This window comes from Mesoplodon mirus (genome assembly GCF_964341445.2).
Source record: "Mesoplodon mirus genome assembly, chromosome: 4".
Taxonomy (NCBI): Eukaryota; Metazoa; Chordata; class Mammalia; order Artiodactyla; family Ziphiidae; genus Mesoplodon; species Mesoplodon mirus.
In genome coordinates this window covers 128890732-129018534 of record NC_138979.1, presented here as the reverse complement: position 1 = coordinate 129018534, position 127803 = coordinate 128890732, and the positions used below count along the sequence as shown (strand labels likewise).

The following is a 127803-nucleotide window of genomic DNA, read 5'->3' as shown; positions in this document are numbered from 1 at the left end:
ATGGTTGCTGTTCACCTGCTCCCCACCTGTACCCTGGACAGTGCCTATTGCTTGCTCAGCAACTCCAGACCAGCTCAGGCCTTGTGGAACCAGCGATCTTCTCTGCTATCCTGGGAGCTGAAACACACCTTCACCAAAGAGGGCCAAACCCCTTCCAAGTTTGTCCTACCATGAGTGACCTCCCTCAGCTCTAGGGGGCTATATACAGTTTCCTCACATTTTGTAATTATTCTTATCACAGTTAATAATTCTTTATATTAAACTTTCCAAGTTTGAACTACTGTGTGCTTTGTCTCCTGATTTGACCCAGACTGCTACATATATCCTTTCCAACTATCCCAAAACTTTTTATGCAAATGTAATGCTTTTTGTTAGTCTTTCATTGATTACTTATATATTTTCTGCAAAAAAACCTCACAGAATTTAAAATGTGTGATTATTTTCTTAAAAGCCATGTTAAATTTTTTCTCCTAGATTTTATACATATTAAATATAATTGATCAAAAATATAAATATTATAAATTTAAATTAGTATAAAGAATAAACTTATTAGAACTGCATTTCTTAATGAAGTGGATAAGGCTGGGTCTTTTTTTTTTTACCCAAATAGTTCATATTCCATGGATGAATATTACTTGTTCCTGACATGAGTCAGGTCCATCATTCATTCTATTCCTATTTTCATTTTTATAAAAACAAGTGCTAAAAATCTTTTTCACATAAAGTAGATGAGAAGAGAAAGTTTTGTTATAGCAATGTCACCCATTCTTCGAACTTCTGAGCTTTCAGGACCAAAAACAGCACTGGTTTATTAACAAAAATTATTTTAGATAAGTCAGCTGGTTGAAAGCAATCACTAGAGTTATTCACTTTCTCAGCACTGACACCAATATTTCATATTGTCTCTTGAGCTCCAGAGGTTTACACACCTTAGTATGATTCATCATCATAAGACTAGGACCAGCTTAAAGGTGTGTGCTCATTTTATACATGGGAGAAGGGTAACTGCAAAATGAAGAGTAGGAAAGGAGAATCTGCACCTTGTTCACAAGTTCTTCCTTAGGCAGAACAACTCTGAAGAAGAATAAGAATATACATGGAAGGTGAAATTCTGTGAATTTTCCTAGAAGCATACCTGTATACTGCTTGGAAATTCTTTGCATACTCTGAGGGGGTGTACCCCAGTTTGAAAACTACAGCTCCAGAAAACTACTGCTTCTGTGACAAAGAAATATTAAAAGGCTTATTTCCACATTATTTATAACGAAAAGTCAGCAGCAACCTAATGACCATTAATAACAGAATAAAGTTATTGTGGTAAAGCCACACAGTGGAATACCACACAGTGGTCAGAATGAACTAACTTGACCTACATTTCTCAACTTTGATGGATCTCAAAAAAATGTTGAGTAAAAAAAGCTGACTTCTAAAGGATATATATATATATATATGTGTGTGTGTGTGTGTATGTTATATATAATGAGGCTATTGATGTACATTTTTAAAAGGCAAGAAAAATAAACCTACATACTATACATAAACTCATTTAACTGGAAAAACAAAAAATATTCACATCGTTTTCACAAGAGTACTTACCTCTGCAGCATGAGGACAACTTATCTGTAATATTTTTTCTTGAAAAAAATTAAGGCAAATGTTAAATTTACTCTCTAGGTAATAAGTAAAAGAGTATTCTTTGTATTATTTTGTTATAGAAAACATTACAGAAAAAAACCTCAGCTATTTGGGGTGTGGCCAAGAATACACAAGTAAGTAAAAAAGGCTTGTGGAACCAGATTATTCCCTGCATTAATGGGGGAATTAATTAATAATTAATAATAATTAATAAATGAGCTAAAAGGAAACAAGTGGCTCTTCTGAATTTGATTAAAAGGCATCAAATTCAGAAGAGCCACTTGTTTCCTTTTAGCTCATTTATTCTTACGTTCAGCATAATTCTAATAAGCCTGTTCGTCTTGTTTCTCAGTCTCCAGCAGATTAGAAATGGAGAGAAGTGACTATGAAAGGCATAGAAGTTTACAATCCTAAAAAGGGAACATAACTAATCTTAAGCCATTTGTAAAGGAACTTGAAACAGAATTAAACACCCCTATAACAAGCTTGAAATACACAGCAATGATAAATGTTTGTAATGACCCTGAATCAATAGGAAAGTATATTCAAAATATCTCTGTAGTGAGTTAATAGAGCATTTAATACATCTTAGAAATCTTTTCACACAAGATGGTTAAAATAAATATTTGTGTTTAAAAGAATGGATTTTAGTTAATCAAGAAACATTCACTTAAGTGAAATTTTCTGAGAAAACATAGATAAATTAGCTAAGAAATATCATGACTGACAGAGAATATTTACTGTGTACCAAGCATGAGTTTAACCAGGTAATTAACACATTATCAGTTCACTGATTTGATCATGTTTTCCACTAAATTAATAAAATCAACGAGAGTATTTGGACATTTTGTAATCCAAGGGGTCAACAAATTCACAGATCCAAATTTTTCAGACCTAGGTAATTACCTGACTCCTTCCACCAAAAAAAGAAAATTAAGTTCTCTTTTTATCATAGTGCATTCTTTGATAATACTTCCTATTATACTAATAAGTATAACTTTATGAAAGTATCAGTTAAGTGAGACTTTAAGATTTCTTTATATAAGTTTAAAGACTAAAATAAAACACTCTGAGGGCAAACTATTTCAAAATATAAAGTTAACATAAATATCTAGCAATTTGAAAAACTATCAAAAAGGACTTGAACTTAAGTTGAGAGAAAATCAGTTAACTTTGGTTGAAATAACCATAATTCAAAATGACAAGTTCCAACAAAGAAGTGGTAATAAAATTTTTAGAACATCATTTGTATCATTTCTAAATAAAGGAGAATCAATATAATTATGGTTAATAAAAGAACATATGCCAAAAACTGGAACAACCAAGCAAAAATAGAGGGAATGTACCTCAACTTTAAAATGGCCATACATGACAAGCCCACAGCTAACATCACACTCGACAGTGAAAAGTGGAAATCCTTTCCTCTAAGATCAGGAACGTGACAATGGTGCCCACTCTTACCACTTCCATTCAACATAGTACTGGAAGTCCTAGCCAGAGCAATTAGGCAAGAAAAAGAAATAAAGTGTATCCAAACCAGAAAGGAAGAATACTCTGCATTGACATGACATTATATATAGGCACACCTTGTTTTATTCACTTCACTTTGTTGAGCTTTATAGATACTGCAGTTTTTACAAATTGAAGGTTTGTGGCAACCCTGTGCCATTTTTCCAACAATGTTTGCTCACTTTGTATCTCTGTGTCACATTTTGGTAATTCTCACAATATTTCAAACATTTTCATTATTATATTTGTATGGTGATTTGCAATCAGTGATCTTTGGTGTTACTATTCAAATTGTTTTCGGGTGCCATGAACTGTGCCCATAAAAGATGGCAAACTTATTTGATAAATGTGTGTTCTGACTGTTCCACAGACCAGCTATTCCCCTATCTCTCTCCCTCTCCTCAGACCTTCCTATAACCTGAGACACAACAATACTGAAATTAGGACAATTAATAGGCCTCAAAGTCCTCTAAGTGTTCCAGTGAAAGGGAGAGTCATTTATCTCTCACTTTAAATCAAACATGTCGAAAGATGAGATAGGCCAAAAGCTAGGCCTCCTGGGACCAAACAGCCAAGTTGTGAAGGCAAAGGAAAAGTTCTTGAAGGAAATTGAAATTGCTGCTCCTGTGAATACATGAATGATAAGAAAGCTAACAGCCTGATTGCTGTAATAGAGAGTGTTTTAGTGCTCTGGAAAGAAGATCAAACTAGCCACATCATTCCTTTAAGCCAAAGCCTAATCCACAGCAAGACCCTAAATAATTTCACTTCTAGGAAGTCTGAGAGAGGCAAGGAAGCTGCAGAAGAAAGTTTGAAACTAGCAGAGGTTGGTTCATAATGTTTAAGGAAAGAAGCCATCTCCATAACATAAAAGTACAAGGTGAAGCAGCAAGTGCTGATATATAGAAGCTGCAGCAAGTTATCCAGAAGATCTAGCTAAGACAAATTAATGAAGGTGACTGCACTAAACAAAGGATTTTTAATGTAGATGAAACAGCCTTCTATTGGAAGATGCTGGTATCGAAGACTTCCATACCTAGAGAGAAATCAATGCCCAGCTTCAAAGCTTCAAAGGACAGACTGACTCTCTTGCTAGGGGCTGATGCAGCGGGGACTTTAAGTTGAAGCCAACGCTCATTTACCATTCTGAAAACCCTAGGGCCCTGAGGTAGATTATGCTAAATCTACTCTGCTCACGCTCTATAAATGGAACAAAAAAGCCTGCATGACAGCACTTCTGTTTACAGCATGGTTTACTGACTATTTTAAGCCCACTGTTGAGACCTACTACTCAGAAAAAAAAAGATTCCTTTCAAAATATTCCTGCTCATTGACAATGCACCTAGTCACCTAAGAACTCTGATGGAGATGAACAATGAGATTAATGTGTTTTCATGCCTGCTAACACAACATCCATTCTGCAGCCCATGGATCAAGGAGTAATTTCAACGTTTAAGTCCTACTATTTAAGAAGAACATTTTGTAAGGTAGAGCTGCCATAGAAAGCAATTCCTTTGATGAATCTGGGCAAAGTAAAGTGAAAACCTTCTGGAAAGGATTCTTCATTCTAGATGTCCTTAAGAACATTCTCATGATTCATGGGAAGAGGTCAAAATACCAACATTAGGACCTCCCTGGTTGCCCAGTGGTTAAGAATCTGCCTGCCAATGCAGGGGACACGGGTTTGAGCCCTGGTCCGGGAAGATCCCACATGCCGCGGAGCAACTAAGCCCGTGCGCCACAACTACTGAGCCTGCGCACCTAGAGCCCGTGCTCTGCAACAAGAGAAGTCACCGCAATAAGAGGACCACGCACCACAAGGAAGAGTAGCACCCGCTCACCCCAACTAGAGAAATCCCATGCGCAGCAACGAAGACCCAAAGCAGTCAAAAATAAACACATAAATAAATAAAAATTATTTTTTTAAAAAAAAATATATATATAAGAATTACATGAGAAGGACTCAAATTCCCTAAGGGCAATTACTTTAAAAACTGAGATATTTAGGAAGGAAAGAAATTTTTTAAAAAAATCAACATTAACAGGAGTTTGGAAGAAGTTGATTCCAACCTTCATGGATGACTGTGAGGGGTTGAAGACTTCAGTGGAAGAAGTCACTGCAGATGTAGTGGAAACAGCTCGAGAACTAGAATTAGAAGTGGAGCCTGAAGATGTGACTGAATTGCTACAATCTCATGATAAAACTTGAATAGATGAGGAGTTGCTTATTATGGATGAGGAAAGAAAGTGGAGATGGAATCTACTCCTATGAAGATTGCTGAAATGACAACAAAGGATTTAGAATATTACAGCAGAGTTTGAGAGGATTGACTCCAATTTTGAAAGGAGTTCTACTGTGGATAGCAGTAGGAGTTCTACTGCTATCAGACGGTGTTGCATGGCTAGAGAGAAAACATTCATGAAAGGAAGAGTCAATTGATGTGGTAAACTTCATTGTTGCCTTATTGTAAGAAATTTCCACAGTCACACCAACCTTCAGCAACCACCACCCTGATCAGCCAATAGCCATCAACATAGAAGCAAGGCCCTCCACCAGCAAAAAATTATGATTTATTGAAGGCTCAGATGATGGTTAGCATTTTTTAGTAACTAAGTATTTTTTCATTATGGTATGTACTTTTTTTTTAGACATAATGCTATTCCACACTTAATAGAGTACAGTATAATAGAAACAACTTTTATATGCACTGGGAAACAAAAAAAATCATATGACTCTATTGTGATATTCACCTCACTGTGGAGGTCTGGAACCAAACCCGCAATATCTGCAAGGTATGCCTGTATAGTATACCTTAAAGACTGAACCAAAAAACTGTTAGAACTAAAAAAAAAATTCAGTAAAGTTAGAGGACACAAAATTAATATACAAAAATCAGTTGTACTTCTAAACATTAACAATGACCTATCTGAAAAGGAAATTAAGAAAGCATTAAGAAAGCAATCCCATTTACAACAACATCAAAAACAATAAAATACTTAGGAATAAATTTATCCAAAGAAATGAAAGATCTGTGCACCAAAAACTATCAGACACTGATGAAAAAACTGAGGAAGACACAAATAAATGGAAAGATATTCCATGTTCATGGGTTGAAAGAATTAGTACTGTTAAAATGTACATACTACCCAAAGAGATCTACAGATTTAATGCAATTCCTATTCAAAATTCCAATGACATTTTCCATAGAAGCAGAAAAAATAAATCCTAAAATTTGTATGGAACCACAAAAGACTCCAAATAGTCAAAGCAATCTTGAGAAAGAGGAACAAAGCTGGAGGCATCACATTTCCAGATTTCAAACTGCATTACAAAGCTATAGTAATCAAATCAGTATGGTATTGGCAAAAAACCTAAAACATAGTCTGATAGAATAGAATAGAGGACCCAGAAAAATAAGCCCATGCATATATGGCCAATTAATTTTTGACAAGGCACCAAGTATACACAACAGAGAAAGGATAATCTCTTCAATAAATGGTGTTGGGGAAACTGGATATTCATATGCAAGCAAATAAAACTGGACCCCTGTTTTACATCACATATAAAAATCAACTCAAAATGGATTAAAGATGAACATAAACCTAGAGCCATAAAACTAGAAGAAAACACAGGTGGTAAGCTTCTTGACATTGGTCCTCGGAATGGTTTTTTGGATTTGACACCAAAAGCAAAGCCAAGCAAAATAAAAAATAAACAAGTGGGATTACATCAAACTGAAAAGCTTCTGCACAGCAAAGGAAACTATCAACAAAATAAAAAGGCAACCTATGACATGGGAGAAAATATTTGCAAACCATATATCTAATATGGAGTTAATATAAAAAATACACAAGGAACTCATACAACTTAATAGCAAAAAACCAAATAACCCAATTTGAAAAGTGGGCAGAGGACCTGAACAAGCATTTTTCCAAAGAAGACATACAAATGGCCAACTGATACATAAAAAGATGCTCAGTATCACTAATCATCAAGGAAATGCACATCAAAACCACAATGAGATACCACCTCACACCTGTTAGGCTATCTATTATCAAGAAGTCAAAAGATAACATATGCTGGTGAGGATGTGGAGAAAAGGAAACCGTGTACACTGCTGGTGGAACTATAAACTGGTGCAGCTACTACGGAAGAATTATGAGGAAGTCCCTCAAAAAATTAAAAGTAGAATTGCTATATGATCCAGCAATCCCCACGTCATGGTATATACCCAAAGAAAATGAAATCAGTATCTTGAAGAGATTTTAGTACCACCATGTTCATGCAGTATTATTTACAATAGCCTATATATAGAACAACCTAAGTGTCTATAGACAGATGAATGAATATATAATATATATAATATATATATAGACAGTTATCAGAGAGCTCTCATGTTCCATGAAAAAACTCACCATCTCTTTTGTAGCACTTGTATCAAATTCTGTCAAAGTAGCTGCTACTTTGAAAGAAACAGGAGATTTAATTTGAAAAGGTTATCAAGCTAGATGCTTATTTAAGTAAACTCATGATGAACCCTGAACCACACCTGCAGAAACAGACTAAAAATCACCAACTATACTCATAAAATAATTTTATAGCATCTAACCACATCTACAAATTGTCTGGCTTTAAAAAAAAAAGTCAATTTTTTTTTCAACCAACCTGGTTCCAAAGAATGTGATCTTTCCTCTTAATTATCCTCTCTCCCCTGCCCCAAATACTGGTCCCAGAATATATTTTAAAAATATATCCCTAGGGGCTTCCCTGGTGGCGCAGTGGCTGTGAGTCCGCCTGCCGATGCAGGGGACACGGGTTCGTGCCCCGGTCCGGGAAGATCCCACATGGCAGAGCGGCTGGGCCCGTGAGCCATGGCCGCTGAGCCTGCGCGTCCGGAGCCTGTGCTCCGCAACGGGAGAGGCCACAACAGTGAGAGGCCCGCGTACTGCAAAAAAAAAAAAAAAAAATCCCTAAAGAATTATCCTAAATCCAGGGTGGGGGGCGTGGGTAGAGTGTATATACTTCTTAGATGTTATACTATCATATATAATTCTTTGAAAATTCTAAAGAGAACAAGAAAGAAAACAGCTTTAGTGCTCAGCAAGAATAGTCAGGTAAACTATATTCACAAAAGGGAAACTTATACAACCATTAAAAATGAGCTTTACCATGACTACATAAAAATTATTTATATTAGGAGATTACATTTAAGGATATAAAATTATAGACATAATTACAACAATACAAAAGATACTTGAAGGATAAAAGGCCTGACAAACTACAACATAAATGCAAAAAATGATTTTGTTTTGGTGATGACCCTGGATGATTGCTTTTTCTTAGGCTTTTGAACATTTTCTAACTTTTCTTATAGGACCACATTTTACTTTTCTATTTAAAATATTATACAGAGGGGAAAGTTATCCAGACAGGACCAAGAAGCATTCTTTCTTGAAATGTCCAAGCCTATTGCATATCAATCCAAAATAATGCTCCGTTCAATATCTTGAATGTTGCCCTTATCCCTTTAACTATCCCTTCAGATGCTGTCCTGATGTTATCAGGTGCTGGGAGTCAGTCTGCCTGATAGAACCTGAAGCTGGGCTCACAGTCAGTCCATATACTATGTATAGAACCGAGGTATGAGTGTGAAAACGGAGATTAGCTGAAAATCTGTATACAGATAACTAATAGTTGCTACCACCATTCCCCTGACACAACCCCAAGCACAAGGTAGTGAGCCAAGATTTGGCTCCAGCTAAAATAATGTATAGATATTCCCTAAAGATACTAAACTGTCTGGAACAAGCAAAAGCGTCTAGTGTGAATGGCGGTGTCCTAGATGAAGCCCTTCTAATTCTGGTATCTGGAGGGCCTACACACAGTCAGCCAGATCCCTATCTGCTCATCCTAAGACAAAGCTCGTCAGTCACAGATGCCCTGTCTCCACTCCTGCCTGCCTCCACACAAAGGTCTCCTAGTCTGAATCCTCACTCAAGAAAGAGATCTAACAAGAAAACTGTCTTTCTTACATACAAAAAGGTTTAAACTATAATCAGCTGATCAGTTCATCTTTATTAAACATGGACAACTTTATGAGGCATATAAGGAAAGGCCAAGATAAGCAAACAAAATTATTAACGCCAGAGAAAACAGATAATTCAGAAGGGTGCTTTTAGAAACCTCTAATTTACTATGGAGAAATTCAAGATATTAGATCCTTACAAAAAGGACAGAATCTAAGAAAAAGGAAAGAGGTATAATAAAAAATGCTCTTAAAGATTAAACATAATTGGTGGAAACAAAAATTTTAAATGAGTGGAATACACAGTTAAGAAAATTTTCCAGAACAAAAAAGAGAGAGAGAGGAAAATTATGAGAGAAAAGGAATTTACCAAAGATAAAGAATTTCCCAGAGTTTTAGGATGTGAGACATGAGTCTTCAGAGTTTACGTGCCTAACAATGTGGGAGCCAGGAATGCACAAGTCATATATGCCCCCAGGAGAGAGATTGCTGCGAGGAGCCTAGTTAGCTGACAGCCTCTGGCCAATGCAGCTTCAGCATTCATGCCAAGCCCAGGTCCTCCCTGGTGTCTGCTTCTGGCAAGGAAGAACACGAAGGGGTACTAGAGCAGACCATTCCTACCCAATGAGGAACCCTTCTAATAGGCCGTCTCTGTTCTGGGGACTGCCACTGCCCCAGCTCGGGCTTTCTCGGAACTGCACTGTAATCTGAGGCTCTTCCTACCCAACCTTCCTTCCTGCCCTTCTCTCTTTTCACAGATGTCAATCTGAACCATGGTCTGAAGGTTTTCTCCACCTCATTCTGCATTCTCGCGCCTTAATCCTTCACAGGTGTTCTCCCTCAATAAATCTCTTTATGTCTAATTACATCTTAGAATCTGCTTCTCAGAGGACCTGAACACAAAAATGAGTGGAAAAAGTCTCACTTGTAGATGCATCAAACTGTGATTTTTTAGAATACCAAGGATAAAGAAAAAAATCCTAAAAGTTTCCACAGGAAAAAGGTCACCAACAAAGAGAAAAGAATCAAATTCCCTTCAAACTTCTCGTCAGCAACAACAGATATTACAATATACTGATGTTAATTAACTGATATTAAAAGAACAATACATTCAAAATTCTGACACAGAACTCTATACCCATATAAACTAACCCCAAAAAAGGGGTTGGAGGGCTGAATTTTCAGACATGCAAGGATTCACAAATTTTACATTCCCTACATCCTTTCCTAGGAAATTACTTGTGAACTCCAGCAAAACAAAAGACTTAAATTTAAAAAACGGCAAGATAGAGGGTTTATAAAACAGGAGCAACCCCAAAAAATCAGTTAAAACGCAGGCTCTGTTCCCAGGCCTAGAGAGCAGCCAGTGTGGTTTGCAGCAGGAGGACAAAGGCCTGCAAAATAAAAGTCTTTAACAAATGCATAAAGAATAATATATCCAACAGAAAAGATATGAAAGGGAATTTTTTAAATTAGGGTATGATAATGGCAAATAATATGAGGGAAAAAACTACATTAGGAAAGTGGGCGGGGGGATTGTATTCTTGGCCCACGTATAAAGCTAACCAAAATATGTCATTATTTTAGGATATTATTGGTAAACGGGGGAAGAGAGAAGAAAAAATTATTCATTTGACCCTGATGTTTAAAAAACAGTCTCTTCAGAGTGGCCCAGAAATTATGATACTGGCATTCATAGAGAAGGAAATGCAAACTTCGTACAGTTGACCCTTAAACAATGTGGGTGGCAGGGGTGGGGGGCAGTTAAGGGTGCTGACATTCCATGCAGTTGAAAATCTATGTATAACCTATAGTCAGCACTCCTTATCTGCAGTTCCTCCGTATTCAAGGTTCCTCCATATCCGAGGTTCTGCATCTGCAAATTGCAACCAGCCGTGGATTGTGTAATACCGTAGTATTTACTATTGAAAAACATCTGGGTATAAGTGGACCTGCACAGTTCAAACCTATGCTGTTCAAGGGTCAACTGTATATGATTTGGCCTGCTGGTGAACAACATTTAATGATGATAATGTTATAAATGCTACTTATGATTTTCAAATTTTATTTTTTGAAAGATTTATTTATTGTTTATTTATTTAATTAATTTATTTTTGGCTGCGTCAGATCTTAGTTGCAGCACACGCGGGACCTTCACTGAGGTACGCAGGATCTTTCGTTGCAGCGCACAGTCTTCTCTCTAGTTGTGGCGTGCGGGTTTTCTCTTCTCTAGTTGTGGCGCGCAGGCTCCAGGGCACGTGGGCTCTGTAGTTTGAGGCACTCGGGCTCTCTAGTTGAGGCGCACGAGCTCAGTAGTTGTGGCGCATGGGCTTATTTGCCCCACAGCATGTGGGATCCTAGTTTCCTGACCAGGGATCGAACTGGAGTCCCCTGCATTGCAAGGCAGATTCTTTACCACTGGACCACCAGGGAAGTCCCTGATTTTCAAATTTTAGATCAACTGTGGGCCAAGTACAGAACGTAGGTTATGCTTGTAAATCAACTATACTTCAGTTTTAAAAAAAAATTTTTAAAAAGAAGACAGGTTATGCTTGTAGGCATAATGTAATTATTAGCAACCTTGAAAATATAAATGTATAGCTAAGAGAAAATAGGATTTGGGCCAGGGTAGGGGAAGAAGGGAAGTGGAATAAAGAGAAGGGATACTAATAGAGGTTTAAATATATTAAAAACTACAAAGGCAACAATAGAAAACTTTAATTTGGATAAACATCAAACATGAAGAGGAAAGGAAAATGGGGATGGGAATAATACAAGTGCATTAAGTCCCAATTTTTCATCTCAAGGAATCAGTATACAAACTGATAAATTTAATAAATTAAGTTGATAAATCAGAGATTAGAGGTATAAGATTATCTTCTAGAATTCTAAAATCATCAGAATTAAAAAGGGAAATAAGAATTAAAAGAGAAACTGACTAGGATGTATAAATGGGGATAAAGAGTAAACAGAGAAAACTTGCTATTCATCCTAAAATACTATTGATTTATTCTCATTTGTTTATATTACTTTAATAAAATATATTTTAAAACTAATTATGTTCCTTTATTCTGGAATCCCAAAGTATTTTAGACCAGTCAGCCCATATCAAGTCTTCTTGCCTTCCACCATGCTCTCATCCAATGCTCTCCTTGCCTCCTCTACGATTCTGCCTCTTGGTTTATTACCACTCTCTCTACTACTGTTTGTTTGCCTTCTCCTCTCTCCTTCTCTTCTGTCTTAAGCCAAGACAAGTCTCCCCTATCCCAGGGCAAGCAAAAAAATTTTACTTGATTGGAGCATTCTACATCACTCCTCTTCTGTTGCTCTTCTTTCTTTCACTTTCCAACTTGAAAAAATAGTCTATTTCCTTCTGATATCTGGCTTTTAACACCAAATGTAATGATGCTTTTATAATCCTCATTCTACTTATTATTTTATCCAGGCATTTCACACAGATCCTTTCTTTTTAGCCTTTTTTCTAAGCCTGTTTTCTGTACGTAAATAGTATAATATTTATTACCTATACTTAATTGCCTTTCCTTTCATAATCATACTAATGTGCAAGATGACTAATAATAGAACACAAGCCTGAGTTAGAGAGACATTCTAAAGATACTGAGTCCCAAGCTCAAAATGACACACTGCCTCAATACAGTTACCTTATAGTAAATCTCAACATTCCCCACTAAAAACAGTAAATATCTTACAAATGAAGAGAAAAACAAGAAAAAAAAAAGTGCATAGGAAATCAGTGAATGAACTAAGAAGATCCAAATTCTGAAATTTGCCATTAGACAATATCCTGGTTTTCTTTAAAATACAGTGAACTTTGACTTTTAAGTGTATTAATTTGTTGCTTTGGGTCGTTCATGTCTATTTGCAAGAAAGAGAACACATTTTTGGTTAAGATAACTGAATGGGAAAGACCCATATAAAGCATTAGTTTTGAGCCTCAAAGCTATGGGCAGAAGTAAAGAAACTAACTAATGGAGCCATATTTATTAAAAAAAAAACTAGCTGATTTTATTATTATCAATGCCAAACAAGTCTTTAAATCAATTAATATTTATTTAATTAAGCATAAAGTTACTTTCACATTTGTCTACAACCATAGTAAATACAGTTCTTGGAATAAAGACACAGCCTTTGGAATTCAAATTATCCCCAACTGCAAGATTACATATATAAAACTCTCATTATTGTTTATGTGATAGTGGATGTGTTAAATTAAAATAATTATACTATCTAGAATAAAATAAGATGGAAATAATTTACTCATAAGATTCATATTTAAATCATCTTTATTTACAAAATACTATCCTGAGAATTATAATTCCATTAAGCTTCAATTTGAGCAAAAATATAATCACTTAAGTAACAGCAGTTACTTAAACTGAAAATGAGAAGAAGTCAAAATTACTTTTGAGGAAAGACCCAACAATATTGTCAAGTTTCTTGCTGTGGTTCTGGATGTTCAGTAGTAGGCTCATTTGAGGGCGGAATCAGCCCTGATGGGAACTCACTTCTACTTTCAGGATGCGGGGGTGGAGGGAAAAATCCAGCTCTTGGGGGAAGATAATGAGGAAAACCTCTTGGTGGATAGACATTTCTCACTGTTCAAAGAGATTGGTAAAAGACATTTTTTAACTTTCAGCACCTGTACTGCAGCCCCAGTAAATCATTAGCTTATAACTGCCAGTACCTATCTTTACTTTCAAAAGTTGACACCAGAATAATTACCTGGTCTAACAAATGAATTTTTACAACATTGAGCAACACATATTCTCTTCAACTATGATTAAAGGGAATATCATTAATTTAGGTGCAACTTTTTTGTCCTATGAAAATCTAACATCAACAGTTTTTGAAAAGGAGAACAATTATTTCAAAATCTAGTAAAACTTACTCTAAAAAAAGCTTTCATGTAATATAATTTTCACCAGACTTAAAACTCAGATCAGTAATTCCCAAGTCTAATTTGATACTATCCTAAAATATTTCTAGTTATATCAAAAACTGTCTTTAAATTTCCCAATTAAAATTCATTTTAATTCACCTTAAACTTTAAAAATAGAGGCGGATGAGGGAAGGAATGACTATATTAGGCAAATGATAGGCTTTTTCCTAGTGTTTGGTAACCCTGTATTTATTCTGCTGAAACCTATAGTTCTAAATGGCAATGCATAGACATAAAAGCAATAATTATTCCATTTTTCGTATGTGAGGCTATGAGGAATTTCAATAAATTCAACAATTAGTCCAAACATGATAAACACATTTTAGGTTTTAAACAAATAAGACTGCATGGGAGCTACTTATGAAAAAAAGATTTTAAAAAATACTTTAGCCAGTCATTTTAATGCAAAAATATAAATTGAAATTACTTTTATTAATTGACAGAGTACCCAATTTCTATCAAATAAGATACAAACAATTTTAGTCTTAACATAAGGCTGCTGCAAAGAGCCAATGATTTTCTTGATTACTGAATCATAGAAATAATTCCACATTATTAAGATGAATCAAGTTGAAGCCTCATTACTGATGAGGCCTCATTACTGATGGCTGGCTATCTTCCCAATCTGGAAAAGTAATGTCACACTCACAGAAGCTGAGAAAAATTTTCCTCCACTGTATTACTACATGAATAGAAAGTAAAATAAATATTTCTGATCTACTCTATAAGACATATATTAAGCTTAAAAAAAAAGCATACTTGCAAATGGAGGAGGTGCTGGGCCAGGGAAATCCCTTGGTGGAAAATAATCGCGGGAAGCTCCGTACATGCTTCCTGGAGGAGGTGGAGGAAAAGGAGGACCCCTTCTAATGAAAGGGCCCCTTGTACCCACTGGAAACAATGGGCCTCTGATTGGAGGGTGAGGTGGGGGAACCAAGCCAGGGCCAGGTGCTTCATTTTCAATGGGATGAGATGAATCAGGCACGTTTAAATTCTACAGCAAATTAACAAATGGTAGTCATTAAACAACAGCATAATTTGCAATAGTTGTCCTGAAAAGCTTAGGCTTAGAAGAAAGCATCTAGGCACCTAGGCAGAAAGCAGTCTATGATATCCTAAAAGGCTCCAGAGAAATATTCTGTTTTCTACAACAGATGAATTTTAGCTATCATGAATATTTTATTAACTCAACAGAAAACAGCTTTAACCAACAAAGTAATAATCTGGCTAAAGATAAAACATAAGAATAGTCCAAGAGTACCAAAATATACATTTCTTTTATCAAGCATATACTGAGAAAAAGAAAAGATGCTTATGTTAATATTTCCAAGGTGACCAAAAACCAAGACTGTAAGCGTGGTAAACAGAAAACATACTTTAAAACATAAAAATCCAAGGGGGAAAATTCAAGTTCTTGTTTAACTATATAAACTAAATCAAACCTCAAGTCTGTACCTTGTACTTATCACCATAGGGTACAATCCAGAAAGGAAACAGCTATAATGTTAAGTACGAAGTGTATTTGTGGAAAAGAAAAAAGCAGCTTTTAATCAAAAACTAGATGGCTAGCTAACTTTCTATTCTAGTAAACCAAGCGATTAGAAAGATCCTGAATACATGGATAAAATTCCACTTTCAGTACTTACTCCAAGATCGTCTTTGCTATCATTTCTACTGGATTCCATTTCTGAAGACACTGGCCCATCTAGACATAAAAGTTAAACTGTGAAAAACACATGATTTATCGCTCCATTCTTAGATCAAGAGATCACAAAGGACACTGACAACCAGCTTGACACCAGCGTCCTGTATTAGGGCCACAAGAACAGCTTGAGGTCCCCGGAAATTTTGGCAGACTCAAGAGTTCTGCAAAGGCATGTGACTGTGGTTTCCCTATCTTGTGCCTAGGCAATCCTGAAAGGAGCATCATTAAGGAAGCTTCCAGGAGGTAGCATCCCTCTCCCTCCCTCCTTCCTTCATATTTCTCCTGCCTTCCTTCTTTCCTTTCTTCCTTCATTTTTCTCCCACCTTACTTCTTCCCTTTCCTTTCTTCCTCCCTTCTTCCCTCTCATCTTTCCTTCCATATTCCTCCATCATGTAACACAGACTAACAATTGGATTAGCCACTGTTTCAAAATAAATGTTTCTGGACTTTATCATCAAGAACTGCTCAGGCTCTAAGAACATAAATTCAAACAACCCTCTCTCCGACCACGACTACCTATCCTCTCCTAGCCTTCTCATGTAGTTACTCCCGCTATACCTGTCCTTGGATTTCACTGAAGCTTCCAGTCCTCTCATCTAACTCTCAGTTTCCTCCTTTCTTCATTTCCTTCCCTAATTAACAGACTTCAAACTCCATCACTAACAGCCCGTCACTAGTGTCCTTATGCTATTGGTCATTTTTCACATGTGCTTGACAACATTCAGCCCTGGATTAATTCAACTCTCTGCTTCCACTCTGCCTATACCTGAGCCACTTAGCACTTGTGGGGGTAAACTACACCACAGAGCCGTGTAGACTGTCTCCACTCCAGGCTGACAGACCTCCAGCCACATTTCCAGCTGCCTATTGCCTAGCCTTCCTTCTGCATCTTCTAAGCCAGTTTTCCCTTCAATTTGAAACCTCCATTCTCCTCAAACCTACTACACCAGTCACTTAGAAACTCCCTTAACTTTTTGTAGTCAAACATATAAATGTATCAGCCACTATATTCCTATGATCTTACTTCCTATTATCATGGGAAAGGATTCTTCTAGACAATCTAAGACCCTGATTCTGTACTCAGAGTCCCCCTCCTCCAGCTTCCACAGGGATCTTCCTCTCTCTGTTGCCTCCCTCCACCCTTTCTGCTAGACCCATCCTATCAGCAGGTCTCTCCCAACTACTATTTTAAAATAAGAGAGAAAAAGAGAATCATCCCCTTACAGCTAGCTCTCCCCTTCACAGTGAAAAACTGTTCTATATATATTATTCAGAATGCCTCCCATTTTGTCCTCACTGTAGCGCAATCTATGTGCAACATCCACTGCTCCACTGAAGTTACTTCCCCCAAGATAGAAAAGTCTCTTTTTTTGCTAAATTAAAATAGAACTTTTAGTCCTCATTTAATTTTATTTCTCACCATCGTTGACTACTCCCTCCCTCTTTAAGTCCTCTCAGCCTTCAACTACTGGGATGGCACCCTCTCTACCTCTCTTTTCTAGCTGCTCCTTCTCAGTCCCCTCGGTGGGCTCCACTACTCCTCAGAGTTCCACCCTCAGCCCTACTCTCTTCTCATTCTTGCCTTGAGAAATCTCATCCACTCCTACAGCTTTAATTTGATGTATATCACTACAGACTTCCAGACGTATAATTGAGATCTAGATATTTCCCCCAGGACTTCAGAGCTTGAAATGCCTACTTGAATAGTCATGCAGGTGTATCACAGGTGCAGCTAAGTCTGTAAGTTCAAAATGTAACTTATAATCTTTCCTGTCAAATGTTCTGCTGCTCCTTGTTCCTTGTCTCCGAACAATGAATGGTCCAAGTGCCCCAGCCAAGAACCTGAGCATCAGCCAAGACTCCTCCTCCTCCCTCACTGCCACATGCCTTCAATCTTAAGTCCTCCCAATTCTATCTTTTCTGTGTCTGTTCACATCTATCTGCTCTGCTAAGTCACCACCATCAACCCTGTAGACTTGTCACAGTCCCCTAAAAAGTTACCCTCCTTCCAACCTTTAACCGCACCCTCCAATCTATTCCCCATAAAGTAACCAGAGCAATTTCTCTAAAATGCAGATCTGATCTGATTATTTCTCTGTTTAAAGTCCTTTAATGTGTTCCTATTATCCTACAAATAAGTCCAATATTTCTGAACAGGCTTGCAGGTCCTTGAAAACTTTATGCACTGCTTACCTCTTCACTGCTTGTTTCAATATTCCCTGAAGTGCACCTTCAACTCCAGTTTGCAGCCATAATTTAAGAGGCACTCTTAATTCTAAGTCTTTAAAGATGCTATTCTCTCCTCCCAAAACATTATCAACATCATTTTGGCCCAGCTAATTTCTCCTTTAATTCTCAGCTTATATGTCACTTCCTCCAAAAAGATTTTCTTGACAATCCCACATTCAAAATACCACCAACTAGGGCTTCTCTGGAGGCGCAGTGGTTGAGAATCCGCCTGCCAATGCAGGGGACACGGGTTCGATCCCTGGTCTGGGAAGATCCCACATGCCGCGGAGCAACTAAGCCCATGTGCCACAACTACTGAGCCTGTGCTCTAGAGCCCGTGAGCCACAACTACTGAGCCTGCATGCCACAACTACTGAAGCCCACACACCTAGAGCCCGTGCTCTGCAACGAGAAGCCACCACAATGAGAAGCCTACGCACTGCAACGAAAAGCAGCCCCCACTTGCTGCAACTAGAGAAAGGCCCGTGAGCAGCAGCGAAGACCCAACACAGCCAAAAAATAAATAAAATAAATAAATTTATAAAAAAAAAATACCACCACCTCTCATCTGGGTTAGTGGCTAGTGACCCATATGCTCCCATAACATTTTGCATGTTACTTTTGTCACTATGTAGTGCAACTGCCTACAGACCTTTACTAGACCTCAAGGTATAAGGAATGCTGACCTATTCACCACTGAAATACAGCAGCTACCATAGTGCCTATCATACAGTAAGCATTCTATAGGTATTTAGTGCATCAATGGCAGGGTTGATGCACTAGATTGATCCACTACCCTCTCATTTCAGTATAGGGATCAAGACAATGGCTCTGGAGTCAGACAGACATCGGATCAAATCCTGGCTCTAATACCTCCTACCTGAGACCGTGAGCACCTTTTTGAGCTTTGGTTTCTTCATCTGTAAAATCAGGATAATAGCATCTACTTTATAGGTTCATTGTGCAGATTAAATGAGATAATTCATTTCATTCAATAAACATTTACTGAGCACTAGTGCTAAGTTAATGTATCAACCTATCTCTCACCACTCTCCTTCATGTAAATACCATAAACTGATAAACCAATAATAATATATTACATATATAGAAATTTTTCTATTTACAAAATACTTCCACACACATTAACTCATTTAAACCTCTTAAGATCTTGTATCGGGATTAATAGCTCAGTTTTACAGCCATTCTCCATCAACAACTCATGCTCTTCTGTTTTTGCTTATACTGTTCATTATTACTAGCACAGACCCTTACCTCTTAACTAATTTTTCAAATTCCCTCAAAAGCAGCTCAAATGCCACCTCCTTCATGGAGTTTTCCTTTATCCTTCAACTATATGGGAGCTCTCCCTTTCTGTGAACATAACATATTCTCTCATGGGACTTACTATTATGACCAGTATTAGTTAAGCATATATATTTGTCCTTCTTTCCTATTTAATTATTAGCTTCTTACAGCTAAAAACTATACTTTACTGTAATTATATTATCTACCATGTCATGCAGGCTACCTTCCAAACAGAAAGCACTTTAAAATTTGCTAAATTGGATACTGTTCTATTACAAAAAAAAAAATGGACATGTGAAAATTTTTAAATAGCATTAGTTTAGAAACAGATGTTCAGTCATACATGTACTTTCATTCCATTAAGCTTGAATTAACAAGGGAAAACAATTTCAAAAGCCAAACAATTAGAAATAATTAACTTAATTATAATAACAGAAAAACAGGCCACAGGTCTGCTTTTTTGCCTTATTATTCAGAGAAGAATGAGTTTCTAAAATAATACATGTTTAAACTGGATAAACCCCTCCCCTAAAATATACACCCTTTCCTGAAGAAACCTTCAACTCATAAATTTTAATTTTCCAATTACTTTTAATCTTTTTATTTCCTTAATGTTATGTACTTCTAATAGATACACTGGATATATGTACTTCCCAACTTCAATGGGTTGCTGTGAAGTGGTTTAAGAAAAAGAGCCCCTGACAAATAGTTGACTGCTCAGTAAAATTTAAATCTACCTAAGCATGGAAGGTTTAAAAAAGGTAATTGATTAACCCATCAACAGAGTATGCACTCAAATTATTTTTCTGGTAGACTGTAACATATCGATTCACACCAGCCTAATTTCCCTAATTACTAAACAGGATACATGTCAGTGGACTGGAAAAACTAGAAAATCAATCACAGAACACAGTAAAATTTACCGTCTTGGGTTCATATAGTAAACTCATTACAATGGTGCCCAAACCAACCACCAACATATGTGCAGATGCCATGGATGTGTACAAAATAACAAGAAACATAAAACCAGGAAGTTCTCAGGAAAGAGACTGTGGCCTTAAGAGCTAAGCAGAGATCACAATTATACTAGTCCTTTATGCAGCTTCCAGTTCTTTAGTATGCCACCATTATTAAAAAACACATACACACAAGTATTTCTTACCCGCTTTATCCAAAGATGGCATATTAAAACTTCTGAGTTCTGCTGGTCCAGAAAGTCTACCAGAATTAGAATAAAATCTGTCTTGCCTTTGTGGAGGAAGAACTGGATCAGGATACGGTTGGCCTAGAAAACACATTTTTAAAATATCTTCATTAAGATAAAAATAAATCGAGTTTCCTTAAGTTTCATATAATGAATGTAGATATTTTTCTTGCTTTCTAAAAGACTGACACAGGGACTTCTCTGGTGGTGTAATGGTTAAGAATCTGCCTGCTAATGCCCAGGACAAGGGTTTGAGCCCTGGTCTGGGAAGATCCCACATGCCGCGGAGCAACTAAGCCCGTGAGCCACAACTACTGAGCCCACGTGCCACAACTACTGAAGCCTGCACACCTAGAGCCTGTGCTCCACAACAAGAGAAGCCACAGCAACGAGAAGCCCGCACACTGCAACCAAGAGTAGCCCCCACTCGCCGCAACTAGAGAAAGCCAGCGCGCAGAAACAAGGACCCAACACAGCCAAAAATAAATAAATAAATTTTAAAATAAATAAATAAATAAAAGACTGACATATATTCTGGGTAGATAACAGTAGACAATTTTAGGAAAATTACACACTTTACTAAAGGCAATAACTTTGCTTTTGTAGTAAATACAAGTATAGATGCTACCTTGGAGTTTGATAGTTTCATTACCATGTGTAAATTAAAATATATGAATAGAATTTAGTTACATATATTAACTTTCAATTTTAATAACAGTGGAAGGACGCAGATACATCAATATATCAAAAAAGGCTTTGAGGAGCCAGCTACTAGCAAAGAAAGAAAAAACAGAATATACTGTAAGCATAGCAAGAAATTTAGCAGAACTGACAATGATAAAAGAAATGGTCAGCAAAGCAGAAAGAGTATCATTGAGGTCATCAAGTAATCAAATTTTCAGTAACTTCAACATTTTGGAATTTAGCATCCCTCCAAAACTAAAGGGAAAGATCTCTGACTCAAAAGAGGAATGGAAGGTTCACAATACTCAGATTAAGGATATCTGGAGAGACACAAATTTAGACACAGACTCTGACTGAGGTGCTTCTATAGCCAGCCTCCTTTGTCATTTACAATGACAAAATGGTAAAAATTCATGGGTCTTTGTGAAACTCATCATTCTTGAAAAAATATAGGTAGTCTATCTCATCTCCGATAGGTGATGGTAGATTTTGATAGATTAAGTAGGCATTTGCCAATCTCCAAAAATATGGCAAAGGACAAAGTGGATAAACTGTGTGACTCTTCCCCACCCTAATAGATACAGACAAATGGCCTCAAACTACCTTCCATGACTGTCTCAGGCTGTGGTTCATAATGTGAACTCCATACAATGTTGGATATGTCACTTGTCATCTGACTCAGCCACATGGGACCTTATTGACACATCTTTCCCACACAAAGCCAAGGATACCACCTGGCAACAACTAGAGTCAATGAAGAGAATTATATTTAATGAGCTATCAAGGGTCAAGGGATGTGACTTAGAAGAGGAAGATCCGGATAGTCTTGAAGGCTCATTTCCTCCCCCTTTCAGAGCTGTCTCAAAGGTCTGAATGAATTAGCCCAGTGGAAGAAAAGGCCAATAACAACCACTGAGATCTAAACTGAGTTTTCCCTTTCTACTTTAAACATGAATTAAATGGCAGAGCTGGGCAAGGGGATAAGGATAAGATGGGGAAACCTGAAAACTTCCCAACTCTTTCTCAATCAGCTCTCAAGATACCATATCATTATTTTGCTTCTAAAATACATCCCCACAATATCAATAACCTCAGAAATACAAAATTTTGCTACAAGTATTCTATTTTATCAATCATATGTCCACATTGCCCTCTTCTGGGATAATTAAATCTACCAGCTCCTATTATGTGTCAGGCATTAGTGATACAAAGTTGGTTTTGATACAGTCTGTGCCCTTATGGTGACAGAAACAAATAAAAACAAATAAATTAATGCCTTAAATAAAAGGGCATACAAATAATGTGAGAGATGGCCTATCTAATTCTGATTGGAGGAGTCAGAAATGATATCACAGAGGAGGTAAAGCTTGCCCTGAAAGAAAAATAAGGAAGGATGAACAAGTAAACAATGGTATTCTGGTCAAATTCAAATACACATATACATGTATATGTACATGTACATACACACACACACACACACACACACACTTAATGTAATAAGATAAAACTATGTAGAAAGCATATGACCAAAGACTAAAATACAAATAAGGACATGAATGGTTCCCTTCTTTCTTGCCTTTTTACCTTTGTTTCCTACCACTCTTCTAAGAAAAGAGCTGATTAAAAAGAAATAACGGGAGAAGGAAAAGAATCAGGGAAAAAATGAATAAAAGAGTGGGAAAGGGCCTCCCTGGTGGCGCAGTGGTTGAGAGTCCGCCTGCCGATGCAGGGGATACAGGTTCGTGCCCCGGTCTGGGAGGATCCCATATGCCGCGGAGCGGCTGGGCCCGTGAGTCATGGCCGCTGGGCCTGCGCGTCCGGAGCCTGTGCTCCGCAACGGGGGAGGCCACAACAGTGAGAGGCCCGCATACCGCAAAAAAAAAAAAAAAAAAAAAAAAAAAAGAGTGGGAAGGAATGTACAGTGCATTGTGAAGCAATTTTGTAAACTAAAAATCAGAAAAAAATTCAAGATGTCTAGTTTAAACAAAAGTGTTATTCATCTCTTTTCATTCCAAAACAAATCTTGGATTGCAATAGTTCCTTGGGTAACTATTTAATAATTTGGGCGTCTATCACATAACAAGAACATCAGCATGGTTGAAAGAGAATTATAAAGATGGATAAAGGGTTTGAATTTTTTTTAATTCAATACTGTTTGCTAATCAAGTACAATAAGCATCTTCACACAGAATGTGAAGAAATAGTTTAATCTAATGATTAAGGAATTTAAAAGGAATGGAAAGCAAAATTTCCAGGAAGTAGTTGATAAAAGCATTGATATGGATAGGTTATGGCTCTGGAATAAAGAAACTGATGGTACAGAGAAAATGTCTAAGAAACAGACCTATGCAAATATGGACATTTAAGATAAAAGTGGTATTTCAAATTGATAAACCAATATACAGTATTAAAACAACTGTCTATCCAATGGGGAAAAAAATAACTCTCCAACTAAACATTAAAACAAAAATAAAATCCAGACTAAAGGCTTAAAAATCAAAACAAAATTTTAAATATTTAGAAGAAAACAGAATATTTTTTTATCTAAAGATAAGTCTTAAAGAAAACAAAAATTCCATAAAAATTAACTTACCTATAACAAAATTTTTAAAACTTTTGTTTTTTGATGTATAACAATAACATACATAATAATAAACTGAGAAAATATTTGCAAAATATAAAAGATTAGTATCCAAAGGATACTAAGAATTCCTATTAAGCAAGAGGGAAATGGATCAGGCAATTTACAGGAGGAAATACAAATGATCAATAACCATGAAAAGAGGCTCAAGCTTACTAATAATAAAAGAACTACAAAAAATAATCAAAGAAAGAAAACTTTTAACTCATGTGGCTGGAAATACTCAAAAAAGTTTTACATCAGGTATTGAAGAAATAGCTACTCTCAAATTCTTCACATATAACTACTCTTGAGGCCAAAGGGCAACATCTATTAAAACCAAAACTATGCATATCTTACTTCCCAGCAATTTCATTAACTGGACTCATCTCTAAAGAACAAATGTGTAAAAAAAAAAAAAGTGTTAATTGCAGCATTGTTAGTAATGGTGAAACACTGGAAACACCCGAAATGTTCATCAGAGGAGACTGGATAAGACTGGATAAATATATTGTGGTATATTCATATATTTATTTATACAGCAATTAAAATAATAAACTTTATATTAAAATGGAAAGAATTCAAGAATATATGCTGATAAAAACTTGATAAAATAGAAAAATACTTTAAAAAAATCATATATAGACTGTAACTTTACACACATTAAACTCATGAGTGGTTGCCTCTGGGAAAGAAGGAACGTAATGACCTTCGGAAAGGAAACAGAATAGACTTCAACTGATATAGTGTGCTATTTATTTTTATGTTTTATGTACCCATTCTCTCTCTACCCCTCTCCCTCCCTCTCTCTCTCACACACACACACACAGCTACACACATATATATATATGAAACAAGTATTAATAAGTAAATTCTGGAAGTTGATATACAGTATTTTGCTATATTATCTATGTTTTTGTTTCTTAATCTGTAAAATGGGAATAACACTCTTAAGATTCTTAGAATGATTAATATAAAGCACCTAACATAACATCTGGCACAAAGTAAGCACCCCAAAGTAACTATAATGATAAATTAAATTTTTTATGATTATAAACTATATTAAAACATAGTATTGACTAGTCTCTTTCAAATCTAGGACCATAAGTTTCAAGTAGATAAACAACATTGCCCTGTAATCATAGTACATTTCACTGACATTTAAGCAGCTTCACTCTCCTAAATGGCTACTGTGTACCTTTTTCTCCCTCCAAATCTCTGACAATCCCCTCCTCTCCTATCCCAAGTAAATGATCTTGCATATGAAGAAACTTGATGCAGGGACTTCCCTAGTGGCGCAGTGGTTAAGAATCCGCCTGCCAATGCAGGGGACACGGGTTCAATCTCTGGACCAGGAAGATACCACATGCCACAGAGCAACTAAACCCGTATGCCACAACTACTGAGCCCGTGTGCCACAACTGCTGAAGCCTATGTGGCTAGAGCCTGTGTTCCTCAACAAGAGAAGCCACCGTAATGAGAAGGCTGTGCACTGCAACGAACAGTAGCCCCCGCTGGCCACAACTAGAGAAAGCCCACACGCAACAATGAAGACCCAATGCAGCCAAAAATAAATAAATAAATAAATTTATTTATTTATTAAAAAAAAAGTACAAGGAGGGGAAGTGACATAATTCACCTTTAATGCATATCTCTCTACATTAAGTAGCACAAGATCTGCTGAGAATTAAGATTCTCATTCTCCTCTATTACTTCTCTATTCCTAGAAAAGGAGGCTGTGAGGCTAGATAGAGGAACAGAAGGACACTGAAGTCAGAGCACTGAAAGATCAAGAGGAGCACTGAGAGGTCAAGAATACCAAAGAGTGAAAAAATGATAAAAACTGAAACTTTTTTCATTAAAGTATCTGTGGTTTTCTTACTTTTTTTTAACTTAAAATTCTAACAAAGGGCCTCCCTGGTGGCGCAGTGGTTGAGAGTCCGCCTGCCGATGCAGGGGATACGGGTTCGTGCCCCGGTCTGGGAGGATCCCATATGCCGCGGAGCGGCTGGGCCCGTGAGCCATGGCCGCTGGGCCTGCGCATCCGGAGCCTGTGCTCCGCAACGGGAGAGGCCACAACAGTGAGAGGCCCGCATACCGCAAAAAGAAAAAAAAAAAAAAAAAAAATCTAACAAAATAAAGTATTTACATGAACTTAGACACAATTATATCTTTCTTGTTAGATTCATGAATATATTACTCTGATTAACACCTGCACTACAGATTATTTGTAGATATAATTCTCAAGAATCAGTTAAAAGACTAAAAGCCAAGAATCTTGCAGATTCATACCCTGACAGTCAAAAAGCTATCATTTAAATTCTAGCATTACTTTTCTTATTTGAATTATTTGTTACTAGCATTGTTGAAACATAGTTACTAATTACAGTTTATAAAAAGCATAAGAATATTTTAATATGCATGCCTCTTAAAATGTATTAGTAACTACTAAATATGGGAGTTAAGAGATCGTATTTTAAGACTTTCTAAAAACTTGCTTAGATTATTACTCTTCAAGATTGCTTACTATGCACAGCTTTGTAAATAAGAGCAAGTACAAAGAAAACAAGGCAATTACTTAAGTAGAACTAAACAGAAAAATCATATATTCCTTTCTTCCAAAAGGTAATTTTAAAATCTAAGAAATTATGTTACCCAATATATTTTTTAAACGATAGTTATATAATAAGTGAAAACACATTACAGAAGTATAATCCCTCTGGGTAGACTGCATTCATGACCTCAATTCTTTACCCTTCCTTGTATCCTTGTTCTTAAGAGGTAGAATATATATCCTGCCCAATGGTTCCAAATTCTGTCATGTGACTTGCTTTGCCAATCAAATGTTAGCTACTGTGATTCAAAGAGAGGCTTTAAAAAGCACTTTCATGTGTTTGCTTTTCTACTCCTGAACTTCAACAGGATGAGAACCTCACAGAATAAAGTTCCACTTCTTACGGAATGAAACACTGAGCAAGGTAAGTCACACTGATTAAATTTTTGTTGCAGTTCAATATTTATTAAGAATTATAATGGGCTTGTTATTTCCAGAACATTTTCCTGTTAAAATTCTAATTCTGATTACTTATGATATGTGAATATTAACTTATTTATATTATTTATCAAGAACTTTTTTTCTGCTTTAATTGTAAAGATTTCTATCTAAATTCATAAGATGAATAAAAATAATCAGAAAACTGTCCCTTAATCTGAATGCTGGTTTATAGGTGTGCTCAAATTGTGAAATAATCATCAGGTTATATGCTTTAAAACACCTGCACTTTACTATATGTGTATTGTATCCAGATAAGAAGGGTTTTTTTTAACTTTTGATTTTAAAATAAAGGTTCCCAGAGAGCTGCAAATATAATACAGAAAGTTCCTGCATACCCTTTACCCAGTTTCCCCAAATGTTTACATCTTTCACAACTATAGTGCAATATAATAACCAGGAAACTAACATTGGTCCTATGACTAACATGTATAGTTCTTGCCATTTTATCACATGTAGATTTGTGAAACCACCACCACACTCAAGATACAGAACTTTACCAAAAAGATCTCTCCATGCCACCCTTTAGTCACATCCACTCTCCTCCCCCTTCCATCCCTAACTCATGGCATCCGCTAATCTGTTTTCTAGTTCTATGATTTTGTCATTTCAAGGATGTTATATACATGAAATCATATAATATGTGACCTTCTGAGATTTTTTTTTTAGTCAACATAATGCCCTTGAGATCTATTCAAATTATTGCATGTATCAATAGTTCATTTCTAGCTTGATTCCACCACGGTCAGAGAACACACTATATGAGTTCAATTCTTTTAAATTTGTTAAGGTTTGTTTCATGGCACAGGATATGATCAATCTTGGGAAATGTTCCCTTGGGGCTTGAAAAGCATGTCTATTCTGATGATGATTTATCTGATCCATAGTATTTTTGAGGATTTTTTTGGTGGTTGCTCTAGGTATTAACATAACTTATCACTGCTTACTGGTGTCAACATTTACCAATTTGATTAAATTGTAGCTTGACCTAGAACAGGAAGTCTCCCAATAAGAAGTTTTTGTTTGTTTGTTTGTTTTGGGTTTTTTTGCTGTACGCGGGCCTCTCACTGTTGTGGCCTCTCCCGTGGCGGAGCACAGGCTCCGGACGCACAGGCTCAGCGGCCATGGCTCAAGGACCCAGCTGCTCCGCTACATGTGGGATCTTCCCAGACCGGGGCACGAACCCGTGACCCCTGCATCGGCAGGCAGACTCTCAACCACTGCGCCACCAGGGAAGCCCAAGAAGTTTTTAAGAACTGAAAAAGGTGTGTTCATCAATTAGGTTTAGAAAAGAATGCTGTAAATAGTCTTTGGTTTTACTAACATTGTATATTACAATACGTTATTTGGTCTACCAACTAGATTGAACATTAACAAATCTCAGCATTAACCATTAATACCTAACTAAATTTTCTATTACTCAGATAAACAGATTACACAGATCACTCAGTTCATCTCTCTCAGTGTATATAAGGACTGAGGTCCAAAGAGATAAAACAAGTTTCAAAACACATAAAAAGATTAAAAAGAGTGAAGATTAGAGACCAAATTCCTTAATTTCCAGTCCAAATACTTTTTCAACTGAACCATTCTTGCTCTACACCATGCACTCTAAGTTATAAACACGTAAAAGAATGTTAGATGAACATATACATTACACTGCAGAATTTTGGAAGAAAAGATGATTAAAACCTATATTGGTCTATTAAAAGATTGATTTGCAGCTAAAAATAGTGAAAATAAAATGTTGATTACTTGAAGAAACTAGATCTATACTGTTAACAAAACCTCTAAGTAATAAAAATATCTGAAATATAATATACAGGAAAAAGACAAGTTAGAGTATATCTTTTTTAACTATATAAGATAAGAACATTCCCCCCACCCCAAAGTATTTAACAGTGCAAAAACAAATGATTCCTTGGAATTATAGAGTCATTTAAAATTATTTCTGCTTACTCATCTTAAGTAAAGAAAAAATTTTTTAATTTCGGCCAGGTACTAACATGTTAAGGGAATATATGAATTTTACAAAGTATGCATTAATAGGACTAAATTACAGAAAATCTGAAACAACTACGGAATCCACATCATTCAGAAATTTAGTTATTCTCGTTGTCATTATCTTTTAACACAAGTGTTTTAAACTAAAATATTTTAAAATTTAAGAAAAATCTTAAAGACACAATTATTACTGGAAAGCAGGACTCTTCATGAGTCCTGATAATTCAACATAATATAAAATGTAGGTGGGGGGGGGGCTTCCCTGGTGGCGCAGTTGTTGAGAGTCCGCCTGCCGATGCAGGGGACATGGGTTCGTGCCCCGGTCTGGGAGGATCCCACATGCCGCAGAGTGGCTGGGCCCGTGAGCCATGGCCGCTGAGGCTGCGCGTCCAGAGCCTGTGCTCCGCAACGGGGGAGGCCACAACAGTGAGAGGCCCGCGTACCACAAAAAAAAAAAAAAAAAAAGTGTAGGTAGGGGGAGATTAGATTATTGCCATCTCTTGTTTTATGCAAGTCCACATTTTAGAGCTGAGAAAACAGTGACAGGTAAGATGAAAAACTCAAGATTATACAAAAAATTAACATCAGTGTTACGATAAAAACCTAGGTCTTTTCCTTCCTTATTCAGTGTTCTAATTTACCAATTAGCTAAGTGTAATACAAAATAAAAGAATCAACCCAGAAACCTGTTCAGTGACTATTTAGATGAAATAGGGATGTACTGAGGGCAAACACAGAATATTTTTATAATTTTACTCTAGGTGAAAACAGGGCTAATAGCTAAATACATTTATCAGCATTGCTCCAATTCAAGTAGAATCTTAGGAGTCATTTAACCCCACTCATTCGTAAAGTATAGGACAGTCTCTAAAATTCCTTTGCTCTTTCTGTAGAGTTATCCTATTTCATTAAGATTAGCACTGGCACAGGTGTCCCTGTGTTAAACTAAATGGATCAGTTACATTACTTGGAAACACTCTCTATCGAATGCATATATATCTCTTCTATGAAGACGTTAATTCAGAAGCTCACGATTTTGAATTTTCAGTTAGACTTTGAAAATAATGGATACCAGGTTCCACTTCTAGCTTGGCAGATTCAGAAGCTCACAATTTTGAATTTTCAGTTAGACTTTGAAAATAATGGATACCAGGTTCCATTTCTAGCATGGCAGAGTAAGCTCATAACAGACTGACCCTCCTACATATAATAACTCCAGACAATTTACAAAAAATAACTACCTGAAGTGTAGTTACTATAGAAAACAGTATCAAAGTTCCTCAAAAAATTAAAAATAGAACTACCATATGATCCAGGAATTCCACTTCTGGGTATTTATCCCCCAAAAACCCAAAAACACTAACTTGAAAAGATATCTGCATCCCCATATTCACTGCAGCATTATTTACAATAGCCAAGACATGGAAATAATCTAAGAATTCATCGATGGATGAATGGATAAAGAAAATATATATACACATACAAACAATGGAATATCATTCAGCCATAAAAAGGAAGGAAATCTTGCCATATGTGAAAACATGAATGGACCTCGAGGGCATTATGCTATGTGAAATACAAATCCTGCACGATCACATTTACATGTGCAATCTGAAAAAACAAAAACCAAACTCATAGAAAAAGAGATTAGATTTGTGGTTACTGGAGGTGGGGGGAGAGAGAAGGGAAACTGGATGAAGGGGATCAAAAGGTACAAACCACCAGTTATAAAATAAATAAGTACTAGGGATGTAATGTACAACATGATGACTGTAGTTAACACTGCTGTATGATACATAGGAAAATTGTTAAGACAATAAATACTAAGAGTTCCCATCACAAGGGGAAAAAATTTTTTTTTCCTTTTTTTTGGCTGAGTCACGGGCTTGTGGTATCTTAGCTCCCTGACCAGGGATCAAACTCAGGGCCCGGGAATGAAACCACCGGGTCCTAACCACTGGACCACCAGGGAATTCCCAAACTTTTTTTCTTTTATTTTGTATCTATATGAGATGATGGATGTTACTAAACTTATTATGGTAGGTAATCATTTCACGATGTGTGTAAGGCAACTCATTGTGTGGTACACCTTAAACTTACACAGTGCTGTGTGTCAATTATATATCTCAATAAAACTGGAAAAAATCAAAAAATTTTAAAATAATGAAATAAATACCTGAAGACTCAGGGCCATGAATAAAAGTAGACAGATTTGGGAAAGGAGTGGGAACTCGAAAGAAGGGACCCATATGGGGAGTGTTTTCCTTTATAGTTTAGCCTGAAAGCAGACCACAGTCAAACTATAGCACAGAGCAGTCAAAATTCACAGAACTTTCTGGCTTGAAAAACCAAAGGACAGAGCTCATGAGAGCCAGAGAAGTGGAACCTAAAATTCTGAGTTTTCTGCCCAAGTCTATTGCTGACCCCTGAACCACACACATGTGAGGCAAACTTAAGCAGTTTTCAGCAAAGGCTAAAAACTGAACTGATATTTGAGCTGCTACCCACCACAGGAGAGAATAAGTCTACAGTTTCACCAATTTAATTGTCTTGTAACACAAAACAAACAACAGTCTTCAGAAAAATACAGTAGAATCCAGAACCTCCACAATGTCTATAATACAATCCAAAATTAATATACAAAGAAACAGAAAAATGTGACCCATTCTTAAAGGGAAAATACAATCAATAGAGGTCATCCTCAAGATGACCTTGATGTTAGAATGACCATACAAGGACTTTAAAGCAGATATTGGGGTTTAAAAAATACTTATAATGATTTTTAAAAAGTAATAAATTTCAGCAAAGAAATCAAAACTTTAAAAAAAAAGGAAATTCTAGAACTGAAAAATACAATATCTAAAATAAAATTGTACTGGATGGACTTAATAGCAGAATGGAAGTGACAGAGGGAATAGTCACTAAACTTGAAGACAGATCAAAAGAAATTATTCAACCAAAAAAAGAAGGGAAAGAAAATTGGAAACAAAATGAAAAGAGACTCAGAGACCTGGGACAACATCGAAATGTCTGAAAAATTACAGGTTTCAGGCAGTTTTTAAAGGACATATAAAATTTGTTCCAATTTTATGAATAACAGTCACTACTATTTGAGTTCTAGTCTCAGCTCCTCACCTGGCTGTTTTAACCTAAGATTGTCAGCTAATCTCTTCAGGGACTCAATGCCCTTCTCCATTTACTAAGAGCACTGAATAGATTAGTGGTTCTTAAATTTAGCTAATCCTCAGAACCTCCTAGGGAGTTTTTTAGAAATACAGAGCTTACCTCCAGAGTTCATGTTCAGAAGGTGTAATATAAATCAACATTGTAAATCAACTATACTTCAATAAAATTTACCCCAAAAAAGGTGTAATGAGGTGAAACCCAGGTATTTGCATTTTTTTTTGAAGTTCCCTATATTACTTCTGATGATAAGCCAGGTTTGAGAATCACTACACTGGATAATACTTGGGGAGGTAGGCAGAGCATGTGACAGGGACTCTTGGTACTGACAGCTTGTAAATTCTCAAAAGGAATGTCCTCTCCAAAGATATACAGAAATATGATATCCACCAAAACCTTGAAATCAAGTTCCTTAAGAAAGGGGCTGGAGTTTATTAATCTTTATTTTTATCACAGCTAAACTTTAAAATGAAAGTTACTCAAGAAAAAGTCCTTGAAAAAAGGATGTTCTATGCCACCTGCTAACAGATTCTTAAGTGTTTAAGTCACAGCATATATATTTCTAAATATAAAAACAATAACAAAAAATATTCAGCTTTCTGAGAATTACTGGGGTATTCATTCATTCAACAAATATTTACTGGGCAAGTACTACAGGTCCAGCATTGTTCTAGGTGCTGGAGATATAGCAGTGAACTAAAGTGACACAAATCTCTGTCTTTATGAAGCTGATATTCGAGTGATATCAAGCCGAGGAAAGTGATATCAAACCAAAGGAGGCACCACTTCATAGAACATACACATTATCAAAGCAAAGGCTAATTCTTGGAATTAAAGGTTTTTTTATCACAGTATTCTTATCTCCAACTCCTCAGGAAGCAATCCGAACTAGTATATTTTTAATTGTAACTAATTTATACAAAGCAGGCATAGCTCATTTTACATAACAGTGCCTGTCCCTGAAACACTATGCATAAATAAAAGTTTAGCAAGCTGAATAATTTTAAATACATTCCTTGAGAAAGTAGGGGAGATTTTAGTTCTATCAGGAGAACAGCAGTTATTGCCTAACTTCAGGATGTTTTACTGTGAGTCTTCTGGTAAATATATTTATTTTGGCAATTAATCTAAGATATACTGTTCAAGGTAAAAAGACAATTACAGGCTTCCCTGGTGGCTCAGTGGTTGAGAATCTGCCTGCTAATGCAGGGGACACGGGTTCGAGCCCTGGTCTGGGAAGTCCCACATGCTGCGGAGCAACTAGGCCTGTGAGCCACAACTACTGAGCCTGTGCGTCTGGAGCTTGTGCTCCACAACAAGAGAGGCCGTGACAGTGAGAGGCCCGCGCACCGCAATGAAGAGTGGCCCCCGCTCTCCGCAACTAGAGAAAGCCCACGCACAGAAATGAAGACCCAACACAGCCATAAATAAATAAACAAACAAATAAATAAATAGTAAATAAATAAATTTTTTTAAAAAAGATAATTACAAGAAGGTGAATAGTATAACTGCACAGAAGTGATGAAGGAATGGGTATACCTAGGTTTATGAATGCATACCAAAAAGGAACTCCCTAAAAGATATAAAACTAAATTCTGGGAAGGGCATGCTTAAGATGATGAGGGGGATTTTTTTCACTTTCCTAATTATACATTTCTCCATTGTTTGGATTTTCTAACATAAATATAAACATGTATCACTTCTATGAGCAACAAAAACAATAAAGACATTCCATGGGGTGGCGGGGGGGCAGGGGGGGTGCAGAGAGGACAGCCTTCTGTAATGTGAACAATTATCTCTATTCTGTTTGGAAATGTGTGTATTGTTGTTTTCTAATCTATATCATGGCTTTTCTTAAGACAGGGCACACACGTTCTCCTCTTTTCTTCCAGTCCTGTATGTTGCACATACTGCTTGCCTTTCAAATAAACATACTAACTATACTCTTTCCATACCTGATGGAGGAATCATCATCCTACGATCTTGTTCCCAGGGAGGTGAAAGGGACCCAGTGTCAGAAGGTGCTCTATGAGGATCAATTAACCTATCAGAGCTTGATTCTCCTCTTTCATTGGTAATCTGATGGTCCAGAGGATTCCCTGGGCCTCTTGAGCCTAATTAAAGAAGAAAAATACAACTATGTTTTATCTAAAAAAGTATTACAAGATCCATCATCAAATAAAATCTAGACCTTTTTAAAAAGGAAAAACAATCAGATTCCAACAAAGTTTCCCTAAGACACATTAGACTGTAACTCTATTCTACCAAAGCCATTTCTAAGATGAAAAAATAATTTTGTCATGTACATAAGCAAACACTTGCCTATAAAATTCATTTTTAAATGTTATCACCATCATTATTTACACAAAAAATTAGTGGTTAAATTGAAAATTATAACCACTAAGTCTGAAAAATAAGAGTAGAAAGTAAATTGCAAAGTAAGAGATTTCTATTCCAGATGTAATAATTATAAAATCAGGTTTTTGTTGCTTAAACTAATATGCCAATAGTCAAAAAGAGCATGATGCCTTTAAAACAGTCATCTTAGAGGCTAATATACCTATTTCAATATTTCTGAAACGACTCAAAGTATTTTTTAGAACAACTCTTTTAGAAATGTACTCAGATTAACTTAAGAACCACTCAAAAAATTGGATCTTAATGTTGTAACATGACTCTCTACTTCTGCCCCCAAATGATTTTAACCAGTCTGATTACAAACTTTATATCTGCCAAATAAATTTGGCTTTAAATGGCTTCTAGCAGTTTCTAAATATCAAATTCACCTCAAAGACAGCTCACGACTCTGAAGGCGAGTCTAAAACAAGAGTTTCAAAAACAACAGCACTGTCGAAATAAACACTTTGAACAAGGTAACACTCATTTGGATAACAAAAACTGACATGCTAACATTTATAAAGAAGGGGAATCATTTTAAAGTTCCTTTCCTATGACCACAGAAAGAATGGTACCTCAATTAATAACCCATATTCAATTAAAATGAAAAAGACAAATATAAAAAAATTTTTAACATTAAATAACAAAATAAATTAATACTTCATCTGTCATTGAGGGGGGAATGAGTTCAAAAAACAGCTTTTTTTAAAAAATTGTTTTAATAGAAATCTTTCTACAATGCTTCCCACATTTCAGTACCTCCTTTAAAAGAAGAGACTAAAACTAATATGACCTTTTCATGGTAACTTGTACAAGTAACTATAACCATTTTTTTTAATATGTAGTAATCTTTAAAATTGTCCTATCTACTCTCTTTTGTAGAGTCAGGAGGCCAACTGACTTTTATATCAGAATGTCAACTTTTCCTTATTCCTTCTAGCATGTTCATCCTTCTAATCAGTTCATTAGAAGAAAAAGGCTGGGAAAGCAGAAAATTAAATCAATGAGAAATGTGCGAGAGTCCATTAGGCTGAGTTTGTCTAGAGTGAAGGACAGATCTTTAAAGGAGACATTCAAAGGCTTTCTCCTGATTGTTTACTTCCAGAGAACAAAATACAGGCCAAGTGACTACCAGCTGAAAAACTGCAAACATGAAAACGCTAAAGGTTAAGGTTTTTCATTCAGTCCAAAAGTTATATACAATTTACTCTGGAAAGAAATTATTTTCCTATACTCAACCTTATTCAAACATATATCTCATCCAAACTTTCAAAAAAAAATGATAACAAGAGGAAGGAAAAGAAAGGTCATTCTTCTTTGGTGGGTCACAGAAACTTTTAATTCAAAACAACTCTTTTTAAGACCTGCTGATAACTTACCTAAAACTTCTGTAGCTTTTCTAATGAATAGTAAAACACACTTGCAAATGCTAACCACACTGTATCTTGAAAGTAATTTAAAAAGAAAGGAAAGTAATTTAAATAGGAGAGGAGAAATCAAAGGTAATTTTTACTGTTATTCCAAATATTCAATTGACTACAAGCAATCCTTGACTTATGTCATTCAACTTCCAGTGATTCACATTTGCAGTTTTGCCAATTATATACCCTTATTACTAGGGCACTGTTTTTCAGACTGCTGGCTACAAGCCATTGTGGTACATGAAATTAACTTAATCTTAACTAGCATTCTTTTTTAATGAAATGGAATAGAACTGAATAGACGATATCAGAAAGCATCAAAAATAGTAAGGGTAGTGCTATTTCATGTGACTGGTTTCAATTACATTTATGTTGGTGTGTAATATGACATGATATAAACACAGATTTGGGGCTAAAAAACCTAAGACTCTTGATTTTGGAATACATAGGTTTGAATTTTGCTACAACTCGAGGGAAAATTTTAAAGTAACTTGACAAAGTAAACAAAATATAGTTGAGAGATCAAAACAGTAAAACTCCAGATATACAGGTAACATCAGGGTAAGTGCTGATGATGTAAATGCAGAAAGATCAACAGCTAATGCTTGGGCTTGAAGTGGCTCTGGAAATTCTCAAAAACACATAAGAAGGTAACAAAGCAGACAATTTGGGGTCAGTTTCTCAAAGTATTAACAAATGATTTAGGTCTCTTTTAGGTTCCCATCAAAACTCTGCCTTCAAGAGAGCACTTCTGAATTCCTTGTTTTAAAAAAAAAAAAAAAAAAAGTTCTTTCACTTGTTGATTTTCTACCATGAAAAAGATCATGATAATAAGGTAAAAAAGATTTTTAAAATTCTATATTCCAATAATGTTTCATTAAAATACAATTTTATGCTAGGTTATATTGTGATTGTATTTTATGTATTCTTTATAAAGTGATATATAGTACAATACAGTTTTTAAGAAGTTAAAATATGATTTTAAAAGATATATATCAAGTCCTTGAACAAAATGTAATCCATTATAACAGTGTTCCTAAGGGAAAAATATATTCAAATTAGATGTCATAGAGCTCCTTTTCCAAACAAAAGTAACTCAGAATAAGTGCAAGGAATGCCTGTATTTTGCAAAGGTTTATTTTAAAGATCATTTTAAAGATAAGTTGAGATGAAAATATAAAGTAAGGAAGAAATCTAGAGTAATAAAGATGTTTAAACAATATACCTCTTCCTCCTCCCCCTGGAAGCAAAGGTGAGAGTCTGAGTGGACCCTCCAACAAAGTTGGAGGGGAGAGAAAAGCTCTCACTTCAGGTGAAGATCGACCCAATGGTGAGGGACCATATGGGGAATGCTCTGGAATAATTAAAACAGCATATTTAAATTCATAGTTTCAATTACCTACACTACAGATTAGAATCCCATTTCAACAATTACCTTCGGGTCATTCTCTTGCCAATTTAAGTTTAATCCCTGTCTTAAATACTAACCATGCCTTGGGTTTTGCTGATATGGGATAGAATTAAATATTGAACCCTGTTTTTAAAGTCTATCTACCAAATGGACACTTCAGTCAATAAAAACATCATCTTCTTGGTAACTAATACACTTGAATAACCATACAATATTAAGCAAAGGACATCATATTTTAGAGTAGTAAGAGGACTTGAGGGGCATGAAGTTTGTTTGTTTTTGTTTTGTTTTTAATGGCAGTATGTTTCCAGATATTTAAGCTGGTGAAGGTTGTAACATGGAAGGGCTCTGTTTAAATCAGGGCCAGATAGGCTGTGTTGGACCATGAATTACTTGAGAAAAGCTCACATTTTGAAAAGTAGGGAAAAAACCCCACAAAATACTCTGAAACATCAGAAATTACTTTTGATTCATCACCAGTGAAAATTCAGTTTACATAAAATAATTCATTAAATAAATCACTTTATCTATAAACCATATAACCAAGAAGAGCCTTATCATTTTACAAACTTCACCATTCTCAAATAATGGTTATACTTCCAAAGATCAAAAATCAACAACATCAAAAAACAAACTTAAATGCCACCAAAATAACAGTTTTCAAAACATGTTAAATTTTATTATGTAGCTTATATAATATTCAAATATAGTTACAACAGTAAGATCAAAGCATTATTTACCCTGAGACTTTTTTGCATTAGGTTCAGATAAAAATTCCTTCTGTATAATTCCCCCCACTCCAGATTTTGTTCCTATTTGAAATCCATAACAATCTTCTATTTTTTAATGTAGAAATACTTTCATTTTAATGAAACTGGACTCTCAAAAGTGATTTTTATAACTTTTCAACAGTTATTAAAAGGGGAATCTACCTATATAAAAATAAGTTTGTTTTCACTGCCCTAGAAGCTTAATTCCAATTCAACCAAAATTATTTGGCAAAATTTAAACTATTTGGAATAGTATGAGATCATAAAGATGCTAACTCATTAATGAATGGACAGAAATATTAAATACATCTTCCAAAGAACTGTTTCTTTTAGGGATAATTAAAGCAATCAAAACTCATATTATTAAGGTTTTCCCAACTTTTTAATGAATACTTTTAAATACTTTAAAACCAGCTGTTTTAATTCTTATTTTTATAATTCAAGCAAATTCCAAAGAATAGTTAATATATAAACAGTCACAATGCTATTCCATTTAAGCAATCCTTATTCATTCTCCAAAAAAATAATTAATGAGTACCTTACTATGTACAAAGCACTTTGCTTCTCAAGAAGCTCAAGGTACTAAGCATACATTATCTTACCAAATGCCACTGAGAAAAGGAGGCAGCCATTATTTACATTATTGCTAGAGAACAAAACTCAGAAAATTGAGAGACCGTGAGAGAACTCAGATTAGAACCCTAGCTCCAAAATCTAAAATATTTATTAGCAGTGTTAATTCACACTAATATAAACTATATATGCAATATATATAAAAATATATGTATTTTAAATGTAGGGTTAAAAAAAAAACTACCTCTGCCAAATGCTGTATTTGGAACATCAAGTGCGTAAGGATCTTTTTCTAAAAGTTCAAATTTAAACTCTGTTTCAGTTAATCTGCAAATAAAGAACAAGCATCTCTAAGTTACTCATCCAAGAGAAGCACCCACATTTCAAGAAACTGCCACTGTTAAGTACAAGCTACTCTTCACTATCTCAATATCTACATAAGAGAAACAGATCCTTTAAAATTATTCTGACCAAAATACCTCTCCATATCCCCCACTATTTATTTTGGGGTAACAGATTCCTTTTTGTCTAGTAATAGTGATGTTTTGTTGAGGCTTGGAATTGTTTTGTTTTGTTTCTTCAAAAACAGAGTACAAAGAGTACTATATCACAGAATCCAAATTTTAGAAAGATCTTGAAGGGTCCTCCAAGGTCAACCAGTTCAAGTCTATTATTTTACAACTAAGGAAAGTGAAGTTGCAGTTTAAATGGTTTATGCAAAATGAAAGTACCAGGATTAAAACAGGGCTCCCAGCTCTGAGTCCCATATGCTTTCCATTATAATGTTATCCATAAGATTCCAATCATAACATAAAATTGGAATCTGATTAACTCATCCTACTATTTTACTCCTAAATTTTTTATCTGAAAAATATGACATTTTAAAAGAATCTTATTTCTAGTTCTTGACCATCAGATCTGAAATGAAACATTTAGTCATTCAGTTTTCATTTGTGAGTAGAAAAGACAAGCAAGAAGACTAAAACTAATACTGGATAATGTTAATAGTACATTCTGTCAAGAAATTATAACTCTATGGGAAGACTTTCACAATCTTCATAGAAAAATGTTTACTCTTCCCTTCGATTGTACACTGTACCCTTTTATCCTCCTATTCATTTTGTTATTGTAAAGCAATGCCACCAAATGCAATAAAACCAGGGAAAAAGAGGAAAAATAAACATTCTATCCACTTATTCATTATAAGATGCTAATACTCTGAGAAGTACTATATCAGAGAGATTCATCCTTTCTATCTCCATCGCTGGTAATCTCCCGCTACCTACACTGGTTTTAAAAAAAAAAAAGTTTTTTTTAAGTCACTTTTTACAAAAGAATCTGTGAAAAGTTTCCTTCTGTTAGAGTAACCTCTCCAAGACAAGTGTTTCAAACAAAAATCTAGTAACTCCTAGTAAAACTAATAGATACTTTACCACTAGATATGTTGGGTTCACTGAAAGCTTTCTTGTTTATCCTTATAAAAGTATTAACTAATTACTAAAATGACAACTAAGAATAAAAGTTATAACTAAAGTTTTTAAAGTATTCCCACTAAGATACTTACTTTTGTCTGTTGTGAGCATTTTCTTTCCTTAAATCATTGAGGTTTCTTTCAGTAGTTCGAGCTGCCAACTTAAGGAAAATAATATATCTTTAAAAACATTTATGAAAACTTAAAATGAAAGATAAGCATATATAAATATCTCAATAATGGCATACAAATATCACAGTCACTTAAGTAACTAAGTATCCATTTCAGTAAACTCAATGTAAAAAAATTCTAATTCAGAAAATTATTTTAAAAGGGAATGAGTTTCATATAACCAGAAGACATGAGCCTAAGGCTGGAGTTTAATCATGTACTTGCAAGAAATGCTTTTAGCTAGATGTGAAGTCAAGGATTAGCATTATTTGGTACTGTAAATATCCAAATAAAATGACAAGAGCAATGTAACAGGACCCAAGCTTAGGAATTAAGACTCAGGATCATTACGCATGGCCGCATTGGCTATGGAACAAAGTAACCATCTCTGGAAAGAAATCACTATAACTCTGTGAACCTATAAAGGTCTAAAACAGTTTCAGAGCTGGTAAAGGCCATTTTTTTAAATGGCTGAATATAATCAAAGCATGCTGTGTGTTTATTAAGTACACAGCACTGTACAGATACATTCCTTTAGTCTTTTACATTTGCTTAGAGACACTTTCATTTAATAAAAATCAGAGTATATATGTTATAGAAAAAAAAGCTTACACTTATACCAAGAACATGCAATATACCCAAATAGGTGTGGGCAAAATTAAGCTTGTATAGAATACTGCATGTTTCCCAGTTATTCTGTGGACTCTCCAGATTACAAGCAGCAGGGTATGGAACATCAGACCTGCCAGATTAATGCAATCCACTAGAGCAAATGTAACAATCACAAAAAGGTAGGTAAATTAACTCAGTCTATAACTATAACTTTTTACAAGTAAAAAGAACTATATTATCAAATGTGTTCACTTAAAATGGTGAACTGCACCTGAGAATTGACTTTAAGTAGGCAAATATTCACCAAAAATATAGCTTAACCACATTTTAGCACTCAATATCAAAAAGATTCCATGTATAAATCTTTTTCTGATATATAATTATATAATCAATTTTGTACTAACAAAAAAGAATACTACACCATAACAATTTTAGTTAACAAAATACCAATTCATTTAACTTTTAATAATGCAGAACTAAAATCATCTCTAAATGTTGTCTATAGTGTAACTTATTTACTATTAAGCATATGGCACAAAAAAATGCATAGTTAAGTCAAAAGTAAGTTCTACTCTGATTACAGTATTGTATATATTAAAGATATACTTACAACAGAGAAATATAAAAATAAACTGACGGCAATGATTCATACTTCAAAAGTTTATACCCAAATGTTAGCAAAAACTGTAATTACAGTGAATAACTGCAGTGTATTCCAAAACATTCATATTCAGATATTAAATATTTACAATATGCAAAAAAGATTCTATTAGGAACAGGTGTTATGGAAAATGAAACAGTCCCTATAAGCTTAAATCTGTGGTAAGGACAAATATAAATGACCATAGTATCTGCCACGGGATACAAAAAAGCAAAGTACTATGACAGTTTGAAGGAAGAAAAGATTAAATCTAACAGGATGGAGGAAAGAAATGCTCAGTTGAGAAAGTAACATCTGAAATTATGAAATTATTTATAACAGTAAAATAGTGGAAACAAACTAAAAGTTTAGAAAATGAGAAAGGTTTATATAAATTATAAAACATTCATAAAAAATATCTATGATACATTAAGAAAGCAGGTTATAAAATGTTAATATATGATTTTGTTTTCTTAAACATATATATGTGCTTTATGTCTAAATGTATCAAAAAAGTATGGAATAAATTAAAGTAATACTGCTGATTACTTCTTTGTACTTTTCTACATGGTATGAACTTTTGTTCATTAAGTATATATTATTTTTATAAAATCTGAAAAATATCTTTTGAATTTGAGACATGAAGGGCATATTTTCTGCATGTTTTAAAGTCAATGTCATTATTTACTAAACAAGATTTTCAATGTATTGAAAAGAAAAAGTACAAGACTTATAAATCTGAAAGGTCAATGTTTCAATTTCCAATCTTCCCTCTCTAATCATGTGACCTTGGGCTATTTCCTCACTAGTAAGACCTGAATAATAATACCTAATTTACAGAGTTACAGTGTGGATTGAATGAGTAATATATGTAAAATGCCTTTAAGTGCAGCGCCTAGAACATAAGAAATATTAATAAACATCAGTTCCTCTCCATCTTGAAAAAATAATATGCATCTGAGTATTTAGAAAGTGGTGAGAGGGCTTCCCCGGTGGCGCAGTGGTTGAGAATCCACCTGCCAATGCAGGGGACACAGGTTCAATCCCTGGCCTGGGAAGATCCTACATGCCGCGGAGCAACTAAGCTCGTGTGCCACAACTACTGAGCCTGTGCTCTAGAGCCCATGAGCCACAACTACTGAGCCCACATGCCGCAACTATTGAAGCCCACGCGCCTAGAGCCCGTGCTCCACAATGAGAGAAGCCACTGCAATGAGAAGCCCGTGCACCGCAAGGAAGAGCAGCCCCCGCTCACCGCAACTAGAGAAAGCCTGTGTGCCGCAATGAAGACCCACCACAGCCAAAAATAAATAAATAAATAAATAGAATTAAAAAAAAAAAAAGAAAGTAGTGAGGAGTGGTGAGAAGACTAAATTCATTTCCAAGCCCAGCTTATTAATTCAAAAACAAATCTTCACTTGACCACTAAATACAGAAGCATACAAAAATCTCAAAATTGGGAAGGACCTTGATATTCAACACACATAATCTCTCACTGTAAGTTGAAATCTCCATTCCAAGAAACATCCATGCCTAAAAAAAAAATACCTTCCAAGCTTCAGTATAACAACAGTGATAATTTAACAGTTAATATCTATTAAGTGTTTACTATATGTCAGGTACCTGGCTAACAGAATTATCATATTTAACCATCACAATAACTCTGTGAAATAGGTACTAATGATATCTCTGTCTTTAGGTAAGGAAACTGGTGGTAGGTGATAGAGTCAGAATATCAACCAAGACAGGTTGACTCCAGACCCCATATTCACGCACTGTGCAAACTGCTTCCCCTTGAAGACTGCAAGGGACAAGTCTTCCAAAGGCCAGCTGTTAACAATAGTTCTTCATTTTAGAGGGATCATCCTGATCATTAGTCAAAATCTACATGCTTATCACTTCCTCATACAGTTCCTCTGGAGCACTGACATGTCATTTCTCATGATGGTCTTTTTCTTAATGTGTAACAAGTAATTCAACAATGAGAATCAGATACCTGAATTGTATAACTTTTAGAATTAGGAGGGGCTCTAGATTATTACTTAGTACAGTCCCATTGTTTTACAGATGAGTAAACAGGCTCAGAGAATTTTAAGTAATTTGTCCACAAGTAATTAGTTGACAATCCAGTGCCTGAAACAAATCCATGAACACTACCTCACCTCCCCCAAAGAGTATAAGCTCCTTGCAAAGAAGCAATGTGCTGAAAGTGGAGAAGGAAAGGTCAGATTTTGTGAATAACTGTATCATAACAAAGTATGTTCATAAGGAACATAATTTCATTACTGGTGAAATTAAAAGAAACTGATTTCTTTAAACACCACCTTTTTTCTCAGTTTTAAAAGTGTACTTTTTACACTGCTCATTTAAATTAGGAAAAAGAACAATTTGATGAAAAAGCCTAAGAAAATTTAATACTTACCCAATTATCATGTGCTTTTTTCTCATGAGAAATAATCTGAAAAAGAAAGTCATTAAAATAGTACTGATAACAATTTTTTTCAGTAAAAAACATTCACACCTACCACTATGATTTAGTACGCAACTCAAACTCAAAAATAACTCAAGCATCTCTAAAAAGTCAGCAAGTAACATTTTAAAGCAAATTTTCATATACATATGATCTACTATTATACTTTTAAATAAAAACTGAATGTAAAGACAACTAAAATTTTTGTCTAGTAACATTTCTATTTTACACTATTATCAACTACAATAGGAGGTGCCAATTAAGAGACAACTAGCCAGACTAAATACAAGCCCCCAATGCTGATATATGTTTATTTATTTATGCAACCCCAATTCCCAAATCAGCAGCAGTTCACATGGCAACTTGAAACAATATCTCTTGTTCCAGAATCTCTGCCTCCCTAGAAATGTTCCACAGCCATTTGCAAAACCTCAAGAGAGTAACTATACTCCTGCATCAAAATAGATACCAATTCAAACAAATCACAACTGTTTTAAGTCACACACACACACACATGCACACACATACCTGTCCTTGATAAGAATGAATGGTTCTCTCCAATTCTTCTTCTAGATCTTTGGCTCGCTTTCTATAAAGAACAAATAATCATTCTACTATTAACATATACTAAGAAATGATAGAACACACTATCTCTACTGAAAATATTAATTAAAACACCTAGAGTGCTTTGTTTCATGTAACTCTAGAACTCCACATGTTAATCACCTTTACGAGGTTCTAAAGTATATTTTTTCCTGATATAATTTCAACATTAATTAAGCTTTAGGAGTACTACTACTTGGGTTTACCTAAATCAAGATCATGAAAAGATTAGATGGTATACTGGCTCATTTTTATTTTTAAGAAGCATAGTATTGGGAGATTTATTCAGACTTCATATAATCTTAATAGAACTCTAGGAAATTAATAATCTGTAAGAAATAAATTGTTATTTATTACCTTTATAAAACTAAAAAGACAATTCCTTCTTTTGGATAAAATTCAAGCTTACTCTTCCCAATGTAAAATGAAGTATCACAACTATCTGGAATACTGTTGAATCTTGCCACTTATTTTCTCTGGGTTTTTATTATATCTATTATTTTACCTTAGCTCAGTGAGGATTGAGCTAAGGTAAAAACCAGACTTATGGTCTTATAAACACTTCTTCATAACTTTAATTAAGGCTTACTCTCCTTTTGGTGGCATACTTCTCAAATTGATTAACATTATATACATTCTTCCCCATGTGAACCAAAGAGGAAAGACCTTAAAATTAATCACATTCATAAAGTTCTTAACATTAACATAAAATAGGATTGCTCATATTCAAATCCAACTAATGTGAGAGATTTAAAATTGCACACACTGAAAGAAAATCTTTTCCTTTTTATATTTTCTGTATAATTGCATAATAGCAAGACATCTAACTGAAAAATAATGAAACAAAAATATGTGGGTTTTTTTTTTGGTTGCTTTATTATTTTTTCTGGTATTGGGCTTTTGGATACTCTTCCCACCTCAAAAGAAAGGGGTAAAATATATTCAATACCTATAGGTCTCCAGCTCTTCAGCTGCATGGCTGATCTTTTCATCTGCTTTGGAAAGTTTCTCCTCTTTCTCTAACCGGTAGTTTTCCTCTGCTGTTAACTTCCTTAAAACAAAAAGTGTTTTATTTCTTTTACTATATGTCATAAAATAATCAATAATCAATTACTGCTTCCCATAAAGTAATCTGCAAATACCAGTAAAAACATCACATGCAAGAAAAAAAAAACGTACCTGAGTGTGGAATTTAATATTATAAACTCAAATTGTAAAGCACCTTGTCTAATACAGTACTAGTAGTATAGAAGTTTCAAGAGTTTTCTATAAGAATTTATCACAGAAATGAGATTACCAAAGGTAAATATTAATAAAAAATATTGACTATATTATTTACCAAGCTTTCTAGTATAAAGAAGTATTACATTTATTAGACAAGAAGTCACCAACTAATGAATTATGTTTCAATAATTTTTAAATTGGTTGTTAGTTGTTAAAATAGTGATTGGGCTTCCAGGCCAGGACACACACACATGCACACACACACACACACACACACACACAAATGAACCCAAAGTGAATAAAATTTAGTGTCCAACTTACTACTTCTACTTAACAATAGCTAATTTAATGAGCCCTTGGGCATGTGCCAGAAACTCTTCTTTCACCTCTCTATATATTATCTTATTTATCACAACAGCTCTACAAGAAAGGTACTATTGGGCTTTCCTGGTGGCGCAGTGGTTGAGAGTCCGCCTGCCGATGCAGGGGACACGGGTTCGTGCCCCGGTCCAGGAGTGGCTGGGCCCGTGAGCCATGGCCGCTGAGCCTGCGCGTCCGGAGCCTGTGCTCCGCAACAGGAGAGGCCACAATAGTGAGAGGTCCACATACCACAAAAAAAAAAAAAAAGAAAAAAAAAAAGAAGGGTACTGTTTACAAAAAGAAAATGAAGCCCAGAGAAACTAAATAACTAGACCAAGACATACAGTCAGCAGTTAGTGACTCCATTATACTACATTACCCATGTTGTTTCACACGGTATCATTAATAACACTGGTCCCTCAAGATATACTTATTGAAGGCCACAGGAAAACATATTTGGAGTCCTAACTGTGGATGCCTCACCTTTTTCATGAGCTTTGAGGAAAAACATGACAAACCACTGAAGAAATTCTACATGTCAACAATAAATGTTTTATACTCCACACACTACATTACCTATTGCTTAGGAAGCACTCCCCAACTCAATCGTTTCACAGGTGTTATAAGAAAATAAGTCATCTCCTTAGGAAAAGCATGAAAGTGTAGTGGGCTTGGAGATGGAAGAGAGGTGTGTTCTTCCTGTAAAGACTGTATGATTAAAAATGGCCAGAAATTTATGACACCCCTCCAGTTGAGAGGTAAAGTCTATGAACCCTCCTCTTGAATTTGGGTGGGCTCATAAACGATGGAAATTGAGAACTGAAAACATTTCCAACTAATGAATGAAATTGCAATGTGAACAACACACACACAGCTAGGATTTCTGCTCAGCTTCCCATCCTTGCTTTGAGTATCTACAGAGAATATTTTTTTCTTTGAAAGTTTACACATCACTCATTAAATTTCTATAATCAAACATATATTCTTTTGTTCAAAAGATACACTCAAAAGTACTCCTTTCACCTCAAATAATCCCTGTTATGTCCAAAATTTACTCACAGTATCTTTCATCCTAACCTAAAAAGAAGGACTCATTCCTAGGTTTACTGACAGAAACCATGAGGCTACCCTCATGGTAGCTCTTCCATTTAGTGAAGTTTATTTCTCTTTTATGCCTGGAGCAGTCCTAAGTGGCCCAGAAGTCCATGATGAATAGAAAGGTTGTAAATTCTGAACTGAATCCAAAGCATGATTGAAGTACACACCTTGGTAGTCAAAGAGCCTAACAAATCACCTAGCATCCTGATGTCAGTGAAGTTTTAATATTCTCTACGAGTTTCCGAACACATACAATAGAATCTCATTATTCCCGCTAGTTATGGTCTATAAAGTCACCACAAATCCTAAGTTAGCAAATACTGCTCCTAGGGGAAATACAGGGTTAGATTCCTATGAGCTCTGATCACAGCACTTTGATCATTAATACATAACCCTGTTGTATGTGTTTCTGGTTAAAGACACCTTATTTAATATATACTGCTGATTCATAACAAGGAACTCATGGCCCACAGCATTATAACTCATGCCTGAACAAAGTTTATCTGCACATGTATTTTCTCTAGAAGGCACACCCCTGCCTTCCTGCACTTAGCAACGCTAGACAGCACTTCAGTACTACACTTGGGGGCCATTTTAAACAGCTAAATCACCTAAAAAATAAAAAATTAAGATGTGGCCCTAAATAAAGAACACTTGTTTACAGAATGAGAGCTGAAACAAGAAGGCAGAGTTCTTGTTCGACCTCAATTGGGAACATCCACACTGGGCAATTCAAATTTTCTGCCATTCTGTGCAAGTCTGCAAATGACCACTAAAGCTTTGCAAGTATTGATTTTCTTTTTAAAGATTTTTTTATATACATGTTTATTTATATTTATTTATTTTGGGCCGTGCTGGGTCTTCATTGCTGCGCGTGGGCTTTCTCTAGTTGCGGCAAGCGGGGGCTACTCTTTTGTTGTGGTGTGCGGGCTTCTCACTGCAGTGGCTTCTCTTGTTGCGGAGCATGGGCTCTAGGCGTGTAGGCTTCAGTAGATGCAGCACACAGGCTCAGCAGTTGTGGCTCGTGGGCTCTAGAGCACAGCCTCAGTAGTTGTGACGCACTGGCATAGTTGCTCCGCGGCATGTGGGATCTTCCCGGCCCAGGGCTTGAACCCGTGTCCCCTGCACTGGCAGGAGGATTCTAACCGCTGTGCCACCAGGGAAGTCCCACAAGTATCGATTTGGGGTTACATATAAATTTTCACAAGTAGGTGAATTTACAAATACAGAATCTACGAATAATGAGGATCAACTGTAAAAACTTCCATTAAGTTACAAAGAGGCTTGAAAGTCTGTTACGTTTTATTTCCTTTAATGACAGAAAAACATGTGATATAGTGTTATTTGGAAATCTGGTGTCTCCAGATATTTTATTTCCTTTAATGATGAAAAACGTGATATAGTGGTATTTGAAAATCTGGTGTCTCCAGATAGGTATCTCAAGGGTCTTCTGTGTATCTATGCATTCAAGCATCAGCATACATACACATACACACACACACACACAATCTTTCACTACAATATATAAAAGCACTAAACATATTTATTCATATATTCAACAAATACTTATTGAATAACTACCATGTGCATAGTTTCAGGCACTGGGAATACAGAAGAGAAGAAAATGAAGTAATTATCTCATGGAGTTTACATTTAATGTGGGGAAGATTAAAAAAAAAAAGATAATCAATCATCAGAGGACAATGAAGAAAGATAAAGCAAGATACAAGATAAGGGGATAGGAAGGGGCAGGTATTATTTTAGTTACAGTAGCCAGGGAAAGATTCTTTGAGGTAACATTTGAACCTAGACTCAAGTGAAATGAAGGATTGAACCTTACACAGGGGAATAACCACTCCAGGCAGAAGGAACAAGTGCAAAGGGCCCTGAGCTACAGATGTGCTTGGCATGCTAAAGATCATCAAAAAGGCCAGCATGGCTGGAAGACAGTGAGGGAAAAAGAAAATGAATAAGTTAAAATTAAAGAGGTAGCAACAGGCCAGATCTTATAGGGCCTTGGAGGCCATGATAAAAGCTGTGGATTAAATTCTGAGTGTGATGTGCAGGCACTTGGAATTTCCAAGCAAGAGAGTGACAATACCCATAATTTATGTTTTAGAGGGCTATGCTACAGAAAACACATGAGGAAGTTAAGAGTGGAAAGATGGAGACCACTCATGAGGCTACTGCAATAAACCAGGTACTAAGAGATGATGCCTGGGATCAGAATAGCAGTGTGGGAGGTGGTGGAAAGTGGTCAGATTCAAGACATAGGAAAGCTGACAGAATCTGACAACTGACTGAATGAAAGAGAGAAGGCAAGAACGGCTTAAGCACCTGCCCTGAACAGTTCAGCAAATGACACTGCCTTTTACTGAGACAAGCAACACTTGGGCTGCAGCAATTTACACAGGGGAGAGGAATCAGTTTTATATATATACGAGATGGAATTAATGGATAGTTCAATTAGTAAGATGTCCACCCAGATTCCCAGACCTGCAATATTGGGAAGTTCAATTAGCAATAATTTGCTGACTATTTATTAGAAGTTAAAGAGGATTTTGTGAACCAGCCTGGAAAGTCTACTATCATTTATATTTTCTTCCTTGAAGAAAAATGTGTCAAAATCAAATAACTTTCTTAAAAATAAATTAATGAAAAGCAACCCAGTCATAAATTGAGAACTGTGAATAATCACATAAGCTGCATATGCAACATTTTTAAGCTACTTTACTTCCCACTCAGTGGAGTCACCAACATAATTTTTATTACCTGTGAAGTGTCATTTCATTTTCTTGATACAGTTCAGTCATTACTTTAAGTTTCTGCTGAAGTTTTTGAGTCTCACTTTCAAACTGTGTATTTTCTGACTGTAAAGATGCTTGTTCAGTCTGGAGATTTTTAATACAGTCTACAGAAAAAGTTTTTAAATCACAATTAAAGGAGCAAATATTCTGAGTTGCACAGTAACATTTCATAAAAATAAAAATTACCAAAAATAATTAATAAATAATTAATAATTAATAAACTAAATTCTTTGCAACATTCTTTTTTGTTCACCTAAATACCTTTTAACATTTTAAAGAGCTATATAAATTATTATACATTATTTTATTATTTAAAGATTTCCTTTAAAAAAATTTCCTAAAACCTTCAATATTCTAATTCTAGCATCTAATTTTCAGTCTAGGAGAAAAAAGTCACTAAAATTCTCAAAGTTTTGGTGATGAGAGTTTTGAAGGCAAATATTTTAGTTCAATATTTTCCATGAAACTACTTCCACATGATGAATAATGCATGTTTTTATCTAGTAAAAACTTTATCCATTAATAGTTAACTTCAACCCAGCCTCTTTTTAAGCCAAAATTTTGATATGTGTTATAAATCAAGCCAGAAATTTGGATCTTCTGATAACAAATGCTCCAAAGTCTTGCTAGCTTAAACCATATCAAGACTGGAAAGAAAAATACCAACTTTAGCTTTGTTTCAACCTAAAAGAATTATCTATTGAACTAAAATTAACAATTCTAATTAATTATGAATATTTTATAATTAGTGCAACCACTGTTTTTAAAACCTTATTACTCTTCCAACATAAGTTAATTCAACCCCTCTATGACTGAGGTGATATCTCCCCCAAAATGTGTATGAATCACCACTATACCATATATCTTAAAACAAGGCAAAACACTCTGCCTAAAGAGGGCAGTTTCAAAATCATACTAACAAGCATTAAAATTTTATTAATTACATGTAATAGTATATAATTATTCTACAACATCTATTAATTAAAGGTACACACCAAAATGACAGTTAAAGAAAATACCTTAACATTAAATGATTAAATGTGCAGGAAACTGTCCACATCTGTCTTTCCACAGAAATTTTTAAATCTATATCAGTTAAAAAGTGTTGACCTACGCTTTAAGCCATTGCCACTGTTAAGTCTTAACAATTCTTAACAAGCCATTGTTACGTCATTTAACTGACATTAATGTTGGATATTATCTCTATTAAAATTGGATCATCCCGGGCTTCCCTGGTGGCGCAGTGGTTGGGAGTCCGCCTGCCGATGCAGGGGACACGGGTTCATGCCCTGGTCCGGGAGGATCCCACATGCCGTGGAGTGGCTGGGCCTGTGAGCCATGGCCGCTGAGCCTGCGCGTCCGGAGCCTGTGCTCCGCAACGGGGGAGGCCACAACAGTGAGAGGCCCGCGTAACGCAAAAAAAAAAAAAAAAAAAAAAAAAAAATTGGATCATCCCTACTTAAAAAAAAAAATTAAACAGTTAAATCTTCATTATATTTTTGTACTTCTACCTTAACTATTTTGTTTCAAATCCTCTGTATCTTAAAAGAGGACTGTAAATGATTACCAAAAAAGGCAAGATCAGAGGAGAAACAGTTTAGAAGAAAACTTTCCTGTTATGAATAGAAGATCAATTACAGAAATTTATCTTTCATGACCCATTTAAAAAAAGAAAGATTTGGAAGAAGTATACAAACACAAAGTCTCCAAATACTACTTTTAGAAAATAATAATTTGCCAAGAAATTTTATTAAGTGATGGGGTAACTGGTGAGCAAATTCCTTGCTATTCTAGCACTTACTACAGTTCCTCACTGAGAGCCTGTTAATGTACTAAAATATGGCTTCCTTGAAAGCAGGCTCCATATCTTTTCCTCCTGTAAATCTCCCATGGCTTTTAGCACTATGCTTTACATATAGCAAAATGTTATTTTTAAGTTAAAATTAATGTTTTTCAAAATCCAAAAAAAATCCAACTACCAGTATCGTGTGAATAGGGCAATGATAATTTTTTAAATAATCTGTATCTCTGGTGGTTCAACCTTTTCAAAAAGTGTCTTATTATAAATACAGTTCACTTATTTTAGAAATTTTTGAAAATACAATTAAGTACAAAGAAAATAGAAATCTGTCCCGTATTCAAAAAGAATCATGGTTGACATTTGAGAATGTCCTTCCATTATTTTTTTATGCTAACAGTTATGGTGAATTTTTTTTTTTTTTACAAAATGGAATGTTACTTATATCAACTTTAAAAAATGTCAAACCTAACTAACTGCATTTGTTTACTTTAGGAAAAAAACACTATCAGCAAAATAAATAAAAATCTTTTCAATTAAAAAAACAACTTCAGTTCTACAGGTCTAACATCATTCCTGTATGTGCTAATATAATATGCATGTACATTAAAGGAAAAAACTATTCTGTAAAAAGTTCTGTAAAATACAGTAGTACCACTACTAAAAATCAATTTTGCAGTTAACAAAGATTTTTTTTAACATCTTTATTGGAGTATAACTGCTTTGCAATGTTGTTAGTTTCTGCTGTATAACAAAGTGAATCAGCTATACGTATATATATATATCCCCATATCCCCTCTCTCTTGCACCTCCCTCCCACCCTCCCTATCCCACCCCTCTGTTAACATTTTTAATTTGCTACTTTTTTTTTTTTTTTTTTTAAAGTTAATTAATTAATTTATTTATTTTTGGCTGTGTTGGGTCTTCCTTTTTGTGCGAGGGCTTTCTCTAGTTGCGGCAAGTGGGGGCCACTCTTCATCGCAGTGCGCGGGCCTCTCACTGTTGCGGCCTCTCGTCGTTGCGGAGCACAGGCTCCAGACGCGCAGGCTCAGTAGTTGTGGCTCATGGGCCGAGTTGCTCTGCGGCATGTGGGATCTTCCCAGACAAGGGCTCGAACCCGTGTCCTCTACATTGGCAGGCAGATTCTCAACCACTGCGCCACCAGGGAAGCCCATAATTTGCTACTTTTTAACAACTAAAACCATACCACACGTATGACACTGAAGTTCAAAGGTAAGTAGTTTTACATGTTTTTTAAAATAATGCCATTAATTTTATATAAATATGGAGAAAAGGATATGGCTTTACCAACAACAATAAAACCTCATGACTAACTTTTCAGATAACCAACAAAAGTAAAAAAAAAATCAAATTGTATCTCCCCATAATTGATTCAATTAATGTACCATTCTCTATAAAATGTATTTATTTAGAAAAACTTTATAAGTATGTAGATTACCTACCTGTAAGCTCTTCTTTTGTTTTATCAACTTCAGATAATTGAGTGTAAATTTGGTTTCTTTCTCCTTCTAGGGTTTTTAAAGAAGCTCTTAACTTCAAAGAATGGGAGAAGGAGAAGGAAGAAAAGCAACATTAATCAATTATACCAAAAAAAAACAAAAAAATCTCAACACACCATCCCAATCCCTTGAAGCTCTTTTACACTCTGATGAAATTATTGCCTAGACTACACAAACCAACAATGTAGCTTCCATCCTGGAAAGTTAGCAAAGTCATCAATAGTTGTAAATCTCCAAACAGGAACAGAGAAGATCAGTGACAGATGCTTGAATAGTAGCTATTTGCTTTCAGCACGTAAGATTTTTTTTTCATTTTTTGTAGTTCTGGGGTTTTTTTTTCCCCTGCAGTGGAAGCTTTGGAGTCTTAATGACTGGACCGCCAGGGAAGTCCCAGCACATAAGTTTTGATTAAAGCAACCTTCAAACTACATTACCAAGACTTCACATAGATCAATAAAGATCAGGATACCACTACTAGGATGAAAAAGGTTAGGGATAAACCACAAGAAAATGAATCTAATACCTACTTCTCAAAATAAGATATTAGGCAATAGGGGATCAGAAAATACTGAGACCAGAGGATGAAGAATGCATAAAGAGGGAAGTATGGGAGAATATATAGTAAACATTCTTAATATATTCCTTATCCAAAGAAATGAGTGTATACCTTGAAACATTTTATGATAAATTCTAAAAATTAACAATATAATTTTATAATAACAATAGTTACTATAAAAAAAGAAAAAAGCAATTGAAGAAAATTCTGATCACTTCTAAAAATTCTATCACTTCATGGTAACTATAAAATGGACTTTTAAAAGTTACTAGGAAATATGGATGTTTATTTCTTTCTCTATATTCTTTACATTTCTGTAGTAATGCAAACCTTAGCAGCATGAATCAGTTTCTTCAAAGCTCCTTTTGGTTGATTATCTATAGTGAAAAACAAAAACATAATAATAAACTGAGAAAACAGTGCAATGCCACAACAGACATTCAAATGATTTTATTAGTTCACTCAAGTAGAGCCTTATAATCCCTCTTCTTGCTACAATAAAGAACTTAATATAAGGCAGAAGAGCCTCGAACCTGCTCCCAGGAAGCTAAACTAAAAAAGCACTGGAAGTACCACAGTATCATCTAACAAGGTTCTTCACCACTAACTCCAAGAACAGAGTTATAACAGGGATTTGGTATTCACCTAAATCCAGCCCACCATCTCAATTATTCTTAGAATCCTTCAGCACACAAAATATGAGTGGAATTATACTCCAAATTAAAACATTAAAAAAGCATGAGTTTTCTCATTAGAAAAAGAATTATTTCTTACAAAATAAAGCAGAAGTGAAAAAGTATAAACAGAACTATATGTATTTACTTTAAAATGTACTTTTCTTCCAACACATTAATGCTATCATCAAAGAAAATCTTTTTAAAAATCACACCTTCTCCTTAATATTTGTTAATTATACAGGGGATGGAGGGAGAGAAAAGAGAAAGGGCACAAAAGTCAGAAGAACTATCATTGGGAGAAACTGGATGAAGATACATGAGACTTCTCTGTACTGCTTTTACAACTTTCTGTGAGTCTATAATCATGTCAAAACAAAATGTTCTTTTTTTAAGTCAAAGGAATTGGTTTGAAAATACACTAGGTGGCTATAGTGAACCTAACTTTTGCTGAGTTTCCAGACTGCAACCAGCAATGGCAATAAGAATTTGGGATGGCCAAGATTAAAGTACTGTAAACATCTGAACCATCTAAAAAAAAAGGTATCCTGAGGCGTTCATTTATATAACACTCGTTTTTCAAACCACTCACCCAGCCATTTGATCAGCTTACAGTACAGGGAAAAACAGGCATGGAAATGATTATGATGCAATGTGAAGAGTGCTGTAATGTACAACATATAAAAAGAACAGAGAGGGAGAAGACTGAAGGTCTATCTGAGGGGCTGAGAAAAGATTTACTGAAAAGGTGTTATCCCAGCCGAAACAACCATACGGGATAGTGAGAGAGGGACAGGATATTACACAAGTATATAAAGAACATGGTGCACATGGGGAACTAAAAGGAAATACAAGAGCCAGTCATCGTTTTCGGTAAAAGAGGATAAGTCATGACTTAATACCTAAGTCCGCACCATTCCCTGAATCACTCTTCATTTCCAAGTTATCATCATCTGTTATGTCTTCTCCAAGCACAGCAGCCCAGTCTTTCATCTTTTGTAAGCGCTCAGTCAGAGACTTGACATTTAGCAAAGGGGGAAAAAAAGAGAGAGGGTAATACCTTATGCTAACAGCTTTACAACTTCTGAATGCATAGTTGTAGTCTAAAAATCAATCCACATAGATGACGGTACAGGAGCTCTTATTCTCCACCTGGCATAAAATATGTAAACACTCTCAAAAACTAACATTTATTTACTATTAAACTCTGCAAGTTAAAAATCAAAACTGGTTATTCCTAAATCAAAAACAATACTTGATAATGGCCCATTTTTGCTAAAAGTATCACATGACTATAAAGGAACAAAACATTTCTTACATGATGTTTCTCACTTGCCATAGTAAGAGTGGTCATTAACATGAGAGTCAATTTTGTGTGAAGTCAAACAAATCCTCAAGTGAGGTACGTGATATATGAAAAAATCACAGATTTCACAGATACAATTTATTCAAGTAAACAACTAGCTGAGGAGCTCAACTGACATAAAGAAAAGGAAATTATAAAAGAGAATCTGAATTGGAACCTTAGAGGTTTTCCAACAGTACTTTTTTGAATTTTCTTAAATAAAGGAAGATTTTCTTAAACCATAGAGAATAAAATAGACTGTCCCACGTATTTCTGTGGAAGGACCACCTAAAAAAACCCATTCTGCTCTACAATTTCCACCCTTCGATCTCCTCCCTCTTGAGTTCCAGGCACAAATATCATGGCCTACAACTTTGAGTAGAGCTTGAGATTAGCATCTCATTCTTGTTCTGTTAGGAAGAGTCCCAAGTTCTTTCGTGGAGTAAGTTTAGGGGAAAAAAATAAAACAACAAAACAAATAAAACAACAACAACAACAAAAAACAAATTATGAATACAAATCCTAAAGATGGAATCTTAAAAACATCCTTAGTAGCAACGTAAATAGCATAAATGTATAGCTTTCAAGATAAAAACATCCACTTCACTGTGCAGATTACAGAATGTTAATTGTACAGCTTATTACTTAGTATTTACACTTGAGTATCTGTTTGCAGCTTGAAAGTGTAAGATTTAAAAGGGTAGGCAGGTGGACATATATACACTACCAAATGTAAAATAGATAGCTAGTGGGAAGCAGCTGCATAGCACAGGGAGATCAGCTCAGTGCTTTGTGACCACCTAGAGGGGTGGGATAGGGAGGATGGGAGGGAGATGCAAGAGGGAGGAGATATGGGGATATATGTATATGTATAGCTGATTCATCTATAAAACAGAAACTAACACACCATCGTAAAGCAACTATACTCCAATAAAGATGTTAAAAAAATAAATAAATAAAATAAAAGGGTAGGCAGGAAAAAGTGGTAGGAGGGAGAGATGGGGTGTAGGAAAAAAAAAAATCAACAAATCCAAATAGTAATATCAACTATTTTATTCCTATTGGAGTCAAATTTCAATTAGATTTACTTAAAGTATTCCTCTCTGTAAAAGTACATATAACAGTTAATCTAGTATTAAAGACATTCAGCCAATACACATAATCTCATTTGTCCATTTTATAAAATTCTTTCCAACTTCTTCTTATCAACAAAAAAAGATGGCAGTCTTAAGATAAAAGGTAAAATCCAATATCCTTTGTCTCTCTTCACTAAATACCTAGGCTAAAATACAGAGGAGAGAAGAAAAAAGGACACAGGGAATATAGATGTATATATACTACAAATCTACAAAGTCTTCAAGGAACATTAGTCAGCAAGGATAACAACACTGGTACAAATTGGAATGTATATGCCCAAAAGTACACTTCTTCAAATTTGGCCAAATAAATTATCAAAATAAAAGCTGCTAAAAACAAAAATTCTCAAATTTCACAAATTAGTATAAAATTCTAGCTTAACTCATTCACTAAACCAGTAGGGTCATTTACCTTAATCTGATTTTCTTTATCACACAGAACTTGTTCCACATGTACTTTGGAGTCTTCGAATGTTATTTTCTGTTTATTAAGTTCATTCACTTGTTCCCTCCATTCTTCAGCTTCTTGTGAAAGCTAAAATTCAAACCCCAAATAAAAAGAAAAGCAACTCATATTATCCATCATACTTATGTGTAGGTACACTTATTTATATATCTAAGGTGTATCATTAATAGAACCTCACAAAAAGGAAAAGTACCTCATATTATCTTATCATACGTGGGTGTAGATGCACTTATTTATATACCTAGGTGTACCACTAATAAATATACAACACAATGTGTTACTGAGAAGGGAGAGAGAAAGGGAGGGAGGGAAGGAGAGAGGAAGGAAAGGAGGAATGGAATGAGGAAAGAAGGGAAGGAAGGAAAGCAGGAAGGAAAGAAGGGCTACTGTTTTCAAAGAACTTTCAAAACAGGGGTAAGGCAAAATAAGACACTTAAAACAATCTTCAACTGATTTACATAATAAACTTATATCAAATAAAAAGCGTTCTAAGACAAGCATATTTGTTAGGTTTGGCCATTCCTTACCATTCCTTATATCCCATATAACATGCCATACCTTACTTGTACTAAAATTTATTTTTTTTAATCATGTGCCATTTTGTGGTTAACTAACCTTCAGAAATACCATTAATCTAGAACAGATCAAATTCTGCATAAATAATCTTTTACCGTATATACTTTTACAGGAGAGGAAAGACTTTCTCAACATGAAGAAAAGATAAAGATTGTTATAAAAGATAAACTTAACTACATACTGCTTAAAAGCTTTGCAAATCAAAAAATAACAGAAAATTTAAAAACAAGCAAGTAATGAGAAAGAAATTCTTATATATACCAAAGGGTTAATAACCTTGACATGCAAAGAGCTCTTAGAAGTCATTAAGAAAAATAGCCCCCCCCAAAAAAAAATAGAATCAGCAAGCAATTTACAAAAGAATCGGCCTATATATATATATATATGAAAAAAAAAGGCCAATTTTATTTAGTCTTTAAAACTCTATTCTATCAAATAGTAATTACTGGGTTTCTCTGAAAAACTAAGGCTTCATTAGCATATTCCCTAGCACGAGAAAAACCAATCCTTCTCCATGCATGTATAATAGAATAAGACAACACTGACAGATTAAAAATAAATAAGAATTGAAGAATGAAACTTAGATTTGGTGATTGGCTGGTCTCTAGTGATTTACTAAAGAGACTGTATACACAGCATGCAGTCTTATAAGGTTAAAGAAGGAATGTGTTAGAACATGGAATCAGTGAATACAGAATAGTTTATTTCAAGAACTCTGGTGATTAAAAAGGAATTAGATGAAAGCAGCTATAAAGAGTAAGACAATCTAGGTGAAATTTTTTTTCAAGGTACAAAAGGTCACTTTTGATTATATTGATAACATAGCAAAATTAACACAGGGTGTACCACCACTTTCTCCTGAAATCTACTAAGATGACAGTAAAGAGGTTTAAGGGAAAAAAAGCATAAACCCACAAAGAAAAAGTGAAAACGTGATGAGGAAAAAGATAATTCTAGAAGTGGAAGGTGGAAAGAGATGGAAGCATGGTAAAAGACCAGACAGAAGTGAAATCTAAGGCAGAAGATGGGAGACTCTAAAAGCAGGTTGACTTGATACAACTCAGAATGGCTCATGATTTGGAGGCACAAGTACTACGGTATATGTGGAATGAAAAGAGGAGGACTGCCCAAAAGTCTGTATGAAAAGCAGTTAGAAAATCCCCTAAGTTCTCCCCGCACACATATACACACACTCTAATTCTCAATCCATCCCTCTCCCCCACACACACACCACTGTCTTTCACATGCATGCACACATGCATGTGCACAGGCACACTCACACACATACACACACATCTGGCAAGAACCTGGAAGGTTATGCTCTGGAGAGCTAGAATCTGAAACTCTGGGACACCTGACCCAGGTAAAGGTGTGAGTAACAAGATGAAAACATAAAAGCATTAAGCGAAAGTTGACTTACTGAAATGAAGAGTGAGATACCAGCCCTCCTTACCTCACTAAGCTGCTTACCTCACTGTTGGCAAACAGGCTTATACCTCCCAAATGGGAACTATGGAGGAGTCATCCCTGTGGAAAATGGTCTTTGAATACCAACAATCGGGGATCCTCCAATGAAATACCCTAGCCAGATTACCCTACGGAGGGGTCCACGAAAAACACACACAGAGCTTCCAATTAGATTTGGAGGGCTTCACTATTAAATGAGCAGACACCCAAGAACCATCAAATACCTGAAAAAAGAAACTCTTAGATAAAAGACATAGACTAAAACAGAAAATAAAGGAGCTCAAAGGAAACAAGGCAACTCAGGGAAAAACGTGTCAAAAAAGAGAAAAAAAAAAAAACATAATATCCTCAGCAAAGTAAGACACTGCATCCATGAAACCAGAAAAAGGCATAAGCAAAACAAAGAACTCTTACAAGTGAAAAATATCAGAGAATAAGTGAATGAAAGTTCCACAGACACAAAGAAACCAAAAAAGACATTTTCAATAATTTCATATATCATACAAAATACACCCCAAAAAGTATGAAATAATTTAAGTAAATTTCCCAGAACTGAATCAAGAGCAAGTTTCCAGACTGAGAGTATCCAACAAATGTAGAGAAAAAGACCCACACTAAGGCACACCATCATGAAATTTTGGAGAACTGGAAACAATGAAAGATATTAAAATTTTCTACCGGGGAAAAGAGTAGGTCACAAAAAAGGTTCAGTAATCCAAATAGCATTTGACTTCTCAAAAGTAATACTGGAAAATGAAGACAATAGAGCGATTATGTCAAAATATCAAGAAAAAAAATTTCAACCCAGAAGATACCCAACCAAAATGTTAACAGTATGAAAGAAGAAGACAGTCTAAGTCATGAAAGTTTTTTAAAAGTTACCTCCTATACCTTTTCTCAGGAAGCTAATCAAGGGAATTCACCACACAGAAGCACAGGTAGGACACAGGAAATAAAAGATCTAACACAAAAGAAAGACAAGGGAAAGGATGGGGGTGAAGTGAAATCTCAGAACAGCAGAAATATAACAGACCTAGAGAACAAGTTCCTACTGGACCAGGAGGATGGAAGACCCCAGGAAGGACTGCTTCAAGGAAAAAATTAAATTAATAGATTAACCAAAGCATTTGAACACATAAATATTTACATAATCTCTAAAAGAGATATATATGATTGAACTACAGATGAATTACAGATAGGTATAAAAGAAACAAGACAATTATTAACTCTAGGGCAAATAAAATGTTGAGTGAAATGGAATATGTAATCAGAGCACACCATGTGTCTCAGCTGTATTATTTAGAAAATCATAAATAATATAATCATTAAAAAATGTTCCCACTGAAAAATTATAACTGTATCGGGACAACAGCTGGAGAGGAAATATATTTGGGTATGTGGCAGTGTCTACATATGTGGGGAGGAAGAGGGTAAAAGTTAAATCCTCATTAGATCTGCCACAATAACTGCTTCTGTCTTCAGGGCCCAGACACACAGCTGCAATAACTCTCATGGTATTCTCTGCCCTCCTTCAGTGTGGCTTTGAAGATTTGTGATAAATGCTATTTGTTATTATTATTATTAAAGTGCTGAGTGCCCGGGCTTACTTTCACTCCTGGCGGAAGAGGGTTCCAGGAATACAGACCTCTGTATCCTATATAAAAGAGACACCATAGGATATACATAGGAGATTGTCCTGCTCTTGTGGTCTCCAGAAAGAGCCTACTTTTGCCCCTAGCATGGGTCAGTCATGACTATGCCCTTCTAGAACGCTTATAATTACATACTCACAAGCTGGAGTCCCTTTACAGTACAAACCTGTTTCTGGCTTTCCTGAAGTTGAGAATTTTCACTCAAAGCTTCCTTTATAGCTACCTTAAGTCTTTCTTCATTCATCTGAAATATTTTGAAGGTTGTTTTGGCCTAAGTAAAATACAACATATTGAGATTACAAGAATTAGTTTAACACAATAGCTCTTTTTTACACACACTCCCTGAAACACGGAATTAAAATAAAAAATGTGCCAATATTAATAGGAGAGGAAGCATGCTGTAGCAGAAAAAAAGGCTGGCCTAGACTCAAGGTCTAGTCACTCAAGGTCTAGTTGCTCTGCCACTAACTTGCCACATGACCTTGGACAAATGATTTAACCTCCTGTAACCTTCTATGTACTACGCGGCAAATTCTGTTAACTTTCTGTCTGTCTCTCTTACCAGAATTTAAAATCCACAAGAGTCTTTCTATTTTGTCTACTAATATTAAGTGCCAATCACCTTCAACAGTGACTAGTACATAGCAATGGCTCAATAAATACTGTCCAATGAAAAAAATGAACTTTCCTCAGATACCCTGTATTTTTAAAATACATCTGAATTCTATTATTATACCTTATTCTTTAATTATAAAAGTAATTGTAAAATGTAACTGATTTTCAAAAGCAACAGAGCTATTAAAGAAATTCAACTTACTTCAGATACTTGTGATTTGAGGGACTTTGATTCATCTTCTAGGGACTGTATCCTTTTTGAAATATCCACCATCTAAAAAGGCAGTATAAATCAATAAACAAGTATATACTAAACTCCTCCAGTTTCCAAGATGCCATATATATTAACTATATTATTAACCTAACATTTTTGCTCCAAAAGTGAGGGTTCAAATTAAGAAACATTCTCAGCCATATGCTTAAAGGGATTTCATACAAAAGTTACATAACAACAGTATTTCAACTCATCTTTAATATTTTGTAACACTTAAGTTATATAGGCTCAAAAGAAGTCCACTAGCATCATATCTTACTAAATAGTCTCACACACATCAAGATCATCCTTAAGACAGATTTTAAAATAGAAAGACAAATAAAGGAAAGTTAAAGTTCTTAATACATGTTTTGAGTAATTTTTTAAAATCCACTATGTATGTGACTGTCCAACTTAAATTATTTATGTGAGCTACTTCCATAGTGCAAATAGAAAATTTCTATAAGAATATGAAAGAAATGTAACATAATAATGGTAACCCCTAACAAATGAAAAGAGCTAGTGGATCTGGAAATTTTTATTCTCCACTTTACAGCCTTCTGTATTCTTTGGATTTCTTTTTTTTTTTTCCAGTGCATGTAATACTTTAACCAATATCATATCATTTTTTTAACTCAATAAATTTCTTTTTCCTACAGTCTCCTCAAACACAAAAGTCTTACCAATTCATCTTGTTCCAAATGTTTAGATTTCTCTTCTTTTAACTCTTTTTCTAGAATGAGTATTTCATCCTCAAGTTCAGATGTGGACCTAGTCAGCTTTTCACAGACTGCCTAAAAGAGGAAGCCAACTTTATAAGACTGACATGGAAATTTTTGGTCAAGATAAATCAGATGAGTGTAATCAAATACATACACTATAAGTTAAATAAGTCTAGTTTATATATTTGTTCATTTTTATAACACTGAAATGACAGCAATACTAGCAGGTATCGCAAATTTTTTCTATAAAGAGACAGAAAGTAAATATTTTAGGCTTGAAGGCCACACATTTTCTGTCCCAGCTATTCAACTGATATGCATATGTAGTGAGAAAGCAAAGGCTATACGTAAATGAATGAGCATGGCTGTTTCAATAAAATTTTATTTACAGTAACAGGTGGAGAGCTCAGAGTGTAGTTTGCCAACTTCTGCTCTAAAGCATTGTAAAAGAAACCATAAGAAAAAAAACAAATTTAATATAAATACATAAAATAAAAAATAAATTCAAAAAACAATCAAGATAATATTCCACACTGAATTAAGACATATTTTCTGTGACCTTTTTAATTTAAAATGATTAGTTGTTGGATTATTCCAATTGGATTTTAAATACTGTAATAAACATACCTCTGATACTTGTGATCCTTCAACAAACTTGTTAAAAAAAAACCAAAAGAATCAAAGAATTTAATGCAGGCCAAAATAAAAGTAGCACAACTACATACTATATTATACTGGTTAAAAAACTCATTTACATATATATATATATATATATATATATATATATATATATATATATATATATATATATATATATATATTTCCCCAAATTTGACTATCTGATTATATGAATTCTCTGACTTGAATCAAAATTAATCTATTGTTTTGATTTTAGCTATAGATTCAAACATCAATTTTTTAAATTATATCACATTATAGTTTATATTCAACTATGTTTACCAATCTTGAAAATAAACACTATATGTTTAAAAAAATTACTAAAATTAGAGGAAAACTTCCAAAATATTCATTATAAAGTAAAAATTTAGCTAATTTTACGGCCAGATTACATAAATTCAATGCCTGAGAATAAATTGGTGTGTTTTATTTTATCCACAACATCACAAAGCTTGAGTAAATATTTTTGCTCTCCAGTTTTTGCTGTTTTGTCAGCATGCTAAATTCCTTATAAAATTCTCTTTTAATCAATCTAATAAATTACTACCATAACAGCAGTTAAAACAGAGGGTCAACAAATAAAATACAACAATTTCAACAAGTTCTTAAGAATATTAATAGGTAACAAATGAAGAAAGAAAAGGTTAAGAAATTAATTTCATTTGGAATTCAATTTATAATTTCCTTTGGACTCTACTAAGAAATTCTGATTCATGATACATATGCTTTCTGATGATTACAGACATCAGTGATTGAGAACCGCCAAGCTGAACTGACTGAACTTGTACAACAAAAGTACAAAGTCCATTGTTTTCTACTTTAATATTAGTATGCTTTTTACAACATTTCCATCTCTAAAGAAATTGCTATTACTTACCCTAATCTGTCATAGCTTAGCTAAATGACAAATTATCACAGTTTCCTTCCTTACTATTACCTAAATCATGCCTCACTCAGGAGAGCTGACTCTTTATCTCTTCCAAACTCCACATTCAGTGGCATCATGTTGGTACCTTGAAACTGGTCAACGTGGGAGTATTTACACAACAGAACCCAGCAAATGCTACAAATAAAGGCTCCTGCTTTTTAAAGAGCCAGCTGTTAAACATTTACGAGCACACCACTGTGTATAACATAAATCTTTGGTCTAATTCTAGTCAGCTCCTAATACATTGGTATGAGGTAAAGGCAAGTACTGCCTCAACTTAGATAATTTTTCATTGCCAACTATTCCTAAATTTATGAAAATAAATCCTATTTCTCCTTCCTAGAGCAAACTGAGTCAAAAAAGAAATGGTTACCTTAATACACTTCCCAGGAATGAAGAATAAAAAGCTTCTATATAGCTCTAGATTACATTGAACTGAATATGCTTCACTGAAAACAAGTTATCAACAAGAGGTCAAATTTTTAAAATACCTTATGCTACTTACTAATATTCTGTTTCCTATATTTAACTTGTTCAGTTTTAACATCTAGAGATACTCTTTCACATTTCCTTTGAAATGTGAGTTTTGAGAAGATACATGACTTTCAAAATTTATGTTATTTAGTAAGAATCTTTCCCCTAACTTTTATAATTATACTATTTGTTTTTACCTCCAAACTTTGTGCTTCTGTTGACTCCTTCTCAAAGCTGGCATCCTTTAAAGATGACTCTAAGCCTTCAAACTGAAAGAAAGCAACACTGTAGTAAAAGGGCCATAAATTTTATTCCAAACTACACCTGCCCTATGAGCCACCAATTCCATGAGAAGGAAGAGTAAATCCTCACTGCAGAAAGATAATATTGCCCACAGTTTCAAATTTACCACTATAATTTTTGTTATACTATTACTGATACTCAACGTAAAATAATCTGGCATTCAAGAAAACAAGATCTGACTGAGAACCAAGAGAAAAAAATGAGCAAGAGAGCAGACTCTTGGAGGATTCAGGTAATACAGTTCTCCTTCAGACATTAAAATAAGTAAGCTTGATATGTAAGAGGAACCAAAATAATTAAACCAGAAAAAAAGAACTACAAAAAGAGCAAAACAAACTTTAGAACTGAAAAAGGAAATAAATGAAATTAAGATGGTTTGAAAGACGATTAGACACAGATGAAGACAATTAGTAAAATGGAAGCTAGATTAGAAGAAAACATCTAGACTGAAGTGTGAACAAAGAGATGAGAAACCCAGAAAAGAACATAAGAGATACATGGGATATAGTAAAAAACTAAAATACAAGTATTTAAAATTACAGGAAGAGAAGAAAAAAAAGCAATAACAATATTTGAAAAGGTTATGATCAAGAATGTTACAAAACTAAAGAAAGACATTAAGCCACAGATTCTAGAACATCATGAAGCCTAGGGATGATAAATAGAAGAAACCACATCTAGACAACTAGTAATGCTGCTGAAAATCAAAGATAAAGAGAAAATCATAAAAGTAGCCAGATAGTTTCTTAAGAAGTTATACAATACCTGCCCTATGACCTACCAATTCTAATACTAGATATTTACAAAAGAGAAATGAAAATATATACCCCCACACACAAAAAGATAGAATGATCATAGCAACTTTATTCATAATAGCCAAAAGCTAGAAATAACCATATTAAGTGGTAAATGGATAAAAAAAATTGATATGTTGATGTAATGCAAATTTACTTGCAAGTTAAAATTTAAAAACTACTAATATATGCAACAACATAGTGAATCTCAAAAACACAATGCTAACTGAAAAAAGGCAGAAACAAAAGAGTATGATTTCATTTATACAAACTCTGAAACAGACAAAAACTAATTTATGGTGATAGAAATGAAAACAGTGGTTGCTGGCAGGGGTAGGGGACTGAGTGAAAATGAGCACAAGGGAAATATAAGGGTGATAGAAATGTTTTATGTATTGATGGGAGTGGTAGTTTCATGGGTGAATATACCTGTCAAAATTCACAGAACTGCATATTTAAGAATGTCCATTTCATTATATGAAAATTATACCTCAATTTTTTAAATTGAAAGAGAAAAAATACAAAACAAGATCACCAAATTGCAATAAAACTTATAGCTGACTTTGACCCACAAACAACATGCCAAGGAAAAAAATCAGTAAAATGAGATGTCCAAAGTGCTTAAAGAAAATAACTGCAACTGCCATCTCAGACTTCTATAAAGAGCATTATACAAAATGGAGAAATAAAGACATTATCAGACAAACAAAAACTAAGAGAATTTATCAACAGTATATTCCAGAAAAGAAAAGACCAGGAAGTTTCTCTATCCTTCAGGAGGAAGGAAAATCATCCCAGACAGAAGGTGGAAAGGAAAGAAAGAATAAAGAACAATGGAAAGGGCCTCCCTGGTGGCGCAGTGGTTGAGAGTCTGCCTGCCGATGCAGGGGATGCGGGTTCGTGTCCCGGTCTGGGAGGATCCCATATGCCGCGGAGCGGCTGGGCCCGTGAGCCATGGCCGCTGGGCCTGCGCGTCCGGAGCCTGTGCTCCGCAGCGGGAGAGGCCACAACAGTGAGAGGCCCGCGTACCGCAAAAAGAAAAAAAAAAAAAAAAAAAAAAAAAAGAACAATGGAAAGAATAAATGTGTGGATAAATCCAAATGAATCTTGACTGTTTCAAAGGATAATAAAACGATTTGGAGGTTTATATAAATATAAAGTCAAAATATAGTGCAACAGGGCTTCGCTGGTGGAGCAGTGGTTAAGAATCTGCCTGCCAATGCAGGGGACATGGGTTCGAGCCCTGATCTTGGAAGATCCCACATGCCACGGAGCAACTAAGCCCGTGTACCACAACTACTGAGCCTGCACTCTACAGCCCGCGAGCCACAACTACTGAGGCCCATGTGCCTAGAGCCCATGCTCCGCAACAAGAGAAGCCACCACAATGAGAAGCCCGTGCACCGCAATGAAGAGTAGCCCCCACTTGCCAAAACCAGAGAAAGCCCGCATGCAGCAACAAAGACCCAATGCAGCCAAAAATAAAAATAAATAAAATAAATTAATAATGAGAAGAAAAATACATATATATATATAGTGCAACAGCACTTAGATAAAAGGGGGCAAGTGGAATTAAAGCATTCTAAGATCTTTGCATTATCCAGTAAGTAGCAACAGCACAAATTTATATTAGAATTTAATAAATTAAGGATACATGTCGCAATCTCTAAGGTAACCATTAAAAAAATAAAATCTATAACAAACGCATTCATGTAGAAAATACTGAATTAATAAATGACTATTTCAATCCAGAAGAAAACAAGAGAAGAGAAAAAGCCACATGGGACAGGTGGGTCAAATAGAAAATAAACAGTTAAGATGGTAGATTTGACCCCTAATAAATTAGAAATTACATTAAATGCAAATGAACTAAATAATCTAATTAAAAGATTTTTTTAGACTGATTAAAAAAAGCAAAACCCATCTGTATGCTGTTTCCAAAAGAGACAGCTTAAACAAGCATATAATAAGGTTGAAAGTAAAATAATGGGAAAAGATCTACCACGCAAATGTTCACCAAGTGAAAACTGGGGTTGTTACACTGTATATCAGACAAAGTCAATTACTACAAATACAAAACAAAAAGACAACCTTCAGAAGGCGAGAAAATATCTGCAAACGAAGCAACCAACAAGGGATTAATCTCCAAAATATACAAACAGCTCATGTAGTTCAATTATCCAAAAAAACCAAATAATCCAATCAAAAAATGGGCAGAAGATCTAAATAGACATTTCTCCAAAAAAAGACATACAGATGGCCAAAAAGCACATGAAAAGATTCTCAACATCACTAATTATCAGAGAAATGCAAATTAAAACCGCAGTGAGGTATCACCTCACACCAGTCTGAATGGCCACCATCAAAAAATCTACAAACAATAAATGCTGGAGAGGGTGTGGAGAAAAGGGAATCCTCTTGCACTGTTGGTGGGAATGTAAATTGATACAGCCAGTATGGAGAACAGTATGGAGGTTCCTTAAAAAACTAAAAATAGAACTACCATATGACTCAGCAATCCCACTGCTGGGCATATACCCTGAGAAAACCATAATTCAAAAAGATACATGCACCCTAATGTTCACTGCAGCACTATCTACAATACAATAGCCAGGACATGGAAGTAACCTAAATGTCCATCAACAGAGGAATGGATAAAGAAGATGTGGTTGGGCTTCCCTGGTGGCGCAGTGGTTGAGAGTCCGCCTGCTGATGCAGGGGACACAGGTTCGTGCTCTGGTCCAGGAAGATCCCACATGCCGCAGAGCAGCTGGGCCCGTGAGCCATGGCCGCTGAGCCTGCACGTCTGGAGCCTGTGCTCCGCAACGGGAGAGGCCACGGCAGTGAGAGGCCCGCGTACCACCTCCCCACCTCACAAATAAAAAAACAACAACAAAAAAACAATGCTGTGGAAAAAAAAAAAAAGAAGATGTGGTACATATATACAATGGAATATTACTCAGCCATTAAAAAGAATGAAATAATGCCATTTGCAGCAACATGGATGGACCTAGAGATTGTCATACTGAGTGAAGTAAGTCAGACACAGAAAGACAAATATCATATGATATTGCTTATATGTGGAATCTAAAAAAAGGGGTACAAATGAACTTATTTACAAAACAGAAGTAGAGTCACAGATGTAGAAAACAAACTTATGGTTACCAGGGGATAAGGAGAAGGAGGGATAAATTGGAGACTGGGGTTGACATATACATACTACTATATATAAAATAGGTAACTAGTAAGAACCTGCTGTATAGGACAGGGAACTCTACTCAATACTCTGTAATGGCCTATATGGGAAAAGAATCTAAACAAGGTTGGATATATGTATATGTATAACTGCTTCACTTTGGTGTACATCTGAAACTAACACTACATTGTAATAAATCAAATATACTCCAATAAAAATTTTTAAAAGAAGAATTAGTACAAATAAAACAGAGGTATTCATGATGATAAAATGGTCAATCTAACTAAGAATATAAATAATTTTAAATCTATATGCATCTAACATAGCCTCAATATACATAAAAATAATAAAACTAAAAGAGAAAAACGAATCTACAATCTTAATGGGAAATTTTAACATATTTCTCTCAATAACCAATAGACGATATGAATAAAAAATTAACAAGTGACAATTTTTATATTTATATATCAATAAACTAGTAAATAAAATGGTATGGTGTTGACACAAGGATAATAATATGTATGTATGTATATTGTATATGAAACATTTACCAAAATCAATCTTATGAAAAGCCAGAAATTAAGTATCAACAAATAAAGAAGCGAAATCACACAAAGGATATTCTCTGAATTAAATACAATTAGGTAGAATTCGGCTAAAACTTAATAACAAATAAACTATTGGGAAATCCCCATATGTTAGGAAAGTAATAAATATCCTAACAAATAACCAATGTTTCAAAGAAAATATCACAATAAAATTTTTAAAATATTTTACACTGAATGATCAGGAAACCATGACATATCAAAACTAAGAAGATTCTTTAATAAAAGCCAAACTTGCCAAGTAAATTATAACTTTAATGCAGAAATTATAAAAGAAGGCTAAAAACTCAATGATTTTAGTATCCATCCCAAGAAGTGATAAAAAAGAAAAGCAAGTAAACCAAAGAAAAGTTAAAAATGAAGTAATAAAGATAGTAATGAATTAGAAAGCAAATAGAGTAAAAAGAATCAACTGAGCCGAAAGACTGTTCTTTGGAAACACTAAAAAAGTTGATAAACCCCTGTCAAGGATAAGGTGACAAAGAGAGAAAGATGGACAATAAACCTAATGTCACAAATAAAAGAGCAGACCTCTCTGAAGGTCCCATAAATGTTTAGAAAGTAACAAGAGAATAAATAATATACCAGCAATGAGCAAATAAAAGATAATTTTTTTAATTCCATTTGCAGTAACATCAAGAAGAAAAAAATACTTAGAAATAAATTTAGCAAAAGAAGTGTAAACCTAATACTCTGCGAACTACAAAATATTACAGAAATAAAGAAGACCTAAATAAATGGAAAGGCATCCCATATTCATGGATCAGAAGACATAATATTGCTAAGATGGCAATAACCCCAAATTGATCTACTGATTCAACATAGGCCCTATCAAAATCCCAGCTAATTTATTTGCAGAAATTGCAAGCTGATTCTAAAACTCATAGAAAATGCAAAAGGCTCAGAATGATCTTGAAAAGTTGCAGGACTTATACTTCCCAATTTCAAACCTTACTGCAAAGCTACACGAATCAAGACAGTGTGAAAATGGTATTAAGGATACACATATAAATCAATGAAATACAACTGAGAGCCCAGAAATGCACCCTCACAATTATGGTCAACTGATTTTCAACAAGGATGCCACAAAAATTCAATGGGGAAAGATCAGTCATTTCAACAAACAGTGCTAAGACAACTGGATATCCACATGCCAGAAATAAAGCTGGACCCCTACCTAACACAATATACAAAAATTTATTCAAAATAGATCAAAGATCTAAACATAAGAGCTAATCGAATAAACTTTTAGAAGGAAACACAGGTGTAAATCTTTGTGACCTTGTTTTAAGCAATAGTTTCTTAGAAATGACACCAAAAGCATAACCAACAAAAGAAAAAATAGATAAACTGAGCATCACCAAAATTTAAAAGTTCTATGCTTCAAAGATACCACCAAGAAAGTGAGGAGAACATGCCACAGAATAAGAGAAAATATTTGCAAATTACATATCTGATAAGGGGCTCATATCTATAATATATAAAGTTAGAACTCAATAACAAAGACAAATAACCCTATTTAAAAACAGGCAAAGTGGGGGCTTCCCTGGTGGCGCAGTGGTTGAGAGTCTGCCTGCCGATCCAGGGGACATGGGTTCGTGCCCCGGTCCGGGAGGGTCCCGCATGCCGTGGAGCGGCTAGGCCCGTGAGCCATGGCTGCTGAGCCTGCACGTCCGGAGCCTGTGCTCCGCAATGGGAGAGGCCACAACAGTGAGAGGCCCGTGTACGGCAAAAAAAAAAAAAAAAAAAAAAAAAATAGGCAAAGGGGGCTTCCCTGGTGGCACAGTGGTTAAGAATCCACCTGCCAATGCAGTAGACACGGGTTCGAGCTCTGGGCTGGGAAGATCCCATATACCGCAGAGCAACTAAGCCCATGTGCCACAAATACTGAGCCTGCACTCTAGAGCCCACAAGCCACAACTACGGAGGCCGCACACCACAACTACTGAAGCCCACGCGCCTAGAGCCTGCGCTCTGCAACAAAGAGAAGCCACCGCAATGAAAAGCCTGCGCACCGCAACGAAGAGTAGCCCCCATGCACCGCAACTACAGAAAGCCTGTGCACAAGACCCAATGCAGCCAAAAATTAATTAATTAATTAATTAATTTTTAAAAATTAAAAATAAAAATAGGCAAAGGAACTGAGTAGACATTACTCCAAAGAAAATATATAAATGCCAATAAGCAAATGAAAAGATGTTCAACATCACTAGCCATCAGGGAAACGCAAATTAAAACCTCACTGACACAACACTGTAAACCAACTATACTTCAATAAAATCAAAAAACAACAACAACACCACCTCATTGAGACAACACTTCACATCAACTAGGATGACTATAATCAAAAAGACATAATAACAAATGTTGGAAGGGAATTCCCAGGGGGTCCAGTGGTTAGGACTCCATGCTTCCACTGCAGGGGGCACGGGTTCAATCCCTGGTTGGGGAACTGAGGTCCCGCATGCTGCATGGCGTGGCCAAAAAAAAACCAAGTGTTGGGAAACATGTGGAGTAAATGCAACATTCACAAACTGCTGGTGGAAATATAAACTAGCACAGCCACTGTGAAACACAATCTCGCAGTTCCTCAAAAAGTTAAATATAGATCCGGCAATTCTACTCCTAGGTATATACCTCAAAGAATTTAAAACATATATCCACACAAAAACTTGTACAAGAATGTCCACAACAGCATCATTTATAACAGCCAGACAATAACCCAAATGTCCACCACCTGAAAAATGGATATATCAGTTGTGGTAGGGAATATTATTTGGCAAAAAAAGATATTAAGTATTGATACATAGTAAAACATGGATGAATCTTGAAAACATTATGCTAGGCTTAAAAAGCTAGTCACAAGGAAGCACATGTTCTATCATTCCATTTATGTAAAATGGAATCTAGAGTAGGCAAGTTTATAGAGACAGAAAGTAGATAAGCTGTCTAGGGCTTACGAGTAGGGGAGATTGGGTGAAGGGTGGCAGCTAAGAGGTACAGGGTTTCTTTGGGGTGTAAAAAATATGTTTGAAAATATTTTGTGGTGGACATACAACTCTGTGAATATACTAAAAGCCATTCATTTGTACACTTTAAATAAATAGTATAGTATGTGAATCATACCCCTGAAAAGCTGTTAAAAAAACTATACTATTTAGAATAGTTTCAAAAATCATCAGATACCGGGGAATAAATCTGAGAAAAGATGTACAAGACCTCAACACAAAAATGTATGAACAATACTGAGAGAATTTTAAAAAGACATAAATAGAGGGATATACCACAGGCCATGGTTAAACACTCAACACTGTAAAAAGGTAAATTCTCTCCAAATTAATCTATATATTCAATGTGCAATCCCAAACTCCTAAGAGGCTATGTGTATGTGTGCATGTGTAAACTGATGAAGTGATTTAAAATTTACATGAAAAGACAAAGTGCCAAGACAGCCAAGACAATCTTGAGAAACAAACCTGGAGGTTTATACTGTCAGACATCAAGACGTGCTAGGTAGAGTTTAAAAAGCATGATATTCCAATAAAGATGTTAAAAAACTTTTTTTTAATAAAAAGCATGGTATTGGTGCAAGGATATATTTCTTTAAAAAACAGACCAACAGAATAGAAAATATTATAGAAACAGACTCAGATATATACAGTCACATAACTTAAGACTACGACAGTACAGAACAAAAGGAAAAGATGGTCCTTTAATAAGTGGTACTGGTAAATTCAATAGCCACATGAAAAATATTGAATACTGGGCTTCCCTGGTGGCACAGTGGTTGAGAGTCCACCTGCCAATGCAGGGGACATGGGTTGGTGCCCCAGTCCAGGAAGATGCAACGTGCCACAGAGCGGCTAGGCCCATGAGCCATGGCCACTGAGCTTGCGCGTCTGGAGCCTGTGCTCCGCAACGGAAGAGGCCACAACAGTGAGAGGCCCGCGTACCCCCCCCCCAAAAAAATTGAATACTAACCACCAATCACACCATCACAGATTCAATTCTAAATGGATTAAAGACATTAATTTAGGGCTGAACTGTTTCCCCTCAGAATGTGTATGTTGAAGCCCCAATACCTCAAAATGTGACTGTATTTGGAGACAGGCCCTTTAAAGGTCATTAAGTTAGGACTTCCCCAGAGGCACAGTGGTTAAGAATCCGCCTGCCAATTCAGGGGACACGGGTTCAAGCCCTGGTCTGGGAAGATCCCACATGCCGCAGAGCAACTAAGCCTGTGCGCCACAACTACTGAGTCTGCGCTCTAGAGCCCACGAGCCACAACTACTGAGCCCACATGCTGCAACTACTGAAGCCCACGCACCTAGAGGCCATGCTCCGCAACAAGAGAAGCCACTGCAATGAGAAGCTGGCGCACCACAACAAAGAGCAGCCCCTGCTTGCCACAACTAGAGAAAGCCCACGGGTAGCAACAAAGACCCAACACAGCCAAAAATAAATAAAATGTTTTTAAAAATAAAGGTTGTTAAGTTAAAATGAGCCCCTTGGATTAAGATAGGCCCTGGGCTTCCCTGGTGGCGCAGTGGTTGAAAGTCCGCCTGCTGATGCAGGGGACACGGGTTCGTGCCCCAGTCCAGGAAGATCCCACATGCTGCGGAGCAGCTGGGCCCGTGAGCCATGGCCGCTGAGCCTGCGCGTCCAGAGCCTGTGCTCCGCAACGGGAGAGGCCACAACAGTGAGAGGCCCGCGTACCCCCCCCCCAAAAAAAAAAGATAGGCCCTAATCCATCTTACTGGTGCCCTTACAAGAAGAGGAAATTTGGACACACTGAGAGACATCAGAAACATGCACCTGCACAGAGAAAAGACAATGTGAGGACAGGGCAAGAAGATGACCAGTTATGTCAAAATGGTAAGCCTCAGAAGAAACCAAACCTGCCAACACCTTGATCCTGGACCTCTAGCCTCCAAAACTGTGAAAACACTTAATTTCTATGTAAGTCATCCAGTCTGTGGTATTGTGTTATGGCAGTCCTAGCAAACTAATACAAAGACTAAATGAGTAAAAAAATTAAGTTTCTAAAAGATAACACAGAAGAATATCTTCATACTCTTGAGTACACAAAAAAAAATTTAAGTAGGAAACAAATAACAGTCATCATAAAGAAAAGACTGAAAAATTAGACTATGTTACAATTAAGAACTTATGCTTACCAAGACACCATTTGAAATAAAAAAGCAAACCACAGAGTGGAAGAAGATATTTGCAATATGTATATCTGACAAAGGACTTGTATCCAAAATATAGGAAAAAAATCCCACATATCAAAAGGAAAAAGAGAGATAAGCATACTTTTTAAAATGTGAAAAAAAAAAACTAGGCAACATGACAAAAAGGATATCCAAATGGCCAATAATCATGAAAAGGTGATTAACCTCATTAGTCAGGGAAATGAAAACTGAAACCACAATGAGACATCACTATGCACCTACCACAATGGTTAAAATTTAGACTGGTAATATGAAAGCCACTGAAGTCTCACACTTTGCAAACAAAGCATGAGTGATCTTCAACTTACACAGAAGTAGCTGCATTGAAAAGTATCAAGTTTTCTGATTCTAACACGAATGTCAACATTTTCAAAAACGTCTTACCTCCTTTTGAACAACACTAAATTTTTCAAGTAGTTTACATTTTTCTTCGATCAGTGTAGAAAGTTCTGCAGCAAGCTTTTTCTCTCTTCCTAAAAACAGAGTTAATGTTATCATGTTTTTAAGTTGATTTAATTGTAAACAACAATGATGAGATCTAAAATAGAAAAAAGAGCTTACCCACATAAAGCCGGCTTCTAACCTGAAACAAATTTTGAACAAAAATTACATTAAAACACACACACATTCAAGCACATATAATTTATTTAACTTCTACTGCCAACTTAAAAACAAAAGGTTTGTTATTGCCTTAGTATAAATGTAGTTCGCCAAAAAGTGTTCTATTTCCAATGAGAAAAATACATATGAAAGTCCTCCTACTAAAGAGTCACATTGTGTATTAGCATATTAAAGACTCTGAAATAAGTCTACCTTAAAGATATCTGTTTCATTTCATTTAGCCCACTGCTCCTCAAACATATTTGACCCTAAAACGAACTACTTAAGGAAGCCCCTATATCATCTCCCCAGTACTAATATCCAAAATAACACAGTTTGAAAAATGTTACCATGCGGCCATGGATCTGCTGACTATAAAGTAAAAAACCTTTTTTCTTCTTTAACCTCTCTCTCAAACAATGAAGGAAAAATTCCATTTAAAAGGGGATCAGGTTTAGGACTAAGGTAATCTAAGAGAAAACAGTGGGGACTTAAATGATCTACAGAAGATATATAGGAATAAAATTAAATAAAACAAGATTTATAAGTCAAGGTACAGGGTTTCCCTGGTGGTGCAGTGGTTAGGAATCTGTCTGCCAATGCAGAGGACACGGGTTCAAGCCCTGGTCTAGGAGGATCCCACATGCTGCGGAGCAGCTAGGCCCATGTGCCATGGCTGCTGAGCCTGCGCTATGGAGCCCGTGTACCACAACTACTGAGCCCGCGAGCCACAACTGCTGAGGCCTGCATGCCTTGAGCCTGTGCTCCGCGGCAGGAGAGGCCACCACAATGAGAAGCCCACATACCAAAGCGAAGAGTCTCCCCCGCTCGCCACAACTAGAGAAAGCCTGCACGCAGCAATGAAGACCCAACGCAGCCAAAAATAAAATAAAAATAAAATAAATAAATTTAAAAAGAAAGTCAAGGTACAATATAGTAGGTATAGATGAGGAACAATTAGTGAACTGAAACATCAGATTCAGAAACTATCTTAAAAGGTAACAGTAAACCATTAAAAAAAAAAAGTTAAGAGGGAAGTGAGAAGTAGAAGAGCCAACATCTCAAAAAAATAATAGTTCCAAAGAGGAAAAAAAATGTAAACTGCAGAAGAAACTTCCCAGAATTAAAAAAGATAAAAGATTTCATATTTAAATATTCAAGAGAATTTAAAGAAATAAGAAAAAAAAATCAAACCTGAACATATTATATTGAAATAAGGATATCAAATTAAAAGCCTCCACAGAGAACAGATCACTTACAAATGAATAAGAATCACATTGACACTAGACCTTTCAACAAGTAACATTTGATGTAAAAAGACAAGGAAGTAAAAGGATAGAACTTTGGACGCAGAATGTTTATATCAAACAAATTACCATTTCAGCGTGAAGACTTAATTCAAACATCCTCAAGCATACAAAAGGTTTGCCACATAAAGACCAACACTGAAAACAATCTAGAAAGAAGCATTCAAATATGGGAAGAATTAAATTCAGGAGCCGCTGCAAGAGATATATCTTGAGGACTGGAGAAGGGGTGGAGGAGAAAGTAAAAAACAAAGAAATGGAAAAGGAAATATTTTTAGAACTAAAATTCTAGATTATACCAATATGAAAGGGGGTTAGAAAGTGAAAGAGACCAAGGGATGCGAGAGTATGCTAAATAAGGTTTTTGTTTTCTCAGAAGCAAGATTTACTTACAAATGTAGAAAAGAAACATTAAAAGTGGAACAAATTAATAAAGTATGCTAGAAGAAACTGGTCCAAATACATCAGTAATCAATAATCATAATATATGTAGATACACTAAACTCAGTGAAAAAAGAGATTTTCAGATTATATAAAACAAATTCATACAGAACTGAATTACTTTGCTGTACACCTGAAACTAATACATTGTAAATCAACTATACTCCAACAAAATAAAAATAAAAAAAGAAATTCATACAGGACATACATTAAGTAAAAGACCACAGAAAGACTGGAAAATATAAGGATGGAAAAAGACACATGAAATATTACCAAAAAGAAAATTGGTCTGGCTATACTAACATCAGATAAGAGACTTTAAGACAAAAGCATCAGAAGAGTTATAGAGGGTCACTAGATATTGATAAAAGATTCAATCCACCAAGAAGAGATGTAGCAATTCTAAACGTGTATCCATCTAACAAAATATCCTCAAAATATGTAAAGCAAGAATTGGCAAAACTACAGAAAGTAACTGATAAATCCATCATGACAGTGGAATTCAGCCAACTTCTCTTCACTCTTGACAGATGAAGGAAACAACAACAAAAAAAGAGCAAGAATATGTAATACATGAGCACCACAAAAATTAGTCAATTAGCAAGCTTGACCTAATAATGGATGGACATAGAATGATATACATGTATCTGCTTTCAATAATAATCAGGAGCATAAAGAGCACAGAAAAAGTCTACATGTATGTGGAACTCGCATATGTAGCATGGCAGATGAATGGGAAGAAGGGAGACTATTCAATAAACAAAGCTGGGAAAAAGGTTATATTGTGGGGGAAGGGGGGTGGGGAATTACACCAACTCCTTACCCCACACTAAACAAAAAATCAACTCAAGATGGATCAAGCGATTCTGTGCTAAAAGAAAACTTTTAATTAAGAATTTCTACTCATCAGAAAACATCTTAAGAAAAATGAAAAGATGTTTCATACTGGGACATATGTAATATAGATAATCAACAAGGATATCATCAAGAATATATAAAGAACTCCTACAAATAAAAAAGAAAACAACAAACTACTCAAAAGAAAAATGGGTATAAGACATAAATATTTCCCTGAAGAAAAAATACATATGGCCAATAAATTTACTGAGTTTTCAATCTCACTAGTGATCAAGGAATACAAATCAGAACCATGGTTAAGATACCATTCAAGTGGCAAAAATAAAGAATTTCAACAATAACAAGTGTTGGAGATGACACAGATCAAATGGATCTCTAGGACCTCTTATATACTACTGTTGGGAGTATAAATTGGTACAGAGAATTTGGAAAAGAATTTGGTATTACATTTTTTTTTTTTTTTTTTTTTTTTTTTTTGCGGTACGTGGGGCCCTCACTGCCGCAGCCTCTCCCGTTGCGGAGCACAGGCTCCGGATGCGCAGGCTCAGCGGCCATGGCTCACGGGCCTAGCCGCTGTACGGCACGTGGGATCTTTCCGGACCAGGGCACGAACCCGTGTCCCCCACATCGGCAGGCAGGCTCTCAACCACTGCGCCACCAGGGAAGCCCTGGTATTACATTTTAAAAGCAGAACTTCCAATATACTATATAACCCAGTAATCTCACACCTAGTATATTCCCAAGAGAAACTTACAAATATACAACAGGAGACAAGTATAAGAAACTACCCAGCAGCATTATTTGTAATAGAAAAAACCTGGAAACAACTCAAAGGTCCAAGACCATAAAATATATCAATTAATTGTAGTATATTCTTACAATAAAATATTCTTAAAACAATCAAAATGGGTCAAAAATATGGATGAATCTTAGCAATACAGGATGGAGTAAAAAAGTTCCAAAACATGACATATGGCATGAGACTAAGCAAAATTACTACACTTCTGAAGGATTTGTGTACATATGACCAAAAAAAAATTTTTTTAAGGCATGGGAATAATTAACACAGGATCCAGAACAGGATTATCTCTAGTACAGGGAGGCAGAGGGATGAAATGAGGGAGGATCACCTAAATATAGGTGACAGTCAATGTCTTTGATTCCAGGTTGGGTGGTATATTCACAGATGTTTAGTATACTGTTAAAAATAAACACAGACCCCAAATAATAAGCAAGTAAGAAATAAAGGTAGGCTTTGCTGTACACCTGAAACTTACACAACATTGTAAATCAACTATACTCCAATAAAAATTTTTAAAAAAAGAAATAGAGGTAGGGTTTTAGTATTAGTGTGGAATACTCCTACAGAGAATTTATTTTAATTTTTACACTTTAAAAAATTCCTCTAAATCTATATTCAGTTTCTAGTAGCCACACATTAACATGAGTAGCCCACATAACAATAACCTGTTTCCTTAAAACAAAAGATATGTTTCTCATATTACTTGTTCAACATGAAGACAGAACGAACATTCTCTTAGTATATAGAGCACTGGTTACTTACCGATCGAAAACTTCTCCACAAAAACAAGAGAATAGCAAAAAATCCAACAATAGTTGCACATATCACTAATTCCCATGGAAAACCATAGAAGTTAGAACCTGGTCTCATATCTTCAGGCAACGCTGCCACAACCTTCAAGACAAAGAAAATTAACCTCTTAAAAATACACTTTTGATAAAAAGTGTTGATTACAAATTGCTATACACTGAATTTTTCTGTGTCCCCCTGCAACCCCAAAATTCTTATGTTAAACCTAATCCCCAATGCGATGGTATCTGGAAGTAGGGCCCTTTGGAGGTGATTAGGTCATAAGAGTGGAGCCCTCAGAAATGGGATTAGTGACCTTAGAAAAGAGGCTCCAAGCTCCCTTGACACTTCTATCATGTGAGGTTATAATGAGAAGACTATGAACCAGAAGTGTGCCCTCACCACACACCAGATCCATGGCATCTTTATCTTGGTGTTCCCAGACTCCGTAACTGTGAGAAAAATGTTTGTTGTTTAAGCCACCCAGTCTATGGTATTTTGTTATGGCAGCCCCAACAGATTAAGACACAAACATAAGTACAAGTTTACATGTAAATACTATTAACACCCTTTTCATGAAATGGGTACCAGACTATCACCAAACAGCAGGTATCAGAGGGTATTTTTCTGGCAATTTTCAACCACTATCACCAAGTGATGAAGGAAAGTAGTATGGTGAAATTTAATGATTTTCCAACCAGAGTTCTACAGAGATGCCTCAGAGCTTCTGAAAATGAGAGTAAGAAGAAAGAAGGCCAAAGAAAGAAGCTGAATCAGGTGCTCTTACCCTGATTCAACCAGTTTAGGCTTTTTCCATAGAGTATATGGGGTTCCATTTAAGATTTCCCCATGGGGGAAAAAAAATGGATCTGCTGCTTTATTAAAGTTTGAAAACCACTGATGAAACCTTTGGTTTAGAATCTGAATCCCTCTACCCTACCTCAGTGGTTCCCTTCTCTTATCTGTAATGGGAATAATGCTGTATGAATATGGAGTGCAGGTACTCAATAAAGGTAGCTGTTTCTATTAGTCCTCCTCCCTAACAAGTCTTCAGCACAAAACAGCTTAAGGCTTTTGCAGTTGCTTCTGTATTTCATCTTTCTCTGGGTCAGTTCATTATTCACTGTCATCCAATGAGGTTATTTTTTCTTTGTTACCAGGCCCCACATATTATTCAATCACATAAAAAGGTGCAAAGTAGGGGGGAAAAAATACTCTTTTTTAAGAACAACCTCAAGTCTGATCAGGTTTGATTCTTTCCAGGGTTCAACCCAAAACCTCTATGGCAAATCTTCCCTTTTTAGGCCCCTTCTATCTAGAAAAACACCTTTTAATATCTATTCTCTTCTCCAAAATCTTTTTTGTAACTTTGACCCATATATGCTATCAAAAGTTCATTAACCTGTATTAAATAAACCTGATTATACATTTTCTAAAAAAAAAAAAAAAAATACCGCTTTACCCTGATCTCTGCCTCTGCCTCTCCCTACATTACCCTTGTTACTAGCTCACAGAATTGTGACATCGCTAGAAACAACCAGTGATTTCAAAAAAAAAAAAAAAAATCTATTTCTGCCTCTGAGAAAAAGAGGCATTTGACACACAATACTGGGAAGAAAAGGTGCTTTCTTTACAGTTTACATATTCTCCAACCATCTTATTTTCAGCTAACTATGTCAAAACATAGAATGCACATCACTTCAAAAACCTAATAATCGGAATGATTTCTTTACAACACTACAACACTTTAAGAGACAATTCTAAAAGCATCTCTCAGATTAAACATGTAATTATCTTTAGTATAGTGATATTTCTTAAATCCAATAACATTTTATCAGTCCTTCTATTCTAAAAGGAGGTGGTAAATTCTAGGTTAAAGCCTTGAGCTGGTGGAATCTGGTGGGATCTGGTGGACTGAGGAATAGCAAAGAATCTGAGTCTCAAGAATGCATCTCAAATCCATTGCTCAGGTCTTAATTATGCTGGTTTTCTCATGGAGATTTTTCACCCTTAAATTTAACTAAAATATAGAACCCTATCTCACAAAAGTATAGAAAGAATAACCAAATTTATCAAACATCAATAAATATAATGCAATACACAATTACACATGATTTGATAAATTGGTCCTAAATTTTAGAAGTAATAGGTAACCCTCCATACAATATGGTAGTGATTAATCACGGAACACTTAAAACCTATTCCACTCCCAAACATGAGTATTAAAGGAATTCTAGACCAAGTAACTGAAAGAAGCAATTAATCAAGTTGACAAAATACAGTAAGGTTAAATTAAAATTATTTTTCATTTTACCTCAAATAAATATTATATTAATAAAAACAACATAATAAGATGTCAATATACAGGCCCTGATAATACTTGACTGTAATGCAAAGTTTTATGAACCTACACTCTCCAATACATAAAACTTAAAAAATAATTTCCACTTTACATAAAGAGATTTTTTCCTGTAATTAGTGATAAACCACCAAAAAGTTTAAAAGGGGCACTGATTCACTCATTATTCATGATCAAGTTTGATAAAAACTATTTTTAGTATATCCCTTTCTTAAACTTTTCTTTACAAAAAATGTAAACTTGTAATCGTTAATAATAATTCTCCCTTTAAAAGCGTATCAAAAGAGCTTTAGAATCAAATGCTCTAAAAAGAGCTAAGGCAGAATAAGAGTTCAACCCAAACAAGATGAAACAGGATCTGTAAAATTAATAATTACCTCACAAGAAGCAGTTAACATTCGTTCAGTCATTCATCCATCTACCCAGCAACTAATTCCACATTTATTAACAAGTTACATTCCAGACACTTTTAAACACATACTCTTTTCATTTTATCCATTTCCATTGTTTTAATGGAAACTAAACACTAAAACCACTATGCTAATAACTCACAAATCTGTGACTCCAACTCTGAGCTTTATAATACCAGTTTATTGGACAAATCTACATGGATGTCCTGGAGGGGTCACTGTACAGAAAGATCGTCTGATACAGTCTATGTTCTACTGAAACGGGAAAGCTTCCTGCAAATAGTTACGGTATCATCCTTAATGTGGTGAGGGAAGTGATCATTCCCAAAGTCAATCATACAGATAAAGGGAGAGGACCTCTAAAAGGAAACCAGTATCTGATCTTAAGCTGGTAAAACAACTATTTCTACTTCAGTCATTCTCTCTTGGGACCTAGACATTAGGGAAGGTAGGGATAAGGATGGGTGCTAAACTGGTACCTAGCCCATAAAAATATGCCAGGTCCTGGGACTTCCCTGATGGTCCAGTGGTTAAGAATCTGCCTTCCAATGCAGGGAACACAGGTTCGATCCCTAGTCAAGGAACTAAGATCCCACATGCCGCAGGGCAACTTAAGCACACACACTCTAGAGCCCATGCACCACAACTAGAGAGCCTGTGTGCCACAACTAGAGAGCTCGTGTGCCACAACTAGAGAGCCCGTGTGCTGCAACAAAGAGCCCATGTGCTGCAATGAAAGATCCGATGCAGCCAAATAAATAAATAAACATTAAAATATATATATATATATATATATATATATATATATATATATATATGCCAGGTCCTAAAATGGGACACAGGCTGGAGAGGAAGGTATATTACTAAGACTAAACTGTCTGATTCTTATTCTTCTGGTTTCTTTTTTTTTACCCTCAGTATACAACCATTTAGTAAAGGTTTACTTAAATGCTTCAGTCTTGTTTCAGCAGCCTTATGAGATATTAGGCTTAGCCTAACGTTCTAAATAAAAGCAGGGCAGGGTTATAAACACATTTTTGTTTATAACTCCCTTTTTCTCTATCTGATTTAAAACACAACTGCATAATGCAATAATTAGAAATTTATTTTGTTGGATGTAAAATACATAAAGATGTAAATTGTAACAAAAACAGCATACAGAACGCAAGGATGGAACTATATAGAAGCAAAGTTGTTGACATTAGGTGGATTAATCCAAAGTAAATCACTATAAATCAAACACATACAGTTAAGGGGCGGGGGGGGAGGACGACACTAAAATGGCACAGTAGAAAACATCTATATAACACAAAAGAAATGGAGGGACTAAGAAACAAAAAAGACCTAAGAAATATAGAAAACAAATAGCAAAATGGCAGAAGTATCACTAATTATATTAAAGTAAATGGGCTACGCTGTCCAACTAAATGGCAGAGATTGGCAGAATGGACCAAAAAAACATGTTCCAACTATATGCCATCTACAAGACACATACTTTAGATTAAAACACATAAATAGGCCGAAAGATGGAAGAAGAGGCGAGACTGGTTCAAGATGGCGGAGTACAAGGACGTGTTCTCACTCCCTCTGGCGAGAGCACCAGAATCACAACTAACTGCTCAACAGTCATCAACAGGAAAACACTGGAACTCATCAAAAAAGATACCCCACATCCAAAGACAAAGGAGAAGCCACAATGAGACGGTAGGAGGGGTGCAATCACAGTAAAATCAAATCCCATAATTGCTGGGTGGGTGACTCACAAACTGGAGAACAATTATACCACAGAAGTCCACCCACTGGAGTGAAGGTTGTGAGCCCCATGTCAGGCTTCCCAACCTGGGGGTCTGGCAATGGGAGGAGGAATTCCTAGAGAATCAGACTTTGAGGCTAGCAAGATGTGACTGCAGGACTTCGACAGGACTGGGGGAAACGGAGACTCCACTCTTGGAGCGCACACACAAAGCAGTGTGCGCATCGGGACCCAGGGGAAGGAGCAGTGACCCTATAGGAGACTGAACCAGACCTACCTGCTAGTGCTGGAGGGTCTCCTGCAGAGGCGGGGGGTGGCTGTGTCTCAGCGTGAGAACAAGGACACTGGCAGCAGAAGTTCTGGGAAGTACTCCTTGGCCTCAGCCCTTCCAGAGTACACCATTAGCCCCACCAAAGAGCCTGGGTAGGCTCCACTGTTGGGTTGCCTCAGGCCAAACAACCAAAGGGGAGGAAACCCAGCCCCACCCATCACAGACAAGCAGATTAAAGTTTTACTGAGCTCTGCCCAATAGAGCAACAGCCAGCTCTACTCACCACCAGTCCCTCCCATCAGGAAACTTGCACAAGCCTCTTACATAGCCTAATCCACCAGAGGGCACACAGCAGAAGCAAGAACAACTACAATCCTGCAGCCTGTGAAACAAAACCACATTCACAGAAAGAGAGACAAGATAAAAAGGGAGAGGGCTATGTAACAGATGGTGGAACAAGATAAAACCCCATAAAAACAACTAAATGAAGTGGAGATAGTTAACTTTCCAAAAAAACAATTCAGAATAACAATAGTGGGAGAGGGGGAAGAGGGCGGAAGAGTAAGACACGGAGATCACCTTCCTCCCCACAGATACATCAGAAATACATCTACACGTGGAACAACTCCTACAGAACAGCTACTGAACGCTGACAGAAGACCTCAGACCCCCCAAAAGGCAAGAAACTCCCCACGTACCTGGATAGGGCAAAAGAAAAAAGAATAAACAGAGACAAAAGGATAGGGACGGGACCTGCACCAGTGGGAGGGAGCTGTGAAGGAGGAAAGGTTTCCACACACTAAGAAGCCCCTTCATGGGCGGAGACTGCGGGTGGCGGAGGGGGGAAGCTTCGGAGTCGCGGAGGAGAGCGCAGCAACAATGGTGCGGAGGGCAAAGCGGAGAGACTCCCGCCCGGAGGATCGGTGCCGACCAGCACTCACCAGACCGAGAGGCTTGTCTGCTCACCCGCCGGGGCAGGCGGGGCTGGGAGCTGACGCTCGGGCTTCGGTAAGGGCGCAGGGAGAGGACTGGGGTTGGCGGCGTGAACACAGCCTGCAGGGGGATAGTGCACCACGGCTAGCCAGGAGGCAGTCCTGGGAAAAGTATGGACCTACCGAAGAGGCAAGGGACTTTTTCTTCCCTCTTTGTTTCCTGGTGCGCGAGGAGAGGGGATTAAGAGCGCTACTTAAAGGAGCTCCAGAGACGGGCGCGAGCCGCGACTAACAGCGCAAACCCCAGGGACGGGCATGAGATGCTAAGGCTGCTGCTGCCGCCACCAAGAAGCCTGTGTGGGAGCACAGGTCACTATCCATACCTCCCTTCCGGGTAGCCTGTGCAGCCCGCCACTGCCCGGGTCCCGGGATCCAGGGAAAACTTCCCCGGGAGAACTCACGGCGCGCCTCACGCTGGTGCAACGTCACGCCGGCCTCTGCCGCCGCAGGCTCGCCCCGCACTCTGTACCCCTCCCTCCCCCCGGCCTGAGTGAGCCAGAGCCCCCAAATCAGTGGCTCCTTTAACCCCGTCCTGTCTGAGCGAAGAACAGACGCCCTCCGGCGACCTACACGCAGAGGCGGGGCCAAATCCAAAGCTGAGTCCCGGGAGCTGTGCGAACAAAGAAGAGAAAAGGGAATCTCTCCCAGCAGCCTCAGAAGCATCAGATTAAAGCTCCACAATCAATTTGATGTACCCTGCATCTGTGGAATACCTGAATAGATAACGAATCATCCCAAATTGAGGAGGTAGACTTTGAGAGCAAGATTTATTATTTTTTCCCCTTTTCCTCTTTTTGTGAGTGTGTATCTGTATGCTTCTGTGTGAGATGTTGTCTGTATAGCTTTGCTTTCACCATTTGTCCTAGGGTTCTATCCGTCCTTTTTTTTTTTTTACATTAAAAAAATTTTTTTTCTAAATAAATATTTTTTATTTTAATAACTTTATTTTTTCTTACTTTATTTTATTTTATCCACTTTCTTTCTTTCTACTTCTTCTCCCTTTTATTCTGAGCCGTGTGGAAGAAAGGCTCTTGGTGCTGCAGCCAGGAGTCAGTGCTTGTCTCTGAGATGAGACAACCAACTTCAGGACACTGGTCCACAAAAGACCTCCCAGCTCCACGTAATATTAAATGGCGAAAATATACCAGAGATCTCCATCTCAACACCAACACCCAGCTTCACTCAATGACCAGCAAGCTACAGTGCTGGACACCCTATGCCAAACAACTAGCAAGACAGGAACACAACCCCACCCATTAGCAGACAGGATGCCTAAAATCATAATAAGTCCACAGACACCCCAAAACACACCAGCAGATGTGCACCTGCCCACCAGAAAGACAAGATCCAGCCTCATCCACCAGAACACAGGCACTAGTCCCCTCCACCAAGAACCCTACACAACCCACTGAACCAACTTTAGCCATGGGGGACAGACACCAAAAACAACGGGGATTACGAACCCGCAGCCTGCAAAAAGGAGACCCCAAACATAGTAAGATAAGCAAAATGAGAAGACAGAAAAACACACAGCAGATGAAGGAGCAAGATAAAAACCCACCAGACCTAACAAATGAAGAGGAAATAGGCAGTCTACCTGAAAAAGAATTCAGAATAATGATAGTAAAGATGATCCAAAATCTTGCAATTTATAGAATAGAGCAAATGCAAGAAACATTTAACAAGGACCTAGAAGAACTAAAGATGAAACAAGCAACGATGAACAACACAATAAATGAAATTAAAAATACTCTACAAGGGATCAACAGCAGAATAACAGAGGCAGAAGAACAGATAAGTGACCTGGAAGATAAAATAGTGGAAATAACTACTGCAAAGCAGAATAAAGAAAAAAGAATGAAAAGAACTGAGGACAGTCTCAGAGACCTCTGGGACAACATTAAACACACCAACATTCGAATTATAGGGGTTCCAGAAGAAGAAGAGAAAAAGAAAGGGACTGAGAAAATATTTGAAGAGATTATAGTTGAAAACTTCCCTAATATGGGAAAGGAAATAGTTAATCAAGTCCAGGAAGCACAGAGAGTCTCAAACAGGATAAATCCAAGGAGAAACACGCCAAGACACATATTAATCAAACTGTCAAAAATTAAATACAAAGAAAACATATTAAAAGCAGCAAGGGAAAAACAACAAATAACACACAAGGGAATCCCCATAAGGGTACCAGCTAATCTTTCAGCAGAAACTCTGCAAGCCACAAGGGACTGGCAGGACATATTTAAAGTGATGAAAGAGAAAAACCTATGACCAAGATTACTCTACCCAGCAAGGATCTCATTCAGATTTGATGGAGAAATTAAAACCTTTACAGACAAGCAAAAGCTGAGAGAGTTCAGCACCACCTAACCAGCTTTACGACAAATGCTAAAGGATCTTCTCTAGGCAAGAAGCACAACAGAAGGAAAAGACCTACAATAAAAAACCCAAACAATTAAGAATACGGTCATAGGAACATACATATCGATAATTACCTTAAATGTAAATGGATTAAATGCTCCCACCAAAAGACACAGACAGGCTGAATGGATACAAAAACAAGACCCATATATATGCTGTCTACAAGAGACCCACTTCAGACCTAGAGACACATACAGACTGAAAGTGAGGGGATGGAAAAAGATATTCCATACAAATGGAAACCAAAAGAAAGCTGGAGTAGCAATTCTCATATCAGACAAGATAGACTTTAAAATAAAGACTACTAAAAGAGACAAAGAAGGACACTACATAATGATCAAGGGATCTATCCAAGAAGAAGATATAACAATTGTAAATATTTATGCACCCAACATAGGAGCACCTCAATACATAAGGCAAATACTAACAGCCATAAAAGGGGAAATTGACAGTAACACATTCATAGTAGGGGACTTTAACACCCCACTTTCACCAATGGACAGATCATCCAAAATGAAAATAAATAAGGAAACACAAGCTTTAAATGATACATTAAACAAGATGGACTTAATTGATATTTATAGGACATTCCATCCAAAAACAACAGAATACACATTTTTCTCAAGTGCTCATGGAACATTCTCCAGCGTAGATCATATCTTGGGTCACAAATCAAGCCTTGGTAAATTTAAGAAAATTGAAATTGTATCAAGTATCTTTTCCGACCACAATGCTATGAGACTAGATATCAATTACAGGAAAAGATCTGTAAAAAATACAAAAACATGGAGGCTAAACAATACACTACTTAATAACGAAGTGATCACTGAAGAAATCAAAGAGGAAATTAAAAAATACCTAGAAACAAATGACAATGGAGACACAACAACCCAAAACCTATGGGATGCAGCAAAAGCAGTTCTAAGAGGGAAGTTTATAGCAATACAATCTTACCTTAAGAAACAGGAAACATCTCAAATAAACAACCTAACCTTACACCTAAAGCAATTAGAGAAAGAAGAACAAAAAAAACCCAAAGTTAGCAGAAAGAAAGAAATCATAAAGATCAGATCAGAAATAAATGAAAAACAAATGAAGGAAATGATAGCAAAGATCAATAAAACTAAAAGCTGGTTCTTTGAGAAGATAAACAAAATTGATAAACCATTAGCCAGACTCATCAAGAAAAACAGGGAGAGGACTCAAATCAATAAAATTAGAAATGAAAAAGGAGAAGTTACAACAGACACCGCAGAAATACAAAGCATCCTAAGAGACTATGACAAGCAACTCTATGCCAATAAAACGGACAACCTGGAAGAAATGGACAAATTCTTAGAAAGGTATAACCTTCCAAGGCTGAAGCAGGAAGAAATAGAAAATATGAACAGACCAATCACAAGTAATGAAATTGAAACTGTGTTAAAAGTCTTCCAACAAACCAAAGTCCAGGACCAGATGGCTTCACAGGTGAATTCTATCAAACATTTAGAGAAGAGCTAACACCCATCCTTCTCAAACTCTTCCAAAGGCTCAAGAGGGAGGGGATATGGGGATTTATGTATACATATAGCTGACTCACTTTGTTGTACAGCAGAAACTAACACAACACTGTAAAGCAAAAATACTCCAATAAAGATAAAAACAAACAAACATTGGTTTTGGGCGGGAAAAAAATCAACAAAATCAAGCAACAAAATTGATGAATCTTTAGCTAGATTAACCAAGAAAAAGAGAAGACTCAAATTACTAAAACCAGTAATTAAAGTATTACTAGCAATCTTACAGAAACGAAAAAGATCTTGAGAACAATAGTATGTCAACAGATTACATAACCTAGGTGAAACTGACAAATTACTAAAAACACATAAACTACTAAACCTAACTCAAGCAGAAATAGAAAATCTGATTAGACCTAAAACAAATAAACAGACTGAGTTAGTACAGTTGGCCCTTCGTATCCATGGGTTCTGCAGCCACAGATTCAACTAACTGTAGATCAAAAAAAAATTTTTTTTTCATTTCCAGAAAGTTCCAAAAAGCAAAACTTAAATTGGCCACACATTGGCAACTACTTACATAGCATATACATTTTATTCAGTATTATAAGGAATCTAGAGATGATTTAAAATATACAGGAGGAAGGATGTGCATAGGTTATTTACAAATACATTTTATGAAAGGGACTTGAGCATCCTCCGATTTTGGTATTCATGGGGGTCCTGGAACCAATCCCCTTTGGATACCAAAAAGAAAAACCCAGGGCCAGTTGGATTCAGTAGTGAATTATACCAAAAGTTTACTGAAGAATTAATACCAATCATTCTCAAACTCTTCCAGAAAATAAAAGAGGAGGAACTCTTCCTAACTCATTCATTCTATGAGGCCAGTATTACCCTGATATGATAGTCAGACAAATACATCACAAGAAAAGAAAACCACACATCAATATTTGTTATAAATATAGATACAAAATCCTCAACAAAATACTAGCAAAGCAAATCCAGCAGCATGTAAAAACAATTATATATCATGACAGTGGAATTTATTCCAAGAATACAAGGTTGGTTCAACATACAAAATTAAACCAATGTTAAACACAATATTAAAAGAATAAAGAAGGAAATAACCCATGATCACTCAACAAAGAAAAGAGATTTAACAAAATCCAACACCCTTTCAGGATCAAAGCACTCAACAAACTAGGACTGAAGGGAACTTCCTCAACCTTATAAGGGGCATGTATGAAAAACTCACAGCTCACATACTTAACAGTGAAAGGCTGAAAGCTTTCACCTTAAGACCAGTAACAAGACAGGGATGTTCACTCTCTCCACATTGATTCAACATTGTACTAGAGATTCTAACCAGGCAGTTAGGCAAGAAAAAGAAATAAAAGGCACCCAGACTGGGGGGGAAAAAAAAAGTAAAACTATCTCCATTTGAAGATGACATAATCTTACACACACACAAAAAAAACCTAAACCATACATACATACACACACACACAAACACACACACACAAACTAGTAGAGCTAACAAACAAGTTCAGGAAAGCTGTAGGATACAAAATCAAAAAAGAAAAATCAGTATATTTCTATACAACAGCAATGAGCCACCTGAAAATGAAATTAAGAAAACATTTCCATTTACAAGAGAAAAAAAAGAATAAAATACTTAGGAATAAATTTAACAAAGTGGAAATCTTATACTCTGAAAACTACAAAACACTGTTGAAAGAAAGTAAATAAGATCTAAATAAATGGAAATACATCCCATGTTCATAGATTGGAAGACTTAATACTGTCAAGATGGCAATACTCTCCAAATTTATGTACAGAGTCAATGGAATCCCTATCAAAATTCCAAATGCCTCTTTCGTAAAAACAGACAGGCAGATCCTAAAATTCATATGGAAATGCAAGGGATAGCATTTCCTTTTACAGAGATATATATTCATAGATACATACAAACATACCTACCTTTGGCTGTCTATCTATCTATCTACACACATATTAGCCAAAACAATATTGAAAATGAAGAACAATGTTGGAGTATTCATACTTCCCTATTTCAAAACTTACTACAAGGTTACAATAATAAAGACAGCTTGGTAATAGCCTAAGTAAAGACAGATAGACCAATGGAGTAGAAATGAGTATCCAGAAATAAACTCTTAAACTTACCGTCAATTACAATGCAAAGTTACACCATGTTCATGGACTGGAAGAATTAATATTGTTAAAATAGCTATACTGCCCAAGGCAATCTACAGATTCAATGAAATCTCTATCAAATTACCAAGGGCATTTTTCACAGAACTAGAACAAATAATTTTAAAATTTGTATGGAACCACAAAAAAACCCATATAGCCAAAACAATCTTGAGAAAGATGAACAGAGCCAGAAGAATCACACTCCCTGACCTCAGACTATACTACAAAGCTATATTAATCAAGCCAGTATGGTACTGGCACAAAAACAAACACATAGATCAATGGAACAGAATAGAGAGTCCAGAAATAAATCCACACACTTATGGTCAATTAATCTATGACAAAGGAGGCAAGAATATACAACTGGGAAAAGACAGTCTCTCCAATACGTGGTGCTGGGAAAACTGGACAGCTACATGTAAAAGAATGAAATTAGAATATTTTCTCACACCATATACAAAAATAAACTCAAAGTGGATTAAAGACCTAAATGTAAGATCAGAAACCATAAAAACTCCTGGAAGGGGGCTTCCCTGGTGGCTCAGTGGTTAAGAATCTGCCTGCCAATGCAGGGGACATGGGTTTGAGCCCTGGAAGAGCCCACATGCCGTGGAGCAGCTATGCCCGTGCACCACAACTACTGAGCCTGCTCTAGAGCCCGCGAGCCACAACTACTGAGCCCGCGTGCCACAACTACTGAAGCCCACGCACCTAGAGCCCATACTCCACAACAAGAGAAGCCACTGCAATGATGAGCCTGCGCACCACAATGAAGAGTAGCCCCCACTCACCGCAACTAGAGAAAGCCTACATGCAGCAACAAGGACCCAACATAGTCAAAAATAAATAAATAAAATAAATAAATTTTTTAAAAGAAAAAAAACCAGCAACTCCTGGAAGAAAACATAGGCAGAACACTTTTTGACAAAAATTATAGCAATATTTTTTGGATCTGTTACCTATGGCAAAGGAAACAAAAGTAAAAATAAACAAATAAGGCCTAATTAAACTTTTAAAAGCCTTTGCACAGCAAATAAAACTATCTACAAAATGAAAAGACAACCTAATGAATGGGAGAAAATATTTGCAAATGACCTGACCAATAAAGGGTTACTATCCAAAATATATAAACAGTTCATACAATTCTATGTCAAAAACACACACAACCCAATTTAAAAATGAGTGAAAGACCTGAAAAGACATTTTTCCAAAGAAGACAAATAGATGGCCAACAGGCACTTAAAAAGATGCTCAATGTCGCTAATCATCAGAGAAATGCAAATCAAAACCACAATGAGATATCACTTCATACCTGTCAGAAAGGTTATCATCAAAAAGACCACAAACCACAAATGCTGGCAAGGATGTGGAGAAAAGAGAACCCTCGGACGCTGTTGGTGGGAATGTAAACTGCTGCAGCCACTGTGGAAAACATTATGGAGGTTTCTCAAAAAACTAAAAATAGAGCTACCATATGATCCAGCAATTCCACTCCTGGGCATACATCCGAAGAATACAAAGATTAATTTGAAAAGATACACGCACCACAATGTTCATTGCAGCATTATTTACAATTGCCAATATATGGAAGCAACCTAAGTGTCCATCAACAGATGAATGAATAAAGAAGATGTGATAGATACAGATATAGATACAATGGAATGTTACTCAGTCATAAAAAAGAATAAAATTTTGCCTTTTGCAACAACATGGGAACCCGGAGGGTATTATGCTTACTGAAATGACTGAGACAGAGAAAGATAGATACTGTATGTTATCACTGTGTGTGGGATCTAAAAAAATAAAACAAGTGAATACAACAAAACAGAAACTGACTCACAGATATAATGAACAAACTAGTGGTTACCAGTGGGGAGGGGGAGGGGCAGGAAAAAGGTTAAGATGTACAAACTACTATGCATAAAGTAAATAAGCTACAAGGATATATTGTACAGCACAGGGAATACTGCCAATATTTTATAATAACTTTAAATGGAGGATAATCTATAGAAGTTCTGAATCACGGTGTTGTACACCTGAAACTAATATAATATTGTAAATGAACTATATCAATAAAAAAACGTACGGTCAATTGATTTTTAACAGCAGTACCAATACAAAATTAATGAGGAAAGAGGAGTCTTTTCAACAAATGGTATTGGGACAAGTGAATATCTACCCACTAACAAATGAATCTGGACCCATACTTTATACCATATATAAAAATTAATTTTAAATGGATCACAGACCTTAATGTAAGAGCTAAAACTCTTAGAAGGAAGCACAGGAAGGAAGTAAATCTTTGTGACCTTATTTTAAACACTGGTTTCATAGATATAACACCAAAAGCATACGCAACCAAAGGGAAAAAAAAGATAAACTAGATTTCATCAAAATTAAAAACCTTGGGCTTCCCTGGTGGCGCAGTGGTTGAGAGTCCACCTGCCGATGCAGGGGACACGGGTTCGTGCCCCGGTCTGGGAAGATCCCACATGCCGCGGAGTGGCTGGGCCCGTGAGCCATGGCCACTGAGCCTGCGCGTCCGGAGCCTGTGCTCCACAACGGGAGAGGCCACAAAAGTGAGAGGCCCGCGTACCACAAAAAAAAATTAAAAAATTAAAAACCTTGGTGCTTCAAAGGTCACCATCAAGAAAGTAAAAAGACAATCCACAGGAGAAAATATTTGCAAATCATATACCTGATAAGGGTCTAATTTTGTTAATGTATAAAGAACTCTTATGACTTCAACAATAAAAAGACAAATAATCCAATTTTTTAAATGGTAAAAGAACTGAATAGATATTTCTCCAAAGAAGACAACACAAATGGCCAATAAGCACATGTGAGGTTGCTCAACATCATTAGTCATCAGGGGACTGCAAATCAAAACCACAACGAGATATACCACTTTACACTCATCATTAGAGTGACTATTTAGAATAAAAAAGTATCGGAGAGGATGTGGGAAATTCGACCCTCATAAACTGCCGGTAGAGATGTAAAATGGCACAGCATCTGTGGAAAACAATTTGGCAGTTCTTCCAAAAGTTAAACATACAGTAAATATGATCCAGTAATTCCATTCCTAGGTATATACCCAAGAGAACTTAAAATATTCATTAAAAAAAAAATTGTACATGAATGTCCATAGCAGCATTAGTCATAGGAGTCAAAAAGTACAAACAACCCAAATATCCATTAAACTATGAATGAATATTCAAAATATAGTATATCTAGACAATGAAACATTTTTCAGCCATAAAAAGGAATGAAGTACTGTTACATGGTACAACACGAAAGACTCTTGAAAGTGTGCTAAGTAGATGAAGCCAGACACAAAAGGCCACATATCGTATGATCCATTTACATGAAATGTCCAGAATAGACAAATTCACAGAGACAGAAAGTAGATTAGTGGTGGCCAAGGGATGGAGTGAGGTGAAAATTGGGAATGTACTAATAAGGACAGGGTTTCTTTTTAGGGTGATAAAAATATTCCAAAATTGTGGTGATAGCTGCACAACATAATGAACATTAAAAAAAATCACTGAATTCGATACTATAAAAGGGTAAATTTTATGTTATATGATTATACCTCAATAAAAAATTATTTTTTAACTTAAAAAAAAAATTTAAAAACCCGAGCAGTGTTGTGCTATCCTAGGTCCCAGGCCAGTGTTGTGAGCATAGTGCATTTAGCCAAAAAAAACATCCAGATGAAGATATTGTTCACAGAGTTGTTTTTCGTGAAGAAAGGGAAATATGTGCAATCTGAAATTCTCTCTCATCCCACAAATCCTTATCTTTCTATATATCCTATCTCTTTGAATGAGTAAGTTGCCATAACCAGAAACTGGGAGTCATTCTAGATTCCTTTTCTCTCTCTGATCCTTTGCATACAATCATTAAATTCCTACCCACTATAGTTCTTAGCTACTATATATTTCCCATTCAGTACCCTCTTCTCTACCCCTACTTGACGACTCTGTCACCTCTCCCTTACACCCTGCTTCTAGTTTTGTTGTCCTTACACCTAACCTACATACTACTATCAGGAAGATCTATTTAAACCAAAAGTCTAACCACTGCAATACTTCAAGGGCTCTCCAGCACCTACATCACTTGGAACAAACTTTCGTCTACAACAAGGATCATTGCACATCACTCCCTGAGCCCACTTTACACTCTAGTAATACGGCTCCCAGTCTGCTGTACACACCATGTTGTTTTCATTCCTGCTCTGCTTAAGCTATTGGCTCAGCCTGGAAAGGCTTTCATAAACACTCAAGAAAATGTAATCTCTCCCACCCCTCAATTTCCTCAGCACTTTGTATGTATGCTTCAGTAAGCACTTCATCCGTTTCTACTTTGTTCTATGCTTTTGTCTTCTCTCCCTTAACAGACAGTATGACACCAGTGGCCCAGACTATGTCTTAGTCCATTTAGAACCTCCATATAACTGTCATCTGTATTTACATTCATACATATATAAAATCACTAGACACACTATGGTTGAATAAATGAATACAACGGCAACAGAACTTTTAAATTTACATAATAAGAAAGCGATAACCATAACTGCCCCAAAGTTTAACGGGGCTTTTGACATTTTTAATACAAATAGTTTTTTTAAAATACGGCGACATAAATGCCCCTAAATATGTCAACAAAGACACCTGTAAACACTTAGTGAGAAAAATCCCTGCAACCTGATTATAAACTGAACCTAAAAAAAAAAAAAGAAAAAGGAAATTGTGAACACTGGGAGCTCAGGATCTCCAGATTTTACATTAACACGACCTTTCACATTAACAAGACACAGAAAGAAACGAAGAACAATCTCACTTACGGTAAAGCAACTCAAAAAAGCATTCTTTATTAAAAGAAAACGCAGACTTAGAATCCCGATTCCCTATCCAGGCTTAGGTGTCTTTTCAAGCAACCTGAAGTTTCAGTACTAAAGGGAACTCATTTCAGAGTATCTGTCCTCAAGTTTCTCACTGTCGGGGAAACCACGTGTTATTGACCTCTGTTCAAAATAAATATCACGATCGAAAGGCTAATTCATTTTAGGAATCGGGAAACACACCCTTGTAAAGTCCTGCTAAGCTAATGCTCTGTTCACCTTCCTGATCTCCAGGTCCCCTTACACCACACAAAAAAACCGCCCAGGCATCCCAGGAACCTGGCTACTGTCTCGGACACAGGCCGTAGCCCGGCGACAGGTGAGAACTGGCTTCAGAACCTCCGACCACCGCCGCTGAGACCCCAAAGCCAAAGTCGGCTGCTACCTTCCCCGGGCGGCTCCCGCGACCCCTGAGCCAAGTGACCCGGATCGCGCCTGGACTCACCCGGCGAAGCTGTCCCAGGACCAGCCCCAAGTGCGGCTGAGAGACAGTCCCTGGGCCCTCCATGGCGTCAAGGCTGCCCTGGCAGTCGGCGCCGTATCCAGGGCCTGGCCGAGCCACCACCAGCGGTACCGGACACGCAGCGTTCGGTCCGGAACCCAAACCCGCACCGGCAACCGGAGCAGACCACTGCGGAGCCGGCTGCGGGGAGGTGCCAGAGATGAACGGCGCCTACGGGCCTCAAGTGTTCACGCTGCCCAGCCGGAGAGCTTCAGCCCCTAGGTTACGCTTTGCGTCCTGAAGATCCGAAGGTCCAAGCCCGCCCGCATGAGCCTGCGACCTGCACTCTCCTCGCCGCCCTACCCCTCGGTTTGGTTTCGGCCAGACCTCCGCACGGAGGCGGGGTCGCAAGGACTCCGTTAATTTCCCCTCCTACTTCGCGCGAGGTTAGTAGACGTGTCCCGGTCGTTCTCTCTTAAAGGGGCCGGGGCTCTACCTGGCGGAGCTACCAAACCTTGGAAATCGAGAGGCTTGGGGCTGAGAGAATGGGATTCGACCTCCAGGCCTGCTCTGTGGTGTGGGCCGCACCGCCCCGAACGTCAGGACTAGGTCTCAGGAGTCCCCACCTCGGGTGCCGGCGACGAGGCTTCTCCCGGAGGCCCCTCGGCGTAGGCCGGCGGGGTGAGCGCGAAGCGCCCCCTCGGCCCGGGTGCCGGCGCCTGGCCCAGCCCCAGCCCCCATCGCTTTCCTCTCGCCCCGCTAGAGCCTGCTGTCCGCACCCTACGGAAGCCCTGACGGCGTCGTACCCTGAGGGAGCCCGCCGGCCCAGGGAAACCGGCCGCCGTCTTCATTCCTGTCAGAAAATGGCTTGCAGGGCCCGCGCCTCCTGCCAACCGTGTCCGGACTTTGGACAGGAAGGCGTCTCGGGTCAGCTGTGTTCTGGGCAAAGTTTAACCTCTCCCACGCAAGAGGACATCGATCGGGCCTCCTCTGCCCAGCGAAGGGTTCGAGGGCTTTACTCACTTTTACCTGAGTTACCTGGGCACTTGCTGGGCAAAACTCTTTAAACTCCATGAGCTCCTAGTTACCCAAATGCTAAATCAAACCCGTATGGACCTTAGCTGGGCGCGTGCTGTTCTCCTCTGAGGAAGGGAAGCTAAAAGTAGCATCTTGCCCTCTAAATTTAGGACCCTATATTTAGGTCTGTCGAATAAAATACCCAGGGCTGGATCTGTTTTTGGGGAATGGGTTCTAGCTAACACAGGTGTAAAGGATCACCCATCTCTGAGTCTTCTAATTGAAGTCCTTAATGAAGCAACTCAAAAAGCCACAGATACTTCTTCCTAAACAAATCACCCGAGAGAACTCAATAATTGAACAGAATCTTAGATCCTTGGGAAACTTCCCTAATGTTAAGCTCTAGCAGCAACAGAACTATTGTGCCAAAAAGAATCCAGAAATGGCCCAAGTTCACGGCAAGTGATTTTCAGGACCAAAATGCAGGCTAGTTTTTTGGAACTCAAAGTGCTCTCTCTCATTTGCCACATCAGCTTAAGGAGTTTCAGGAACTTTCACAAGTAGCAAAGAGTAGCAGAAATTGCTTAATGATTCTCCATTTTTAAGGTATTACACAACCTTCATATGTGTTGGACAGTGTGTGCTGAAACTAAACTATGTGAATAGTTCACTAAAATCAGAACAGAAGGGGCTTCCCTGCTGGCGCTGTGGTTAAAAATCTGCCTGCCAGTGTAGGGCACATGGGTTCGAGCCCTGGTCCAGGAGGATCCCACATGCCGCAGAGCAACCAAGCCCGTGCGCCACAACTACTGAGCCCGTGCTCTGGAGCCCACGAGCCACAACTACTGAGCCTGTACTCTAGAACCCATGCTCCGCGACAAGAGAAGCCACTGCAATGAGAAGCCCACGCACTGCAACGAAGAGTGGCCCCCGCTCGCTGCAACTAGAGAAAGCCCGCGTACAGCTACGAAGACCCAATGCAGCCAAAAATAAATAAACTAATTCATTAATTAATTTAAAAAATCTAAACAGAAGCGTAACCAAAATTTAGAATTTCAAAGGATCTTAGAACAACAACATATGCCTCAATTAAAACACTGTATTACTGAATGAAAATTCTTCAGTTAGTCTGAACATTTTCAGGGAACTCCAGAATCGTTAGCTTTCAGGATTTATTTACAATGTAAAACATTTTTTTAAAAATCCCTTTGCCCTCCCTGAGACAGTCTGTGTCCTTTTCTAGTTTTTCAATAATTACCATTCCAAATATTAAAAACATAGAGCAGGGACAAAAGGATAAATGAAATTTAAAAGAAAAATCTACAAGTTTCCCCATGGCAAAAACAGTAAAACTTAAACTCAATGCCAGGTTCAAACCTAATTTCTTTTGTGCACATTTAATAGTCATATAGAAATTTACCTCTTCCTCTAGATGTTTCAATTCCATTTTTTAAAAGGTTCATGTTAATATATTCTAATATGTAAATAAAGTTCTACTAAGCTCCTCATATCCTTGAAAAAGATTTCAGATTCTAATACATCCTGCACTCTTGTGTTTCCACACTGTGATCCTGCTTTGACACTTGTGTGGCAAAGGGGTGCTATAGGTGGAGTTGTGACTACCAACCAATAATCTAATTTCATGGACATAACTCCTGATTAATTCTTCCTTAAATGTCATGCCTAGTACTACCCTCTTAAAATCTACAATTGAAAAGAGAAATACTAAATTAGGTAACTGATAAAAATAAAATTGAATGTTTTATTCTATATTATATTCATATAGAGTACATGATTTTTACCATGTGAAAGATATCAAAGTTTGTCCTCCTTAAGTAGATATGGGATTTTGCCATCTTATATAAGCTTACTTTAAAGGAAATGGAGAACAAATGCTGTTAGTGTTTGTGACAGCTGCTAGAAAGCATACAAGCACGTTGGAAACATGCTAACCAGTAAACCTTGTCCACAACCTAGAAACTGATTTCCCTTATGAAGGGCCCTGTTGCTAAACTGTAAACACTAGTTACTCCCATTTAATTAAACAGTCAGTGTCACAGGCTGTACGATCTAGTCCTTCAAAAGAAAGTCAAACATGCTGAGCCACATCTTCATTCTCTGCACTAGTGATGTAAGAGTTGTTCTCAGAACATACTAAATCAGGAGCTACCTGTTGAACAAGAGCTGGGGAATTTCCATTGTTTATTCCACATATAAATGAATATATTTATATATTTTTTATTCTAGTTAAGAATATATAAAGGTTAGAACCCAAAGAGCCTCCTCAATTATAAAATAAAATAGATTAAAAAGTGGTGTTGATTCCTATTACTTAAACAATTCAAAAAAAGTATTTTGTATACAAAATCTAACTAAAATCATCAGCGAATAGAAACAATTACCTGAAGCATTTAGGCAAGAAGAAAAGGAAACACTTTCGCCTACATTTAACTGGAAAACTGCTCAAATTTTCCATTTACTTCAGCTATTATGGATGCTTAATAGACCCACTAAGACTTAGCATTCCTGACCTGGCAGAAACTCTTCAGAGCATTTAGCCCAAACATTATGAACTTAAAGCTGTATAGAGGCCAAACAGTTGAAATAAGTATAGGGAAATGAAAACCGCATGTCTATTCAATGCAAGCGCTATTCAGCTTGAGCTTCTTGTTGCCACAGAACGGAAGACTATGTATTACAGTCTTCTACTTCTTCAAGAGAACGCAGAAATCCAGATTTTTATATGAACTAACCTTTTAAATGTAGTCAACTGGTTCATAATTTTTAAACAATGCTCAAGCCAGCCAATGACCAGTCTGTCATCTAGTCTCTGCTACTGATATTACAGTTTTAAACCAAGACTTCCCCAGAGAACAAGTGACTTTCCAAGGTCACAAGATAATTAACAAATTTAAGTTCAATATTTTCATGTCTGAAGAATTTCAACCAAAATGGTTCAAGTAAAATGTATTTGATGATATTTAATGAGTCCACAAAAGTAAGCTTACTTAGCATAGCCTGTATTAAGTAAGCACTTTATATGAAAGGTGAATATGGTGTACTACTAAATTATTTTTTAATTTAGTAACTTCACTGGTATAATTTATGGGAGAGGGGGATGACAAGTGAGGGCTATGTCAGTTGGACATACTAATAAGTAGAATTAATTAAATGGGTAGTTGAAAGTTTTATTATGACTATTTTTATAAATTACATCATTATTATTAGTTTTCCTTTTCTCCTATGCTAGAGCAGATTTCTAAGTAATGTTTTTAATCAATATCTTCAACACCAAATCATACAGAGTAAATTAATCACTTCTCTGAACTTATTTACCAAGTAATGTCAACTCTCTGGAAACCAGCAAAGAAATAAAGTAAGGAGGAAGCCTCTGAAAGCAAAACAATATGTGTCATTAAGCCTAGTTTTCACAAATACTCTTACAGTCGGTGGCACCTGGTCACCCTAACTAAAAATCTGGTAAATTATCCTCATTTTTGCATTTTCTTCTCCTTGCTACATTTGATCAATCATTAAATCCAATGAATTCTATCTACAAAAATCTACCTAGTTTGTCCTTCCAATCATTTTAACAACCACTATCAGATATTAGGCCAAAGGTTAAAAAATGTGGCTAGTGGGCCAGACCCAACCCACAGAATGTTTTGTCTGAACTGCATGATATTTTTTCTAATCTAAATATTTTCCAGCATTTAAAATTGGGAGATTTCACACAAAAAAACCCAGATTTCCAACTTTTCCTGAAATATCAGAAGATCTGGCAAAAACGAGGCTGAAGGTAAGTAGCAGCTACATGTTTCAGAGAAGGCATACACTCTCCAGTTGGTTACAGCTCTCACCTTTACCTGTGCTGCACTCACTTCATTTGAGTTTATAAACCCTGTTTTAGACCTTCACCATTTATTTCCTGAACTAAAGTGATAATTTCTTGATTGGCCTCCCTGCCTCTGGTCTTTATCTGGTTCAATTCTTATTTGACAATGTTGACAGATAGACTTTAAAAATGAAAATTTTTCAGTTCACTCCCTACTTAAAATTCCTCAATAGTGCCCCATCATTTAAAAGATAGAGTTCAACTTCCTATCATAACATGCAAAGCTATTTTTTACATAATCCCAGTATACAACTTCAGTCTCACTCTGTATTCAATCAGGCTGAATTGTTTATAGATCTCCAAAAATGCCAAGCTCTCTCCCACTCCTGTACTTTTAAAAATGCTCTCTCCTCAACCTAGAATGTTTATCCTTTCTTGCCTGGCTAACTCCTACTCTTTCTTCAATATCAGCTCAAGTAAGATCTCTTCTGGGACATTTTCCCAGGATCCTCTTCCCCACCCTCTCTACCTACCACTTCCAATCAGTCTACTAGGTAGCTCCTCCCGTATATCAGTAGCATCCTGTGGCTATTACGGCACCATATTATAATTATTTCATTTTTTTCACTGGTGTCCTCCAACTAGAGTGAACTCCTTGAAGGCAACCACTGTTAAATTTCATCTTAAAATGTAAATGAGAAGACAAAAGTACTTCCTCAATTATTTATTTGGTAGCAGTAGATAAGAAAAGGAACAAACATTTGTAAAAGGCCTCATGTGCCAAGTACTACAGCTAGGTCCTTTTGCAATATTTCATTTACAATAAATGAGACAGAATTTAATAGGATTTACAATAAATGAAAAAGTGGACAGATTTTAGAATTTCAGTTATGACTTGGTTAAATTTTGAGGTACTAGTTGCTTTTGCAAGATTCTCACATTACACCATTCTGAGGTCACAGCTGTCATTCAAATACTAATAATTTGCTTAAGATTAATTTTCAGTTCATATATTTCTGAGTTAACTCTTAGTGTAATTTCCCCTGATTTGAAAAAAAGGAGAAGGAAAAATCCCAAATGCTCAAGATCAACAAAGCTTAAGGAAAGTTTTAGAAAAAATCCTTAACAACATCCATGCAACAAAACATTCATGTAAGGAGAAAGCTTACATGTAAGATCTTATGTAAAGAGAAATATTATGTAACACTCACATAGGAAGGATTCACTCAAACATAATTTTCAGCTGTTCCTATACTTAGTAAAATAGGTAAAATTATTGAAAAACATCTAAAATGTCAACTTACCCTTTCTGTAAGAACTATAGTTGGTGAAAACGCAGAATTCAGGAAATCATAAACATCAATTTGAAATAAATATTTCAGAATCTGACACTCAGAAGCATCTTCTGTCAATTTATAAATAAAAATATGTTAACACTTGATACGATATAATTTTGAATCTAATTTTTTCCTTACTTGCTGCATTGGAGAACAAATAGCTTGTTTCTTACCTTTTTGAGCAACATAATTTTGAGAAGACAAAGAGTAATCAGTTGAAAAGATCTGACTGTTTGACAGGGTATTTTCCACAAATGTGTCTATTTCCACTTGAGTAGGCCTTTCAGTGTCTAATGATGTTTTTGATTTTTCATCATTATTTTCAGAAGACAGAGTTTTGAAATGTACTTCTTCGTGAATTCTCATAGATAACTCTATTTTAGAGACCATATCTGCAAATAAATAAGGAGAAATGTTTGGGATTTTTTTTTTTACATGCTTGCTTTGTTGTGGGCTTCCTATTTTTTTTTCTAGTCAGGTCATTCTTTGAATCTTGTGAGCATTGTGATACTTCATTATGGAAAGAATTCATTAAAACATAAATTTGTAGCCTCTGTTAGTTGCTACTTCTTTTTTTTTTTTGCGGTACGCGGGCCTCTCACTGTTGTGGCCTCTCCCGTTGCGGAGCACAGGCTCCAGACATGCAGGCTCAGCGGCCATGGCCCACGGGCCCAGCCGCTCCATGGCATGTGGGATCTTCCTGGAACGGGGCACGAACCTGCCTCCCCTGCATCAGCAGGCGGACTCTCAACCACTGCGCCACCAGGGAAGCCCCAGTTGCTACTTCTGATGTAATAAATCACCACACACTTAGTGGCTTAAAGAATACAAATATATTCTCTTAGAGTTCTGGAAATCAGAAATCCTACAACCAAGGTTTTGGCAGGGCTGTGTGTTCTTTCTGGAGGCTCTAGAGGAGAACCCATTTCATTGCCTTTTCTACCTTCTGGAGTGCATCTGCGTCCTTTGACTCATGGCCCTGTATATATGAAGATATATATGTACATCTCAAGAACTTTCATTTAAAAAGGATTACCAGGCTTCCCTGGTGGCTCAGTGGTTAAGAATCAGCCTGGCAATGCAGGGGACACAGGTTCGAGCCCTGGTCCAGGAAAATCACACATGCCGCGGAGCAACTAAGACCATGCACCACAACTATTAAGCCTGTGCTCTAGAGCCCGTGAGCCACAACTACTGAGCCCGCAGGCCTAGAGCTCATGCTCCACAGCAAGAGAAGCCCACACACTGCAACGAAGTGTAGACTCTGCTTGCCGCAACTACAGAAAGCCTGTGCGCAGCAACAAAGACCCAATGCAGCCAAAAATAAATAAAAAATAAATAAATTTATTTTTAAATAAATAAATTTATAAAAAATAATAAAAAATAAAAAGGATCACCCTTCCCCCAAATAAAGAAACATATATGTCATAATTTTACACATTTGTAATGTTGCATCATATGCATACCATGTCATCATATGCATACATGTGCATACCATGTCAAATAGCCATCAATTTAAGACACTTCAATTTTCAAACATAGTTTAAACTGATCACCTGATTCAATGAACTAATCAAACAGGATTTAAAAAAAGAAGTTCTAACTAGTCCTAGCCTGAGCTATAGTATTCAAGTAAATTGTGGGATTTATTCCTCAGTTACTTTTTAAGACAAGGATAGAAAAGTATCAGTGCAGCCCTGAAAAACAATATTAAAGAATAGTCCTAACTGAATTATTCAATGTCTAACTTTGCTCTTTGAGTTATGAATTTAACACATGGCTTTGATGCTGTCACTTACTTAGCATTGTTTAAAAGATGAAAGTCCCAAGTAAGCAAACACATGTCTGTAACTTACTATAATTTGTAACTATAATTTGAAAAGATACATGCACCCCGGGCCTCCCTGGTGGCGCAGTGGTTGGGAGTCCGCCTGCCGATGCAGGGGATGCGGGTTCGTGCCCCGGTCTGGGAGGATCCCATATGCCGCGGAGCGGCTGGGCCCGTGGGCCATGGCCGCTGGGCCTGCGCGTCCGGAGCGTGTGCTCCGCAACGGGAGAGGCCACAGCAGTGAGAGGTCCGCATACCGCAAAAAAAAAAAAAAAAGATACATGCACCCCAATGTTCATAACAGCAATATTTACAAATAGCCAAGACATAGAAGCAACCTAAATGTCCATCGACAGATGAACAGATAAAGAAGATGGTATACATATACAATGGACTATTACTCAGCCATAAAAAAGAATGAAATAATGCCATTTGCAGCAACATTGATGGGCCTAGAGATTATCATATTAAATGAAGTAGGTCAGAGAAAGACAAATATCATATGATATCACTTATATGTGGAGTCTAAAAAATGATACAAATGAACTTATTTACAAAACAGAAATAGACTCACAGACATAGAAAACAAATTTATGGTTACCAAAGGGGAAAGTGGGAGAGAGATAAATTAGGAATTTGGGATTAACAGTTATACACTACTGTATATAAAATGGATAAACAACAAGGTCCTAATGTATAGCACAGGGAACTATATTCAATACCTTATAATAACCTAATATAGAAAAGAATCTGAAAAAGAATATACATATATTCTTATACATATATATTCAGTTATATATGTATAAGTGAATCACTTTGCTGTACACCTGAAACGTTGTAAATCAACAATACTTCAATTTTAAAAAGCACATTAGATACAGATATGACTTTCTTACAATTGTTAATAAATTAATAAACAGAATTTTAATTCAAATAAAATAATGAATAGTTTTCATATTTAACTGTACTTGGGAAATTCATTATTTAAATAAGCTCAGTTTGGAGTCCTTTTGTAAAATAGAGTCCTAATATCCTAATATTCCCTTAGGATCTATTAATATTGTAATATAAATAATTGTTCCCTAATTTATCTGTTTTGTAAATTCTTATCTCAGGATATTAGCTTTTTGTAAATGTGGTTATCTCAAACCTCAGATTTTCACAAATGCTTTTTCAAGATCAGTGATTCATTTTCCTTATGCACTCTTTCTAAATAAGTCAAGTTTTCATTTGTTATTCCCTAAAAGAGTTGTTGAGGGCCTCCCTGGTGGCGCGGTGGTTGAGAGTCCACCTGCCGATGCAGGGGACATGGGTTTGTGCCCCGGTCTGGGAAGATCCTACATTCCACGGAGCGGCTGGGCCCGTGAGCCATGGCCACTGGGCCTGCGCGTCCAGAGCCTGTGCTCCGCAATGGGAGAGGCCACAACAGTGAGAGGCCTGCGTACCGCAAAAAAAAAGAGTTGTTGAAATTATCTGAAAATATTGTCTATTTTAGCTATTTCTCCAATATTGAGAAAATAGAGTCTGTGGTTTTATCTGAATCCCTCTTTCAGTATTCTTCTTTTTTCTTTTCAGTATTTATTTATTTATTTATTTATTTGGCTGTGTTGGGTCTTAGTTGTAGCACTTGGGATCTTTGTTGCGTCATGCGGGATCTTCCGTTGCTGCGTGCGGGCTCTTCGTTGGGGCTCTCAGGCTCTAGAGCACGCGGGCTTAGTTGTCCTGCAGCATGTGAGATCTTAGTTCCCCAACCAGGGATCAAACCCGCGTCCCCCTGCATTGGAAGGCAGATTCTTAAAGACTGGACCACCAGGGAAGTCCCTAGTATTCTTTTTTTAAAACAAACTTTGCATGACCCCAGCTTGTTTTTCATTTAATTAATAGTGAAATGTTTTGAAGTATTTATATAGTAAGACATCTTTTTTCTGAAACCTAAAGGAATTTCTCAACATTTTTATAAAAGACCCTCAAAACTAGTTATAATTGCATAAATGCCCTGTTCTCATTTGACTATCTACCAAGTTATTCATATTTAGAAATTCTCCCAGTATCACTATATGAAATGATAAATAAATTCTAAAATGATATTCATAATGCCCTGAAGTTTCTATAAGTAAGCTCTAAAATATTTTTATATATCTATATTTTGAATACTGTATTTCTGGGTCTGATATTGTTTTCTTTTAGTCTCTCTTCTTTCCAATTACTCATCTGCTTTTTCACAAATATTCCCTTAGGATCTAACAAGCTTAGAACAAAGTAATTTCCTCTAGCCTTTGAAAATCTAGGTCTCTAATGTTTTCAGTCATGAAAATCATCACACCACCTTTCTTATTTAGAAAAGGGTTAGAATCTAAAGTCTATATTCTGGTTGAGGATGTTGATCAAGTAAAGAACTCATATTTTGTAGAATATTAAGAAATAACATATAGCTCTTCTGGAAATTCAAGATAATCAACCAGCACCAGTGAAATGTGTTTCCTTCTGAGTTTGCAACATTGTTGATCTCTTCTTGTGAAAGTTTTTCTGTCATTCTAGGTCGATTGTTTCTGTATTATTGGCCAATATTTGTTGGGTTTCTAATCTGTCCATCATAGAGACATCAGAATGGAGATGTGGGAAAGTCATGTTATATAATTCTTTACTTAAAATGCTATCCACTTGTTTTTTTTATTTATTTATTTATTCATTCATTCATTCATTCATTTATTCATGGCTGTGTTGGATCTTCGTTTCTGTGCGTGGGCTTTCTCCAGTTGTGGCGAGCGGGGGCCACTCTTCATCGCGGTGCGCGGGCCTCTCACCATCGCGGCCTCTCCCGTTGCGGAGCACAAGCTCCAGACGCGCAGGCTCAGTAGTTGTGGCGCACGGGCCCAGTTGCTCCACGGCATGTGGGATCCTCCCAGACCAGGGCTCGAACCCGTGTCCCCTGCACCGGCAGGCAGACTCTCAACTACTGCGCCACCAGGGAAGCCCCTATCCACTTGTTTTTAATCATAGGAGTTGCTAGATACCTGGACATCTAGATCTAGAAGTATCCTCTGATACTCTGCTCTCTTCTGTTGCCCTCTGTTGATCTCCTAGAATTGAGAGACTTGAAGAAAGATGAAAACTTTTTACATTGTTTTTGCTTGAGTTTCCTTATTATCTTGTACACTTAAAGAAAACCCTTGTTATCATAGATCTTCTTGGGGGGAGGAGCTATAGATCTAGAATAAAATATCATTCAGGAATCAAGACAATTTTAAATTACCTTAGCTTAGGTTTCTGAGAACACCATTCAGATATAGCTATATTGGGAAAGTGTAAATGAGCTAAAAAGTGAGTGCAAATAAGAAAAAATTCTCACCTAACAGAACAGGAAGTCAATGAACATCATCTAAAATAGGTTAGTCAAAGAAGAATATAAATATTTTATTTAGAAAATAGAGATAAACACTAAAAGAAATTTTCTTAAAAAAATAAAGGAGGGCTTCCCTGGTGGCACAGTGGTTGAGAGTCCGCCTGCCGATGCAGGGGACACGGGTTCGTGCCCCTGTCTGGGAAGATCCCACATGCCGCAGAGCGGCTAGGCCCGTGAGCCATGGCCGCTGAGCCTGCGCGTCCGGAGCCTGTGCTCCTCAACAGGAGAGGCCACAACAGTGAGAGGCCCGCGTACAGCAAAAAAAAAAAAAAAAATCGACTAAATCCCATAGTAAACCAGAAATTGATAAAAGGGTAATTGATAAAGTTGTTGTTGATTATTGAGTATTTTGAGAAATATGGGTTCCTGGATGTTTCATATGATTTGCACTCTTAAAAATAGATTATGTTTGGGCCTCCCTGGTGGCGCAGTGGTTGAGAGTCCGCCTGCCGATGCAGGGGATACGGGTTCGTGCCCCGGTCTGGGAGGATCCCATATGCCGCGGAGCGGCTGGGCCCGTGAGCCGTGGCCGCTGGGCCTGCGCGTCCGGAGCCTGTGCTCCGCAACGGGAGGGGCCACAGCAGTGAGAGGCCCGCATACCGCAAAAAGAAAAAAAAAAAAAAAAAAATAGATTATGTTTAATGTATGGACACCAAGCGGGGAAAGTGGGGGGGGGGTGTGATGAATTGGGAGATTGGGATTGACATATATACACTAATATGTATAAAATAGATAACTAATAAGAACCTGCTGTATAATTTTTTTAATTAGATTATATTTTAAAAAGAAATCATATTATAGATATTTTTATACTAACCTGGCTGACTGTATCTGTTTTTCAACATCATATCTTCTGTATTATCTGTAGGGTAATACTCAACTGAAAATTCTTCTCTTTTATCATTTTCACCTCCATTATTTTCATCCAGTATCTCTTTGGGAAATGGCAATTCTGTCTCCTTTAGAATGTTCTGGAAGTTCCAGGGGTTGTCAAAAGTATACAAGAACTTTTTAAAATATGGTAAAGTATCAGAATCATCTGTTTTCTCTAAGACCCTTTTCTTGCCTATTTGATTTTCAGTTTCCATAATTTTTATTATTTTTATTTCTTGTTCCTTATCAGGGTCAAATTCACTTGTTGGAGGTTGTCCATGTTTATCTCCCCCACCTTCTTCATTTTTCCCATCATCTGATATAATTTTATCTTCATTAGCATATGAAAATCCTAGCATAGCAAAACCAAAATCAAACCAACTTGGCTTGAGAATTGAGCTATCATTAGTGACTGTGTCTTCTTTTTCTGTTAATATTTCTGTACACGGAACGGTGGGTTCTTCCTCAGAGGATATGGAACTAGGAACATCTTGTAATGGTGGGTTGCTTTCTTTGGACAATAATTCAAGCCCTGTATCCTCACCCCCAAAACCAAAATAACTTGTAAATCCACCACCAAACCAACCAGTGTCTTGAGGATTGAGGATGTGCTCTGACTCAGACACTAGTTCAGACTGTTTCTTTGGCACTGAATCAAATTCTGATTCAAGTTCTTGCTTATGTTCTGTTTTGGGCTCACCATTGTTTAATCCCTCTGGGTCGTTCTCATCTTCCACTGTTATTTTTCTACTTCGAAATGAGCTTTCTTCTAGAGGTTCAGTAACTGATTCAAAAGTCTTTTCTCCAGCTTGGTCCTTTCCAAATCCAAACCATCCTTTCACTTCAGGAATAGCTGAGGATGGTAGGACATGATCCCCTTCTGGAATAGGATACTGTTCCACATTTCCAGCTTCTACTGCTTCCCAGTCTTTTGATTCACTAGTACTTCTGATATCTTCAGGAGCCTCTGATGCTGGAAATTGGTCTTCAAACAAAGTACTTTCAGAAGTTGAATAAAAGCCAAGGTCTATCTGAAAATCACTTTCATATACTCTAGATTTGGGCTCCTTGCCTTCTTCATATGGATATATTTTTTCACCATTATCACTGTTTAACTCACTATCTTCATTTTCAAATGTGTAGCTTATTCCAAGAAGACAGAGAAAGTCAGATTCCTGAAAGAAAAAAGTTACGATGGACATTAATATATAAATACTCCTTGTTTCTCTGAAATCATTTAAAATGGATGAGTATGATTTTCCCAAGGCCACACAACTAGCTCAACAGCAGAGCAAAAACTCCTAATCTCAAACACTTGTATCATAACTGACTTTTCAGGGTTAATGATATAAACCTAAATGAAAATCCTCTTGCATTAGGATTTATTATCAAATAATTGAAGAAATTCAGAAGCAGAGGCAATCAAGTATTGAGTATATTCTGCAAATAAACTCTAGTGAGCAGGGGTACATGGCCACAAAATCTTGCTCCTGGTAAGGGTACACTGAATGGACATATGCAGCTGTGCAGCACTTTCAGGGAGGGGAATTTACAGCACATGGTCACAGCTCAGACAAACCAAAGACTCTAAAGCATGAAGGCCTGGTTAGAAGTTGAACTAAAAAAAACTTCATTTTTTTGGCTGCGTTGGGTTGTAGCTGTGACACGTGGGCTTCTCTCTACTTGTGGCATGCGGGCTCCAGGGCACATGGGCTCTGTAGTCCGCGGCATTCAGGTTGAGCCGTGCGAGCTCAGTGGTTGTACTGTGCGGGCTCAGTTGCCCCGTGGTATGTGGGATCTTAATTCCCCGACCAGGGATCGGACTTGTGTCCCCTGAATTGGAAGGTGGATTCTTTACCAATGGACCACTGGGGAAGTCCCCACTTAGACTTCTTTTATTGAGATATTGCATGTAGCCGATGGAAGCAGTGCTCCCCTTGCTCATCTCACAAAACAACCAAATCATCAAGAAGAAAAATGGTGAAGCTATTTTTTTTTAATCTGAAGGTATGAAACAGTGATATACACTGCTCTTTGGATATCACCATTATGAAATGAGAATAAAGCTCAGAATTTTACAAAAATAAACTTCAGAATTGCAATTTTACAGTATTTTTTGGCATTGCAACATCGTAGGTGATTAACAACAGACGCTGGAGCCAAACACTCTGGGTTCAAATCCTAATCCTGCCGTTTACTAGCTCTGTGACCTTGGGTGAATAGGATGACCTTTCTATGCCTCAGTCTCCTCATCTGTAAAATGAGAATAATGACAGTACCTACATTATAGAGGTGTTGTGAGGATTAAATGAATCAAGTAATTAAAGTAGCAACTGTCGGGCTTCCCTGGTGGCGCAGTGGTTGAGAGTCCGCCTGCTGATGCACGGGACACGGGTTTGTGCCCCGGTCTGGGAAGATCCCACATGCCGTGGAGCGGCTGGGCCCGTGAGCCATGGCCACTGAGCCTGCGTGTCCAGAGCCTGTGTTCCACAACGGGAGAGGCCACAACAGTGAGAGGCCCGCATACAGCACACACACACACACAAATAGCAACTGTCTCTAGTAAATACTAGCCTAACCTAGCCCAAGTTTACACTACCCCAGATGAGCCAGTCATGCAAGGATAAAAAGGCCCAACCCCTTGCCTCTATTCAGGACAAGCCTGAAAGGCCATTCCAGCTTCAAAGCTCCTCATGGAATCACCTGAAACCTTTGTTGCAACTGGATCACAGTTCAACTTCTCTGCCCAGTCCTGCTTTTTCTTGTATTCCCTCACAGGTGCTATTCCCAAGAGTACTCCCTAGTAAACCTCTTGGATGCAAAGATCCATCTCGGAGTCTATTTCCCAGGGAATTTGACCTAAGAATTTGGGCCTTCTAGGGACTTCCCTGGTGGTTCAGTGGGTAAGACTCTGCGCTCCCAACGCAGGGGTCCTGGGTTCGATCCCTGATTGGGGAACTAGATCCCACATGCATGCCACAACTAAGACCCGGTGCAGCCTAAATAAATACATGTTTTTTAAAAAATAAAGAATTTGGGCTTTCTATATGCTTATTATGTGCTCTGCACTGTGCCAGGTGCTGAAATTCTACAGTAAACAATAGAAAAGTGTAATTATAGATTGTGATAAGTGCTATGTAGGAAGTAAACAGTAAACTGTGATTAAGAATCAGTAATTCCTTTAGAATCATCATGGAAGAGCTCTCTGAGGCACTGATATTTCAGCTGTGACCTAAAGGATAAAAAGGAACTAACCAGGTGAAGAACTTAGGGAAAGCATTCCAAACAGAGGGAACAGCCCGTTTGGGTTTCTGGGCTAGGAAAGAGCTTGGCATGTTCTAAGAACTATCAATAGGCCAGTGTGGCCAGGAGCATAGTGAGTGCAGGGAGAGTGGCACGTGACAGGGTCAGCAGCGGGGGCAGCAGCAGATCATGTAGAGCCAGGGTAAGGAGTCAGGGCTTGATTCCAGGTTCAATGCAAAGCCATAAAAAGGCTTTAAACCAAGCAAATGACATGATCTGATTTCTTTGGTTTTGTATCTATAAGATCCATTGCTGTCTGGAGAATGAATTGGAAGAGGGCAAAAGTAGAGGCAAGGAGACCAGTTAGAAACCTACTGCAGTGTTCTACTCAAGAGACAATGATGCTTTAAATCAGGGCTATGGGGAGAGTAAAAATGAAGAGAAGACAGATATATTTTGGAGACAGAACTGACAGGACCAGTAGTTATACAGTGAATAGACAGTTAATCCCAGAATTTGTGCTGGAAAAGAGCCAGATAATAGTTTACTTAACTAGGCAGACTGACTTCACACTGACCTCATGTAAGGTAAATAGGCTTAACCTGGAATGTGAATTAAATGGGCTAATCAAATTCACATATTGAAGAGTCACCTTCTGATTCCCATTCTCATTATCAAGCCCATCATTATCAAGCTCATTTAAAACTCCAACAGCAAAAGAGGTTTACAGATATGAGACCTAGAGTGTGTGATGGGAAATAAACTCTGTCCCAGTAGGAAAATAACATTAGTAATAATATAGGACAATAACATTAGTAATAATATCTAACACTTACATAGCACTTACTAAGTGCTGTTCTATGTACTTTACATATGCTCTTTTTTTGCTCAATAAATTTGTTGAGGTAACACTATATTATAATCATCATCTTCATTTTACAGATGAGAAAAAAGGCACACAAGACCACATGGCAACTAAGTGGCTGAGTCAGGCTTTGAACCCAGTCCACCTCCAGAATCCATGCTCTTAACCACTATACTCTACTGCCTGTTAATTTTTCAGTAAGCAAAATCCTTGTCATCAATCTCGTCTTACCTGATTTTATTCACATACTCAAACTATTCCTAGAGTGAGTTTTCAGACTATTTTATATATCCACTATATAAGATGTATAACTGATGGGCACTTATACCACAGAAAACTGTTTTAGCCAAAAAATTTTAAATTCAGTTAATAATTGATAAAGCAACTATACTCCAATATCAATTAATAAAAATAAATAAATAAAATAAAATAAATAATACATTCATTATAAAAGAAGAAGAAAAAAAACTATTGGTAATTGGAAAAGAGAATTCTTGGGTGTTTACAACAACTATTTCTTTTGTTAGAGAAAATAAAATATAAATTTTCCTTAATAAATAAATACATAAATTCAATTAATAACCGAAATGAGTTTACTCACTTTTGTTGATATTTCAACTTCCTCAGATATGAACACCTCTTCAATCTGGACTGCATCTCTGGGAAAATACCCAAAGTCCTTTCCTTTCTATCAAAATGAAGAATGAAGATTAGCAAGTAAGAGTGATCAGAGCAATAATAGCCATTGAGCTTAATTTTGTTTCATGTCCTTGGCTTTCATCTATTTCAAATTACAAACATTAACAGCTTTCATTTACCATCTAAAAGCAAGTCAGTGAAATCATATTCCTTTTGCTACTCAACAGAACAGCATAAATCTGAGGGAACAAAGGGCCAAGCTATAAAATGCCACTTTTTCAGATTTCAGAGGGAAAACCACACATTTTCTTTCTTTTTCTGTTCCTAATGACCTTTCTTGCCCGGGAGGACCACAGATTTACACTAGTAAACCTGGAATATCAAAAAGCAAGAGAATGGTGACTGTAGCCAAGCAAGATGGAGCTGTGACATATGCAGCATTTTCAGAATGTCAAAATTGGGTAAGATGTTTAAACTCTGAAGGACTGAGGTGGATTCATCAAGATAGTAAAGATCTATGAGTCTTCCAGGGTGCATTTGGTTCCATACAACTTTTCTGAGGGTACCTTGGTAACAGAGATCCTCTCAATCAGTTTAAGTGCATACAAGATGTCCCCCAAGGGTGAAGGCTTCACATAACCACTCTCAGCCCATTTCCCATCCCTGTCAAACTTTAAACAGCATATTCCTTTTGTCCCTTTGATTCCGCACCATTATACCTCAACTGTGATTCTTCCAGCTCTTCAGTTGCTGCAATTATTTGGAAACTGACAGAATGAACTCCACAGTGTGGCTTCTTTTTCTTGGCCATGCCAGTGGGGCTTGTGGGATCTTAGTTCCCTGACCAAGGATTGAACCCGGGCCCTCCAGCAATGAAAGCCCAGAGTCCTAACCACACAGTGTGGCTTCTTAAACAGTCATCTGCCTGGATTAGACACCTAAGGCACAAAACCAAGTGTGGTTGAAACTTCATCCTGGCTCCACACATTACATGCTGCTTTTGTGTGGAACTATCATTTTCACACATAGTAAACAAGAAAGAATGCTTTCTTTTCCTCTTATGATACTGTGTCATTTTCCTTATAGTTGCATTGGATACCTCCCATGCATTCAAGACAAAGAAATGGCATGTTTAAGGCACCATAAGCAGTAAGAAGTCTTGGGAGCTGCAAAGTCCACGTAAACAATTCTGGTCAACAACAGTCTGAGGTTCAGTCATGTAGCCCCTCATGCTAAAAAGCAGGATAGACACAAATAGAATCTGCTCCTTCAAATAAAGATCACAGAGGCTACACAGGGAAGAGATCTTATGCATACGCAATATGGAAATGATGTATGTATCAGGTTAGTCATGCTTGTTCAGCTTGGGAGTAAAATCACTTGTCATGGTATCTTTTCATTCTAAGGCATGATATAATCTAAGACACAAACCTATATTCAACTGAAAATATTAATCATTAATTTTTCTATTTGTATATTCAGAGAGGTGATCCAGGCATCTAGGCATTTCAGTGTAATAGGATTTTGGGCCAAATAGTGGTCTCTCTCAGTTATTCTTTTTCTCCATGAAAAATTCATATACCTTGCTTCCCTAGGCTACTAATCTTTCTGAGGATCTCTTCAATAGCAACTCAGTCCTTTATTTGCTCAGAAAGACATGTCTTTTTTTCTTTTTTTGGCCAAGTGGGATCTTAGTTCCCCAACCAGGGAATGAAACTGCGCCCTCGGCAATGAAAGCGCAGAGTCCTAACCATTGGACCACCAGGGAATTCCCAAGACATGTCATTTAATCTGATTAACTAAAACTTCCCAGTCTCTCTTAAACTTGGCCATTGGTAGCACCAAGGGATGGCTGGGGTTACCTAGTCATCCCATAATCTCCACTGGCACCTCTAAAAGTCTCTCTAAATAAATATAAAACCTAAGTTCAAAAACTATGCATGCTCTGTAAAAGTAATTTCAAGGCACTCTTAAGCCTTCATCCCAACCAGACTGGCTTCCCCAAAGCTACTTTTTATAGAAATTCTGGAACCAGCACTGAACATGACCATTTTTTTGTTTGTTTGTTTAAATATGTTAAGGGTTTTTAATATATATATATAAAGTACTTTGAAATTCTTAAAGTTCCTTTAGAGATGAACACCAGGCATCCTTGTGCAAGCTAGTCATTTATTCTGTATTCAATTTGTAAGATTAGATACTTACACTTCCTGCCCACAGATCTTCACTTTCTCCTGCAAGCTTAACATAAACAGATATCTCTTCTCCCTTAGTGAAGTTCAGGTATCGACAGTCAGGTCCTCTGTAATCTCTTATGGCTAAGACTCTGCTTATTAAAGCTATGTAAACATGCAGAGAAAAACACACAGTAGAGAAGGGAAGGAAAAGATAATTAGTTTTCTTCTGGCACCTACTATACTCCAGGCATCATGATAAGCTCTTTCATACCTTTTATTACTGCTATTATTAAATCCTCAGAACAGACCTATGAGATAAATAATCTCATCTCAGACTAAAAAATGAGCCTTTAATTAAGTATCAAAGAGTTGGTCACACACCTGATAAATGGTGGAGCCAGATTTGAACTGAAGTTCTTTTCACTGCAACATCCACCTTCTGTATTCTGAGTTTTCTTTCTGTTTTTTCCTAAGCCTTTCTAAAAACCCATCAGTCTCTCTTCATGGACAACTCATATCCTACTTCCGCTATAAGACATCCCTAATTGGTCCATCCTACTCTGCCACTTCTCTGAATTTCAATATTATCTATTAACCTTATGTTGTATTACTATTTACTGTTTCATATTGACCTGTCTTGTCATCATTCACTAGAATGAAAATCTGTGGAGGACAAGAAACTTATCTTACATTTCATTTTATCCCTCTTAGATACACACCCCTCATCCCCCAGACCCAGCACATAATAGGCCCTTAATAACTATGAATGACCATAAACACATATGCTAGATTTAGCCCTTCAGCACATAAAGTAATATACATACCTTATTAACGATTATAACTCTACTGGCATATGTAAAACATTTTCATTAAGTCGTGCAATTAAAGTTAAAATAACTTTTATCAATTACTATAAATTTGAATGTTCTCTTTCCATGTTATGTGCCTAGCCCTAAGGAAACTAAAATGAGTTTGTAAAGAATGAAAGAAAAGTTGTTATAATGAAATTATTATAAAACATCATCTAGTAAACATTCTCTATATATTAAATTATGTATCCAAATGATTAAGGAAAATGTTTACACATAAAAAATTTACTTTTAAATCATTTATGTGCATACTAATAATATTTTGCATTTTTAATTACATGTTGCAAATTCGAAGTAATTCTCACATACTGGAGGGATAGAACAATATAAAGCAATTCTAATATACTGGGATGCTATTCATTTTGTACCATAATGCCAATTTCAGAAAATAAGTTCTTAAGCAATAAAATGAAAATTAATTTCTCTTTGTAGAAGAAGGAAGTTTAATATTCAAAGATATAAATAAAATTATGTATTCCTAACACTGATTTCAGTATTTTTGCATAATAAGGGAACACAGAAATAATTAATGTTTGATAAAGTTTACACAATAAATCATGACGGTTTGAAATAAAAACAGTCTTAGAAAACTCATGAGAATCAGAAACTTCTGATTGTGAAATAGAAACTAAAAAATGTAAGGGCTTCATAAAAATAACTATCAAATGGCTTGATATCTTTTTTAATACAAATCAATCACATTGATCTTAAAAAATAGTAAAAGTGCTAATTAGTTTGTTTTTGAGATCTGGATTAATATCCTTAAAATTTCTTATATATTTATACATCAGGCTGATCTTTGTATATTTACATTAAAAACTATCACAAAATACTTTGCTTCCAGCATTTCTCTTTCATAGTGTACTATACCTTATAATTATAAATATTTTTCAATGATATTAACATTCATTTTTATCATACATGTCCACAATAACATTTTATATCATTTCAGAGCCTCATTTTTAGAGGAAAAGAAGGAAAAAAAGAAAAGCGACTTACTTTCACATTCCAAGTCACCACATTTTTTTAAGTCTGCCAGCAGTTTTGTGCCCTCCAGACACTTTGTCAGAGAAATAACCAGAAGGAGGATTCTGTGAACTCCAAGATCCGCCATGCTAAAACAAGCAGGAATCCCAAACAAGGTTTAAACCAGTTGTTTAGGCACTAGATATGCCAGCCAAAACAGGAGATACCCCACACTCTTTACTAAATATAAGAGGAAAAGTTTTGGGGTTTTTAAATCCCTTGATAACTACCTTTTACTATTGGTGTTTAGGCTTAACTTGAGGGACAAAAACTCTCTGTTCTCAATCTGCAGTATCAGCAGTGTCAGGTATCCAGATTATACATAAGGGTTTAATAATTAACAGGGATTTTTACTTGGAGTCATGTTTTATAAAGCCAGTGCAGTAAAACTCTCTTGCTTAAAGGCACCTTGCATTCCACAGAACAATTCTTAAAGAGGCCTTCATAAAAAGGTAGTTCATCTCCTCCTGTTAAAGTCTTCAGGTAGATCAGTCAATACGTTCATAGTATTTGCTGCATGCAAATACCAGCGTCAGTGGAGATATAGTTATACGTAGAAGCAATAATATTTTATGTTAAAAGCATGGTTTGGGATTATCATGATGAAAGTTATTTGAAAAAAATATCCCACGTTCATATTTTAACAACCTTCAGTGTTACTATGAAGTTGAAACCTATATTTAGTTAAGATTGTTAAAAGGTATTAAGTACTTATTATGTTGCAGGTACTGTCAAACAATTACGTGATCTGATTTTACTCTCACATCAACTCTCTGAGGTAGGTAATATTATCATCCCCATTTTTGCATTATGAGGAAACCAAGGTACATAGAGATGGGTTAAATCACTTGCCCAATGTCGCATAGTGAGTGGAGAAGAAATTAAAACCTAGGCTCTGTGACTCCTCCTACCCACAACCACTATGCTTTACCACCAAGAATCAAGTCATCTGCCACAGAAAGATGTCTACTCCGTCTGCAACAATACCATTCTGGAAACAGAAGGTACAATATCATTTTATGTATTTAAATTCATATGCATATTTCTGTATATATAAAGAGAAAGAGAGAGATGTCTGAAAGAATCCTCCCCCATATGGTGGGAATATATCATGTGAGTTCCAGTTGTGTTCACTTTCTTCTTTGTATTTTTCTCTATTGTCTGACTTTCTTTTTAAAAATCAGTGAGCATATATAATTTTAAAATAACAACAAGGTTTTGAAAATCAAATTATTTGAAAGATATTCTCACTAAAAAGGGATCAAATCCCTATATTGGGAATTTTTTTGTAAAATACTAGATCGCAGTAGATTTTTGGAAACCAAAGTTGTCCTATTTTAATCTCAGGAAAATATATTTCTAAGCCCTTCTTTGCTGTACCTTTTCCCAGTGTTTGGGCATGCCAGGGTATACATACTTTGCAGAATGCAGCACTTGAATGACACCACGCTCCCCTCTAGGGCCTGAGCAAGCTAATATGAAAGACTATTGCTTTCAAAGTCCTAAAAAAAAAAAAGACGTGTGTTTTCTATTTGTTTGTTTTCCAGAACCAATAATTAGTAGGAAGCCTCCTCTCTGAGATCAAAGATTTTTTGTGTGTGTGTGTGTGTGTGCTGTACACAGGCCTCTCACTGTTGCGGCCTCTCCCGTTGTGGAGCACAGGCTCCAGACGCACAGGCTCAGCGGTCATGGCTCACGGGTCTAGCCGCTCCGCGGTATGTGGGATCTTCCCGGACCAGGACACGAACCCGTGTCCCCTGCATCAGCAGGCGGACTCTCAACAACTGCACCACCAGGGAAGCCCAAGAGATCAAAGATTTTTACATCCTCAGAAAGAATCTGATAGAGCATGGGTTTGAGGATCTTTTGGTTTACAATCAGAGCACTGCATAGCTGTACACGTACACACTCAAAAAGGTGTAGGTTGAATACTTTTGCAAATCTATAAACTATGTTGTCAAAGACATTAAAGAACAATTAGCTCTTCAGCTTCAAATTTTGGCACAGAATTATTTACATAATCTATAATATCAAATCAAGAATGTTTAATAACTGGGACTTCCCTGGTGGCTCAATGGTTAAGGCTCTGAGCTCCCAAAGCAGGGGGCCTGGATTCAATCCCTGGTCAGGGAACTAGATCCCACAGGCATGCCGCAACTAAGGAGCCCACAGTCCGAAACTAAGGAGCCTGCCTGCTGCAACTAAGACCCGGTACAACCAAATAAATAAATAAATAAATATTTTTTAAAAGAATAATGAATGTACTTCATCATTTTTGTATTCAGTACTAAAGATGTTATGGCTAAATTCTGAACTAGTTAATTTAATTGTGTTCTAAGTTAAGATAGAGAAGAACCCAGATAAATTTAAATTTGCCTGTTCATTTGAGTCCAGAAAAACAAGAGAACAATCCTTGCTTAAGATACCAGCTTGGAGAGATTTGCTCCTGTTAGAAATGTTCCCACTTTCTTGCTACTTAATGCACTCAAATGATCTCATTTTATGTTCAGATCATTACTTAAATATATTTTAATAGGATATCTGAAAATGTGGTAGCACAATGTCAACTATCTCTAACAGATCCAGATGAAGAGGTGGTACATGAAAGGGATAAGAACATTTAGGTTAAAGAAACCAGAGCATTAGGAATTCCCTGGTGGCCCAGTTGTTAGAACTCTGTGCTTCCATTGCAGGGAGCATGGGGTTGATCCCTGGTCAGGGAACTAAGATCCTGCAAGTTGCTGTGGTGTGGTCAAAAAAAACCCAAAGTATCAATTTTCACCATAAAAACAGTCATATTGACTTAGCCAGACATTATATAATGGCTGATGCATTTTGCAACTCAAGTGTTGTGTCAATATTAACATATACTACTACTGCTGAGGAATGGTAAGAGTCAGGAATACTGACTTGGAAAGCCTATAGCTTTCTTCAGAAACCACATAGGAGGTAAGAGTACCTACTGCACAGAGCTAAAGAATTAATCGTCAAAAGCCACACATGTTCAGTATCTTAGAGGTAATATCACAAAGCAACCCTTTCCATGAGTATATACAGACAGAAGCATGAATGCTGCACTTCTACTGCTTGGTGATGTTATTTCTGATACTATATAGTACTATCTCTTCTCTTAGTACCTCAGATTTCCTAAAGTGGGAACATATTTCTTCAATCAGCTGCCTGTTACTTTGGCAGTTTATAAGATAGAGAAACTTGATTACAGTGGTGCCATCTTATCCACGGTTCACTTTCCATGGTTTCTGGTACCTGAGGTCTGAAAACATTAAATTGAAAGTTCCGGAAATAAATGAGTTAGAAGTTTTAAATTGTTTACCGTTCTGAGTAGTGTTGATGAAATCTCATGCTGTCCTGCTCTCTCCTGCTTGGTCATGAATTATCCCTTTGTCCAGCATGCCCCACCCGTCAGTCACTTAGTAGCCACGTTGGTTACTAGATCAGCTATCAAGTTATCACAGTGCTTGTGTTCAAGTAGCCCTTGGTTTACTTTTTTTTTTTTTTTGGAGTATAGTTGATTTACAATGTTGTGTTAGTTTCAGGTGTACAGCAAAGTGAATCAGTTATAAGTAAACAGATATCCACTCTTTTTTTAGATTCTTTTTCCATATAGGCCATTACAGAGTATTGAGTAGAGTTCCCTGTCCTATACAGCAGGTTCTTACTAGTTATCTATTTTATATATAGTAGTGTGTATATGTCAATCTCAGTCTCCAATTTATCCCTCCTTCTCCTTATCCCCTGGTAACCATAAGTTTGTTTTCTACATCTGTGACTCTACTTCTGTTTTGTAAATAAGTTCATTTGTACCCCTTTTTTTAGATTCCACATATAAGCAATATCATATGATATTTGTCTTTCTGTGTCTGACTTACTTCACTCAGTATGACAATCTCTAGGTCCATCCATGTTGCTGCAAATGGCATTATTTCATTCTTTTTAACGGCCAAGTAATATTCCATTGAATATACGTACCACATCTTCTTTATCCATTCCTCTGTTGATGGACATTTAGGTTACTTCCATGTCCTGGCTATTGTATTGAAAACAGTGCTGCAATGAACATTGGGGTGCATGTATCTTTTCGAATTATGGTTTTCCCTGGGTACATGTCTACGAGTAGGATTGCTGGGTCATATGGTAGTTTTATTTTTAGTTTTTTAAGGACCCTCCATACTGTTCTCCATAGTGGCTGTATCAATTTACATTCCCACCAACAGTGCAAGAGGTTTCCCTTTTCTCCACACCCTCTCCAGCATTTATTGTTTATAGATTTTTTGAAGGTGGCCATTCTGACTGGTGTGAGATGATACCTCACTGTAGTTTTGATTTGCATTTCTCTTATAATTAGTGATGTTTAACATCTTTTCATGTGCTTTTTGGCCCCAAAGTGCAAGAGTAGTGACACTGGCAATTAGGATACGCCAAAGAGAAGCTGTTAGGTGCTTCCTTTAAGTGAAAGGGGGAAAGTTCTCTACTTAATAAGGGAAGAAAAAACATCATATGCTGAAGTTGTTAAGATCTAAGGTAAGAACGAATCTTCTATCTGTGAAATTGTGAAAAAGGAAAAAGAAATTTGTGCTAGTTTTGCTATCACACCTCAAACTGCAAAAGTTACACCCACAATGTGTGATAAATGCTTAGTTAAGATGAAAAAGGCATAAAATTTGTACAATAATATTGAGAGAGAGACCATATGACTTTTATTACATTGTATTATTATAATTGCTCTATTTTATTATTAGTTATTGTTGTTAATCTCTTACTGTGCCTACTTTATAAATTAAACTTTATCATAAGTATGTATGTATAGGAAAAAACATAGTATATATAAGGTTCAGTACTATCCGTGATTTCAGGCATCCACTGGGGGTCTTGGAATGTATCCCCCATGGAGAAGCGGGGAGTACTGTAGAAAGTACTTAGGATAAGTTGAACTAATTAAGCTGGGGTGTGTCTTACTAGGGAGGAGGCACTAGAATGGAGCCTTTGGAAACAGTTCCTGTGGTAGACAGGCATACAATGAGAGACTAGGATCAAACTGGTGTGGAAGATGTGGGGATGGCACCCCACATCCCATCTTCAAGGTAAGACTTTCTGCCCAGCTGCAGGGAGTGCAATGAGCTGGCAGCCTCCGGCTGGCACCTACTTCCATGTCTGCCTCAGCTACAGAGAGCCACTTTACCCAAGATCACCCCTTCCTCGGTGATCTAGTGAATCTAGTTAATAAATGATGAGCGAGTACAAAGGCAGGATCATCTCGGTCAAATGTGGGACACTCTGACAGGCATTCCTCACTCTAGAGCTCCCTGTTAGGTTGACTGAAGTTCTGTAAAGCCTGAATTGGAGTTTGACTTCCCCTTTTCCCCAACCCTGCCTTCTCCCCCTTCCTTTCATAGATGTTGATCCCTTGAACCCAAAACTCCATCTCAGTATTTACTTCTAGAGGACCCAACCTCAGATGCTAGTGATCCACAGATGCAGAAAGAGGAGATGGCAGAACTTGCACATTTTGGCGCTAGTCACTCCATGGCTCTTCTTACTTTTGTTGCTTTTCTGTTGCTAAAGGCCATGTTTTAATTCTGTCTACTTTTTCTCATTCTATCAGTCAGAGTTCTACCAGGAAACAGATGGGTATTCCATTTTGAGGGAGGCACTCTTCAATGACTGAGGAGTTTCTAATGGACTATTGACAAAGGTGTGGGCAGGGTTAAGGAAGACCAGCAGGGGATGTAACACCTCCAGGCAAAGAGTAACCACAGCCTGGAGAGAACTCTAGGAAAGGACTGCCCAACAGAAACTTGAAGCCTTCAGGGAATTCCCTGGTGGTCCAGTGGTTAGGACTCCGCGCTCCCACTGCAGGGGGCATGGCCCTGGTCAGGAAACTAAGATCCCACAAGCTGTGCAGGTAGCCAAAAAAAAAAAAAAATTCCTTAAAACTAATCCAGAACATAAAAAAATAAAGTTTCCAAATTCTTAAAAAAAAAAAAAAAAAGAAAAAGAAAAAGAAACTTGAAGCCTTCAGTAAAGGGACTCAGTCAAGAGAATATCACTCTTTTTTCTGATCTCCTGACTGTACCTCCCTGGTATTGTACCATACCCAGTCAGATGCCAGAGAATAAGGGAACCCTTCAAAGCAGTTCTAAAGGTCTGTGCTCTAGGGACACAGAGCAAAGTGACAAAGAGTGGACCGAGAGGAGCAGAAAGAGAACACCCCACACATTGTCTTTATTCCTTTACTCTGTGTTTTTGAATAATATTATGCAATATCCTCTGTATCTAAGATGGTATGTGTGTGATATTTGTTGATCAGGGGACTGAACTGATGAGTCTCATCAGTGGGTAGGAAAGGAATTTAATGTTTGTTGAGTACCAACTTTGTATCAGTGAGCTTAATATTTCACATGCAAATCCCATCTTCCAGGATAGGTATTATTTATTGAATGCCCATGTTGTGTCAGACACTATTCTAGGAGCTAGAGGTGAAAGTGTGCGGACAAAGTCCTGCACTCATGGACTTTGTATGCTAGTGAAGGGAGACAGAGAACAAACAAGCAAATAAATGAACAAGAGGACTGCAGTGATAAGTTATGGAAAAGTCATCATCTGCTTAGATAACACTGTCAGGAAAGGCATCTCTGGACAGCGACATTTGATTTAAGATTGGGGAGTAGGAAAGCAGAACATTCTGGGCAGAGGGAAGAATTCACGAGAAAGTCGTATTTCATTGTCTGAAGTTTGATTACCAAAGATTTAAAGACAAAAATGAAAGAGACATATTGAATGCATTCTAGTATGTCAGAAACAAGGCTCTAAGGTGGAAACTAACTTGGCATATGTAAACAAGAAACACAGAGGCAGGTGAAGAGTGGTCAGAGATGAAGTAGAAGACAGACAGAGGTCCAATCATGTAGGGACTTTTGGCTGTGGAAATGAATGTGAGCTTTATTCTAAGTGTAGTGGGAAGCCATAGGAAGTTTTGAGGAAGAGAATGATGTTATTTGTGTTTTTTATCATATAACTTCACTTTTTTGCTTTACTAACTCATTATTCAGGTCTCTTGGGTTAAATCACTTAATGAATACATCACTCAACTTTTTATTGAATGAATAAATGAATACATTCATGACGAATAAATGAATCGATTTCTTTTCAAGGGCAAGATTCTTCATGCCCCATTACTAAACAAAGTTCTGTCTTCAGCTGTGTAGCTCAACGGCTTCTCTTTCTCTCATTTCAAAAAGAAAGTCAAGTAATCCTTTTGATTAAATTTTCTCTTTGGTAAAAAAGTTTTTTTGAGAAAAAGAATTGGATCTCCTATTTATCTTTGTCATTGGGTTGATATTAGTAGCAGCAGTAAAAGTCTAAATATCCAGAAAGCAAAGCTATGAAAAGCCTTTGGATGCCCAGATAGTGTAGAGGATGCTTGACAAGTTGCAATAGATGAGTATGTTAATGAGCAACGGTATGAAAATATTTAGTATTCTACTAATTTCCAATCATCAATAGCCTGAATGTCTTTTAAGAACCTATATGGGCCAATTTTATGTACCCCTACACCATCTCCTCCAAAATCATCCTCCTTCACTCTCTGCTGCCATCCTCTCCCCATTTATGTACTCTTTCCTTCTTGCCTATTTTAGTGCCCATGTCCCTAAGAACGTCATGAGCTCAAGTTTCTTTAAGAAAAAAAAATAGGGAATTCCCTAGAGGTCCAGTGGTTAGGATTCCACGCTCTCACTGTTGCGGGCCTGCGTTCAATGCCTGGTCAGGGAACTAAGATCCTGCAAGCTGCATGACACAGCCAAAAAATAAAATAAAATAAAATAAAGTAACTCACAAAAAATCAGCAACTTCATGTTTATGCTTCCCCCAAATAATTAAATTTTAAAAGAAATTATAGAATAAAATTTCTACATAGGAATGAATAGACAGATTCTTTATGATCATTATTTATTATTTACTTTATCCACTTCTTTCAAAGATGTATAGAATAATGGGCCTGATGCTATAATTTTCCTTATTATTTCTCTCCTCCTTCTTCCAGATTCTCTAGGACATAGAAATAAATGCCCCCTCTGCTAGGACTTGGCAAACTACTTAGTCTCTTGAAGCCTCAAAGTTTTTGTTCATGGAATGAGAGACTTGCACTAAGGACTTTCACAAGTCTTTCCAGTTCACATGACTCCTGCCATCAGAACATCAGATTGGACTTAGTGAAACTTCTGTTAATGAGGAGGCCACACTTGATTTCTAAAACTCAATTATCACAGATTAAAAATAAATAAATAAAGGAGACATATAGATGCACCCCACTATGGTAGATACAAGGGGATGTGAAAATACCATTAAATAGCAATGTACAATAAAATATGCATTCATTCTCTCATTTAGCAAATAGCTTTTGAGTGCTTGCTATGCACCAGGCACGTGGAACACATGGGGAACAAGGAAAACAGTGCCTTGCCCCCAGGGAGATTATAATCCATGCGGAAAGACAAAAAAGACAACTGAATTCAAGAATATGAAGGAGATATTCAGGATAGTTGATCAATTCATTGGGAAGTGAGGGAGAAGGAAAAGGAAAGGATGACTCTCAATTTCCTAGTTGGACAACTGAGAGAGAACATGGTAGTGCCACTTACCGAGTCAGGAACACAGCAGAGGAGCAGGTTTGGAAGAGAGGAAGAAGACAATCTGTTTGGTTTAGGACGTGCTGAGTGAATAAAAGTAAAACAATGCAAATTATTTGCAGAAAAAAATAAAAATTCAATGGTCTTGGAAAATTGTAGGTAAGCCTGTTTTCAGAAGGCTTACTTTTTATTTTTAAATTAGTTTAAGATCTTCAGAAAACCTGCAAATATAGAATTACTGTATACCCTTCACTTAGCTTCCCCTAATGTCAACATCTAATATAACTCTATTACAATGATCAAAAATATGAAATTAACATTAGCACAAAACATTAAACTATAGACTTTATTGGGATTTCCTTTTTTTTTGTCCAGGGATCAAATCTAGTACACTACATGGTATTTAGTTGTCATGTCTCCTCAATCTTCTATGACAATCTTCTGTGACAGTCTCTTATTCTTTCCTTGCCTTTCATGACCTGGACACTTTCAAATATCCCTAGTTTGAGTTTGTCTGATGCTTTCTCATGTTTAGACCGTGGTTGTAGATTTGGGGGGAAGAATATCACAGAGTAGTGTGCCCTTCTCATCACAGTCTATCAGAGGGCACACATAATATCAATCTGTCTAGTATTGTTAACCCTGATTATTTGGATAAGGTGGTATCTACCAGGTGTCTCCAATGTAAAGTTACTGTTTTTCTCTTCCATTCATTTGAAGGGAGTTACTAAGTCTAGCCTACTTTCAAGAGAGGGGAATTTAGCTTTACCTCCTGGAGGGAGGAGTATCAAAGAACTCAACAGTAAGTTCAACAGTAAGAACCTCATTATCTACAATATA

The 127803-nt window shown here is 36.6% G+C and overlaps 1 protein-coding gene across 6 annotated transcripts; it reads right to left on the bottom strand.

Moving 5' to 3' along the window:
* Nucleotides 1-13222: 13222 nt before the first annotated feature.
* MIA2 (MIA SH3 domain ER export factor 2) lies at nucleotides 13223-118527 on the bottom strand. 6 transcript variants are annotated; one of them, XM_082620176.1, is made up of 30 exons: nucleotides 118289-118527; nucleotides 116449-116582; nucleotides 114206-114292; nucleotides 109441-110671; nucleotides 103566-103784; nucleotides 103360-103460; nucleotides 79907-80038; nucleotides 75698-75719; nucleotides 75521-75609; nucleotides 65202-65273; nucleotides 63552-63578; nucleotides 62886-62996; nucleotides 62152-62223; nucleotides 61501-61605; nucleotides 57586-57708; nucleotides 55595-55709; nucleotides 54349-54395; nucleotides 53406-53496; nucleotides 50110-50248; nucleotides 45605-45706; nucleotides 44581-44641; nucleotides 44005-44040; nucleotides 40253-40320; nucleotides 38933-39015; nucleotides 37160-37288; nucleotides 34072-34230; nucleotides 20532-20654; nucleotides 15777-15835; nucleotides 14890-15124; nucleotides 13223-13786 (listed from the first exon to the last, which is right to left on the bottom strand). In XM_082620176.1, exons 1-30 carry the CDS (start codon nucleotides 118401-118403, stop codon nucleotides 13620-13622), a joined length of 4254 nt encoding a protein of 1417 aa, XP_082476302.1. In that variant the 5' UTR covers nucleotides 118404-118527; the 3' UTR covers nucleotides 13223-13619. The 6 variants fall into 6 exon arrangements, with proteins under 6 accessions (XP_082476302.1, XP_082476303.1, XP_082476307.1 ...); XM_082620177.1 differs by lacking the exon at nucleotides 63552-63578 and having other exon boundaries at nucleotides 118289-118526; XM_082620181.1 differs by lacking the exons at nucleotides 103360-103460; nucleotides 103566-103784; nucleotides 109441-110671; ... (1 more) ...; nucleotides 116449-116582; nucleotides 118289-118527 and adding an exon at nucleotides 99641-99690.
* Between the last annotated feature and the right edge of the window lie 9276 nt (nucleotides 118528-127803).

Coding starts and splice junctions, on each gene's coding strand:
- MIA2 (XM_082620176.1), bottom strand. CDS start 118,403: ATGGCGGATCTTGGAGTTCACAGAATCCTCCTTCTGGTTATTTCTCTG. Junction 110,672..114,205: donor AAGTTGAAATATCAACAAAA/GTGAGTAAACTC, acceptor TTTTTCTTTCAG/GAATCTGACTTTCTCTGTCT. Junction 39,016..40,252: donor AATGCTCACAACAGACAAAA/GTAAGTATCTTA, acceptor CTTTATTTGCAG/ATTAACTGAAACAGAGTTTA.